Source organism: Trematomus bernacchii, unplaced genomic scaffold (assembly GCF_902827165.1).
Source record: "Trematomus bernacchii unplaced genomic scaffold, fTreBer1.1, whole genome shotgun sequence".
Taxonomy (NCBI): Eukaryota; Metazoa; Chordata; class Actinopteri; order Perciformes; family Nototheniidae; genus Trematomus; species Trematomus bernacchii.
The window spans coordinates 7,503,275-7,609,908 of record NW_022987828.1 but is presented as its reverse complement, the minus strand read 5'-3'; the positions used below and the strand labels follow the sequence as shown (position 1 = coordinate 7,609,908).

Sequence of the window (106,634 nt, the reverse complement as noted above, 5' to 3'; positions counted from 1 at the left end):
CATGCTGCGTGTCTGCTCTGAGTTCATGTGCGGTAACACGAGGTCTGTCTCTTACACGCATTTCTGTGGATGTCCACAGAAGGAAACTCTTCGATGATGCCGAGTCATGTCACCTGAGGGTGGGACCTGCAGATGGTCCGGACTGGGAGGTCAACTCTCTGGCCACGAGCCTCAGCTTCCTCACACCTTAGCTGGCGTAAAATGTAACCGAGTACATTTACTCAAGTAATGTACAGTTTGAGGTACTTTTACTTTTAATTTTCTCATACTTTATTTCTACTTTTATTTTCTATCTTTTAAACTAAATAATGTACTTTTTACTCCACTACAGTTATTTGACAACAGTACCTATTGGTTACTTGGTACATTCAGGTTAATAATACTAATATCCCAAATAAACTAATCAATTATATTGTATTGTTATCAATAAACAGCCAAGTAATGTACACATTATTGCAAAACGTAATCACTACAATACAGAGTAGGCTACATTTTTTATGTTGCTTTTCGCTGCAGGTCTTTTACTTCTTTCACATAAGTCTACGTTCTACACTGAACTGTAGTTGTTCTTAAATGTATCACTCTTGATCTCTGCTGTTTATGATTTGTAGTCGTTTAATCTAGTTTTTGGTCTAAATTTTATTGGTGTTAGGTAAGTGAAGAAAATATGCCATTGGGATTAAATCGCACCTTGATGTTTTGGCCATGTTTTGGCCACTTGGGGGCAGCGGAACAATTTGTGAAAAAACCACTCAAACTAAAACATGTTGAGTTACCGGAACACACCCAACACAGTAATACCCAAGGTAGGCAGGGTAACTAAAGCAGAACATTTACATTTAGGAGTTTAAAGGACTTGAACTGACTTTAGTTTGGGATTTCTAGAATTAAGTCTTAACGATCGCAAAAAAAGTTTACAACAATTGTTCTGTAGGTTCAAGGACGATGTGCTGTCTGCAGAACTTTTAATGAACCCAGCAGAGAATGAGCATATTGAGGGTTTTTTTAAATTCAGAACTAAAGGTCAAAATCATTGTACACCCCAAAGTGGCATAATTTAAAAACACTCTGAATTAGCATAAACAGTAGCAGATCATGTTTGTATTGGAATTATTAACACATTCAGACAGCTATAACTGAATTACTTTGATACTGAAGAAAACTTAAGATCTTGATGATTACTAGACTCAGTCTGGAGTTATTAGTGTCTTTTTTCAGTGATTTCCAAGCATAGAATGTATAAAATGTCTGTTTTCAGATTTGACTTTTTGATGCCAATTGTTGCCCATGCCTCAACATTTTCCCTCCACACTGTTAATGTTATCACTGCCTCCAAGTGGCCAACAATTATTTGAAGTACGTTTAGTTCCTACCGACTTGTTTCATTAAACATTTTTTGCAGAGATGACTGTCCAAACTGCTTTTTGTACCTGTGTGTATGTGTGAGAGAGTGTGTCTAAGAGGTGAAAGTAGATCCATCATAGCCTGCTCATAAGGCCAAAAATTTAGCGATAGCGTTCTGGCAGATATTGAGGCTTACTGTTGATCACAGGAGTCGAGACAGAAGAGTAGCGGTGAGAGTGAATTGATATTTTTTTAAAGACAGCAGAGATGTGAAGAAACCTCTCAACACCTGTGGGGAAAGGTCACTCTCACGCTAACAAGGTGCTCTCTCCGTATACACAGACCTCCTTTGTTGCTTAAAATCTCCCCCCCCCCACCTTCTACTAAAGATTGTTTTGAGTTTCCAAGTATAAAAATTCCTCGTCCTTTGGCTGCACGACACTTTCTCTGTCTACTTCCTCCACGCCCTTCCTGCCCTTTCATTCCTTGTTCTCTAAACAGGAAAAAAGCGGCCTGCTTTAACTTTTCCAAAAATGAGTCACGGATGCCCCGAAAGGGAAAAAAATCAGTTTCTGGTATTGATTGGTTAAAATGTTTATTCCTGCATATGACAGAAAATCAGTATCACACCGCTGCCTCTGTGTTCCAGGAACATTTGAATGGCAGCGGTGCTTGGCACACACAGAGGAGACATTATAGTGAAGTTCACAATTGTGTGCTGGCATGAAATGCATCAAGCATGAAGCCCATAAGGAGAAGCACTCGGCATCATAGAAAAATCCAGACTCTAGCGACATTAGAAGAGGAAGTTTACTCCTAAATTCTGCTGTTGACACTCCAAATCACACACAAATGCACAATTAGTTCAGCCCCCTCATCTAAAACTAACAAAACAGGAATTCAGTCACGTAGAATAATGTGTTAACTCTGGCTGTCTGCTGCAGAGTCTCTGGAGGCATCCAAACTCTGGCTGTGCTCACTCAGGCCCACCAAACATTTATCCACATCTGCCCAAATTCAAGATCACGATGAGTAATGATTGTGCATTAAACCACTGTTTTGAAACAGAGAGATTCACTGCTGCCGCTCCCCTCAGAACACAGACATTCTGTATGCAAAACCCAACCTATGCACAGACCATTTGAACATGTGAATGTTGCATCTAATTTTCAACATTGGTTTTGAGATTCTGCCATGAAAACCACAGTGCTGAGTCACTCTTTGAAGGGACAAAGAAGTAAAACATGTTGGAAACTGCAGGATTTTTCTCTCCCGTTTTTAGCCACACTTGATTTATTGTGCACAGCCTAGATTTTGAGACTCTCCTTTAAATCGATGTCTTTCCCACTGCTATTCCACTGCCCCGCCTGTTGGCTTTGGATTGAATATCTGCTCGGTTTGTTTAACCTCAGAGTGATTGACAGCTCTTGTGTTGGGTTTACCACAGGACCGCCCTCAAGCGCAGCCCAGAATGCTACATAGAAACACGGAAACACAATGTTAAGCATCCGAGGCTGGAATGTGTGGTTCCAGTTAAGATGTCACTTCTGATCACCTTTTTTAACTGTGACAGACAGAGGTTGTTGTGTGTCGTTATTTTTAGATCTGTTGCTATAGGCAAATGATTGATGTGTCAGTCACTGCCCTCCTAATCTCGTTAATACAGATAAGTGCAGGTAGATAGATGTCTGTGTAGGCTTACAATTAGCAGTAAAAACAATAAACCATTACCTACTTAACAACTAGCTTTTGTGTGTAATGCCGTTCATGCCCAAGTGGTTGTTAAAGAAACTCAATCTGTAATCTCATTGACTTGTTTTAGTGGTTGGCCATGGTGAAATTAATCAAATAAATTAAAATCAAATGAGATGATCTCAGGCTATTATAGGCAGGGACGATGAGGCTTTAATTTGATCACAGGCTACAACGACCCCTAAAGCATTACTAGAATTAGACTTGCAATGGCCTGGAGACAGGAGACAAGAGTTTGCACACCGCACCACTTCACTCAGCCTGCTTGGTTGATGGAGTCAGGCACAATCTTGTTTTCACAAAACCAAACCAAAAATAAACGTACATTCTCCGGCTGCAGCTAAAAATAAATGTCCACTACAGTGTATACATCCACATTTATACAGCTTTTTCTCCTCATCTCCTTCCGCTCCTTTTTTCTGGTCATTACCATACAGTACAAATATTTTCTGAACATGTATATCTGATCTTCTGTCCTTTTCTGTGAACACTTTATGGAGTGTGTACATTGCATAATTGCTGTTTGTGGGAAATGTTTTGATTAGTGGTCTGATGCATGCAATTATTTTGTATGTATTATTTTTCCACATGGATCAAAAGCCCACACAAACAAACACACACACACACACACACACACACACTGGTGCAAACTCCACTGAAACACATTGAGCATTATGTTTTATGATTCACTGGGAAATCTCCACTTGCAGTTTATTTTAGCAGAAAGTAACACAGCTGGAGCCTCTGAAATAGCAAACAATGCAGTGGCAGTGACCATGACAGACACACACACACACACACACACACACACACACACACACACACACACACACACACACACACACACACACACACACACACACACACACACACACACAGGGCATCCATCCTGCAGTTCGTCAGCGATCACTCAGTGACACTGTTAAGGTACATTACACAGTTTCAGAACAACTGGACTGCTTTAAGTGGAGTCTATTCTGTTATTGTAGTTACTGAATATCCCATCATTCTTCTACCTTTCATTAGTCATGTACTTCCACTCTAGACACACAAATATAAGTCTTGTTTCACGCATTGCTTGAGTGGTTGAGCGGAGTAATCCATCACTGTGAATATTGTGTTTTTATTTAATATCTTTAGCACAGCTTCACATTTTAAATAAACTTCAGTTTTACTGGACACAGCAAAGCTTCATATGTTGAATAGAGTCTTGTATAATGACCTGTGTATCCCCTGCATGTTTGAATGAGTAGATACAGTAAATATGGTTAACGGTTTGTTTGATTGCATGTACATAAAGTTGTACAACAATAATCTGTTTTCTGTTGACAAAAATAATTTGCTGAAATGTCACAATCCATTTCAACACATATCGGAAAATATACAAACTGGATTCACACAACCATGTCTTTGACAACAGATTACTACATTGTTACGAGTTTGTGTAGATTAAATAGGAGAATGTGCTCAATAGGGTTAAAAACACGGGTTTGTCCTTTTAAAGCGTGCAATTTTGATAAACAGATATGGATCTCATCGTTCATGCAAACTGTGAGTTTTCACATAGTCTGACCCAACAGTGTCGTTCAAGCTACAAAAGCATTTCAATTCTGTCCTCATACTAAGATCTTTATAGCAACACCGGTTCTTTGACAGATGTGTTAATTTCCATTTAGATTCAAATATTTGACTTGAGTGTGGAAATGATCCTGGTTTCTCTCTCCTCCACAGAGTTTTTGGCTTACACAGAGAGCCTGACAACATCGCCGATCCAACAGACGTCCGTGGTGAGAATTGCTTTAACACATCCATCATTGTTTGTTTATTCATTTTCATGCTCCAATGCCTCTTGGTTTTCATTAAAAATGTCTCGGAGAAAAAAAGGTACTGTCTCTAAATCTCGGGAATTACTTGATATTTACAGACGGCATCTGTGGTTTGTGTCCAGCTCATTAGCAGGTCGGGGACCAATGTCAAGAGGCCCGTTTTGGTGCTGTTTCTGAAATGGAATGTGTGAGGTTTTTTTAGCCAAATATTTCCAGAATACACAACACTTGCCTCAGCGTGTGAATAGGAAGAAATCCTGCAATACACACACACACTCAAACACACTCACACTTACTACTCTGGAGGACTGTACTTGCCAACACTTGAAGCTATCCTTTGCTATGACATTGATGGAGGTCTAACTCTGCAGAAGAGGGCTGTATTGTGCAGTTTCTGCAGTGGGAGAGACGATTCTCCCCTACGGAATAATGTGGAAGCAAAAACCTGTCAGTCAACATGCTCTCAACACCTTGTAGAGGACAAAGTGTTGACCTTTTCTGTCATGTCTTCTGCCAAAATATGTATTAATTTCATGAAAGGTTTCAAAAAATTGTGGTCATAAAACAAAAAGGCATTTGAATGTGCTAAAATGTGTCCAGGGGCCTCATTTATAAAGCCTTGCGTAGGATTCACGTGGGAAGATTGCTTACATAGGACAAAGCAAATAAATACGCAGACATTTTCATAAAACACTGCGTACCGGCGTAGGATTTGCATGCGGCACGTCCTACGCCGGTTTCCCTTTATAGAGTGCCACAGTGACGCATCCTAAAACCCGGAAGTAAACTTCTTCCGGTTCCTTCGACAAAAACCAATGCAATTTCTCCATAGGATTTTGGAAAATAGCTCGAAATAAGGTCATAAATCTATCGATCATAAATCTATCGATTAGATTTATGATTAGAAAATTATAAAAGTAGGGTAGACATGTGGATATTATCCGGCTGAACAAAACGTGATCTGTCTCTTCAATTTGATGTAACATAATCGAGGGGTGATCAATAACATTTCCGTATTTATTTATTTCTCCAAGTTATGTTTTTGTGTGCACTGAGGAGTCTCAAACAGGCGTTTGTTAAATCATTTTAAGATTGGCTTTAATCCATTTGTGAAAATGAATTCTTCATATATGATAAATGAGAGGTAACATTTTATTTATGGTATTATTTCCACATATTTCTCTCCATTCTTCCTTCTGCCAACGGTGTCGCAGTTTCTCGTCTCTCCCGTTTTTGTGCTTAGTGCGTACGCATGGGTCAGAGTTTGCGTGGAGGACCGCACATTTTCCCGTCAAGTTAGTTTTTTATAAATTGCAAACAGTGCGTAGAAACTGGCGTACGCCATCTTTTGTGCGTACGCACCATTTATAAATGAGGCCCCAGGGCTTTACCATTAACAGCAATCGCTTTACACACAGTGATGGACAAAAGGGTTTTATTTATATTTAACTACACTGCCCAGCTGTTTAAAGACATTCTGAAGACTGACTCGCGCATCATTGATTTTTGTCTATTCATTTAATTTGTTGACGATAAAAATATGAAATATCACCAGCCTCATCAGTTAAAGTACTATATTATGTTGTCGAAAATGTCTTATTTAAGAAAAAAGTAATGGTCCATGAAAATCCACACCCTCTCCCTTTTGTCTTCGCATTCTTCTAACCAGCCAATTGTTTTTTTAGATGGCAACAAATTAGGGGGATTCTTTTTTGCAATAAATATTTAAAGCTGACACTCATTTAAAATGTACAGTTCTGCAATATTTTGCAAATGCTTTAACTTTGCTTAGTAAATTGCGTTTCAAGTACACCTTACTGCTATTTACTTAAAAAGATTAAATTTGTCCCTGGCAATTCTTGTGCTCACACACACACACAAGTGTGTTTATATTATTCACTGTGCTGTGGTATTATTCATAAGCAACTAAATGTAACCTACCATCGGCGACAGATGGTCTGGCGTATGTTCTCTACCCGACTGCCTCTTTGGACGCTGTACGCTCACACACACTTACTCACACACAAACACTGAGCCTAAAAGCTTGGAGATCTGGTGTTCCTCAGCCTCCCGGTGAGCCCATAACAAGAATGAGATTGACATTGTAAAGATTAACGTGGTGGCGTTGTGCAGACACAGATGGGCTCTCAGCGGTTCTCTAATGAAGGTGGTCTGCTGTACTGTATGTGCAGGGTTTATACTGTACGCTGCTCCACTTATTGACTTGGCCTCAGTTCAGGTCCCACTAAGATAAGTGCCAGGTGATGACATGAGGGCTGTGCGGGTGTGACACAGTTAGTTCTGAACCCCGTCGCTCCCAGCGAGCATGCTCCCTGCTGTGTGTTTTTTTATAGTCCAGAGGGGGCCGGGAGCCAAGAGGTGACACATAGCGGCAGTGAGGAGGGGGCAAAGCTGTAAATAACAGATGAAAAAAGATAGCAGAGATCCACATAGGAGAAGGAGTAGATGCTCGGTGAAAGGTGTTCTCCAAAGAGTTTCTGTACTCCCCCGTTTAGCAGTGGAGAGTGTTAGGAAGGGGAGCAGCCAGTGTTGGCTACAGTAGTCCAGTCTGGAGGTGGGTGGAGACGAGTGGTAGCACGGAGATGGGGAGCATCCAGTAAGAAAGTCCTGACCGTCTGCGTTCCCCAGAAGACCGTGTTCCCCCAAAGTAAGCCACCTGGGCTGTGGGGGAAGAATCAAAGGAGATGTCAAGCAAAGTTAGCCAAGAAGAGCGCATTCACAGGTGAGGGTTAGTCATGCGGGACAACAGAGAGGGGACCAGTCAGAGGGATGTTAGCACCTCTAAGCCTTTACTCAAAACGAAAGTAATGAAAGAAGCTTAAAGCATCTCATCTACGGCAGTGCTTCCTTTGTTCTCCTGCTCTTTGTTCTCCTGCTGCCCTGCCTCACTCACCCACGCAGGCTGACCCGTCGTCGTTGGGCTCAAAGCCCTGGTTGCATCTCCTCTTGGCGCGGCACTTATAGCTGCCATAGGTGTTGGTGCAGATGGGGCGGTCAGAGGGGCACACGGTGGGAAACTGGGTACACTCATCTTTATCTGAGGGAGGGGGAGGCGAGGGAAGGAAAGACACTTTTTCTCTAGTTTCAAACAAGGAAACATATTAGAGGGGTGAACAGAGAGATATTTGCAGCTTACCTGTGCAGCGGCCATTCTCATTCAGAGCAAAGCCATGACCGCACTGTAAGACACAGACAGTCTAGTTAGAAACAAGAATGTTTCTGAATAAAAATACATTTAAGCCTGTTCGATGTAGATCAGGAGATTATATAGATGGGTGAAAAATCGAGGAAAAACCTGATAAGATTATGAACTATTGTTTGGAAGAATGCAGTTAATCCTCCATGAGACTTGGATAATCTATGCTAATGAACAAACTGTTTTTGCAAAGGCTCAACACCGTACTGAAACACTTTATGTAGGTTTTCCCTTTTAATCGTCACACAACCATTGCATCTTTAAATTATTGTATTGTATATGTTTGTTTGATTTGTAGTTAAATAAGCAAAAAAAGCCCAAAACCAAGACTTTGACTATAAGATAATTTAATGCAAGATTAGGTGATAAAGCAGATAATGCACTTATCATAATGTGCTCCATTGATGCTGCTGTTCTTTGGCACATGTTCAATTTAACTGGCACACATAAGGTAACACACAGTATGTCTGAAGTCTATGTGTTCCTTTAGGCCCTTTGGTGTCAGTGCTATTCTCAAATTACTTGTGTGACATTACCGATGGAAGGACCTAGAAGGAACTAATCCATTTTGGATAACTATGAATAACTGCTTTACCTCTATTTCCACAGCAGGAGTGATTTCCTCCTCGTCTCTCGGATAGTGGATCTCCATCACTGTGTTGATGTCTGAAGGCTCCAGGGGTCGTGCTGATGAACGACCATCTGGCCAGTACACCTCCACATTGGTGGCAACATCCTTACCTGGTCAGACACACAACACACACAGAGAGGAACATCTAACTGTAGGTGCTTTAGTGATTCTTGAGAGCTCATAAAGCGTTCTCTTTCCTCTCTTTCTCACTGAAACAAACACAGTGAGAAACAGAGTGGCACCCTCCATTTACTATTTTAATCAGGCGTAGAGAAACCCCTCTCCAGACGGTCTCTGCAGCCCTTAATGAAAGTGGCATTTATAATGTAAACAGATCTCGAGTTACCTTGCCAGACAGTGATTTACTCAGCAGGTGTGCTGCCTGAGAGCCAAAGAATATTTCCCTTGTTTTTCACCCAGCATGACACCCTCTATTCTAGTCGAGAGGAGTATATATCACATTTCTACCAGTAGTGACACTTTTTGCACGTGGTGTGGAAAGTCTTCTCTTCTGTGAGTTATTTGGCATTAAAACTGAGTGCCTCCAGAGTTCATCCATGCTTGGACAGTTCTGATAAAGAACAGGTCCAGGAAGTAGCATTGGGCGAGCTACCAGGCCTGGATGACCACCAGCTGACATTTATACAGGGGCAGAAGAAGACCGGGAGCCAGTTCCTTACAACCAGGCTCGCTTCCAGCAGCAGCACCTGCTCCCCATCCCCTCAGCTCCCACCCACAGACAACATGTTCCCCCATGGGTGTCCAATCAGGCTAGAGGTATTCAAACAATGCTTTCCACATGGAGCTTTCATTTCCCTTCTCACTGAAACTCTGTAATGCTCATTCAGTCCATTTGTCTGTCTGCCTATCCCTTACCCGGCTGTTGCAAAGAGAAGTGCTGAGGTTTAGTCAATTATTTGATCAATCTACAGAGACTTTAAATGGCGAACATTGGATGTTTCAAATAGATAATTTGCTGCTTTTTCACAGATGATTATTATTGTAAAATAAATATCACTGGGTGTAAGGCTTTGGGGTTTAACATGCAAAAACAACATGCATTTCTAAGATTTCTCTTGCACGTTTAATCCCTGCAACAGTTTTATGTCATTTTATTGTTGACAATTAACAACTCACCAAGGCCAAAGTGGGCTACCGGCTCCATCTCACACAGGTACCCTGAGCCACCGTCGATGATCCGTGTATGCGGGCCGCTCTTTTTAGTGTACAGCACCACCTTAGCTCCTCTGGCAAAAGCACCAAACTTGGTTCTGGGAATCACCCGCAGCCAGGCGTTAGTGAGCCCCTAAGGCACAGACAGAATGGGAAAAAGGGCGGGTTTGGGTTAAGATGACGTTACGAGTGTTACCTTATTTTAAAGATGTGTCAGAAACACTCACCTGGTTGACTTTGTAGACAGAGAGAGGCTGAGCTGCACTTTCACCATGAGATATCAGCAGCTCCAGACGCCCATCACCATCAAAGTCTGTGGCTACAGCTCCTGTATTAAAACACAATGTTTCAAATGTATTTATTGTTTTATTAGGCGCATGAGGAAACCCAAGTGGAGCTCTGCTGCCACCTAGTGATGAGAGGTTGGAGTAGCAGATGGGATGATGGTCTTTGATGGATGATTGACAGCTGTCTGTTCTCCTTCACTCACCGGTTCCCCGTCCTTCAGGCTCTGCTGCCTCTCCAATATTCAGCTCTTCTATCTGGGGGTCTCCATGCTCTCTCCTGCTCACCCTGTCAAACCAACAAAACATCAATTACCCATCAGAACACTGTAAAACACAAAGACCAAGGCCACTATAAATAATTAAGCAATGTTGTAAACAACCTTTGTTAGTTTTATCAATTTTATGGTATGTCTATTGGTTGCAAATGTATACTCCAACCCCACTATAGAGAAACATTGCACTTTTCACTTCATTACATTTACTTGGTAACTACTCTACAGATTAAGATTGTACAGTACATAAAATATAGTAAATTAGCCGTTCACAAGCTACAACAATAAAATGTAGCTTACATTTTGATGCATCAGTGGTAACATCTAATAATGTAACAGATAATTATCCACCACCAATGGGTCATTTACTTCGGATTCTGATATAAAGATACCCAGCATAACATCCTCCCAAAACTAAAACAAAACACTACACGCATACGCAAGGGAAAAACATTTCCTATTTACAGTTATTTTTAAGCATTATGATGGGCTTTTTTTTAATTAAATACTTGTTGATTCCTATTTACTTTCTTACTGATTGATTTATCATTGTTGTTTGTGTGGTTTAAATGAATGTAATTGTCATCTCGCCAAAGTGCTTTGGTCAAAGGTGTCTTGAAACATGAGGAGAACTACTGATGTTACTAATAACTGAATGCTAATGGGTCTGTGTTTCAATCCTATTGTGGGCAGATTAATATACTGGATGAGCTTGAGTTGAATGTCTTCAGAGAGACATTTGTTGGAAGAAAGCAGCTCTAGTGCCTCTACCTTTTGTGACAAAGCATTTCTGTATCTACGTTTCCTCAAGTTATCATTTCACTTCACTGTGCTTTAATGTGCTGATGCTGGATATTAAACCACTCAGCTCAGCTCAATATGGATTAGTTGTAACCTATTGAATAAATTAGCCTGGGCACACTAGTTTGAGCTTATTTTCAGTGCCAGAGAGTTAAATTAGCTGATTAATCTTCACACTCTGACAGTGGCAGAGATACAGGCTGTGGAGCAGTGACCTCTGTTGGACATCAGTGTGACAAATCGTCTCCAGTATCCTGGCCTGCAGGAATAATCAGGAAACCTCTGGGGCTTACACTGATTATTGATGTTCAGATGAATTGACCCACCAGCTCATGGCAAAATTCACCATGACATCTGCATCCTGTTCAGACAAACATGCCATATCAGATTTGTCTTCAGACATGGGTGTATTCTACTATTAAGTCCAAACAATTGATATGTATCATGTATTGCGTTTTGAGAGCTGAGCTCATTAATATTATCTAGAGAGGAAGCCTAACTCAAAAAGAGACCTTAAACTGTCTTAATGAAAGATTCATTCATGTGTGGAGCAGGAGGCGGGATGCCAGACTAGATAAGTATCCTTGGCTGGGAATTAAAAATTCTTCTCAGCTTCCAAGCTGGGTTTTAATATGGTGTATAAAGACACAAAAAATGGTGTGTTAACCCTTATGATCACATGATATTATTTACTATAACACATGTGTTTGTGTGCATGTGCATGTGTGTGTGAGTGTCTTGTACATTTCAGTACCTAAAGAGCCTGTTGGCGGAGGGGCCCCTGTAGGCAATGTTATTGAAGAAGACCTCCATCTCGTTGTCGTTGTCAAAGTCAGCGGCCAGGACGGTGCGAACCGGTGACGGCATAGAAAACTTCTGGGATGCTATGTCCTGAGAATCACATTGTGCACCAGTGAGACACACACACACACACACACGTACGCATTTAGACATAAAAAGATATGCAGGGATGATTTTCTACATCGGGAATGAGTGCTTGAATAGCCTTTTATAACCACATAATGATCCCAGATTTGAACTGTACTGCAGGTGTATTGATGACAAAATGTTTCTTTACCACAATGCTGATCACATATTTGTGCATAGGCAGATTTGTGTCAGAGGTCAACTGCTTGGTTTATTTTATATAATTCAGATTTTGTGTGTGTGCATATGTTAATCTGTTTGTCTGTATACAGCCAGTCTCCCTTTTTACATCAGCCTGATATTTTTCTTGCTGATTTATGACTGTCTGCTCAAGGACCTCTCATTGATGTAGTGGTTCAGATTTTTTTTTAAATCCTATTTTATTGACTGTTTTATCTTTTTTTAGTCTCGCTGACACGATAAACAACTGCTTCATCTGGAAATCATCTAGGCTAAAAGGTCTGTCATGTGTCATGTGTAATTATAGCTTGCATCCAATATATGTTCATCCCATCATGAGAAAAGGTGATGCAAGCTATATCTGTCAATAACCTGAAGGTCACATGTTCAATCTCCATAACATGTCAATCATTAATCAGAATCCAGTCCTTGATTTAGAAGCTAATCTGTCATCTGCTCACTCACTTGCTGAAAGTCACCCTGACTTAAAGTCTTATCTAATTCCTAAAGTTGAGAACAAAGGACTTTTTTTATATACTCTTGCATCAGAAAGTAAACTGCACTTCTCCTCCCCAAAAAAATGTCTCCTCAGCAGAGGAGTTTTGCACAAGAAAGTAACGGATATCTCTCCGCTTCAGTGACACGGTGATAAGTCGGGGAAGAGTTATAGAGCAGCCCTTCACTCCCTCTAGTATTTACTCCCTGTTTTAATTATAAGGCTCATAAAGTCGGAGGTGGGGAGGGCCCACAGTGACCTTCTGCTTCTCAGGTGAAGGAGAGGGGATGGCCGACTGAGGGCCACTAGGGAGGGAGGGACGGTTCTACATTTACTATATTACAATGGGGATGAATAGAGGTGCCATAAGGAACTGTAAATGTGGAGCTCAGAAACATGGGATTTATAGGATAAGAGGGGACAAAGTTTGATAAAAAAACGATATAACTGGAGATTTCTTCCAACAAGGATTTTTATAAATAAAAAGATATTGTGAATAAAATCATTATTATTATTCGTTTTAATTATCCACTTAAAATATACGTAGTTTAATACATTATTATACTGTTGAAATCGGTTAAAATGATTGTGTGTATAATTATTCCCTGCTTTTTTTATTTATTTGCACAATAAGTGAGAAATCAAACCTTTGAGAAGGGACCTTTTCCGTCTCTTTAAATACATAATATATACATGTGGGTGTATTTGCTCGCTTGTGAGTGTGTTAAACCTACTGAAAGGAAACCCTCAGCAATAGATTTTAATTAAAGCACAAACAGGCCTAATCGGCACTTTCTACGACTCAGGCAAGCTGCTGTTTCAGCCCAATTTAATTAGCGGTTTACTGGAGTGATACAACAGCTTCATTATACATGCCAAAGGTCAACACGGCTAGTAGGAGTGTCAGCTCGGGGAAAAGGGGTCTTAAATATGTTGTGGGCTTGTGATTTAACAATCTTAGTTAAGGAAAACAACAGCTAGCTAATTTAATTGGTCTTCTGTGTGTAGGTGTGTGTAAGTGTGTGTGTGCGTGTGTCACTCTGATGGAATTATCTCTGGGCTAAGCATCACACATTAACCCCTTAGTTGACCCCTATAAAGATGTCTGCTGTGACGTTTATCTCTGGTAAAAGATGCAGTCGCAGCTGCTGACAGATAGATCACCGAGCGCGAAACCTTCACAGATTCACACGCAGCAGAGCTTTTCTCTGTCTCTCATGCTATTACCATACAGGGTAACACATGCACACTGCTGTCCGTCTCACAAGAGTTGTCTATACTCATTGATTGAGTAAATCACCATCCGTCCCATTTTAAATCCCACTCGATCCCAAAGTGGGACAGCACTGACTCCTGCTAATTCACTAGCCATCCGTTGGCATTGATAATTCTCGTGATTCACAGAGTTAAGAGGTGAGACTTGCTGTCTTTGTGCAACTTGTTCATTAGACATTGATTCTGGAGGAAGAAGAAGAGAGAACTACAGCCTCACTCTGAAACTTGTCTACATCATTGACAGTGCTTGATATCCAAATGGGGGAATCACTCAACACAAAGGCTGTACATTATAAATAAGTGCTGCTGGTTACTCTGGAGTATCCACACAACTTACTGTGAGTAGTTATCATTGCAACCGATTTCTACTAAGGAAATAGTCCCAACCAAAACAAATAGTCGACCACTACCTACATGGTTAGATTTCATGGGGTTTTTCACAACATACTGTATGCATTTCTTAATTCATGTCAACTGATAATAAAGGCTTCATTATGAAATTGCTAGTGTAAGATTGTCCCTTTTAGCTTGATTAAAGCCAAAACTAAGACAATCATACCGACTCTACTTAGCAATTGGCCTGGCGTGCTGGCATGTTGAAAGTTATTAGAATTTGAAAGTTTTCTATTATTTTAACTCTTCATAAAACTACTGCGGTATCTTTTGTGTGTGTAAAATTAACTTTAAATTAGTTAATTAAATGTATTAAGTTTTGCCTCTCTCTGATTTCACATACCTTCAAGTGTGACACATCAAGCCATGTTTGCATGAAACATACTCAGGCATTGAAAGCTGTTAAATACCCAAGAAACACATTTGGTCTCACCTTGAACTTCTGTTTGCGGTTATTCAGCTGCATGTAAAGGCGATGAGGCCCGTTCCAGTTCCCGTAGACGATGTCTGTCTTGCCGTCACGGTTGAAATCTGCCAGAGCAACCCCTCTGCCATGCTGCATGGGGTCCTCCACACCTACAGGGATTTGGCAATGCATCAAACAATCAAGCCTTTCTTTTGTATTGTTTTTGCAGGATATGTCTAGAATTAAGACATCCAAGGCTATGATCTGTTTAGTGTCTGCACAAGTTTCTCTTACCAGCCTGCTGCGCCACATCAGTAAATGTCCCATCTCCATTGTTCTTGAACAGGAAGTTGGGACCGTACTCGTTGTCACAAAACACATCGGACAGGGATTGACTGACAATGGGCCCCACCACAACACCTCGCCCCCCTGCACACACAGAGACAAGGCTCAACGGTAAGAAAATGAGTTAATCAAAAAGAGTGTGAGCGGACTTCTTCTTTTTACAGAAAAAATGAAGCAGGATAGGTGAGAAAACAGAGAACAGAGGGAGAGGGATCAACGCCATAACAAAACTGAACGGCGAGAGATCATTACTGCTTTCCAGGCCATTTCCTCTAAGCAAGGCGGGTCTTTCTGCTGACACAGACACTGACTCTGATGGGCTACACACACACACACACACACACACACACACACACACACACACACACACACACACACACACACACACACACACACACACACACACAAAACCACATCTAGCTCAAACAAATATAAAGACGAAACACAAGTCGAGAATCTTTTGTGTTAACCAAAAGCTAACAGTCATTTTCTTTTCGTGACTGTTTAATACATTCTCAATATCACCCCTGTATTTTTCAATGACATTCTATAAAGTGAAGTGTCTCATCTGAAACTAGCAGAGTCTAATTACGGAGTTGAAAGGGCTTTGATTGCCCTTCCAGTATGCAGAGTCAGTGCTCTGCATCAAGACTTGCTCCTGATTTACTGGCCCGCTCCATCAGCCCAGACAAATATCACTCGCCCCCTATGGCCATAAACCACTAATGTCTCTCCAGAGATGTGTAACCATTAGATATACAACTTCACTGCCTGTCCCTCCGCTCTGATTAACGGCAGTTTGATGACAAAGCCATCCACCGTACATCATTCACAGCGATTATGGGCCGGCTCTCCCTGCCCCTCTGGTGGCTTGGATGATATCCTGCATGCTAAAAGATCCATTGAGGATGAAGATTGATTCTGTTATGCTCAAATGCAAAGTCGTGTCCCATTTCCAAAATTTACTTGGACATCAGCGTCAAGGACTTTTCAATGGTTCAAACAAAGTGTTATGGAGGCAGCACTATTATCAAAGAAACAAATCATGGTAAAATCCTTCATTTTGGCATTTATTGTTCTCCTCTTCTATATCAAAACAGGTATCCATCACAGGGTTAAGTGAAGTGTTGATCCAGCTGAGTTGAGGTGCAGTGATGAATTGTAGTCCTGCTGAATATTTCAAGGTCATCCATTCAGTTTTAAAGGCATTTGAATGGCAGTTAATGTCTTTATTTTTGCTTTTGCAGCAAGGCAGCTTAAAATAAAACAACACCAACAGATTCAATCTTTGAAACAATAGCAGACATTAAAATGGTAAATACATTGCACACAATAAAAAGACAACAAATGGCCAATGAAATAAAAATGGCAGCATATCACATACAGTGCTAGGCTTTGGTGAGGTGTGAAAGGCAGGTCATGGTATATGTATATATGGACATGGGAAAAAATGAAACATAATTATATAATAATTATTCAGAAACATCAACTTTAAAGAGACAGTGATTTAAAAGTGTCATGGTAGATCTGGCTGCTTAGGTTATCTTTCCAACAGGGAAAGCTGTTTCTCACCAGGGACTTTATTGGCCAACTAAATCACCTTATAAACCAATCAGTGGGAGGATCAGGAGTGATACTTGGCCCAAACTGTAAAAAATATCACCAGTAACTTCCTGTCAACCTCAAAAACATTTAATGCTGCAGAACATTCGGTCTCTGTTTCCCTTTATGGGATGCACAGTAAACCTTTGATCTTACTGACTGCACATAACACTCACTGTGCTGTAGTGACGTCCACATACTTTTACTCACACCTTCAAAAGTCTGGGGGAACTACGTCAGGCTGTGATAGATGCCATATCTGGGCCCTTGAGCTGTTCTGATGTATGTGCGTATCGCCCTTCGCCTTTGCTTCCCTGTGACTTTGACTGGAGTAAACAGCTGACTGGGCCAAAAGAGCCCACTAACACTCTCCTTCTTCTCTCACGCTTACACTCATCATGTTCTCTTTCATCTCTTGCTTGTTCTTTTTTTTACTCACATGGCACCTCTCCAGCTCTCGCTTACTCGACTCCTGTCCTGCACTGAAGTCCTATATTTCAGAATCCATGGCTACGACAATGCTTTCCATGATATCTGTGTAAATCAGACTGAAGGCCCAGCACTGTATGAGGGTGCACACACACACACACACACACACACACACACACACACACACACACACACACACACACACACACACACACACACACACACACACACACACACACACACACACACACACACATACACACACATATCTACCAGTGAATTTGTTGACACCGGCCTCCTCTGCCACGTTGGACAGGGCAATGACGCCCTGTGAAAGATCACTCGCTGCCTCGTCCATTTCAATGAGAGCATGAGGGCCCACGTTGCCACTGGCATAGTTGGCGATGTAGATGGCATAACGCCCTGAACCCTGGGTGGAAACAATAAATATGGTTACCATTTATTAATATACTTTACTTATTTTTTTATATATATACTATAGCATAACAATGAACCATAAATGTGTAGCTAAAGGTGAGTTGATAATCAATTTTATTGATGGCTATTTAAACAATTGAACATCACCATCTCTTTTCTGAAACTATTTATTGGTTTCTCCCGATAAATCAGATTTCAGTGTCGACAAGTTTTATGATAAATCATTTTTTCACAGTAACAAGGACACTGTTTCTTTAAATACACATTGCTGCTTGTTTTCTCATTGTCTAAAAAGACCAAACCCATAAAACCTGTTAGTCCATCTCTAAATGCTTTCCAACTTCTTAGACTTGTCTTTGGTGCTCTAGCCTGTTTGTTGAATACATTTTGACAACATGTATTTATTATTTTCCTATCTTGGTGAATAAAATGCAGTTTCACCTTTTCCAAAGGAAGCCTTTTCTTGCCTCTTTATCTTCCTTTACCCTGTTTCCTACCCTCTACACCAGGGGTCTCCAACACGTCGATCGTGAGCTACCGGTAGCTTGCAAGCCCTCAATAAGTAGCTCGCCAAGAAAATCCAAAATGTAAAAAATACACAAAAAAACAAAGGAAATGTAATTAAAAATATCTACAGTACCCTTTGCATAAACGAAACCTCAATCATAGCGAACTCTATCTACTTACTACAACTCTATATCTATCTAACACCCCTCCTCCCCCACAATGAATATCGACCAATCACGTTCTTGCTTGATTTGCAGGACCAGCGTTGCAGTCGGGAAGAAAAGCAATGTGGAGCGGCACCTCACCACTTCATAAGGAGTTTGACCGTGATTTTCCTTCTGGCAGAATCTACACAACAAATCAGCCCCATTGAACACAGCCTAGTCATGCCAGCCTATACAGCACATGAGGGGCAGAGTTGTACTGTGTGTGTGTGTTGCAACTTGACGCAAACATACGCATGGCATCATTTCCACTGGGGACAGGGGGGACATGTCCCCCCCACTCTTTGAAATCCCGTTTGTGTCCCCCCACTTTACAAATATGTTTATTATAATTTGTTAACGCAAGCCGTCATCGCCACGGAGGAGCACACAGCCTCTGTGATCGAGCGAGACAGAGAGGGAGAGAGAGAGCGAGAGAGAGAGAGCACACCTTTATCTATTTAATATAGTTGTAAAAAATAAAGTAAGAAATTATTCCAATGTGTACTATAGGACAGTAAAAAATAAAAATAAACAGTTTAAAAGGGGAGTGATTAGTAAAATATGCATAAATAAAAAGAAAGAATGCTAACTAGGTAACATAAGATAAGAATAAACAAGTTTAAATGATTTGTTATTGGTTGTGATCATATTCTAAAGATTTTGGATTATTGAAAAGTATACAGCTCCCTTTCATATGAGTGTTGAGAGCTGTATCCATCAATTCACTTTGTGCTCAAAGTGCACCAGATTGATGCATTTAACTTCAACATTTAAAAATAAATCTTCCCAGGGGTGCATGCCCCCGGACCCCCCTAGAGGAGGTGAGGTCCACCCCCAAATAAAGCAGGTTCAAATAATTAAATTGCATACATTTTCTTTTAGTAAACACTGAAAACGGGTCCCACAGACCCAAACAGCACACAAAGGTTAAAGGTCAGCATATCATAATGTTAAAATGTGCTAAATATATACACTGCAAAAAACAAAAAAAAGAGGAGTGAAAGTAGCTCTCATCCTAAAAAAGGTTGGAGACCCCTGCTCTACACCCTTCCTCTCAGCCCCTCTCCCTGCTCCCTCCTTTGGAGATTAATTTCACACTCCATTATCAGTCAGAGTCCCTGCAGACACAAACTCACAGACGGAACCACACTAATAGACTACACACTGGATTCCAATGAGCTTTCCCACCAGGCCTAACATATTTCAATCAATACAAACACATGCACATATGCATACACACACCATACACGCAATTTCACCATTTGTGTTACCACTACTATATTTTTACAAGAGAAGAAAAGTAAATGAGTCTAGTTGATGTAAATGTCATGAAGCGTTGCACATAATGGCTTGCTGAGGTGGGAGGAGGGGTTGCAGTTAGACACACACACACACACAAAATGAGAATAAACTACAATAAAAGACCTGAAGGCCACTGGCAGTTACTTAACAAACTTAAAAGTCAACGATTTTTCAATAAGTCTCTACCCAAGGCTAATTTCTGTCACTGGAATTGGCTTTGTGAATAGTGTGACATGCATGCCTGGAAAGTGCATGCTGGTGCGTGGAGGTGTAAGGGGTTTAATGCCCTTTAAATCAGTCTTTACAGCTATCACTGAAAAGCCTGAAAGATCCACCACCACTAATGTAGCATTTTATTTTTTGTGTTTTTAAGTGCTTTTTATCAATTGTGTTTGAACCACTTTGGCTTTTACAATCCACCTGTTTCTAAAAGCTCCTGTCAGTGCAAAGTGAGCCGATCCATCCGTTCAATGCGAGATACTTCAATATGTTACCTTCATCAGTTTGTATAAGACTAATGCTGGGACTTCACTTTCAAGGAGACTGGGAGGGATGAAACGGCCGGATGACTAATTATCTCTCTTTTTTTCTAAATGATAACACTTTATTCATGAGTAAACAAGAACAAACACATTAGCTACCTAGCCAACTAAACAGCATGCCTTGGTTTTGGCCTTCTGCCGTCATTCCAAATCTGGTTTTATAAAACTTGTTTAGCAATAGGAACGTGTATTCTCTCTCTCCATCTGTCTGCTGGTACTAGCATGGAAGAAAACACATCAGGGTTTTGTCTTCCTCTAAAAGCATTATGCCATTAAATGCAGATATCTTTCCAATCGGTTTGGCAGCTGCACAACCTATCAGTGTTCAGTGAGATGGGACAGTGGTTAAAAAAAATCTATTGTAATCCCTACTGTCCTCTTCCAGCTATCACTTTCTTTATCCCTTCCCCTGATTAGAAGTGAGAACTGCATGCGTGTGTGTGAGATAAGAGACAAAGAGAAAGTATAAGCGTGTCAGAAAGAGAGAAAAAAAGGGAGTAAAGGAGGTGGAAAGCGGCAAGAAAACAATGGGAAAGGGTCTGAGAGAGAGAAAATGCTACAGGCAGAAAGCAGTAGTGTGCAGTCATCACTCCTCCCCTCGTACGATGTTCTATAAAACAAACGAGCCCTGGCTTCTGTAATTACACTGGTGCGATGGACAGAAGAGAGAAAATGGCACACCATTTCCCCAAATGAACTGTCATAGCACATGCTGAGAAGGGCGGCGTAGGCAGGGCATGAGTTATCACTGGTAAACAAACAGAAGCACCCATGCATGTACACAGAAGACACTCTGGGGAGTTTGTATGTGTGTGTATCTGCATATGCTCTACTTTGTGTGTTTTTGTGTGTGTAATACCTTCCTGTCCACACAGGCCACTGAGCGCCCAGCCATACGGTTGGCCACATCTCTGTGTTCGTTGATGTCATCGTTCAGCAGATCCTCAAAGCGTCCATTGCGGAACTTAAACAGCTTGTCAGAATATGTTGCTCGACCTTGTTGCAGAAAGAAGAAGAGTTCATGAGAGTCAAAGATTGCTCAGAGAGTTAAGAGGTGTTATGAACTGAAGAACTTGTTCCATCTGAAAGTGACCTCTTCAATTTTTACAAAAATCTGAGTATAATTTTGGCAGTGTGCGCTCCGTAGCTCTCAGATTGATTAATAGCACAAAGCTTATCTGTTAACTGATGAAGACTCAGATGAGATAAGCTGCATACTGATTCTCCTGCTTTGTCTCTGTTCAGGAGAAAAGGCACACCCTTGTGAAAGTGTATCCTTGTGTATAAAAAGCATGTACTGTACCAGAGAAGGCGTTATTGGTGTTTAGCACATAAATCTCCTCCCGACCATCTCCATCGATGTCACACGCCGTCACTCCGATGGCGTTGCCTTGGCGGTCTCTCAGGGCGTAGAATGGGGAACTACGGTTGTCGACAGCGATGTTGACAAGCCTTTTCTTCTGCTTGTCGTACTTTAGCACCAGGTTCGGGCCGTTGAAGCTGTCAACGGGCACCAGAGGCATGGCTGTTACATGTCAGCAGTAATTGTCACGCCTAAATCAAGGACTACCATTTTTTTCCCTGGTATTTATTATAGTGAGTAATTGCATGTATGTTGCCTAAAATACCTAAAAACATGTTTATATTTCTTTATTTGTAAGATTTGCTTGCTCAAGAATATGCTTGTGCAGAAATGTGTTGAAAATTAGGGATTAGAAAATCCTTATACTGCATGTGGAACAATCAGTATTATTACAACTTGCAGGGCTATAACCTGAATTTGATAACTAAATAACTGAGCTTGCAGTCAACATTTGTTTTGATGTTTATGTTTAAAAAACAACCTGTACTTTCTTCGTCTATTATTGTATATACAGTATAATCCATCCATTGTGTTTGAAAAATAATAGTGTAGTATAGGGATGCATTTGTAACATTTCTTTAAGTGCTTTTAAGTGCTGAATAGCAGGGTCATATAAACTAAAACACTCTGTCCTAAAATTATTTTATTCCCCAATGAAATGACATCCTCCATGACGTTTTATGATTCTTTCCTGCCCAAAAATACCTGCTGAATAGGGTGTCTTGCATAAATGACATTTATTAAACAGGGTCAATTTAGTCCATCTATATTCTGTTAAGCATTGGGAAATTCATTGCTGCTTCACTGAATAGTGGGAGGCTTGCCAAACTGTTCCCATCAATGGCACTCTGTCCAATCACATCCATTTCTATCAGCAGAGTGAGCCTTAGGGCCTACCATCTCTCGTCTTTTATACTTTGCCTTTGTCTTCAACCTTTAACTTGAACATGACAGTGTACTTTTCTTTTAGCCTCTGATTTGGAGTAAGATAAAGCTTGAAAAAAACTAACTTTGAGTAAGAACAACCTGTATTACACAACCCGCCCCAGCCTTTCTCACCCAGCTACAAAAATCTCCAGGTCTCCGTCCCCGTCCACATCGGTGACAGCCACGCCATAGTTGAGCTGGGTGGGGTTGTTGTCATAGTCGGGAGGGAGGACGGTCTTGGTTATAGCTGAGAACATGGGCTCTGATCGCTGAGCCGAGGAGATGGAAGGCAGGAACAAAACCAGCCACAACAACATCCTCACCTGAAGGGAAAAAACAGTGTTTGCAATAGAAAGGTAGAAGGGCATCCATCAGGCTGCTTAAAAAACCTCTGCCACTTAAACTCAAATCTATACTTATTACTTAATGAGCAAAAACTGGAGAAATAATGTGTCTAAAATACAAGGTAGAACACCGCTGCTGTACACTGGAGAAAAACACACCCGCATGACCATCACAATTCCTATGCAGGAAATTCACACACAACACTTTTCTTTTGAACTACTGCACACTTTTGTCTGGGCAGATGAGGCAAATAAGAATAAAATAAAAACTGTAAGTCATACACTTGCAAACTGCAACACATGCCCTTGTTGCCTATTCTCTAGATCCATCGCGAGGCAAACATCGACGGATCATTGGCAGAGCTTGCTCCTGTACTCAGACATAAAGATGAAGATATACCACCGCAATCAGCAGTGTTCTGCAGGGTTAGATCTGAACAACCCATCACAGGCAGACGGGCTGAGGAATTACAGGACAGAAAATCCATACATGGAGCAGGGCATTAGCCAGAGGCCAAGTGAACATAGAGGAAACCAATATGACCTGATATAACAGACCTGAGGTGCTGTTTCCTCAGAGACAGTGACCAACGCTGCGTTAGAAAAGCTGTTTTGGGGATAAAAGGCTTTCTGATGTAAAGGTGTCCTTTTAGTGGTCAGAAGATAAAAGGTGAACATAGAGGAATCGATCCAATCGACCTCCGAAGTGCAGGCAGGTAGTAGTGGGCTTTCTGAAAACTGAAAAGAGAGAAGAAGAAACCGCACTGAGGGGAGAAAAGAAAGAAAAAGGTCACCTCATTAAGGCTTAAATAAAATGCTCATCATCAACAGCACTGCAAGACTAAACACACACACACACCCACCCACACACATGCACTGAATGGCGTTTACAAGCTGACAACTTGATTTGCTCTGCCTGTGGATTTATGGAGGCAGCCCTATTCATAGAGCTCATTCCATCTGTAATGTCATTGGGCCATTCCCATCTCTGCTTGCATACTGCTTCAGAGTCTCCCTTTTTTTCTCCAAGTGTCCAGGTGATGTATGGCTCTTTAACATCTCCCTCAACAATTCAATTTAAGATAAAAACCGCATTGCCGTTTGAGTTATACTCTCAAAGGCACGTCGGCAGGGAGAGGAAGCACCTTCGCTGACACCTGCAGAAATATGGCCCCGGCTAATGCTAGCTCTGTTGGCAGGCAGCACAGTGATAACGCTGGCTGGGGAGCTGGTAGCGATGTAGACTGTGGCTGTTAGCAACAAGGGTTAATTAACAACACCGGGAGCTCGAGATGAGGCAGTTTCTCCCCATTAGAGCAGGATGTAATGACAAATGGGCTAAGCCAGTCCAGACTACAGAAAGCAGCTTTAGAGACTTCCTCATATACTCCATGTTAGATAGTGTCAGCAAGCTATTAATTCAAAGGGGAGGAAAAGAACAAAAAATAAATAAAAGTGTGGGGGGAATGGGTACACTCTTTTCTTTAATGTAGAAGCACTCGGAGTCCTTTTATAATAGACATTCAGAGGACAAGACAATATTTGATGTATTAAAAGAATACACTCACAGGTGAGCAGCTGAACTTTAAACAAATATATATGTATATTAAGACGCTTTATGATGATGGTACTGCAGCATCATTTAGATCAACACATATCTGAAATTGAAAAGAAGTAAAGTATTCCAAAAAATTCAGCCAAACGAAGAAATACTTATTAGAGAGATGCAGAAAGAGCAGATTGAGACCATTGGGGACCGGCCTGATAAAATGGCAAGGCAATACATTAGCCAGTCAAGGACACACAGTCACTTTGCCCCATTCACTGCAGTAAAAACCAAGACACTCCACTTGAGTCGCCAATAAAGTTGCAATGTGACTTTTCTATGGGCGACAATTCACAAAACAATCATTGGGGTTTTATAATATCAAATATGCAGGGTCAACAACAATCTGTCCCACTATAAGAATAGGAAGCATCCCATATAGTCATTTGTAGTAAAACAGCCATGAAATAGCATTTGGGAAAAAAATGCCGTTTGATGCAGAGAAATGTTTTCGATTTAGTTATTTATGTTGGCATTAAGAGGCCATTACGCCAGCGTGCAACATCAGCATGTGCTTTCTGGAGCGTTCAAGCCCGAGCTCTGATCCTGATAACACTGCGACAAAGAGCCAGCAACATCTTCAGTTTTAAAAACACGCTTCCAGAGGCTCTTCTCTGTGAAGGACACCTTCACTGCAGAACACACACACACACACACACACACACACACACACACACACACACACACACACACACACACACACACACACACACACACACACACACACACACACACACACACACACAAACACACAAACACACAAAGTGCTGTACCAGTCCCAGTGAATTACACTTAGCAATCACTCTGAGCAATCAACAATTGCCATTAGTGTAAAGCTCCAGTTTATCTCTCATTTACCACAAAGAGCATCAGACAATAACACACCTCATTCCAGCTAATACACACTGTGCAACAACTCAATATAATGCTTCATCCGCTGCATCACAAAACCCAACTCACTTTGTTTCAAACTTTTGAAATGTCATGAAGATGATGAACAAATATTTTGTATAGTTTTGTATGTTTTTATAAAAGTCACACCATTTAATTTATCACCAATATGATGCATTGTAATTAATCACGTTTGGATGTGGTAATGCAAAATATCTATTTATACTATTTTGTAGGCTACATTTCTCCAATTGAATTAGCCTATATTAAATTCACAACTCTAAACGAAAATAGGTTCAAAATCAAATAAGCTGTGAAAATAACAAACAGGAAAAATGTGCAAACATGTGAACATTGCAGGTCTATTTACACAAAGAATAATCATCAAAACTGCGGTCTTCTTTTGTTTCACACTGCTCATCGGCAGTTTTCTTAAGTGATCCGCTCTGAGTGAAGCAGCACTACTCCGTGGTAGTTTCTGCATGTGATGATAAAACAGTATTCTATTAGGCTACCAGGTTTCTGACCAAAAACTGCTGAAAAAGCGTCCTAATCTGGAGTTATAATATTCTCAGAGCAGAAAGTCAAATCCGGACGGAGATAAACTTTCTATCGCCTCTCCCTGCAGCACATCCCAGCGGAGGCTAAGTCTGATCCCAGAGGAAGGTATCAGCCTCAGCAGCAGCAGAACTCAGGTACTCACAGATGCAGAGGCGCTCGGGAACTCCGACAAATCCTCCAGCGATTGACAGCCAGGGGAGAAGAGAGAGAGAAAAGGAGATACCGACAGCTAATTGTGCGGTTGATGCCGCAGTTATCTCAAGGGTTTTTCCCACTTATTCCCTTTACACAACTTCCAAAAGATTTGCTTTATGAAATCACTTGTGTGATATTTGAGCCAATCGCGGGACAGCCTTCGAAATATTTAAGCCCGTAGCCAATAACAGCGCTTGGAAGCAGGAGGTGGGCGTGTCCCCAGGTGCTCATTGTGGTCTGTCAGAGGGGCGCAGCTGGGATGGGGATGCGGAGCCTCCTGGTTCAGCTGGGATGCTCTGCCTCCACCCATCTAACAGAGTTCAGAAATAATTAGTTTAATTCACCATAAATCATATATACTTGAATAATTTAATATACTTTTATATATCTTTCGTTAAAAAAAATCTGGCATGAAAACGATTTGAGCAATAGATATCAGAGCAGAGGTGTAAGAAATAATGTTTTTCAATTACACCTTCAAATCTGTTTTGATTTGATTTGAATTATACCTTCGGGTCAAAGGTCATTCTGAGGGGTTTTCCGGGGTAAGATCTTGATGCATAAACAGTCATGTGATGTAAACCATGGTTTTAGTGCGTCACTGACATGAAAATGTGTTGCAACCTGGGTTATATTATCAATAATAGTCGGCTGGCCACGCCATGCTCTCTGCACTCATATGTGTTGAACTCTGGCCCCTCCCACTCTAAAATCACTGCAGCCTGTAAACAAAGCATTAGCCAGCACAATATTTTCAATATCACAAAAATAAATCTTCAATTTGAAAAATGAACATGCTTTTTTATATAGTCCAAACACAACTTGCTGACCTTTTAATCTGACCAAAGTAGTTAATGTAATTAAATGCACACTTACTAATGAAACTTTTTATCTAAAAAGAACTAGAGAGCTGTTTCAGCTCTTTTCGTGTCAAGGGAATACAACTGCATCACATTTGCATGGAGAAGAGCTACAAGCACCAATAGCAATGATGCTCAAAAATAATAAATAATTATTTGTTCTTTGTCAAAGTTGGGTGTTCTGTCTGATAGCAGTCAGTGTGTGTGTGCTCGTGGGCGTGTGTGTGTGAGAGAGAGTTTGCAGGTTTACTGCTGCCAGATGTATAATTCTTATGTCATGCTCCACTGAGTACAGCCTCCCTGAGACCCCCAATGAAATGAGTTGTGTGTGAGAGAGTGTGTGTGTGGGTGTGTGTGTGTGTGTGTGTGTGTGTGTGTGTGTGTGTGTGTGTGTGTGTGTGTGTGTGTGTGTGTGTGTGTGTGTGTGTGTGTGTGTGTGTGTGTGTGTGTGTGTGTGTGTGTGTGTGTGTGTGTGTGTGTGTGTGTGTGGTTGCGCACAGCTTGGTGAAATGAGATGTTCACATCCCAAGGACGTCTCCCACCATAATTTAAACTCACTGGTGCTGGAAGACTTCAAACTGAAAGTGCTGAAGTCATAAACCAGTGCACTTCTGTCTTTACTGTTATTGTCTGTGATCTACTGGTGTAAATCCACAGGCAGGTGGCTGTGACTCAAACAATGCAAATACTACAACAGAAATGTCTCCATGCTGTGATTACTGCATATTGGCTGCCGGCTATAAAATTATGTCAAAGACCTAAAGTCAACACCGCTTTTAGCCTTCCTACTTTGATTGCGCTTGTGTTGCAGTTTATCGCCTTGATTTACAAGTCGCAGAGTTTTCTCACACAGTCACAAAATGTAAGAGAAAGAGAAAATCCTCGGGGCTTGACGTACTGCAGCGCATACCTTTAGCTATTTACACCCTGATCTACAGTCTCCTACAGCAGAGACCCAACTGTTTTTATTTATGAGGGGACAAAGAGGCATCTATCAGCACTCAGCTGAAGCCAGTGACAGTGCATAGTGTGACTTTGAGGCGGCGAGTGTATTGTATTTGTTCCCCAGAGGCACACTGGGACAAATCCCAGACATGATATTGTGTTTTCAGACTCTCCCAGTGCTTCTCACCTCCTTATTTCACCCTCACCCATCGCCAAGGTCGCACCACGCCTCCCTCCTTAGATGCAATGATCTTAAAATAGAGCGCCTTAAAGTGATGATGAGGAATGAAGAAAGCTCAAGGGAAGAATGGCCAAGGGAGGGGGTTTTTTACTACAGCATGAAGAAATGTCCCCTTTCCTCTTAAAGGGCTGTTGAAAGATGTATAGTGCTACAGCATCATGATGAATCCCCTCTGAGGTGGATAGCAGAACACTTCTCATATCATTAAGCTTTAGTAATGGTCCCTATGCCGCGTCTCCTCTGGCAGGGTCTCCTGGTGTTCACTCCTCAGGCTCAACAGACGGCCGGCTCCACACACACACACACACACACACACACACACACACACACACACACACACACACACACACACACACACACACACACACACACACACACACACACACACACACACACCTCAGATATAGCTGAGGAAGAGTCCGTTTCCTGGAGGGGCTAGAACCAGAATTATTCCTCATCAATTCAAAAATACATGTAAAGCTCTACATATAATAAGCAGCTCTGCACAGTCATCTTTTTTTAGGCTCTTTGGCAAAATTGAGTACATTTTGGCCAAATCTCTTTCACTATAGTCCTGTATCTGTGTAAAATGTGCCCCATTAAATGTAACCAAACTCCTTGGAGTGAGCATTTATTTTAAATGGCTTGGCCTCTCGGTAGCTATTTGAGGTTGGCAGTTTGAAAAATATTGTGAGAGAAAAAGATTGTGAGAGCAATTTTCTGTGGGAGAAGTTGAAAGTGAATCTCAAGTTAAGTCTACTTTGTCTCAAAAGCAGCCAACGGGGAGCTCTTTTATGGTTACAGTTATTAGTTCTTAGTAATTTAGTTGTTTTTTTGTAGACATGAATGTCTGAAAACCCAATTTTGTTAGTTATGTTGTAGATTAGATAGAATCAATAACCCTGTATTAATGCATCCTAAAAATGGATGTGCAGCATCTGGTTTGTTATCAGGTTTAATTTTGAGCAATGCATACTTACCCAATAATAATATATATAACTTCAAATAAAACTGCATTATTTTATTACATATTCTTTTCAGCAAAACATTTTTCTTGCAGTTGAATGGTTTATCTCTTTTCCCTCTACTGCTGTTGTTTTTATATTTTCATGCTCCAATCACACATTTGGAAACATTAGATTTTCTGTGTGGATGATCTCCATCTCTGATCTTTGAACCTGTGTGCAGAGACTACTCTACTATACTCGCCCTCTGGGGTGTGAGCGCATGTGTTACAGCATGCGTTGTGACTGCACTTATTCACTTTCCATGGATATAGGTTTAGCCAACAGGGTCCTTCATAGATCAGCCTCCCCTGACAGCTCTCTTAAATGTCCTTGGCAGCCCCCCAACCCCCTCGTCTCCTCTCTGTTCCTGCACCTTTTCCTCTCTGGCCCAGCCTCTGATGGATGCTGCCATATTTCTCTGCCTCTCTCCCCTGGTATGCTCCCACAGCCACTGGGCCCTGTAATGCATGACACAATCTGTACATATCCCATTAAGTGTCACTTTGTGAATGGACCTGTTTCTCCACATGCCTTGCAGAAAGACACGCAGAAGATAGAGGTTGGGACCTGGCCAGCTCCTAAGAAGTCAAGATGTATGTCTCTTGGACCCTGAGTTAGCCTTTTAGCCATTCTTACAGTTAATGTTTCTATTGTGAACAACTGTTGGCTAACACTGAGTTGTATTTGAGTTTCAATGCTTATGATTATTTACATTATCTGCTTCTTTAGCTGCAGATTCAAGTGTCAGTTTTTCCTTTTTTCCACAACTCATGTCCTTAACTTGGATGTCCTCACAAGACTGTGAAGAATTACATTTGGAAAACAATATTTGTTTTCTCATCACCCTTCCCAGTCCACAACTAATATTAGTTTTTTTACATCATGAGGTTTTGTACACACTGCGTGGCTATCAATCTCATTTTTAATTTAATGTATGAATATATGATTTATGTTGCTCAGGCAGAAGATATAAATCTATTTTGCGGAGAGAGGGGAGGGGGGGGGAGGATAACAGCGCTGATGTTCCCTTATTGATTGGCTGGCTTAATAGTGTTTGTTCTTTATAGCTGATCTCAGGAAATAAAGCAAATAAATAGTTGAGAATGAGTTCAGTCACCGCGATGATCACAAGGATGAGAGAGACGGAGTGAGGAGGAAATAACATGAATAGGAAGCAATGGCAAAATAATCATACAGCTGTCCTCATGAAATATAAAACAATACATAAGTTTTAGTCATATGCGTGTTGTCACTTGAGATAAAACTGTCAATTTAATTAATCTACACAGAAAGTAAAATGTCCTTTGCACTTTTGTTTCCTTTCATTTGAACTTTGAGACCAAATCACAAGTCACATTGTGTTTTCATCACTTTTTGATAAAGCTGGTGCATTGAGCTATAATACACTTTGCTTCCAGGTATGGCTGTCCTATGTGATTAGAGTGCTAACCTTTATTGACATCCTACCACAAAGTCATGAGTGACAGAATATGATGTTTTCTTTGTAAACCGCCACACGAGCCACATGGCTAGATGTCAGTCCGGAGTCACATCTTTTCCGCTAATGCAGAGTGTCAGGCCACCATTTGCTCTAAGACAGTTTTACAATTCTCAGAGGATTTGTCAAATTGATTTGATAACCAAACTGTGGTTATTGCCCAGCACCAGGCTTCTTGGAGAAGTGATGAATGAAATGTGTCTCGATGTGTCAAGTTAGATAAAGGCAAAGAAATGACTTACATGTAAGGTGACTTGACCATGTTATATAAATATATTTAAGTCATAACCGTACCAGATTTAAGGTGCGATTTCACAGCTTATCATAGGAACAAACAGTATTTTTTACATTTGTCTGGAGCATCAGCTTTCTGTCTCCAAACCTTAATGATAACCTATGGAAGAAAACAATGAAAAGAGCTTAAGATCAGTGACCTAAGGTTCTTTCCACTTGGTCCACACTGAGAGGAGGAGAGGACAGCATAAATCCAGCCCATTAGCCCAGAGGACCCCTGATGACAGGTCCCGCCCCACGGCTGATGTAAACCAAACTTCCTGTTCGGAGATGAAGAAGCCTGTCAAGCAGCTGCAGCCACCTCAACCCCTGCCTCCCTCCCTCCGTGATGCTCTGGCATTAATAGCAAATCGATACTAAATGAAGGACAACGAAAACAAGTGACAAACAAAAGGATGCGTCCATCTCCGGTGGAGGGATGCAGAAGCGAAGATGCTGGAAGACAGGCGGGTTTAAGAGAACTACACAAGGTATTTTGAAAGCATGAAAACACTTCCCCTGACATCCCTGTCTTCTATAGCTCCATGTCAGTGACTAAGGATTAATAGCAAGTGCTTGGTGGACAAGACCGAGAGCAAAGTGAAAGCAGGTACAGTGACAGTACCCAAATCATAGAGCGCTGTAGGTTTTATAGTGTGCTTGTTGCCTTGCCCAAAAAAGACTGCAACTGTCAAGCAACCTGGCTTTTAACAGACCATAACATAACTTCACAGAATAGGGGTTGCACATCTTTACTGCACCTTTCGTTCTCTTTTCTGCAACACTCTTTCTCCTATAGTTCTTATAAGCATTCTCTTAAATCTCCCAGCTTTTTAAGATACTGTTGTTTTGTGTTGTTCATCGGTGAAGGTCTTGCCATTTGACCAAAGTTGCCCAGGCTTCTCTTTTGAACTCATGAGAGGAGTAATGAGCACTTTTTCATCTCATCATGCTTAATAGTGTATTGATCTCTGGCTGTAAGAAATGACTACATCCTCTACTTAGTAAGCCTGTGTCATGAAGAACGTCCCTGACCCGTTACATTACACACATTTCGTTTTAAATACAACTTTCAATGTTCCGTAATATTGGGTATTGGCTCCTTCTGTATGAGATCCATGGTCATATGAGGTCAACTTATCCCAGTATGAGAATTGTAATGTTTTGTCGAATGTAAACATGTGTTTGAGGGCTTGGTTAGACAACGTTCCAACATATATACGACCATGTTCTGTGGCCTGTAGCTTTTTTCTTAACCAGTAAAACTGTTCTCACACTGACTGCCAGTGCCGCCAGCCGCAGTCAGGCACCATCCCTCCCCCTGTGTTTCTGTAGCTGTCTCCTCAGTGGGATAATCAGCCATTCTCCTGCAAGGTAATTCCTGCTCAGGAGTGCATGGGGCCGACACTGCGGAAATTCATTTTTTGGTTTAATTTCAGGCCTATTGATCGTGGAGCGCTTTATGGCTGCATGACATCCATAATCACAACAATGGTCTGACAGCAGAGATAAATAATGTGGCAAAGGCACAGAGAGAAGGAGGGATGTAGGGATGAAAGGGACGCAAATTGAAAAAAAAAAATAGTAAGAGCCAGGTTCCATCTCTTACTGCATTCTGTATTAATTACCGAACCCCACCCTATTACACCCTCCCAACCCCAACCCCTTCACCTGATTGATCTCCCCTCAGAGGCCATAGATTAGTTTTCTTCCCAAACTTATCTGAAATCTGTTTGTTTAAGCATCCATTAAAGATAGGAGCCAGTGCTCTACAGTAATTACCAAGGATACTGTAATATCTATAATTATTATGATTAGTGGAGCAGAATTAAGTCACTGCTGTAGGAACCACAAGGGGCCAAAGCCACAGCATGATTATGAGGTTTTGCATATACTAATGCTGTATTCCAATGCAAGCCTGAGCAATGTTGCTGAAAAAAAAAAAAAAAAATGTTTCAGGCAAAAATTGATGCATACTGAAAAGCAAAAACTATCAGACCGCACATTAGAATTGCAGGAGCATAAAATGAATGTGTCCCGGTGGAGCATGTTGACCAATACAAAACATGCCGCTTGTTTTGGAATTACATTTTTTTTACTTTCACATTATTCAACACTTTTTATAAGATATTTGTAGAATATGCACGCATTCCCGGCAGTCTATTTCTCCTCAGTAAGCATAAACGCCTATTTCAGAGACAGCAAGGGCCGGTGCGGTCAGTGTTTGTGTGGCCAGAAACTTTAAGAGAGACAGAGCTGGTTTAGGCCGGCAGCACAGCCTCAGCAGGTCTTATGCTTCAACTAGGTGTGTACACATAGCTGTGTTTACGTGCAACCTCACCACATCTTTGCTGAATTGTACCTACACCCAGCTCTGGATCAGCTGTAAGGCTTTAAATACATCATATAATGAGGTGATGAATTGAAGTCCAAAATGTGACCTTTCGTAGTGTACATGCAGTTAGATGATAATGGTGTATAGTAAACAGTGGTGACGCAGCAGTGCATAAAGCATGCCTCTTCTTGTTGTTGCAGACTGAGAGGGGCTGAAGGCTCCCGCTCATAAAATGTCTCAAGTCAGAAAGGCGATAAGGATGCAGAGTTAATGCGGCTTGGCACACAGTTTTATTTGTGCAGAGGCGGAGGAGTCCCGCTTTTGGAGAGGCAAAGAGCGGAGTGGATACTGTTGCAGGTCGGGGAGCAGTGGGGAAATGGAGGATGCTTAGCTGAGAGAGAACAAGTAGGCAGGAGAAAAAATATCTGACCCTTATTATTACGGCTATATGAGAAGTACGGCAAAGTCGGTGTATGGCTTACAGCTGGTCAAATGCATTTATATCCTTTTACAAAATGTGCATTAAAGAGTAATTCAGAAAATCAGTTATTGAAAATGTTGCTCTGATACGTTTTTTCTGACATAATGCAACACAGTGGAACAAACACATTTCGAATATTGCATACGATTTTGCATACATTTGCCATAACTAAGAACATATATACTCATGGTTAGCACTACATCACGTTGTCTTTATATTCTTGTTGCTTATTGAATACTCACGTTTCCTCTGGCTGTTTTACTCAGCAAAAACGCCTTGTTGTCACGTTTAGTGCTGCAAGCCCTTTTGTAAAGTACTATTTCCCAAGCACAGACTTTTTACAATCACACAAGAAAAAGTGTAGACCCTGATAAATGCAGGTAAAGGTTATTGTTACCCTGGAAAAGACCCTGCAGTGAAAACATGCTTTTGTCCATTCTGAGAAAATAACCATGATGATGTTAATGTGCTGCCATCAGTGTTGTCTCATTTTGGTTTAAAAAAATAAATCCTGTTTTAAAAACATATAAACAGGTGACATGGAGTTTGAAAGGTCTGGGCATTTACCTGTGGGAGGGTCTAATGAAAGATGCTGTTTGCATTGTGGGGCAGTGAAGATGTCCCCAAAGAATCCAGGTGTTGCCCAACCCTGTTCAATCCGGACGTACCAATGTCCCACTGCAGGGATGGGAGAGTGCTCTCATTGGTGTAATGCAACAACAATAAGAAAACGTTTTAGATTTAACGTTCATGAGAAAATTATTTTCAGCCATGCTGAAAGAAGTCACTCTAAAAATATCATCACAGGCTTCCTCTATCCTGAGCCGCAGGATTTTGTTGCTGCTATACATGAATACATAATGAGACAAGGCTTGGTAACACAACAGTTTCTTGTTGGCGTTAGGGATGAGTGCCACTGGGAGTGAATTGTATAACAAAGCTCCACACCAGTGATCAGCTTCAGCTATTTGTATGTGAGTCAATACCCAGCCTGCTGTCTTTTTAGGGAGGGCCAGTGACCCTATCATGGACACGACCTGTTAAGAGAAGCAGCCTTTTCTTATCTGCATGCCCTTGGAGTACGCGCCCATTGATATGCCACCTTGACTCTATCTTCATGCCAAGATGCTTCCAATTATGCGAGCCGCTGGAGTGAGGCAGAGCGTGGGTTTCTCTGCGATGAAAACGGGTCCATGGGTAATGTGATCCCGCTGCTTTTTCCCCCCACAGGGATGGTTTTTGCTCATGGAGGGGGGGTTGAAAGAACTGCCAATTCTCAACTCAACACTTCCCAGTTCACAGCTTTCCTCACAGTCTCATGACCCCATTAGGTAGACTGATCTATTTAGTGAATGGCTCATCACCGGGGCCTGAGCTCGGCAGCATCCTGCATCCATTACATGTAGCCGTTCAATACATCATATGTGGGGATTTTCGCTGTGACATCAGTTCCTGTGTTATCAATCTTTCTTTGGATGCCCCTTTTAAGGCAGCCTGATGTCACAGCCGGGCGGAGGTGACCGCACAGTTAGGGCAGCCCGTGACTGACAGCAGGCTGTCACTCAGCTGAGGTGACAAGCTCAGTGAGAGACGGATGGAGAACAGATATGAAGACTGACTGTTTATAGCCCGTGGACGATTCTTCACCTCGGGATGATCGTGTCAAGCATTCTCTTCTATTATGTCAATTTTCTTGCCAGGCTTACAGAAGTATTTCTCTATTGGTTCTCTAATCTTGGTTTTCACTGAAGACCAGAAAATTATCCGGCCAGCAGGATGTTCGTATCCAGCCTGTGGTCTTTTAACATATGTTATCCCTTAAAAAAATAAAGTATCTCCACAGTTATTTAAATCAAATTGTTGAATGAGAACAAGCTATTTTGTAACTTCTTTAAAAAATGTTGAGATCTCATATAAGTTCAATTGACTTGATTCCCTCACTTCCAGAAGAGGGCAGCACTTCTTTACCATATGTAACTTCTGCCATATACAGTTGTCTGGCATTTGAGGCTCTCCTGTGTAATTTATTAAGGAGAAGTATGCAGACCGAGGCCATAATCTTCAAAGTGGAGAAGATACTGCTCATTCCCTGCATGCTTCTCATCCCTTTAATCTCACCCTCCCACTTCACCATTTAAAAAAAGGAAGCTATTCAGACTCAAACCTTCTGTTTCATAAACACTGTGATTTATGAAAAGTGAACAATGCCATTTACATCAGACTTGAGTCACTTCCACTTGTATTGCCTGTCTCCCTTCTTCTCTCAGTCTCTCTCCCCTGTTCTCTCAACTTGCCTTACTTTTTTTGTTTCCCCCCTCTCCCTCTTTGCTTGTGCTCCACCCTATAATCACGCCGGTCCATGGCTCTCATTTGGAGTGGTATATATAGCAGTAATTGTCAGGGTGCAGTACGGAGACTGGGCAGAGCATGTGTACTCTCTCACAGGGCTGTTTCGCAATAAATCTCATAGTGGAGAGGAGAGGATTGGGGTGGTGGGGGGTTGAGTACGTGCACAAGCAAAGGCACGCACACACAAGGGCTCACACACTCCTAAGAAGACACTAAGCGCATAGAGAAGTAGATAACATTTTACAATCCTATAAGAAAAAGGCATTGTACTAATTTGTTAGCGTTCTCTTTGCTTCTGTAAGTCATTATATCTCGGTGACTATTCATTCACTCTCTCAATGGGCCTGAAATGGAAATTGAATGTGTCTCATAATGTGTTTTTTCACTTAACTGGATGGGACAATTATGCAAATGTGTTCATTATTCATGAAAGCATCTCCTTATCAGTAAATATTAACAATCCCAGGTGATGAGTTAGGGCCTGTGTGTCAGGTGGTCTGCTCATGATCCATGAGCACATACTATGCACGTGCAAATCAATTTTAAGTGGAAGACAACAATAATGAACATTCTTAGCTTCTTGCATTATACAGAAGAAGCTTATCACCTCTAATGTGAAAAAAAGCATGTCATCATGGAGGCAGCACAAATCCAGACAGGTTCAACGGTTTTTATTATCGAAGCAGCCATTTGGCTTTAAGCAGACACATTCCTGCTGAATAATCTGAAGTTTGATCACAAAAATCTTGTGATCAAATCCTACGACATGTCTGTCTGCGCTATAAACCATGGAACACTGCTTTCAAGAGAGATGACGGCAAAACCTGTTATGCCCTTCAGGTGTGTGTGTGTGTGTGTGTGTGTGTGTGTGTGTGTGTGTGTGTGTGTGTGTGTGTGTGTGTGTGTGTGTGTGTGTGTGTGTGTGTGTGTGTATAAAGAGGGAGGGGGGGTGTCCTTGTAGCTTGTATGGACAGGTCTGTCATTCAGTGAGCGCACACAGTCTCCATTGTGGAGCCGCCTGTGGTCCCCATCAGGTCAGGGTGGAGTGGCAAAGGGGGCCTCCTGAATAAAAACACGTGCAGCAAACAGGAAGTGGGCCTGTAAGGATAAAATGAGAACTGCTTGGCTGAGCATTTATGAATGGAGTTCGGTCATAGGTCGACAACTTTTTTCCTTGCCTCAAATTGTTTTCTTTCTCCGGTTCTGTTTTATCTTTATTGAGAAACGGGGTGATCCACACGTATCCCCGCTGCGCTGGAAATGTAATCAAGTTCTGACTCAGAACATCCCACTCTCTTAAAGCAAGGCCCAGACCGTATCTAGTGTCTTCCACTAGGATTAGATAATCTTTGCTTTTTCCAAGTAGTGACAATATTTGAAGTCCACTATACTTGCTCACAGTATGTGTTCACGTGTGTTTATAGAAATACAGTATGCTGAAAGGGCATGAAAGGATGCTGAATGTGTGTGAGTACACTCTGTGAACCCAGGTGCTCTGCTTTCAAGTTTTCCTTTCCTGTTTGCCCAGCAGCTGTTTCATCCCAGCGAGCGACCACTTCACAGCTCCACTGTTTTCTTTCTGGGTGGACTTGTCAGCTATGATCAAATCAGACTTTTGTTAAGAGTACATTTCCTTTCCAGACATAGCTGATTACTCCACCTACTTTGATACGCTCAAATTTAGTCATTAATCCCTGGACACTTTTGTGTATTTTTCTTACTGAAATACTTAGGCGATTTCTCGGTTCCCAGGAGGGGCAGTGTTTGCAAAGGATTTAGTCACAGAAAATCTAACAGCTTTAAAGGGTTGTCTTTGGGCAGCTTAGGCATTTTAGGGGAAACCTTATAAAATAAAGTTCTAGTTTCCAACCAGCCTTTTTAAGTGTAAGTTAAGAACCCAGAGTGCTTGAGTAACCAGTATGACGGATCAGATGTTCACCCACAGAATGAATCATATGTATCGGAGCAGGTGGACTGAAAATGCTACTGGATAATATCTGTTTTCACAATTGAAGCCTCTTTTTATAAACACATATTCTGCAGAGTCATGTTTTAGCATCAAGAAGGAGGCAGGAGGTAGACGACAGCTTAGTATGTGAAGAAGTTTAATTGATTCACAGTAATGATGAATGAATAGATTGTGATTTGGTCTTTAACTGAAATTTGCTCCTGACTCAGCCAGTGTCTATCAAAACGTTATCCTCCACAAACATGCAAGCCCACATTACCTTCTGTAAGAGTCTATGCATCACAGCTAAAAGCAACCTGAATTACATCACATGACACGTTATTCTTTCTCTTAGATGAGGTTGAAGTCCCTGAGAGTACAGCTTTCTATGAATATGTTTGTAGATAAGCGTTGTATAGCTCACACTCTCAGCTTTAAAGACAAAATAAAAGCACTACTGGCCATGAAAAACAATGTCCCAGTGCTATGCATATAGCATGGGTATAATACAGTAATATGATGAGAGTGGTGAATATGAACCAACTTAAAATATGGAATGGCATATCATTTTAAATAACACATAGAACAGACCATAATATGTCAATATAAACTGTACACACGCACAACATAACAGAAAAGCACATCAGCAAACACACAGACTTTTACGTCTTCATGCTTTCTTTAGCCTCTCCAACTGTTTTTTGTTACATGGAGGACTTGTTAAAGGTTATTCTAAAAAGCCTTCTTTCTAAACCTTCCATGAAGTCAAAATAATAAAGGCCCAGTGAGGGGGAAAACAATGTGCTAAAGAAATTAATTAAGTCTGCATTTGTTTTTATGAGTGACTTGTCCTTTCCACGACGAGTCCTAGTTGCTGGCCATTAGAAAATCATCTTAACATGTTTAACCACTAAGACAATAAGGCATACACATCAAACACAGTAATGGGGTAAAACAACATGATTAACACAAGTTCCATGTTGTAAAAAAGTGGAGTTGCATCATAGTTTGCTGAGGAGCTAAACCTTTAGCAAAGAAATGTAGAATGCAGTATATTTTAGCAGGCCCAGCTTTAGTACAAAATATAGGGCCACTGTTTACTGTGTCCAACAGTTGTTTTTTCTCCCAGACAAACATGTTGTTCTCGGTGGGGAGCTGAGTATGCCAGATTGTGGTCTTTGTATGACTGCCTACAAAAAGGCAGCTCTGCTAGTAAAAAGTGTCTGTCTGCATAAGTCTTTCTCCAAACTTCATCCCTTTCTCTCTTACTTTCTCAATCTGTCTTACAATCACTGTGTCCCTCAGTAAATCTTTCAGAACTCTGAATCTTTCATGTAGTTTGTGTAAAGATTCTCGCTCTTTCTGTGATTGCATAAGAAACTATTCCACCGTGTTTCTTTATAAAGCACATGCTATATCCCTAACCTTAACCGTAACCTTATGTCAAACCTAAACAGATGTAATTAAAAGGTTTTTTATATGCTCTCAAAACCCAGCCAGCCTGCCTGCCTGCCACAATACTGTGGTTTCGTCAGGCCGGTTTCCCTCCCAGCGGTAAGGATGGGAGAGAACAAACTCTACAGTTACAGTTGTTTAACTAAAATATAACATTTGTTTAATCTGCATCATGGGACAATATAACAACATGGTGCCTATGGTTAATTAAATAAGGAAAACAAATCTGTTTTGTTAATTATGCGTAAACTAAAAATCTCTTTACTGAGCATGCTGTGTATGTGTGAAATCCGTGAATAAATAAAGTTTCGGCATAAATACATTGCATATGAAAACTAAAACAGAAACCTAATATTTCACTTTTTGAAATGTATTACACAATAAAGTAGTTTTGGTGGCAAAGCATGGGGGCAACACTAGAATACTGATGTTGAAACGATAAAGTGCTTTGTTCAATAAAAATCATTGGACAACCTCTTTGCTTCTAGATAAGAAGCAAACGTTGTAGCACTACTACAATTGTCTAAAACAATGATTTTGTTAAAGTCAAAGCAATTATAAAATACCTAATTAACTTTAAAAGAAAACTACCCAAGATGAATTTTAGGCCATTGTTGAAATGTAGTGAGGTTCTTGAAGGATATACAGTAATGTTAAGAGCACCAATATTGAAGTAATGTAAAGGCACAAGAGTTACAAAATTCAATACATTTGTTCTACATTGGATATGAGTTTTACCAACAGCACTGCCTTCCAAATTGTTTTTAAATTGTTTTAGTTATTGACACCTTGAATAACTAGCTAAAGTCATCCACATTCACACAATTCTGTATAGTTTGAATCATTATCCAGTATTTTCTTACTTAACTAGAGTAAAATACATGTCGACCTGTTTGGCACCTTTTCCACACTTGTTGACAATGGAGTCTCTGCAATGGTTGCTGCTGTGATATGATGCGCTTATGAATATTTTCTCCACATCTGCCAAGGAGGTGAACAGCCGCCATGTTGTGTGTACACTGTTATTGTGGGTCCTGAAGTCCCAAAGGCCTAGGGCCATCGACCTCTGCCCACCCTGAGTAGACTCTGGGCCCCACTGGAAGGCCTCTGCTCCGGGCCCCTGGGGCGGCTACACAAAGTTGTTGGTGATTTGCTTCTGGTGCTCAAACAGGTCCTCAATCTCTGCGCTGTATGCATCGCCTTAAAAAGGGAAAAGGATATAACTTTCAGTGACCGAGGAGGGGTGGATTCAGGATGAAAAAACAAAAGAGGAAAAGGCTTTTCTGTGCTCACCTGCATGACATCCATACATGTACACTCTCTGGCCATCGTATTTGCACCGACATCTCATGACATTGTTCATAAAGTCAGACTCAGCCATGTCCATTGCAGGGTTCACTTCCACCTGCAAAACAATACCATCATACACAACCTCTGTTAAAAACGACACAATATCACATTATTTCTGACCTTATGACTTGCAGCTGCATACTTCATCATCACCACAAACATTTATTGGCAAACAGGGAGAATTTATGACTTTGTTGTTCTCACTTTCATCTAATACTGTAACCGGGGCTGGCCAGGCACATGGTCAAACAAAAAATATGTCTCCTCTCGATACACACTGAGAAAGCCATTTGACATAAAGAGCAGTTGGATGTTAAATTGTAAGAGGGCCTGTTATTAAACAGCACTCTTGGCTGGTATTGTTTTTATAGTCAATCCCTTTTTCATCTATAAAAAGCTGGATGACTTTTCCATATAGTATTCCTATTTGGAGATATAAATACACTATGCATACACTTCTTTCTCATTGACTTAACGTTGAATGAGTGTGCTTGGTAGCCTTCAGCTAAGCATATGCACTGAATGACATCTGGCATGAAACACTTGCTTTTACCGTGCGTAATGCAAAGTACAGAATACACTGGTAGATGTTTAAGGGTAGCTCATCATAAAACACTTTATAACTTGAATGAAAACACGTAACAAAAAAACTTCTGCCCACAAAACACATACGAAGCTGCATTAGAGGTTATGCAACTTTACAGCTGAAGTTCATGGAATGCGGTTGCTACTCGCACCAACATAGGTATGCAATAATGACTGAATTTGCCTGAAATTAAAGTGTGCTGCAATAGAGTAGTTATGCACAAGCATGTGTATATGTCTGAGTGCTGGCTGTACTAACAGTGTGTCATTTGCAGAGCAGCTCCATAACTGCCGATACAACCATTCTCCTAATCTGGTCTGGTGATAATACTGTGAAGCCATTTACTCTAATAGCGGCTCTGTAAACTGCTACACCCACTTTAAGTACATGTTACAAACAGCTACAGGGAGAACCAACGCAACTAAACTAAAAAAGGCAAACAACTTTTAAAAGTAAGTGAATGCACAAAAGCTGTCTCTTAATTTTTCAGGGTAAATTACAGTGTAGGACCAGAGTGTACGAGGCTTTTGAAGAGGGCCCGTTCAGGGGCAGAATGTGTGGCTCAGTGAGAAAGTGGCAATAAAAATAAAAACAGGGCAGGAGGAATTCCTTGGTGGCAAATTAGCCGTTCCTAATGGAAGGGGGGACTAGCTGCTGTTTGACTAAAGGGAGGCAATAGTTAGTTTGGGTAATTGGTGAGTTTCATTGGCAATGGGAGGTTCAAGGTTAGGCCTGCTGTATCTTTCTGTAGAGCCCAGGTTCAGAAAAGTCAGGCATTACCTGCACTTAACTGGACACATTTAAGAAAGCAGTGAGAGAGATTGACATGCAGTCAAATATATTTTGTTTTTTCAATTCTGCAGCAATGGTGAATAACTACTATAACTCCCCGCTTGGCTTACTTTGCTCTTTTTTTCTCTCTTGTTCTTCAGTTACATTTGGTTATGTACTCTCAGTGCTTTTTCTCCTCAAATGACCTTGACCTTTTCAGTTCTTCCAATTTTGTTCTTACATTTCTCTCAATTCCATTTCTGTCCTCTATCATTCATTCCTTCTTTACGCCTCCACATTGCGCTGTAGCATGTATGACTTTATAATTATACCCTGCCCAACATGCTTAAAATACATCCAGTCAGCACATGCGTCTATACATATGCTTGTCACGTCTTTTGCGAGTACATTAAAAAATTCGGTCTTTAATAGAGAGTAGAGGAGTGTAATTACAAAGATTGAGAGTGACCTTTTAGACACACTTGGTGACAGCAGTAATTATCAGACAGTGAGTTACACGGCAACCAATCTGCCGCAGCTGGGAGGTAATTGGCAGCATGAGATCTGAGGACTGCTGCGTACATGGTGGGATCCGTAGTCTAAACTGGAAATGGAGGATAATGGTCCTTGATGTGTTTTATTTTTGTAGCCACAATGACTTGAGTGTTTAACCTGGGTCAGAATAATGAAAGACGGAGGAATGGTTGAGGGGGTGATTGTGAAGTGAGTGTTCGTTTTACTGGAATAGACAGAAACACAAACCATTAAATGAGGAAGTCCACATATGATCCTGTAATACTTTTTTTTGTATTAACAAAATTAGAAACTTTAAGGTACATTGATTACCTTAAATGTAACTTTGTCCCTTAATGACAAACGTAAGGGTAAGGTTGCCAGGTCATGGTTTTACGGGGGTTTATGTGTTGGACTATTTCTTGGCTGGGTGTAGTCGGAGTCTTACAAAGTTGCCATGTAACCAGTAGAGATTCCAGACTCGTTTCTGCACCTAAACAGCCAAGAATGTGTTGTAGCTAAGCTAAGCTAACTGGCTTCTGGCAGTAGTTTCATATTTACCATACAGACATAAGTGGCACAGATCTTCCCAGGTAACTATTGATGAGCATACTTCCAAAATGGTAGAACTATGATGGTGTTTGATGTACGTGATATGAGAAAATGTACCCAAACTGCAAAAGGGGAAGTTAAATATAAAATGACTTCTGACCTGGAAGATGTAGTCTCCTGGCCGTACATCCGTCACATCAATCCACTGACAGTCGATATCGTGGCGATATGTATCCCAACAGCCCACAGAGATACCCTGATCCCCCATGTTATAGCAGGAGAAGCGCTTCTGGACTCCTGAAACATTCACACACACACACACACCCACAACATTATCAATCACACAAAAGCTCATTTACTGCTTGGCACTCCCTGTTATTTTTAAGAGTCTTTAGCTTCTTGAGTTGCAGCAGTCTACATACAGTATGAACTCCGCTTTCTCATACGAGCTATTTCATCCATGATATAACAAGTAAATGGAGAGTGAACAAACAACAACAGCAGCGATCTAACACATTAACCACAAAGTAAAAATCTAAATAGCTGCAGCTGAAATATTGATATTAATTTCCTGTCACTAATGGGAAACAGTGTTTTAGTGGGAGTCATGAATAGTGAACATTACCCTCAGGGCAATACGTGTCCTCCAGACAGAAACTGGCCTTGTGTCCCTCTGCGATCCTCGTGCCATTCAGAGTCAGCAGGTCGTAATGCGTGAACACCTCGATACTGTGGTAGTGCCTGGGACGACAGAAGGGGAAAGTCCAGGTGAGAGTGTGTATATGTGTGTGTGTGTGTGTCTGTTAGTGTATGAGCGTGTGCATTTACGCTAAGTGAACACTGGCTCCCTTTGGCTTGTAGCCTAATGACCTCACTGCTCGAACATGAGCGTGGGTGTCACCGTAACACCTCTCACAGAAGCTTGTTTTAGCGCCGGCTTGGTTGAACTGTTTACTCGTTCTGAGTGAATGGAGGGCTTTGAAACACCCGTTCATAGCTCTGATGTGTTGTTGTTACAAACAGAAATGGACTTGACCGTGCGTGGGCTGCCCTGTCCTCTGTATTACATCCGACCTGTGTGACTGGATTGGTTCAGCAGTCATTTCCACAGACACGTGCTGCAGGGAGGCTAATCAATCCAGAGGGATGACACACTGTTTCAGGCCACCCATAACCTACTGGGACACATGTCACACAGCCAACACTGAGGGCTTCAAATGGCCCCTTCTTCTCTCATGACGACAGGCCTGAAGGTGCTCTCGTCATCTGACAAGAAACTAACTTACAGAGGTGAGCAAACTGAGAAGTAGAGTGGAATTTGTTACAAGTAGACCTGAGGACAATATTTAGTCTATGTACAGCGAATGTACAAATTGCTGCTGTGGACCGTTGACAGACAAAGGCTCTTTTGTTTTAATGCCCCGTGTTGCACGCTACCCACAGCCCCCCTGTCAAACCATACGCACACTGGCATAGACATCACACTTCAGCATGTTTTTTTTCTCGGTAGCAATTGAGTGCAATTAAATTAAATATAACCCAAATTACTCAACAAGGAGGGAGCTATTTTCATTAATGCACGTAAAAGCAATTTTCTATGAGGAACAGGTGTTTGTCCGAATATTTTTTTAAAACCTCTAAAAACCACAGCTCACCTGAATCCGAGACACTAAACCACAGTTTTCCCAAAAAAACACTTAGAATTACCACAGGGGCAACCACAACATCCCACTTATAGTAAGTATTTAAACAGTTCTTTCCATTGCAACAACCTAAGCGATGTTACTCCTCCCTAAACTCCTGAAAGATGCTATACCTGTGACACTGGTGCCATGTCCAGCTCTCTCTTGTTGCTTTGGGTCTGAAATCGGACCGACCCATGTTCATGATGCGGGAGGAGAACCGCAACAGGCGGCGGTGGCCATAAGGCCAGTTCATCCTGGCAGCGGACGAGGACAGACAGTTCTCCTCATTGGCACAGGTCAGCAGGTGGAGGGGTCGGTCTTCCAGGTAGGCTGTCTCCTGGACCAGCTGGGCATCCAGAACAAGGTCAGGCGCCGCTGAAGAAGGTCAGATGGGAGAGGTTATGTTAGGATTCAAACAGATTTAGTATAATTGGAGAAGATGTGAGCTACAAAGAAGGCTGTACTTACTGTCTGAACAGCTGACCCCAGCGGCCTTCGTCCCACCTCCTCGAGGACAGTGGAGATTGTTGTTGCGCCGGCACTGTTGAATTGAAAACTCCGTGCCCACACAGTGAGTTCCACTGAGAATCAAATCACTGGCATTCGAGTGACCGGGCCAGTACCAGGTATCCTGTCAAAGGAAGGGGGCGGGGTCAAAGGACAAAGCAAACCTGTCAGGTTTTCTATCAATAAGTAGGATCATAGCATATTGTCCATCACAGTAAATACAGGGGCTGTGACTATGGATTGGCCTCTCATCCATTTGTTGTTTTTTCATCAATAACCCAGACACCGCTGATGGGATTTTGACAAATCTTGGACGAATGATGCCTCTTAACACTAATCTGGCTTTTTTTTTTTAAACATACTAATTGGTTTAGAAGTGGGAGTGTTACATTGTTTGTTCATTCAGGACAACATGCCCATTATTTTAGAGACTTCGACAAAGGTTTTTCAATATTACGAATAAAGGGCGGCACTTCAGCCAGAGATCAAAATGACATGATTGACACCTTATGGATGTAATGTTAGTCAGGAAGGTTGTTACCTGATGAGCACTGGCAGCGAAACCCAGGCCGAGCTGTCTGCATGTCACCATGGCTTCATTGATGCCCCAGTTCTCACTACAGACAGAGCCCCAACGCTTACGACCCCCAACATCCATTAACACCTCGACGCGGCCTTCTGATGGGACTCTGCCACCAACAAGTCGCACCTGGAAATGAAAGGGATTCAGTTGTTAGTGCGCAATCAGTGAAAACTCATGCATTTTTGTCTGGTTTTAGAGTTGTTTTTATACCGTGTTCTCTATTCCGGTCTTAGGGATGTTACAGCGTACTGAGGCATCCTGGGTGTGTTTGAATGTCCACGGTTGAACTTCCTGGAAGTAGCAGTCTAGGATGGAGCGCTCACTCCCCATACACTGTACACTGTTCATATGGATAGGTCCGGTACCTGAAGAGGGAGGAGGACATAAGGTCGATTTAAAGACTATGCTGACAAAAATAAGGCAGGAATATATGGGAGCCAGAGGAGCATAGACATAACTGAAGGGCAATATTTATCGTGCACTGTTTGGGGCCACCAAACACAGACCCAGAGGCATTACCAGACTTTATCACGAAAAAGGAGCTCACACACATTCAATGCTCTTTATTCTTTTCAAGTAATTATGCTTTGCTATTTTCCAACAAAACAACAACGATAAGTTCCTATCTGTCGTGACAAAATGCTTTTCTGGCCAAGCGTTGGCAACACCACAAACATCTACTTTAGGGATCTGCCCCACCTCATTACCACTATTCTGTTGCTTTTGGCACAACAACAATAACATTGTGTGTAGTCCACCACCCTGGGTGAACAAACAAGAGCAACTCTGTGGGTACAAAATAAAAGACTGTCACAGTATCTGTTTATGGTTTTAAACCAGATGATCTCTAAATAACATAGAAGATGTTGGGAATAAATCTTAAGATAAAGATTTTGTGAAAGCAAACAGCTGCCGCCACAATGACTGCAGTGTGTGAAAACACAGAGCAAACACTGGCAACAGTGTTTTCTTAAAACAAAAGACACAAACGGCAAACTTTGAAATGAGGCAGCATTGAAATAAACACAACCAAAACCACTAAAACCGGGGGAAAAAGAGAGAAACCAAGAAAGAAGGGCGTGAAGAAAGATAACTTGAATGGTATGGAGCAGATTGCAGGCTAACCCCCCCCCCATCTGTCTCTGTGTTGGTTTTGGTAGATTGTAGGCCTGCTTCCATACTGGTCACACTGCGTGGGTTCAGACTTATGAAAGGAAGCATCAAAACCACTTCCGCCTCTATCTACAGTGTAAAGGCCACAAACTAGATCCAAACTCCCACTTTTTAAGTTATCAAGACAAACATGGGGCCCGGACGAGGGATCCTCAAAATGAACAGTGACACGCTGTATTTAAACCTTAGTTTGGGAAATCCACAAAAACCAAAAATAAATGTCAAGAAACTGGCCACACACACTTTACATGCAGAAGTATACACAGGCAGTCAGGTTGTTTTACTTCCTTTTGTAATATAGTACTCTAAATGTATATGGACTTCCCAGGCAAAATTACACTGTAACGTTACAATGTTGGTCAAGAAAGAAAATAGATTTTTTTTCCCTGTAATTTAACTTACTGATGGTGATAATAAATGTAATGATGATGGGAGTTAGATGGTTAGCAGATGGAGTTTTAACAGAGCTTAGAATATGTTCTTCACTTTCATTCTGCCGGACATCAATTTAACAAATGATCAAATCAACTTCAACATAAAACGGCAAGGATCGACAGAAGATACAGCTATGAGAGCAGAATTCAGGAATGATATAAATGTGGATGCTTAAATGTAGTATTTAAAATAAACAAGTTGATCTTGATTACCATATAATAAGAATTGGCATTGGATAGATTAGAAAACATACTTGGAAACATGGAAACACGGTCAATTTGGTCACATTCTTTTTCAGAATAGCTTAAATAGTTGGTTAGCGGTTACAAGGGAAACCCTGTTCTTCTCCTCTCTGAAATTATATTCTGTTTTAGGCACATTAATGTAGTGCGTGTAGTGTTTCTTTTCATGGAACATCTCTTTCTCTGCGTTTCTTTGCCAATTGCTAAAATCATGTTTCTAAATAGATCTGACTGACTATGCGTTTTTAGATGCTAACAGCCAAGAAACATCAAAATATGTTTAAGCTCGGTTGCAAATTATAAGGTATTATAATTATATAAATTATGCAAATTAAATTACAACTTTACTCATTTCAGAGGGGGATGCTCTGTGCGGTGTGAAATAGAAAGTGGTACAACCAGTCTGATTAGTGAGACCACATTAAAGCCAATCTCTGACTGGCCGACCTCTCTCTCAAGCCAAACAGCCAGTCGACCACAACCTTTATGATCATAATAAATGATCCAATACTCTCCTTTAGCGTCTTCGGTTTCGATTTCTCTAACGTGCTGACATAAAGCATGTTTATTTGAATGTATTCAGAGTTATGTGAAGTATAAACATTTGACACAAAATGTTTATGCTCTATCAGAAAGGATGGTTTAAAGAGAAATTAACTGTATGCAAAACTTTTACAAAACTACATTTGAAAAATGTCACTCTTTCAGAGAGTCTCTCTCAGTGAGGGTTTGTTCTATCAAAGAGTCTATATTAGGCCTCAACGACATATACCCCTGTGTTTATGTGGCCTTCAAGCACATGGAAAATTATATGTCAGTAAAATGTCTAACAGGCTGCATGTTATAGAAAGGAAGCTATGAGAGCACTTTGAAGTCCAATCGTTGTGCATGGCAGTGTATATGTAGGACAGACAGACAGATGGAAAGGGAGAGTACTTTGCTGTACGTGTGTGCATGCACGTGTGTGGGCTTCAGAGAGGAGAGTATGTACCTGAATGTATGTGAAGTGTGTTTATGGGGTCTATTTTAATTTTGCAAGCACAACAACCAATGGTTACTCTTAGTGCAAAGACTGTGTTGCCTTCTCAAAGCACTCCTTCTATTTTGGTTCATGTATGTGTAGCGGTGGAGGGCTGTGTGATGGTGAATGATCACAGGGTCCGTCATATCCCAGGTATCATCGCTCCAACAGCTGAACCTATAACAGTGTGTAGAGGTGTGTTTGGTTCTTTTGTAGAGGCCTGGTGTCATTTGAATGTAATTTAATCAAGGTAAACACAGCGCACTCTGTGTGTAATGGCACTCTGCTCTGGCACAGCACTTCTCAATTTGGACTTATTAGCATATTTGTCCTAATGCCTTCAGATAAATGCAGGAATTGTATTAAGTTTAGAAGCTTTTTCATACAGTTTAGATTAATGGGAGGGGGGGGATTTACTGGCGTTCTACCTTTTACCCACGCAAAACCTTATTTTTGACTGCAGATTTGAATGCATCTACTGGTCGGAGAGTGTTTAAAACTACTATTGTAGTATTTTTTTTGTGCATTTGCACTTAGATTTTGTTTGCTGTTGAAAAAATCTGGCAGCTGAGTGATGTTACAGTATATGTGAAAAATGTTCCAACAATGTCCCAAGAATTTCTTAGGACATGTATGAATCTAAAACTAATTTTATTAAACACAACCATGCAAAATACCCATGCTAGTACCTGCATATACACACATATAGCTAAATGGTTGGATCAGTGAACAAATGTTATACCTCTGCCTAAGATTTCTGGAACCAAGATGAACCTGAATTCTAGCCCAACAACTGAAAGTGTTGATTGTATCCAGACGACAAGGGGTGTGAAGCCTTTTAAAAGTATCTTCAAAGGAGCCAACGTAACCAGATTTAAGTTCTGTCAGGCTCATCAAAAAGAAAAGTAGTTTAAATGACATCATCTACAGAAAACCCAATTGAAGAGGTTTGAAGGTAACAGGGAGTTCTTCAAAAATACTCTACTGTATGTATGATTAACTGAACAGCTAAACCAGCAGACTGTCGTCCCACATTTCATCTTGATCAGCTTGATTAGAGACTACACCCCAGACTGAGGCATGGAGAAACCGTTCTCACATCTCGTAAGGGTGGGGACACCACTGGCGCAGCTGGATAGTGACTGAATCCGTGCATCACCAAAGCCGTAAAATTGAAAATGAAGGGAAAAGACCACAGCACCTCAGTGAGTAAATGAAAAGATTGCTTGAAGTTAGCAAGATTATGTCTGTGGCTACCGTTACCAAATGCCAACGTAAACATCCATGGCTTATAGTATTACATTTTCTGTGTGAAAGTATGTGTGTGTGAGTGGTGTTTGGGCAGCTGTTAGCCCTGGCACAGGACTTGTTTAATCACAGCTGGAGATACTGCAATCAACACGTTTGCAGCTTCAAGAGGTAACATACAGACTCAGACTTTAACTTGAGACTCAGACAGACAGGCAAACACTCATGCCCATGCATTATCTTATCAGTCAGGGCGGGTGCGGCATCTAAGATAAGCACTGGAAAAGTCTCCCTGTCTTCTCTGGAATACCATGACGCGTGATAAAACACATTCAAACATTCAAATTGCATACTCAAAACAACTAGATTAAATGTGGACTTCTCTAGATTTCCAGTCTCAGTTATGTGGAAGCCTTTTTTTCTGATCAGGAGCAGTTCTCTTGCTTACCTTGACCCATAAAAGCTCCATTCAGGGCATCCTTGGCAGTACCAAAGCCGAGTTCTCTGCATACCACACTGGCTGCAGGTCTGTCCCACATGTGGTCCACGATGGTCCCCCATTTTCCGTCTCTTAGTACCTCCACACGACCCTCACCCAGTCTGGGGCCAGCCTTCAGACGCACCGGCTGTACAGGGCAGAAAACCGAAGAGTTGTAACTCAGCTTAATGCAGTTCATTAAAACACTGTGTATTCATCCCTGTATCAATCTTACCACAACTGGATAGGGGGCCTGGGGTCTTCCAGAGGAAATGCGAGCAAACTGAGGTCCTGCCACACACTTGACAACTGCATGTCTCCCGTTCTTACAAGGAGTGGGACTCCGGGGGATTGACAGCTGAGCGAGGCACTCTGACAGGGAGTTCTCAAACCCCTGACAGTGAACTTTCTCTATCCAGAATCCCTTCTTCTTTGACATGATGCTCAATCTAGAAAGAAGAAAACAGTTCTTGTAATATATTCTTAAAGCCACTGATAACGTGGTAAACATCTTTAGTATTTCTCAAATACATTAAGTATGCATGACTAAAATAGCAATGACGAAAGTGACAGATACAAAATATTCTTAAATATTGTTTATGAAGGGTTTGACAATTAAAATATACTGAAAACTAATTTGGTTATTAGGACTGTGTGGTTTAGTTAGTCAGATTTGATTGAAACTCTTAAATAGGTTTTCAAGCCTTTTAAAGAAGTTCAACTTCTGACGTCTGCGAGTATATTTCAATGAGAGAGATCAAAGATAGCTATCAATCATGACGAATTGTTGTATTTGTATTACCTTGTAGACGGATCTGAAACCTTGGTATCCCATATTTTCCTGTAAAAGAAAACAAAGAACAATGTTAGTTTTATCAGGTCTGTATATTCCCTGAGGTTAGCAACACACACACACCACCCTGTGAGGTGACCTGGGTCACCAATTTCTCATATGGCGGGGTAGTGACTGAACAATATACTGTAGCATCTGTTGTTTGTTTTATATGTAACCTGGCCACACAGGAGGGATTTCTGCCACAGTTAGTAGCGGCACAAACACTTACCGACTTACTTATTACTAGAAAAGTAGTCTTACTGAGGTACATGGTTTTGACTAAAGTAGTTACAGCTCAAAAGTACTTGATCAAAAGATGAATCATACAGTTCTATGTGTATCTTCCATGTATAAAACCGGAATGAGCTCTGCTTGCGGCTTTGTGGTGATTGTAAAGTTATAAATACATGAATGCAGATGACTGATATAGTTTAAGGAAGAAATGCAATGTTCTTGTTCTCCTCCAGTAACTTTTATTCCTGTCTATCTTTTTTGCTTTATAGGTTTAGTAAGATATATTTCCATCTGGAATGTTGTTTACTGTTTTTATGTTTAGAGTTAGGCAACAGTCTTTTCTTGTCATCAACATACGGATAAGTCTTCAACAGGAATGTGTTGCTGGGTGCGTTTTATCTTAATTACCCACCTTTACGTTACATTAAACGTACTTTCCTTTTAAACCAACATAGACACTTTGAATACAAGTCTTTATCATTCCGTGTTGCAATAAAGCAGAGATGTGTACATAACTACAGGAGTTAGGAACTATAAAAGGATTTTTTTTTTCCAAACACAAGATATTTTTAACTTAGTTGTTAACCTCCAAAGCCACACGCAGTCCAAACAATCATGACATTGAACATCAGTGATGTACAACATTTCTGGGAAAACAGGGTTTGACCAAGCACGATATACAAACAAAAACTCTGGCAGTGTGCTGCATGTCAGAGAAATGCCAGAACCAAGTAGAGACTTATGAACCAAGTATGCTGGCTGACTCGGGAGAGCGGTGGAGAGGAAAGCCTTCTGTTCTGCTGGCAGACACGCGGAGCAGACATGCCACACAGACCATGCCAGGACATCCTCTAACCACTGCAAAGTGCATGCACCATCACATCAATTACTTGAAAACACTCATACACACGCTACAGCCTGCTGATATTAGAAAGAGCCTAGTATCGTCCATTCTGGTGGTGCGATTGGCAAAAAACGTAATGTTCATTATACATTAGGTAATTAAGAGACTAACATTGTTATATACATTGTTTATTTTATAAGATAATCTGACCATCTAAAAGATTTAGGGTCGAGTGTCTCGTTATCAGTTTACAACCCACTTTGCTAAAATGTTAACACTTACAACTACAGTAGCATTAATCAGAGTGAGCTGGTGAGGCGTAGCTTCATTAAAACACCACATATTTTTTAAGTGTAATCTCTTTAGAGCTGTATATCAGTATGGCATCACAGGTGTGGGAGGCTAAATTAGTTTCTATTTTGTGGCTACTGACACAGCACTTCATTAAAAATACTCCAATGCTGGTTTTAGTGGCATTCACTTATATAGAAACAAACATGACCAAGGATATTTGTATAAACGGACAGGTAGATAAATATTTGAATTTCTGACAAGAACTCCGGAGATTCCCAAAAATGTTAAGCAAAAAACCTCAAAAACAAACTGAGGATGCTCGAATAAAGAGAAGCATTGTCTTTGAAACGATGTTATGTTGAAGGTTGTGTGAAGTCATGGAATGCTGACTGAACTCTTTTCCAAATCACATAACAACCTGTTTCTTCATGCTGCAAGTAGTCAATGGGGCAGAAGAGACCAACAATGTTAGCATTCTAAAAATATGCAAACTTCAATTTTAGCAATCATTTATGAAAAAGAGGTGTTTTGCAAATTACAGATGCCATTTTAAAACAACACTCATTAAATGGTCGTTTCTCAGGCCCATTTAAAGCACAGAGTGCAGCTCTAAGGTAAGCTTAAATTATGAACATCTGTAAATGAAATCTCAACTGCTTGAAAAGCATTGCTACCTTTCCAATATCTATCAAACATTTGACTTGATGAGGCAGAAACTCCACTATTTGTAAAACACATTCAGTGCTCTGAATAAAGCCGCTTGTGCGTACAGGAGACCTGCTCTAATTGGTGACTGACACATTGTATAGAATTTAACACTTATTCTTTACAGTCTCTTGAATTACACTTGTAAAATATCTTAAATGTGTCTACCATGTGGCTCTGCAGTAACATCGGGTATAGAGAGTTAGGACCATGAACACACACAGACATACGCACACACACATATTTTCCCTTGAGGCAACATGTCTGTGACTTGTTTGTGACCTCACCACAGACCAATCAGCTAACCATTTTCCCTCTTAAGAAACCAACAGGACTACTGCACAGGATTTAAACGATACCTTCAGGTCTTTCATTTCACTGAATTAGGAACTGTTTGTAAATGCTGAATTTCATCCAATAAAATAAGTATGTTTAAAATGGTGTAATAATAGTTAGCATGAGCAGTATGACAGCATTTCTCTACATGCTGTGTGCTGATGAAATGAACAGGTGGACTCAGGTTTTTTCTACCTACATATAATTCATCACCTTAAAGCCACTAAGCAGTGTGAGGGTGTTAAAAACACCATTTTAATAATTTAGGGGAACTGTTGAGCTGTTCTCTATGCTGCATAAATAGTATCTCCATGCAGCATAAAAACTAGAAAAACTTTTAGGTGGTCCGGACATTTTTATCAGAGTAAAATCCTTAATTAATGTATAATCCTTTGGTTTAATATTTTCTTTATATCTTACTATTTATTGAAGTGAAATTTGAAGCGTTGACCATTTGATTCCCTATACTTTAAGTACTCAAATATATTACCATTAAACCTTGGGTTCATAATGCGTATTCAGCTCATAATAAGCATCTGACAGTGGACCTAACAATCACCACAATCTAAATGAAAAAGAAGGCCAAGATCAAACATATTGTTCAGAGATCACAGTTGTTAAAATCAAATATTAGATTTGATTATGAAATTAAGTTTGAAAAGGTTCTTGCATTTCAAATCGTAATTCCATATTTACATGCAGCCAGAAGCAGCTGTTAAAAATCACAATCCTTCAACTCAGTTTTGAAAGCCAGCTTCCAGTCTGTTCACAAAATAACAACTGGCATGCATGTAGAAATTAAAAGATGGTTAAATAAATTAGAGAGAAGGTCACTGAGGAAGATCACACAGACATCAGACAGGAAAGCCAGACTCGGTCCCTCAAAATGTCACACAAAAGCCTGAAAATGATACCCTCATCAAGAACATTTCAGCTGAAACATAATTAAAAATAAAATGCAGGTTTAGTCCCCAAATCACTATGGTGACAGAGGAAGACAGACAGCTGCTGACACAGCGGGCCGTGCTGCAAACTGCAGCTGTAATTGAACATATTTCACACGAGCAAGCGAAAATCTGGCTCGTCTGACTGCTACTTCTGTGCTTTTTCTCAATCTCCTCTTTCTCTTGTTACTCTCTTCCTCCTCAATCGCCAACTATGTCTTACTCTCTCTCACACACACAGCTATAATTGGGGGTGTTTTTTTTCACCCTCAGCAGAAACCCCGGAGAGCCTTGGTCCTGACCAACCTGTAATTACAGCATCTTCTGAGTCTCATCCAAGAGACACAGCGAGCCGAGAGACATGGCATGGCCCGGGTTTCTAAGAATGGCCTGAGAGACTTGGAGCAAGGTGGAGAAACTGGGGGGGTGTGTCACTGGCTAAATTTGGTCAAACCATGCAATACAATCCTAAACTTTCCTGCTGCTATTTAAGTCGAAGATGTTACATGAAAACTGAACATGAAATTGTCTAACACCCAATTGTTTCCCCATGACTCCTCTTACATTTTGTACAGTAATTATGGTTACAGTGGCAATTTAGTCAGAGTGCAATGCTTACAATTACCCAAAAGTAAATGCTGAGACGGCATTACCTGTATATCAACAATTTTTTTCTGGTTATAACTGTTTCTTGTATGTAAACATCCAAATACAATAACAACGATAATGTTTCACCCTGAAAACCAAATATTGCAAAAGTGTTTAACTGTTGCAGAAATAACACATTACTGGCAGCTAAGACATTGAGGCATATGTACACCTTGTGGTCAAAAACACATTTTGGGAGAGAACAAACAAAGTACAGGTACAGATTTAGAAACAAACACATCACTGAGGCTACAGAAAAACACCAGGTCATACCCAGGACAGGTCGACCAACCTGTATCAAGTCCGGACCGCTTTCATGCCAGAGCCTTAGAATGTACACGCGCAATAAAATAAATCAACATAATGGCGTCCACTCAAACCTTGTGCATTTAGAAGCAGATATGTTGGATAAGCAGTATAATCCACTTTGTTGTGGCTTAGGTCAGAGCCTTAAATAGATCATGGAGTGCTATTGTTTAAGTTTCTTTCTCTTGACCTCAGAGGGAGACTTAAAAACAACACCCTGGAACCGCCACTGAGCAGATTCCCTGCAGGCTTCAGTCCAAGCCCTTCAAGCTACAGCAGCTTCGTCCTCCTCGGTCATATCTCTTTTCTTGGTGAGCAGCCAAATCTCTTATGTGGCAGCGATACAAATATACCCATCTAATTCCTCACTCAACTCCTACTTGTTCTTCTCATCTCCCATGCTTTGCATTAAGTGGCAAATCTTTACTGCGATGGGAAATCGAACTGAGGCATAAAAAGCATCACACCTGCAATGCGGGGAAGCTCTAATAAATGATCATGTACAGAGACACGGCCAGGCTGTTTGACGACAGCTCATTCTGAGGACCTTTTATTACTGGAGATATGACGCCTGATGATGCCTTTTTCCAACAATAGAATCCAGTTAAAGCATCACTGTGTTCCCAATAACAGAGTTAGGAGGACATAGCTTAATTCAAGGGCAATGCAGAACAACTTTCAGTGAGTGTGTGTGCTCCAATAGGTATGTTGGGAAAGTCAACAAACGTTAAAATAGTCTATATAACAAATGAATTACCCCATCAACAGTTACAGCTGTAGTAGAAAGAGGAATCTTGCACATACAGTACAGAGCAGATGTTGTGGTCTGTCCAATGTTGAGTCAGAATAGGCTTGGCCAAGAGAGGAAAGGAATAGCTAAACTATGAATCACCTAGCCAGTAGCTCTCCAGGAACTATATCCAACCGGGTCCCCCTTCCACTGACAACGGCAATTAGTCCGAGACTATTTATTCTTATAAAAGTAATGTCGTAATACTCTGTGTGGTCCTCCTGTGCTTAAAGAAAACAAACTTGTAGCTGGAACCAGTAGTTGGTTATCTTAGCTTAGCATAAAGACTGCAAACAAGGAGCTAGCCTGGCTCCATCCAAAGGTTTAAAAAAGATTGGACAAAACCACCTGTAAATGTTGTGCTTTTTTAACAGTTTAAAACCCCTGCCCTAGCACACATAGATGCACACACACACTGGCATCCTGTCACACTCGCTGTTAAAGTGGGATGTAAAAGTGAAGAGATGCATGGCTGACTCAAGCCTGCAGAGGCTGCCCTGTCAATAAGACAAGTCGCCTCACAAAGACCCTCATCCTGCTCTCCAATAGCCACCTCTGTCCCACACATGGTATTGATGGAACAGTTAAAGCACAATCAGCAGTGATATTACACCTCAGCATGGGAATCTAAAAGTTAGAGTGGGGCTGTTGAGAGCAGCAAGCTGAAGATAGCATCAGAGAGAGAGTGAGAGAGGTGAGCATAGGTGCTTTGCCTAGAGAGAGGTGCAGAGAAAGGGCAGAAGAGAAGGGACAGGGATTCCTTCATCATCATCTAGGCTGAGGAAGGGAGGGGGGAGTAAAGGGGGACACACGGCAGAAGTGGCTGCGGGAGTAAGATAAGCCCAACAAAAGCCCTTTACTCAGAGTGGCTTTAAACAGGATGTCAGTGTTGCTTTTTTATTCTTCAGTATGAGTTTGTATTCACTTAACAATGAGAGGAATGACAAACCATGTTGCCCTTCTGAACATCATGTCAACAGCCCACTGTAATGTAATCTAATAACTTGAGTTCATAAATGTGAAATGTGTTGCTCTCGGTGCCGCTAGCAGGAAAGATTAACACTCACTTGTATGTTTTGACATTGTGCTGAGTAGTCTCTGGAAAGCCAAGCATCCCACACACAACTCGGCTGCTGTTGAGAGTCCAACCCAGGTCGCAAACCTGCCTCCATCTCCCAGCATGCTTCACTTCCAGCGCACCTTCTGTGATCAGGCTCTTTCTCTTTGTAGCCATGAGAATGGGACGAAGACGGACCTCCTCAATTCGCACCTTACTAGGAACCTTGGGGAAGATGAAAATGTAATGTTACATACCTTTCTAAGGTTAGCATAGAACGTTTCAGAAGTAAACTGCTTTACCGGGGGGTGTCTTTGGAACCGGGGAATCTCTTGTTGTTGATGTCCGTTTCCATAATAGCCATATCCTGGATGCCTGCGGGTGACCACATTTCCCTGCCACTGAGCTGCATGGCTGCCATTGGGCCTGCTGAAGGTGGTGTGGCCTCTACTGGCTGTCTGATCCGGCCTGCGCTCAGTGTTGCACACCACCCCCAAGTCTTCCGTGTGTTTACAGTCATTCACGCCCCAGCCGTTGTGTTTGCAGTCCTTTATGGACTTCTCTGAGCCGTCACAGCGTACATTATCCATCCATATTGGGCCTTGTGAAAAAAAAAACACTTCATTACAGTACATTCATAGTGACTTTCATTGATTGTTCAATAGACAAACTGCGCATTGCATCTAGACAAGGGACCCGAATCAGTTCCTAAACAACTAACACTTGACTTTTACTGGCGCTGTGATTTAGGGTTGCACCTTAGCGGCGTGTTTAGCGGTGGATACACAGTATTTTACAAGGCAGGTTGCTGTAGATCCTGCCCCTTGAATCTACTCAACCTTCTCTTTAATTTGGATTTAAAAGCAGCAGTAAAGAATGTCCATAAACCACAGCAAGTGTTGCACAACTCTGGCAAGTGAATGCTATTATTATTCTAAAACAAATGCCCTATCTTGGCCCATATATTTGCTCTGCCAGCCTGCCAGACGACCTTAATGAGATGTAGACTCCAATCCCACAACAAGTTATCTTTGTCACTTTATGATGTTAGTTATTTTGGATGCCTTAATTGGTGGTCCTTTCATGTAGCCATGCATTTAGAGTTGTGTGGAGGAAGCACACAAGAGACAGGTTTTCAATTAACTGTTCCAATATGGCCACCTGCTGAGTCTCAATCTAATAAATGACAATGATTATCTAATGGGCCTTTTTAAGAGCAGACATTTTGACTCATTATTGCGTGAATAGCACAGGTGTAAATAATACAACTAAGTTTAGATTTTTTCGATTCAGTCAGTGAGTTATGCAGTCCTTTTAATATAATTATTACACCTGTGTTTTCACTGCTATCATGTCAAAGGCGGCCTATCATAGTTTGTCACTCACAAGTCAAGTCTGGCCAACAACAACAAACTGACAATTTACCTTTTTTCAGGAAAATGTCTCACTTCCAAAATTGCTAAATGGTTGTAATTTGTTACAGGAAGTGCTCTCACCGGCTCCTTCTCCATACTGTGCGCTGTGTGCCCACGTCACACCGCTCTGGAAACCCAGCTCTTTGCACACCACGTTGGCCAACTTGATGTCCACTTCATCATCGCAGACAGTCCCCCAGGTGTTGTTGTGCAGCACCTCCACGCGCCCTTCGTGGGGTTCTCGCGCAAAGTTGCCTGCCAAACGCACCTTGGCGGCGGATGCGCGAGGAGCCCTGCGCTGATTGGACGAGCTCCGCCGAGGTTCAGCGCGAGCGGGAGAAGAGAGGGACAGCAGCAGGAGGAAGAAGCTCAAGCAGAGGGTGCGGGTCATCGTGACGGAGAGGAGGGGGTCTGCAGGTACAAAACGTTACACTGCATGATTCAATGTGCTCTTCTTTTTACGCTTAATCAGACGATGTTTCAGGTTATGTTATTCATTTGGCTTCTGTTAAATTTCCCAGTGGAGTAATATACCTGGCTAGTCAATTAGGCAGTCAATTTAAAGCTACAGGCTAATTTCCCCATAATGAGAAACATCTGTCATCACTTTTAGATGACATACTACATCTTGAAACGCAAACCACAGTGTATAAAGACTGAGTAATTCCCTAACACAAGTCAAACAGTCAGCCTGTAGAAACCCCTCAGAGGCCTGGTTATTAAATGGACCAACGGTGACATCCTCTGGACAAAATAATTCAGGTAAACTAGGCCTACTATAAAGTATTCTGACTCTACTCAATGGCAGAATACAGCCAATAAATAAAACGGGATCTAAGTCAAAGAGATAAAGTCCCACATTTTATTTACCTCACTGGTGCATCATCAATTTTGCCAAAACACATAAAATGACTAGGCCTACTTTTCACTCATGTCAAACATTGGCATATAATTAAAGACCAACTAACGCATTTTTGTATTGCAATTTACGTGAATAAACATCCCTGAAGGCGTACTAACCAGACTGAAAGAAACACGAGACAGGTTTTAACTGAAGGTTAACAAGTGTCACAGCCAAACAAGAACGCAGCGGTGGAGACAGACACACTGAAACATTAAATCACTGCATGCCACAGAACAACACTGAGCACGAAATACACCAAATCTGCTTGTCTACTGTGACGGTAAAATTATAAAGGAACAAACCATCAACAAACAAACAGACTTTGCAGGCATGGAAACAGTAAATCATAGGGAAAACAGCAGCTTAATCCTAACACTGCACTGTTTGTCTCTGTTTATGTTTATTTCATAGGAACCACCTAAAAACAACAAATATTTCTTCTTAATGTTTGAACATTGGCAGTTATATTTTTTATCTAACTTATTTTTTAAATAAATTAGAAAAGCTCACATTTAAGAACAGAAAAATTCATCCCAACACTGCTACACCTGTTACACTTGCACACAGATAGGCTATGAATTTAAAAAAAAACAATAAACTGATAAATCAAAGTAAAGTAAATAATATTCCATACCAAGATACAATGTAAAAAGAGAAGGTAAGGTGAAAGTTCACTCACCTGGCAGGCAGCAAATGTTTGCAGTGGTGGACGTCACTGGCTAGGGGAGAGTGTGAGTGAGTCTACTAACTGCTCTCCTTAGTCAATCCTCCCTTCTGCCCTCCTTCTCTCTATATTCCTCCCTGCCTCCCTCCCTCCCTCCCTTCTCATGCTCCTTTTTCCTTCTGGGATCTCATATAGAAGTGTTAATGTAAATGCTAAAATGTGAAGCTGGTAATTACATTGCAACCTTGACTGCATAATGGTCCAACACTTTCTAGGAAATGTAAACATATCTGAGTAGTGAATTCCCTACACCAACATTTTTAACTTATTCTGTAGTTGTTTTGCATTTGTGTAGTTGTAGGTGGAAACTTTTAAGTCTTTTGTCACATTTTAATGAATCTGGCAGGGAGTGTCTCCGAAATAATTCCAAGCCAACTCGAAAGTCATCCGTTTCTGGATAGATGTATACATTATGAAACTTATTTTCATAATCAAATCAAATGTTTTGTCTCTGATTGGGCCTCTTTACATCTCTCTTCTCTGATAGGTTGAAGGTGCTTTACACAACTGCACACGCACAGTGTTACAAAACTTTAGGGTGAACGTGTGTAAATGTAACCAACAGGAAGGACTCTGGTTCAAGAATAGTTTCAAACATCAAGCTCCAAGTGTCTTAAAGAAGCTCCCTATACCGCAGGGTAGATATTTCCTTGTTGAGAATGCCGCAAACCACCAACTCTAAAAAAGGCTCAGCCTGATCGTAGCCATGGCGCTCGTGACTGATGAGAATACGCCATTCCACCCCTGCCCAGGAGTGTGTTACTATAGTCTAACATATCATCATGGCATATAAAAGCATAAAGGTTTGAGTCATCAGGTCCGGCAAAAAAATGAGCGAAAAGTCCTTTTTATAGCTTTCTAGCCGGGTTCACTTCAGTGCTCCGTGCTGATCCGATTTAGATTTCCTGCATTTGTCTACTGAGGCCTTTCTACATGTTTGAAACTTGTTTATTTGTTTTTTGATTCATTTTTGGATGATGTTGGACACATTTAGCTCCCTGGAAATGTTTAGCTTCAGGGTGTTGTGTTGATAAACTGTTTTCCTGTTTTCAAGTAAACCTCAGTGGGCACCTTTTTAGGCAGCATGGTTTATTCTTAGGCATCAAGAATTACAATCATGACAGGGGAGGTAGGAAACGAAACTTCAACCTAACCGTGAAAAAAATGGTATGCAGAGCCCCAATGGGGTGAAAAGAAAAAAAAATCATATGTTACATATATGTGTATTTGTGTGCACACGTGTAAACTTTGAAGCTGTAATTGAGATGTTTGTGTGCAGAGTGATGGTGCGACTGGGTGGCAGGATGGTGGTCCCTCCCTGACTGGTAAACCCGAACAGGAAGAGCAGACCCCCTATTAGCGGGGCCAAATCAGAGGGACCTGCAAGGCCGACAGGGAAGTAAAGAAAGAGAAAAAAAGGAAAAGAGGGTGCTAAGGTTAAAAATATAATTATCATTGATGTGTGTGACATTTTTCAATTATAACTTGTGATGCACTGTTGTATATCAGACTAATTAAACTAGACTAGACAGGTGTCCCTACGTGTGTGCCAATACTTAACAGCTCTGTGTGTGTGTGTGTGTGTGTGTGTGTGTGTGTGTGTGTGTGTGTGTGTGTGTGTGTGTGTGTGTGTGTGTGTGTGTGTGTGTGTGTGTGTGTGTGTTAGTGAGAGTGCATTACAGGGCTCTAGGAGGGCTCACAGGGCTGAGAGCTTTCTCTTTCTTTCTCACTGCCTCTCTCTCTCGCTCTCCACCTCTCTAATTACGCCGACCAAGCAGGCTCTGCCCTTACCCACAATCTGTGGAGGCATGAAATAAATACATGCTCTCCAACAATAAACAAGTGCCTTTTCAAAGGACAGCACCTCCTCATGCTCACCCCCACCGCCGTCTCTCTGGGCTTTTATAATGCTTTTACTTAGCATGTAGGCACATAAGGTAGAGAATACGCCACTCCGGTTTAAGGGCTGAGAATGCAGCGAGCAGTACGTAGAGGGTTGATCTAATTAGCTTTAGCATCAAAGGGCATTTTGGTCTTAACCCCAAGGTGCACTTACATTTGACTATGAGGTGAAAATGTTATTGATTGGGTTCAATTATAACTTAACACACACACTTTAAACCCATATTTATTGGTTGAAAATCTTTAGCAGATAACAATTATTTCCCTTTTTTAATGCATGCAATTTTACATACACTTTTCCCTAGTCAGGGGAATTCAATAAAAAGGACACAATTAAAGCAGTAGAGGCCAAGATATCCTGATTTGAGTCCCTAGTATCAACTCATCAACTTAATTGCATTGCTCATTACACCAGCCCAGCCTCTTTTGTAACACATTCCTTTTCTTATTGGGTTATTTTAAACTTTGGAAAGCTGTATATTACAGTTTTTGAGTAAACTTGCTATAAAGAGTTGCAGAGTGCCCCTCTAATTTTGCAGCATTGTGGTGCTCTCACACTTGCATACATATTTGCAGGTGGTATAAGGCTTTAGTTACTCTCTATTCAAAATATAATCTGTGGGATAATGGTTGCTTTTCCCACACATTCTCAGTCATGTCTCCATTTCCCACTGGTTTTAGTGGTTACAGATTCTCTAATGCAACTTTCATGCTGGCCGAGTGATGACAGGGTTACCATATTCCCCCCCACACCAGCCTGGACTGCTTTGATTTACTACTGCAGGGGTTGCTGCATCAGGAATGAGTTAGAGCCACAATTTGGTTCCTAGAGATCAAAAAAGATGAATGTGTATGCATCGTATAGGCTTGTGAAGTTGGTGACATATTTCAGTTTAAACCTTTCATGTACAACACTGCCGCCTTGTGGAATGCAGGAAAACCACACACCACTGGCAGAGAGTTGTTCATGTTCCTGACATATTAGATAAACCATGCTATACCAAAGACCTTTCTCTCCCAGTTTGTGCAATAAATTAAGAGATTCAGAAAAAGGTGGTTCAAATACATTTATTAAATATAAAAGACTCTTTTTTTGCAGTGCAGTAATGATAATACAAAATATTTGGAAGATTAACAAGATTGCAGTGCTCTGGTTATTAATGTTTACATCAAATTAAAATTGCATTTTTCCTGAAATAGTTTGAAAAAAAGGTAAAAAGCCTAAAAAGAACATACCAAATAGCTAAAATAAACCCAAGGAAATCTTATCCACAAGGTTGAAATGTCCACAAGATTAAATCAAATTATGCTATGGTAACATTGAATGCATTGTGTTAGTCTGCAAAATTAAATGCAATGCACAACCAGAGTTAATAGCACCAGTCACACAAACATTAGCATGTTTGTTAAATCAACAAGTGCAGACTTAAGGTTTGGTGTCCAATTCCTTTTTCACAAGTTTTAGCAACAAGAAAAGCAGAAGTGCAGCATGTGATTGTGTGACACCAAGTGTTCCTTAACAATGCTTGCCTCTTAAAGCCATAAGGAACATGACCATTCAAAGTACTAAAAGGCCAGTAAATGAACGGGTGTATCCAACTACCAAGTTATGTTGTAAAAAAGAAAAAAAACGTCTGTATAAATAGGGAAATAAATACTCTCACTATGCTGTGCATAATTTACTTGTGAACTTAGTGTTGACTTAAACCAGGTGCTGTAGCTGTTGTTATATAGTGGATGATGCAGACACATGCTAATGGGTTTTAATGCACTGCCTAGTGTTGAAACCTATGAAAGAACAGACTGTTTTCAGTGCGTAGCCATCAGAAGAAGCATTCTTTGGTTCACTGAAATACTGAAATGGAGTCCCTAAGGTAAAAAAACACTGCTTCTCAGGATTCAGAAGTTCTGTGAATGGATCATGTTACACATGTCCAGACATTTCTTTTGTAAGGCACTGTTTTGTTGTATGAAGTTGTTTATCAATGGCATTGCCATGGTATAGACATTTAGTAAGTGTTCGTATGTCTATGGCACATCATTGACACTCAAGTTGGCACTTATGTTTGCATTAAAATACATTTTGGTTATTGTATGTCTTTTCACCCATGTATGATCCTCTTAACTAAGGCTACATAGCACATTATAAACTGTCTCTCTCTGGGTTTCTGTCGGTTTGCTTAAACAACCGCATGTGCATAGAGGAGGTACTGATATGTCTAGTACATATGTTGGTAATTCTTTGGTCTGATCGACAATGTGCTGAATTGATAGAGGAACACCAAGTGGGAAACGAAGCCCGAGACTGAACCACAGACTGATGTAAGCCGCTGTTGGCTATTGATAAACCTAAACTGATTAAACAAACTGCAAGTTAAAGTATTGTTTGAGTTACTGTACTTAAAAGGGCTGATAGGGAGGTGTGATTACAAAGAAGGAAGAATCCCAGAATCATCACTGAGGAACCAAGGCCCTTAAAATCCAAACTGAGTCCTTTCCTATCTGCTGTACATGACAGAGCCATTACTTGTTTTCCCATAGTCGACCAAGGCAGTTTCACTTCCTCCTTATGTTGTATGCCTGTGAGGTTCGGTCGTATGAAGCTGGAATAGGTCAACATGTGCTGTGAAAGGCTGCTAATACGAAGGTTTTTATTCCAAACAAAGACTACACCAGGTAAATTTGTTGCTCCCTTCTAATTTACTTTGTACTGTCGAGAAATATTGTTGAGTAAAGTCTTTCGATGAGATAAAAACCTTAATACTTGCAGTCATTTGGCACATGTGTGACTATCTCTGCCTTTGAGCCTGGGTGCTGGCTCTGATCATTTCACTATTCTGGTCCGTTCTGCTACAGTAAATATTAGAGCCCAGAGAACCTGGTCCAGTCAGTACCGGCTCAGTCTGCATCCCAGTTTCCTGCACATTACTGAGGCAGAGAGTAAACTGAGTTCAAGGCTGCCAGGGCTTCCTGTCCTTGCCTTTCTGATCAGGAATGTGTTTGTAGCGACATTTGTCCCCAAAATGGCAGCCGGTGGTTCTCCAGAAGTAACACTCGTCTCCGTTCACTGGGCCCCGTCGTCGAGGTCTGGGCCGACAGGAAGATGTCATAGAGAAAATAAACACAGAAAGCATATTAGGTATGAAATCGATTAGAACTGCAGTCCTATTTTATGGTTTCAGTGACGGAGAGTTTCTCACCCCGCCGCTGCGCCTGCCTGCTGAGTGACAGGCAGACAGGTCTTTAGTGGGATGGGAAGGACCTTCTGAGTACGCCGGTCAGGGTAGCGCACCACTAACCGTGTGTTTTCAATACAATGACCCTGTGAGGGGAAGCATACACTTTAAGTCCCCAATAATGTTCTTTAAATACAGACACAAGATTGAAAAAGTGGAGCCAAATAAATCCTTACATTTAGTTTCTCCATGGCAAGAGCTGCCATGTTTGCATTCTTGAAGTTTACAAAGGCACAGAATCTCTCATGCAGAACTCGGATACTCTCTATCTCACCAAACCTAAAATGCAAAGTAAACAAATTGTCAATAACCACATTCCATGTTTGAGACCAAAACAAGTACACACACAGGCCTGTTTAAATGTCCCAGTATTGAATTAGAAATCGATTATGCGCTCATATTAACAGATTTAAAGAGAAGAATGAGCTATTATAAAATATTTTTGGGGATTAGTGTCATACATTTTAAAAAGGTCCCAAAGGTGTTTCTCAGTTAGTTCAGTGGTCACATTTCCCACCCACAGAGACGGGCAAGGGCTTCTAAAGAAAAGACAAAGAAATAAAAGGTTACTGAAAGCAATACAATCACAATTCAGATAGAGAATGTATGATTGGACAAACAAATGGTCACCTACCCTGGTTGCACAACCTCTTGGCCACCAGCTACAGAACAAAAAGAGCTTAATCAATATCAGTAGAAAGGATGTAGGATTTAAACAAAAGCCAATTACTGTTTACAATACCGGTCTCCATTGTAACATGGAGGAAATAAAAAAGTCCAATTTACAATTCATCTTACCCCTGGCAGCGTCAGAATAAGAGGCCAGAACAGCCTGCACAGTCGAAAATCTTTCCAGCAGTAAAACACTTTGCATTTCTTCGAAACCAAGCTCCTAGAGGAGAAGAAAGAATGACCAAAAGTAACAGTTAAAAGGAACAAGACGACTAATTAAAAAAAAAGGTTTTTTCCTTAAGCTAAAAAGTTCAGATCTACAGCTACCGAGCAGGAACAGGAAACACCTTTGCCACTTTGTGTGCGGTTCATTTACCATTAACTGCAGCACTTTGCAGTTAAAGAGGTCATTGACAGCCTCCTCACAGTCTTCGTCGAGTTTCAGCACCTGCTCCATGGCCTTCTCTGCCTCACCGTACCGCTACAACACACACAAAGACCCACAAAAATGTCTAAGTAAAGGCTAATCTTGTCACACTAGAAGTGTAAAGCGATTCAGCACATATTTATTTTAATTACAAGCTTCAACCCACCTTCATGCCCATTAGAGCACTGCCCTTACGGAAGTATCCTTTGGGCCAGTCTGAGAACAGCTGAATGGAGCGTTCAGCGTCTGCCAGGGCCTGAGGGTACTGCTCCAAACAGTAATAGCAGTAGGAACGATTCCCGAAGAACCTTTAAGATAGAAGAGATATGTTACATGTGCCTAAAATGTATACTCCTTTTGTAATTAACTAGTCATGATCACAGATGATGTACCTGTAATCCTTTGGATCACATTTGATGGCTTCTGTAAACATACTGGCAGCTTGCGTGTACTGCCCCTCTTGCACCAGCTTTATGCCTTTTTCTGCAAGGAAGAAAAAATACTTGAAAATAATTCTCTGGTGAGTTGGCACCTCTTACCGCATCCTGCATGCTGACATACTTGCTAAAAAGATTTGTAATCAATAATTTTACTTTTTCCAATGAGGCATGCTGGTTCGGTAAACTGTTACTCAAAAACAATGAATTACCTGTCAGTGACGCGCTTTTCTTTGTCATGGTGTCAGTTCCATTTGTCTATAAGAAAAATATTATTGTTGCCAGTTTTATTCACAGCTGTGAAAATGTACTCACTGTAATAATCAATTTCTAAATATTTTCAACAGAGCCCTTTGATTTGATTTCCACACACACACACACAACTGTTGTAAGGCTTTTGTGTCCAAAGTACACTTTCCACCATCGGACTTTGGACCTGCTCGAGGAACATACTGCTGCCACAAGAAAAATAGTGGTCATTTATGACTGACTTCTCATCTAACATTATCTACTAGCATTTATTCACCTCTCTCCTGGCCTCGTTCTCCTTGTTTTCTTTGGACTTGCGACTTGATCCTTTGGGTTTGATATGGCTAGCAGCATTAGCAACAAAGGCACTGCTCACATCCCACTCTGGCTCCTGTGGGACACAGAAAGTCACACATTGGTGTTCAATGGGGGCGTATAAGCATGTCAACGTTCATATTTTAACTAGATGCAGGCATTATACTCAGGTATAGTTCTCCTACCTCTTCAGCAGGTCTGCCTTGGATCTTCGGTTGTTCTTTTAGTCCCGAAGGAGCCATGACAGAAATGCCGACGTTCTTGTGTGAAGCAGCTGCTTTTGCGTCGTTTTTCTCTTCCTTCTGCACTCCTTGTTTCTCCTCTTCAGCACCAACTTCTGCATCTGACTCGCTATCATCCAGTTCAGATTCTGCACCCCCATCCTCGTCTTCATCGTCCTAATGTGTAGGGTAATATAAATATCAAGTCATCCACGGTAAAGACAAACGTAGAGTGCACTCCCTCGAGGAAGAATGTGATAATTACCCGTTCAGTACTCTCATTAGGCTTCACTTGCTCCTGCTTCTTACGTTTTCGACGGCGCTGAAATAGATGCAATACTCGACACATTAGAAAATGCCCTTTACTTTATCATTCATAGCATAACATACTTATTACAAGTGCAACAATTAGCCTTAAAAGGGTTGTAATGATTTGTGGGCTAACCTTCCTCTTGGCTTTGCGTCGCTCTGCCCTTCGTCTGACCTTCTCCTCCTCGCTCAGATCCTCCTCTCCATTTAATGCATCCTATACAAACACACACACAGTTGAATATTGGGCCTTCACCCTTGCAGCACTAACAATGATGCGTCACCATTTGTTTACCTGTGACAACGAGGTATCATCACTCGGGTCAGGGGTTGTGGCACCACAGTCCATCGGCTCCTCCGGCTGCTGGACAGGGGGGCCTGTTTGAGAAAAACACAGGAAATCAACTCTTCAGAACAAAATTGAGCTGTCTTAATGTTTTGTGTCAGTTGAAAACGCCAAAATCAAGAAAATAGTTGCTATTATAAAATAAAAAACACAGTATAGTGTACAGTCCGCATAGCAATTTATTATTTATGTACATTGTGTTCTATAGTATAGTAACATGTAAGATAAGATAAGATAGTACTTTATTGATCGCAATTTGGGAATTTTTTGCATTGCAGCAGCATAAAAAAAAAAGCAGCATGGGCAAAAAGCCCATTTGTGTCCTAACCCGTCAACCAAAATAAATATTGGTGGTCTGGATAGCTTCTAACTCATTCACTTTCGAGTCTAACCACAATGACATGTGATAACAAAATGCAAAACTTGAGTGAAGAGAAGAAAGATGATGTAAGGCTGAACATGAGACAAAAACGCACACAGATTTGTTGACTGAACTGGTTTCTTTGTGGTCTTACGAGAGAGATGTTTGCTTAAACTTTAGGACAATGCTGTTTAAGAACACTGTATCTTTTCTCAGAAGCAATCATAGAAAACAACCACTGCCTCTAATGTGTGTGTTTGTGTAGGAGGGCATAGATCGGATCAAACCAGAACACTGGCGCTGATTAAGGCCCAATGAAAAGACAAAAGAAAGCAAAACACTGCACCATGCAGGATTCTGCGTGGTGTCAGGTTTCCATTTGTTCAGCAATGATTTCCAGAGTAGTGACACATTCATACTTGGTATGTGACTCATGTTGTGAATCTGGGGTATTTAGGAGAGTGATTGCAATTCTCCATATGCTCAATACAGTTTTGCTTTTCAAGCATACTACATGATACTATAATTCTAAAAAGTACGGGGGACCACATTTTAGACAAACACTGCCTAAACAATCCAACCATGTACATTACAAAAAAAATGTTGCATGTCAAACTGAGTTTCATTAGCTTTAATAAAGTCGCTCATTCCACCATCATAGTTGAGTTAGTGTCTCAAAATATACATGGAAAGTGAAAGGAATCTCAGCTGTCCGTGTCTGGCTCACTACTCAAATGACAAGACACAACCACTGATTAAGTGCAGCTCCATCCCAGTAGCTGAATCAGGCTTTTTGTTCAATCTTAGCTTTAATGGAATGTTCTCCTATCAAATAAATGATCCGAGATCAGTGGACAAAAGCAACAAAAGGGTCTCTGTTTCTCCCCTTCAAGGAGACTGCTTAAACTAGCGTTGAGTGGAAAGGTGAGCTCCTACCACAGGAATGTAAAAATAACAGTCTATCATTATAGAGTGGTACACCTTTTTTAAGAGAAAGGAAGAGAAAGAAAATACTAACCTTATCCTGAAAAAAATAACTAAATCACGTGACAGGTTAACTGACTAAACCCCTGTGTGGACACAACCTTAAAATAGTGACATGCAGTGGATCATAGGTATTTCTAAAAACTGTTGTGGATGTAGTTGCGTTTTTACAAGGTTAACATGACACTTTGACAACTTGTCTCATAACTTAAAAATAATATATGCAGTCTCCTCTGTGATAAAACTTAACTTTTTATCGTCTAATGATACTTTGAAAAAGTGACATTTGAAGACACAGATTTAAAAAAATCTAACCTGCTTTACAGCCTGCATTTCTAGGAAACTAAACACAAAGGGAAAACCCAGAAGAGGAACAAAGTGTAGGCACATGACATTTAAAGACACATCACTTTATGCCAACTTTAATCATTGCGCAAGTTCCGGGCTACAGGGCTTTGTCACCTATTTGAGGCATTGTTATCATACCAACATGCAACAGGGAATGTGCTTCTAATTTGTGTTCGTCTGTGCCTTTTACAGACATCCCCCGCTATATAAAGCATACATAGACTTACACGTTATGTTATTACTGAATACGTCAAAGTTAACGCTTGTAAAAGTGTGTTTTATATTAGAAGTGCAACAACTGTATGGCACCGACTGCCCAAACTTGGAAGTGGTGCAAGCAAGCAAGGGTGTAACTGGCAAGAGGGGGACTTTCATTGTTTGTACCAAGAACTCAGTTTGAACTTCACGACTAAGACAATAGCGAAATACTACCGCAAATATACGGTTTAATAAACCACGAGTTATATCATATCCACAGTTCCATTGTCACAGGCGCTTCACAATCGCTTACAGGGTCAGTTTAACTTGTGGTAGAGTTTAGAAAGTTTTAAAAAAAGTGGGACGTTTCTTACCGCTCCCGAGTCCCAACAGCCTGCATATATCTCTGGTGAATTTCATGAGTGCAACCATCCAGCATTATCGTCTCAAATATCCCACAAAAAGTGTTGAAACAAATGTTTAGGTCAGTGTGGACACATTTGTAACATTGGGACAATCATCGATATCGAATCTGCGGGAATCTTTGGTGGTTGAGTCCACTTCCTGAGCGTCAAAACGCCGACGCTGGGTCCACCCTGAGCGACGTCTTAAAGGCACAGAGCACCGTTATCGATTATTGAACTGTGCATATCTTATCAAAGTGAGTGAGTAACAACACTACACAATAACTTGTATCTATGCATCTTATCGTTGATTATAAATTATTATACTATTAATTAGTATTAATACAAATAATAGTTATGCAATTGTTACAAAGTTTATCGTCATAGTATGATATGAGTTATTGTTACTTTTTTTTATTAAAATCCCTTCAAAAAAAATAATGTAATTATACAAGGACATTGTTTTAATTCCTACATACCTCTCATTAGCTTCAATGTTATTGCTCTCTATTATTTGTTTTACATTAGCCTACTTTTGGATATTCTTAATTTAACTGGCATTGTTGTAATTGTTTGCTATTTTGTCATAGTTAGTTTTTTTGTTCCTGATCTTATAATTTACAGCACTTAATGACTGTATAGGGCTGTATTTTTATATTATTGTATTGTACATGTGATACTGGCTGTTTAGTACACATCGAACATATTCAAAAATATATAAATCCCACTGCTGAAAAATATACAAGTACATTTACTACACTGTGTAGAGTAGTGTATCATGAGATAATAATATTTAGTCAAACCCTGTGTAGTTAGAGTACGGAAGTATTTTTTAAAACTTGTTTTGTAAAACCACATTTATTAACTGCCAAGAAGGTTAACAAAGAAGCTTTAACATAATTGTTTTGGGGTCTTCCTGAGAGAGTCAAGAGGAAAAAGCCAGGTAGGTCACCCATGCACAATTATAGGCCCATCGATCTTTGAACTAACCCTATCAGTAAAATACCTATAAAAGGTAATGTACTAAACTTGTAGAAAACCAATTAGGCCACATTCAATTACAGTCACATTTTGACGAAAGCACAGGTGTAAACAATAAAATGAATCATGGCTGGATTACATCTGATCCTCTTTAGGGAGACTTTATAAGAACTGAGTCATCATTAATGTTATTAGTAACATCTGTGTTTTCTTTTACTAATCAAACATAACACATACCAGCAATTATTAAGGCATCATTTAACCCAGTGAAACATTTGAATTTGTTTTGAGTTATTTAAAGTTGTAAAAAGTTCCCTTCTGCTTCATTCCATCAATACATTAACATTTATTTTATTAAGACAAGTGTAAGTTATGTTCTAACATTTCACAGATTTCCTACTGACTCAGTTAGATGAATTCACAAATGTAATGCGACAGTATTGCACTAGTGTCTTCAGGAGTGATTGTCTCTTTCATCCCATGTCAGTTGTATAATAAAATCAACCATTTTGCCCCTTTTCTCTCATATTCAGATACCCTTACAAACATGATAGGATGGGGTGACAGCATATCTGTTGGAGTGAGTATTACAATTCATTTCAAATTCCTTAAAATCAGACAAAAGAGAGGTTGATAACACTGATCAGATAACCACACACTGATGCCGGTGGTGTTTTAGCGACGTTTCAGGTCAGCTATGACAGTGAGCGCTGCGTTCCATCCGGGAGAACCCATCACACCACCACCTAAAAAAAACAGATTGCAATTAAATTAGACAATAATTAGTCACTTGGTTCTGTGTTGGGAATCACAAACATTTACTAAGCGTAACATAAAGTGACTTCATTTCTTTATCATGAGCAGTAAGGATAAGATTTCATCCAAAGTTCCAAAGGTTCATAGCTGGGCTTTTCTAACACCAGAAAAAATAGCATTAACAAAATGTTGTACTTATAGTACACTATACACAAAAAATCAGCTGCATTTGCAAATTCAGTGTAAGCGTTAAAAGCAAACCTGGATGACAGCCACTGCCACACAGATACAGCCCTTTTATTGGTGAGCGGTAGTCAGAGAGACAGGGCAAAGGTCGTGCTAGGTAGAGCTGGTCCAGCGACATTGATCCATGGAAGATATTCTGTAAAGACAAAAACAAAATGTTTATTTTCATTTTTTTTGGATAAATATGTAATGTTGTTAAGGGAAAAGTTCAAAGGCATTTGTTAAAAGGCAACACAGTTGTATGCATTAATCCAAGAGTTTGTGTCGCTCCACACTACAAATGTGAACTTTGATACTGACTCCTTGGTTGTGGTAAATGTATGTAACCATTAACTGCTTATGCAACAGGTCTGTCCCTGAGCCGTTGGTGAATGAAAGAACACTGCAGAGGACGCAAATGACTTCCTCATACAGTGGACAGGTTTATCTGTCAAGCAAATCAACTGTGAATCAAAATTCAAATATGCTGCTCAGCTCTTAAATGTATGTTTTGTATGTACCCCTCCTGTGAGCCCAAAGATCCTCTCCAGGTCAGGTGGAGCCAGGATGTCCCGGCCCACCACTGAGGCTTTAAACCCTGGGGCGTATTTCTCCACCCAGTCAAATGCTGAAAAGATAGACAAACACAGGTTTGTTAATGAAACAGATGAATCATTATAGACTTCACTAGATACATGTTGTCCCCTTCGGAATATTTGAGACAGGATATGTGAATGTTGGAATAGCATTTTCTTTCTAGCTCTGCAATCATAACATTTACAAATATATATATATCAGTTTAATCACAGCATGCTAAAAAAAATGGTGTTTCGAACCAGTGTCTGCGTATTCCTCTCTGTCCTGGTCAGTCCACTCCCTGCCCTCTATGTGGTAGGGGGTGTACTGGGTGAACAGGGACACCACATGGCAGCCAGGGGGAGCCAGAGTAGGATCCAACACTGAGGGGATGGTCATCTCCAGCATGGGTCTGCAGGAGCAGAGGGGCATGATGAGGTAATACGGTTTGAGTGAAGGATGATGAAAATTCTGGATATTTTTTAATGATACATTGTTGGAGCTATACCTCATTGATTATCATTTATATAATATAACTTGAGTATGAGAAGTGTTGGTTCTAGTTTACAGCATTGCAACAATTATGCAAAATGTATGTAAGTGTTGTTTATATTTAGTGGAGTAAAGGTGCACAATTTACCTCTGAATTGTAATGTATGTGTATAACATGTAAATACTGAAGTAGAGTACATGTATCGTAAAATTGTACTTAAGGACAGTACTTAAGTAAATGTGCTCAGTTACTTCCCACCTCTGACCACAGACATTTATTGAAGGCTTAGTGTTATCTGCAAGATAAGGATATGTGAACATCTTCACCCAGTTTGTTGTTGAGTCATGCTTACATCAATATGTGTAGGAACTATCTACCTCAAGGCAAAAAATATAATAAATGCATATACATTATACAGACTTTAACTCTGAAGTATACACTTGTCCGGCAGTGGCTCAGTCAGTAGGGGCTTGGACTGTGAGCCGTAGGGTCGTCGGTTCAAGTCCCCGAACAGACCTAAATATGGAGTGTGGACTGCTACTTGGAGAGGTCCCAGTTCACCTCCTGGGCCCACCTGAGCAAGGCACCGGACAACCCCCTTCCTCCCCCCACTCCAATTGCTCCCCGGGCGCTGTACAATAGCTGCCCACTGCTCCTAGTACTAGACTCCTGGTACTAAGATGGGTTAAATGCAGAGGCCAAATTTCACTGTGTGTGCTGTGTGCTCTGCATGTGTGACCATTAAAGAGGGATTTCATCCCTCCGATTCTATCTATCTATTGTGATGTTCACTTCCAGTACTATCTCTTGCATGCATGGTCAGCTAACAAGCAGGAGGGTTTAATTGGTGATTGTTTAATCATATATAAGGATAAAATGTTATGTGTCGAAAACTTTACTTGGAGTATACCTTGTTGAGGGACGTCCATTCACGGCCTCTTTGTAAGCAATCTCCAGCAGCTCCACGCTTTCACAGTTGAGATGGATAGAGCACTGATGATGGGGTCCAGGTTTATTATCTGGAGTTGGACATGCTAGGAAGTTTGGCAGCTTGTCCACTGCCACTTTAAAACACAGGTCACAGCAGGGAAAATGACAAGGAGTGAGAGTCTGCTCAGAGATTATGTGTCATTAATGGTCAGTATTTATAAGTGTGTGCTAAGGTTTCAGTTTACAATTAGGGCAACTCAGTGCACGTAATATGTCGCACCTGTTACACTATTAAAATCTGTTACGGTAAGACTGTTAAAATAAATTCTATAAACAAAGCAGAGTATCATTAAGTCTAAGAAGTAATGCACTCTAAAGAATCATCTGGGAGTCACCACTTCCTGCGTTATAAACCCTACAGCTCTTGCTCTACTGTAATCAACAAGCAGGAGCTACAAACAGCACCGCACAGGAAGCTGGGGAGCTCTAAACATCTTAGTTATGTGTGCTGTACACTGTTTTATAATACCTCAAACTTGAAACCTGTCTTTAGAGTCCCAAGAACTTAGGCAGTGACATAATCTTACACTGTTATAATATAATAATGGATGACTTAGAGCAGATTCCTCTTAAGTCACTACATCTGTTTGACTTAGGGCCAAGTCTGCCTTACAAGTACCCATTTCTATGTGGCTTTCAAATTATGTATGTAGTGGCTAAGCACACACACACTAAACAGACCAACAGTCAGAACACAACAACTACCAGATTATTATTTTAAGCACAAGCTCACTTAGTATGTAAACTGATTTACCATTGATCTTGGTCACAGGCGAAGTGTAGTCTATCTGATCTACGGCTTTGATGAACTCTGGAGATAGAGCTTCCTATGTTGAAAACAGGAAGTCAGAATAAATCACGTCTTGTGCAGAGCTCATATGTGCTGTTTCCTCTCTGTATTACCTGTGGTGTGAGGTTCTTGAAGGTAACATATGGTGTAGCATTTGACAAAACAACTTTACTGTGGATCTCTGTGCCATCCTTCAGCACCACGCCCTTGGCAGCACCATCTGAACCCACCAGGACCTGTCCTACATCCTGCCAACGAAACACATGTTTATGCATAAAGATGGAAATACAGATGCTAGAATATAGTTTACACAAAATAAACTGCATCAAAGCCAGCATAAATAGTCAAAATCATCTTACCTTCTCAGTGAAAATGTCTACACCATAGGATCGAGCAGAATTAGCAATAGCGTTAGACACGCCTCCCATGCCTCCCTCCACATAACCCCATGCTCCCATCTCCTTCTCCAACTCTCCCATCACATGGTGCAGGAGCACATACCTTCAAGACAAGGTCAGTGTTTCATTCAATGCAGTTCAAATGTAGTTAAAAGTGTTTGTGTGCTATGGGATGTCCTAAAATGTGTCTCACCCACTACCAGGATTACTAGGACTTGTCATGGCTCCTATCACAGCATCAGTAGCCAGTGTTGCTCTCAGTGGCTCAGACTCAAACCACCGATTGAGGATCTAAGACACAAAACAAAGTTAGCCAAAATGCAGTCAACTGAAAATAGCAATAAATGCGACTTTTAGTGTAAGCCATAGCAAACCTTCATTATTGGTGCAGTTATGATCTCATACAAGTCTGGAATATTTCTGCCAAGTCTCAGGCCTTTAAATAAAATAAAAAAATTTAAAAACATGACTCATTTACTGCAAAACAAAATGAGTAGTAGCTGAATTTGAACTTGTTTTTCTGGCATTGAAAATATTTCCCAAACATGCATCCACCAACGCACCGCATTTGACAATAGGCTTAAGTGTTTTAGCTGCAGCCAGCCTCTTCCTTAGTGATCCAGTTGTAACACCTGGGATGTCTACGGGAGGAGCATCCAGGAGAGGGTGGATCGCTGATGCTAGCTTGTCAAGGTATGCAACAAATTCTGGAAAGGCCTGGGAAACATGTCAAAGAATCGGTGAAGATGAGGGTGAACACAATGTGGGCAAGTATGTGAGGACAAGGTCAATAAAGACAACTTTTTCAGTTCATACTGCTGTGACAATAGCTCAAATACATGCACGCTAAAGTGTTTAATGCAGAAAGATTCTCAATGCAAACAACAGTTTACCCTTTAATGGTTATCGTAAAAGTGAAATCACCTTAGCGTCCTTCTGTGAGAACTTGCCGATCTCCCTCAGATTCATGGCCAGATCTGCGCCCAGGGTGAGAGACCTCGGTGGGGCCCCGTTCACCCCATCCTCCAACATGGGAGTGAAAGCATGGGGGTCCCTCATATACACTTTCAGCCCATGTTTCTGAAAATATATGCAAACATGATGACTAACTCCTTTAAGCCTTGTCCAAAGTGAGCTGAATTAATGTATTTTACAACTTTGCTTTGTCTACCTTAAGCTCCAATTCTGCTGTTATGTGAGGTCTTAATAAACTGAGCAGATAGGAACACCTGGAGAAGTGGAAACCTGCACAGGAGAGTATTGATAATGTAACAAGGACAACATTCATGCTTTGAAGAATGACTTGATAGAACACACATTAACAGTGTATGAAATAATACACTTATGTGTGTATCTGGGTTTATTCAAGCCCTTTGTGTGTGTGTGTGTGTGTGTGTGTGTGTGTGTGTGTGTGTGTGTGTGTGTGTGTGTGTGTGTGTGCACATCTGTAAATCTGGATAATCCATAACACACTGTCAATAGTATCCAGATGAAGTAAAAATTGCATCTGTGCATTAGGATTTAAAAAGAAAGGCCTATGCAAGAAAAGAGGTTTTGATTGTTTTTGTATTTTAACTTCAGTGAAATGACCCGATGTGACATCGACCCTACCAGGAAAGAGTTCTTCTGAAACAGCTGCTCCTCCCAACACATGTCTGCGCTCCAGGACTGCCGTCTTCACTCCTCCCTTCTGAAGATAGGCAGCCTACAAACACAAACACACAGACCAAGCAGAAGGTAAAAGTTTGCTGTGCCATATAATGTATTACAGCATAGTGTAGGTGTTATGAAAGAAATGCAGTAACTCACTGCCACCAGTCCATTGTGTCCTGCAATGAAATATGATATTTATCAGACAGTTAACCTGGAAATGCTAATTCCTCATAGAACAACTCTAAATAAAAGCTTCATTGACAATTAAAGTCTGTCAAGTTTATAATGTAAGTATGCAAGCTGCTCTCTTTTACTTTTTACAGCCAAGCACAATGAGTCCAAAGTTGAATAGTTGAGATAAAACTTACAAAACGCAAAAAACATTGAAATAAGGAATTTTTGTCCGACAGGAATACGTTTGTACAAGCAAGAGATACATACTTAATAAAACATTTTGCAAACTCAGCTGACACGATGTATCAATGTTACAAAGAGGTCGTTGGGTTGTTCTTATTGTAGCATAAGCCCTGTGTTTTCTGCACATTCCCCCAACAGTCGAAAGATCTCACCTCCCCCAATAACCAGAGCGTCATACTGGGATTTTAAAGCGGCCTGACTTGATCTGGATCTGGTCACAGTCCCCACAACAGCCGCAGCCCTCCGTCCTCGATCAGTCCACATCACCGCTGCAGCCATAGCAAAGGTTTGAGGAAAGATCCCAAATCAATCCCTCCTATTTTCCCCTGCAGCTGGGGGAGTAGATCCGGGTTTCCAAGGCACTCGTACTGTAAACCGGTCTGGAGTAGGGGCGGGAAGTGGGAGTTATTGGCCAGGGGGTTAATGTGCAGATATGGAAGAAGTAGTCTATTCATAACTTTACTTAAGTACTTAAAAGGTTTTTCAAGAAGCCTATCTAAAAGTCATGATTAAAAAAACTCAAAAAGTACTCATTAAGCCAAATGCCCTATCAGGTTAATGTATTATCGAATTATAATTAATGATGCAGTAAAGTGTACATATTTAGATATTGGATATTGTAGGTGGAAGGTGAAGATAATTTTAAAATATAATTAATTTATACTACTAGACACTTAGCCAATAATAATATGTTGTAATTGGATTATGTTGACTGAAGCAATTAAGGCTATACACATCCATACATCCAATTTATCCATCAGCCTGTCATCATTCAGTTGTCCACTTGGTGGCATAGTTGTTTCACTTAATCCAGCTCCAAAGCCCCTTGATGTTGTTGTTGGTTTTTCCAGAAATCAGCATTACGAAACACACATTTTACTAAAAATCGATTGATTAATTTCACATATATTATATTGGTATTGTGTAGTATAAAATAAGGCTCAAGTGAGCAATCACTTTAAGAACAAAAAGCCTACCTCAATAGTACTGTATATAGTTGTCAGACTTTCTCAGTCTTTCAAGGTCTTGGGAATATACAGCTATATAAAAATCCACAGCATGTCAGAATACCACAGGACTTAAATATTTGCATGTCAAATTCCACAGAGCATTATGTACATTTGTTGTTAAAGTGTTTGTTTTTACACATAATATACACAAACATATGTGAAAGAAAATACACAACAATCAAAAAGGGCAATTAAAGCCATCCTCTTTTAGCTGGTTTGGGGTTGGGCTCCAGTCATCTCACGGTAAGGACCCACCTCAAGAGTTTTAAGAAGAGCTCTTAACAAAGAAGGGTTTCTTAGTGCTGCTGTTGAAGATGTCATATTGGCCTATTGGTTCACTTACCATGCATTAATAAGATAAGAGGCCATATATCATCTCAGGCCTGAGCAGCAGGGAATAGACAGAGCCAAAGATCTAAGGAAGGAAGTGTGTTAATTGGTAGAAAAACAACCAAACACAGCAGAACAGAATTGAGTTATCGGATCATATAATGTGGATTTTTGACTATGTTTTGCTTAGACAGTGTAAAATAATTCCTGAGGTTTATATAGACTGTGCACTCTCTTGGCATAGGGAATTAAATGAGGCGTTATGGTGATCTAGAGTTTCCCGCTAGACCTAACATGCCTCTCCCTTGGTGTATTAGAGTAGCATTAGCTTCAGGGAAGAGATTGATGCTGATATGCTCTCTGCTTGGTTTTCCTTTAAGGAACGTCTGCGGACAACAGCCAATCAACCATAACTAGATCAGGAGCAGGAGATTTTGTTCTTGTAAGCAGAAATTAACACTTCATTCCCCTTTGTCGGCAGAAATTCAACACTACAACCCTTGAAGGCTCTCCCAGGCAATAAAGGAGAAAATGTAATTATGTTATAACAGTGCCGCAAACACAATTACCAAATTTTCTGGGGGGGAAAAAATATCTCTATTTTTCTTCAGGCAGAGGGGTTCACTAGTGAGGATGAAAGACATTAAGAAGTTATCGGATAGCTTTGGGAATTCCTTATTTTAAAAATACAAGATGCGGTCTTATAAAAGATTATAAAAGGTATTTTTTTAAGATCGTACTGCACGTCCTGAAAAGAAGAAATGACAAAAAGACAAATATTTCTTAGGTGTAATGTGTGTGTCTGTATAATTTATTGTGAACACTGATGTAGAGCTGAGACGACTGTCTGTTAATCTATCACTTCTTTAACGAGAAAATAAACTATCAACAATTGTAGACATTGATACATTGTTGATGTAATTTCTTAAGCAAAAATCCTGTAAAATGTGCTGATTCATTTGTGATGGGCATTTTTTTAATTTGTTGTTGGATTTTATAGACTAAACCCTTAATCCAAAACAGAAACATCGATAATGAAAATGATTAGTATAGGTATGCAGCCCTACACTGATCAAAACCACACCAAGACACTTCACATTCTACATTGCAAACATGATGTGCTATATGTTTATTAATAAGTTAGAAAATGGTTTTACCAATTGTAGCATAAATTACTTAGGCTATACAGACAATAAAGTACTTTGTATTTGAATCTCAATAACAGAGTTGATTTTCGTATGAACACATTGATACTACATATTTGTAAAACAACAACTGTATAACAGTTCAAATAGGCCATCAGTGTTTAATTTATAGAAAGAAATGAGGGGGCTACGCAGTGTGAAAAGCAGAGGGCTGAATCACAGGTGGACCTTTACATAAGCTATCTACCAAGCCATTGGTATTCAACAGATATATCCGTTGAATAATTCTAGTTCAATAATTCCTGGATTAAACAACTGACCAAGAGGCTGTACAATTTGAAACAGTAAATAAATATCAAACCGTTTTTAGTGAGATTTAATAATACTTTCAAAATGCTGATGAAAATGCTGATTATCCTGTGGAGAGATACTGATTTTAGTTTGGTTTTCTTTGTGTAAAGACTATGCAACATGGGTCAAATCTGTAGTTCACAACACTGTTAATAAGACTATAAATGTAGCATTAAGTGACACGTCAAGTGCCAACAAATAAAACTGATTAGGTTATGTATTTAAGAAATATCGTTATGGATGACCTGCAGTGACCTATAGTTTTGATGGCTTTCACAGATGCAGCATGCAGCCATAGTTAATGTGGATAACATGGTTGACATAGTTAATGTCAACTGCCTTATGACAGGGTTTGAAGTCTTCCCTCTCATGAGTGGCAGGTCTATAACCCAATAGCGTGAGTAGGACTTGACCATCGTAACCAATCAGAGCTCATTTCCTCATCGCGGCCTGTGCTGGGGCTTGTGTATTTGTGCGCCACGGCCTCCCTTGCTTAGCCCTGGCTGGGAAGTAGCCTAATGAGGCGGGGAGGGAATGGTGTAGCAGGCAAGCAGCGTTAATACCTCCCTACGGGAATGTGAACCTTAAGGACTGATATATCACCAACAAGACGCCGTATCTGCGTGTTTTGACATTTTACCTGGTTTCTCATGGAAGCAGATGGATTTGTGAGGAGGCGACGGATGACAGCAGAGACTACAGGCAATGATCCCGGGGTTGCTGGTGCATCTGCCGGGGCAGAAGTTCGATGGCTGGGGGGCAGATTCTGGGGAGTTTCGGAAACTATCGTGGGGAGCCTGTCACCCCGGATCGGAGGGGAAACGGAGCTGCAGACTGTTGATTGTAACCGTAGTGCACAAGATGCTCAAACAGAGGACTCTGAACCAGACTATGAGGGATTGCCACAGGGAGCCTCCACTAGCACCCACATGTGGGCTGGAGCCGTGGCCGGGATCATGGAGCACTGCCTCATGTTCCCCATCGACTGTGTCAAGGTAGCTTAGCCAAGTGTGCACTGGCTGACCCACAACTTTTTATGAATGTTCAGTGTTTCCACAGACGGGTGTGTGTTAATCCTTTAGCCAACGTGTTTGTTAGCATAGCTCATTAGCTTGCTCGCTGACCTAAACACGCTGTGGTGCAGACTGATTTGAGGACAAGGTCAGTTATCGTGTCACATCCCTACTAGCTAACTCGTTAGCATGCTAATATATATGCAGCTACTGGCTAACGTCAGTAGGTATGACAACCTTTAGTAGGGTCAAACACAGGCGCCCACTTTGTTACTTTAAACTACGAACTAAAGACAGTCAAAACAATCTGATGACTCAATGGATATAATAGTACGTCAATCATTAATGTGCATGTTACGTGTAAGCAAATCGGAGTTAACTAACTTTTCGTAGCGTTGATGAGAGTTATTAATTTGGTGCAACAAGAGTTCTAGGAGACCAAAGCTTTTTGTCTACAAATAACAAAGGGATTGTTTGACTGTTGTTTTTAGTAACTTATTATGTACTAATTACATTATAGAATGCAGTTTTGAGACCATTTGACCCCTGCAGTCCACAGTTTCAGCATCTGTTGACATTTTACCCAACACACAGTTTGTTAGTTGTATGCAGTGTGGCAGCATGCCTAGTGCTTCACACACCAAAACGAATTGTTTTCCAAGCTTTTTGATCACATGCAAGTCATGCAATTTCACTAGGTCAGTCCTTATCATGTGGTCTTCTTTGTTATATATGAGTTTATTTTTGCTTTTAACTCAAACATATTGAGGCAAAACCTATTGCCCCAAAAGGTCATCTAGATGGCTCTAGACATTGTATACAAAAGCACAGGGTTGGACAAATGGGACAAGTGGCATTGAGTCAGCTGTCCTTGTCAGATTGAATAGCTTTACACATGCCCATGCTTCATCCATGTCTCTGCCACCTGTAGTCTATCTCTGTTGCAGCCTGTCCGACCTGAACCTGGGAAAAAAACAATGTTTATAGAACCTTTTCATGTACACGGCTTCTGCCACACCACTTTAAGATCTCTTTCCTTTTTTTCAAACAAGGAGAATAGGGGCATTGTGACTCAGCAAAAGAAAGCATACTGCTCATAGACAGAGGAATATTTATTTACACAATATCTGAGATGCGTCTAACATTTGCTTGCAACTTTTTTTATTCAAAGGCTTCCTAATTGGAGGTTTCCCCCTACACCAAATAAAGACTTTTCCTCCTGTGAGATAAGCCTATCACTTAAGAGATCGCAGTGTAATTATAGTTTAGAATAGGCTGTCATTCTCCCTTAATGCATCACAAATCCCAGTAATTGTTTGGGATTTTGAAACGCGTGTTGCATTTGTAGCTCTGCCAGAGTGTACACTGTACAGTCCACATGACTAGAATTGCAATTGTATTGATTCTTTCATTGAAAGAAGCCAACAAGTCTTTAGTGTGTGTGCTCCAATGTAGTGTTTGCATCGAGGACAAAGGTCAATATTTTCGTCCTGTGCAAACATAGCATAGAAAAACCCACCAAAACGAAACGCTGGACATGGAAGATGTCTATACATGTGTTTGTATAGAGCACATATGAAGTGAATGATAAATCCAGCATTCAAATTACAGTCTACTTTTACTATCCTGCAAATATTTGATTTGCAATAGTGCCATGAGTGAAGTACCGTAAATTGATGAATATACTCGAACGACTGTAAGATAGCTCGTTTTGGGCCCTGCATTCCACAGCTGTACTATGGAGTGACATGAGGCCATGTTTATGCTTCGTTAGAGCACTACACGCACATAAACAGTGGGGTGTAAGTTTGTCCATTCAGCTGGAAGTTTGGTATTCAGGGATTATGTGGCTGCTGGTTCCTTAGACACAGTGAGACCCCAGGTGACTCTCTCCAAATCTCAATTAGCTAGTGACAGAATCACAACTTAATTGCACAATCTTTCTACCTTATCAGTTATCTCAGCATGCATGTGTGTGTAAAGAGGAATAGAGAAAGGTGTGCTTCAGGGTCAGTGGGAAAAGAGGCTTACAGGAAGTCAGTTTATGTCCCCTTGTGACCTTGGAGCTTGTAACTCCATACTTCCTTCTATTCAATTATGCATGTGCACAACACACAATGCACCTCATTTCCCTTAGTTGACCCCCTATTCACACCACAGTCTATTCAGGACCCTTTTCATTGCCATGCTTCTTTTTTTGTTAGGCATATGTATAATAAGAACAAAATGACACTTTAGATTGTGTATATATATATATATATATATATATATATATCTTGAGTTCACCTCAAATGTATTTAATCTACTGCTAAACCTAATACTAAGCACTGTTGGGTTGAAAGGGAGCAGCTTGTTGACTTTGAATTTTGTTACATTTCACCTTTTTATTCTTTTCCAGACACGCATGCAGTCCCTCCAGCCCGCCCCTGCAGCCCGCTACAGGAATGTGATGGATGCTCTCCGCCGAATTATAGCCACAGAGGGGGTCTGGCGGCCAATGAGAGGGCTGAATGCAACAGCAGTTGGGGCGGGACCTGCCCATGCCCTCTATTTTGCCAGCTATGAGAAACTCAAAAAGACTCTAAGCGATGCCATTCACCCAGGGGCTAACAGTCATTTGGCTAATGGTACCATATAACATACATAAACACACTTTAACAGTGACATGTTAAAGATGTATACATCATGTTAAATTTGAGATCAATAGTATCACTAATATAGTTTGATAATTAGGTCTCTAATTCCAACCATAATGCCAAGGATCACCAGTGTAATCTTTATGAAGCTGCTGATTTAATCTCTGCAGGTGTAGCCAATTCTAAGAACCCCAAGCATGCCATCAAATTGGATAACGCCTTTTCATAGCTACAGTTGTTCACTGTAAGGAAGTATCAGGTTCAGCTTTCAATCGGTTACTGGCTTTTATGAAACTTAAACAATTTTATCCTATGTGATTCAAGTACAGAAAAGTCACATTGGCTACAAAATAGAAAGAGATTTAAAAACCTTGTCAATCATTTCCTTATTCCTTGTTCTCCCTACTGTCTCTCTCTTCCTTCTTTTCCAGTTTAGTACAAGGCTGGGTAAGTCGTCTTTCTCCCATCTCATCTGCTTCCTCCACTGTCTATCCTCTCTTTTAAAGCCTTTGGTTAAATCTTTCAAAAGAGCAGTGAACTGTCTTGTCCACAAGGTGTCTCTCTTTGCTCAGGTTTGGACACCTGAATTCAATCAGGTGTGATCTGTAGTGTTTGTACAATTTGCTAAGTTTCCTCTTATTATGCTACTATGATTTATTGTTTAGAGCATGACATCTGCTACTTTTAGGAATAAGGCATTGGATGCTGATGATCAAAAGGGTCCTTACTTTTGCAAGTGTAAACAATGTTTTATTTATGCCTATTTACTGCAGCTTCCGCTATTTTCCTTCTATATTCTTCACCATTCTCTCAATGTTTATTAACTTCTTCCGTGTATTTGTTTCAGGAACAGCTGGGTGTGTGGCAACAGTGCTTCACGATGCAATCATGAACCCGACCGAAGGTAAAGGCAACATTTTACAGTACAATCCTATAGCTTCTAACTACTGCATTAGGACAGCTTTTTTGTTATTTTCTCATGTAACAAAATCTTGCCATACAGAAGTTTCAGTAATAAAACATACAGGTGCCACGCCTTTGCCAACCATCTTCACATGTTGCCCTTAACCCTGCAGTCTCACATATTGGCTTTCACAGCTGCCTCTTGTCCACCTGCCCAAACATGTTAATAGAAGGACACTGGTCAGAGTCCTCGTGTGCAGCTGTTGGATGGGGTGCAGCTGTCTGAGCAAACGCAATTCGAGTGACACTACATCTTTCTTTGTGTTTATTCAAACTCTGTGTTTTTAAAGACAGATTCACAAAGTCAATAGCTAACTAATCTTCTTTTCTTTTTCTATCTTTGCCATCCTCGTACTGCCAACCCTGGACACATTTGGACTTCTCCTTCTTCATCTGCTGATGTGTCTCCAGTTGTGAAGCAGCGCATGCAGATGTATAACTCTCCTTACCGCGGCGTGATGGACTGTGTACGCGCCGTGTGGTATAAAGAAGGCCCTGGTGCGTTCTACCGCAGCTACACCACCCAGCTCACCATGAACGTGCCCTTCCAGGCACTCCACTTCATGACCTATGAGTACCTTCAGGAGCTGCTCAACCCCCACAGACAGTACAATCCCTCATCCCATATGATGTCCGGAGCTTTGGCTGGAGCAATTGCAGCCGCGGCTACTACGCCTCTAGACGTCTGCAAGACCCTGCTCAACACCCAGGAGTCTCTCACCCTCCACTCCCTGTCTCCCAGCCAAGGCCCCGGACAGGGCCAAGGCCAAGGAGCCCACAGACAAATCTCAGGCCTTGCCCACGCCTTCCGGACTGTTTATAGGCTGGGCGGCCTGCCGGGCTTCTTCAAGGGAGTCCAGGCGAGGATCATCTACCAGATGCCCTCCACAGCCATCAGCTGGTCGGTCTATGAGTTCTTCAAGTATGGACTCACCAAGCACCAGCACAACAAGAGGAGATCGCAGTAGAAGGAGGCTGAGATTTGAATATCTCCTTGATTTAATCTCCTATGATATTGTTACCCTCTCTCTGAGGACATTCTATGTCCATACGCACATAGAATCTGACTAAAATCCACCTCAGTTGTCCCATACTTAAACATAGCATAAGTAACATTTCTGCTACGCTTTTTCAACACCAGGTATGGTTTACGTTTTGTTTATTCTCTCCTTCAGTAGAAAACACTTTCACAATAATATAGAATTAGTTTTTTTAAGCCATTCTAAAGACCTCTTTGCTTGTCTAAGCTGAGGATTAATGTCAAGAACGCACAAGTTTTGAGTTGGAATGGTAGTCAGCAGAGGGCAGTAGTGTTAATTCTTTTAGTTTCATAAAGTTTGCTGTCCAGGAACCAGGTTTTTATTTTTGAGTAAGTCTTGAGTTGGCTAATAAAAATGATTTTTTTATTAGCCAACTAATGGCAGTAATCAAACACAGGATAAGTTAACTTTCTAGTTTGGGCAACACTCAGGCTTTCAGTCCTTTTTATCTAAGTATTTTTGATTTGATCTAATTTAAACGTTTTTCAGCCTATAAGCATACAAAACAAATTGCCCCTTGTCGACAACATGTTCTTACACACATTATTTTCCGGATCAGTACCCCAAAAATCTTTGGAGAAATGTAATGGAACCCTGCAAACTTGGCAACTCTAGGCCAAGAGCAAAATGATTTTGTATATCTTGATCAATTTAAGTAATTTATGGTTTATCATCGTAACCAAAGACCAGATTTTGGATTCCCTTTTTCGTTTTCTATTGGCAAATGAAGCAATAATGATTTTTTTCCCCTGCTTTTTCAAATTTCCAAATGTTCCCTTTGATATAATTGGACAGAATCGTATATATACACAACAAACATACCATCGTTTTGAGGTAGTTGCAGAGTGCATTTTGATTATTTTAATTTTGTTTCTTTATTTGGTATTTTATTTTCAAGCAAATATTACTTTAAACTTTCCCTTTTATTTTATTTCCACATTTAAATGTTAAATCAACCCTTGGATCACCAAAATTATCACCATTTATGCCTTGTGTACGTGTTTGGCAGACCATGGCAGCATTGAGAAGGCCAATTCTGTGCATTACCTGTAGCTATCAGCTTGTGAACTACTGAGTTTCCATGTCTGTGCTTGACAGCAAAGGTTGTGTACATTGTACTGTGCCCACAAGAAATCAGTATCCCACAAGCTATGTCTGTACCCCCCCCCCCCCTATTGAGTACACATAAATGGAAACTGTCATTCTTATTAATTGATGTCTCATTGTTACCGACACTGAATTGCACTCGTTGAATAAAGACTGAGCAGCGGGGCTCTACTCACTGCTCATAAATGATGGGAGCACTCTTCTAATTTCTTTAAACGTTTCTGAATACTTTGCTATATGTGAAGATGGAATGTTCCTACCTATTCACCAGTCATTGCAAACAGGTTCATATTGTCATTATATTCCGGGTGCGTATTAAAGATCTTAAGTCTTTGTTTTCCTAGTGAATAGCAACTGAAAGAATGGGATTGATGAAAAGAAGGCAATGCCCTAAGCCACGTATGTCCTGCACAGTGAGTTTGTCTGTGTCTTCAGCAGGTATTTATTTTTAGTTTGAGGCAGGTACAGTTGTTTAGTCTTGAACACAGGTGCAGATTTCAACTTTGACCTTCAAGACTGAAAGCAGAATTTGAACTTGTGGGCACACAGCACGGCATACAAACAGCCTGGAGAGGAATTCAGCAATTGATGCGTGATAGGGTAAACTTTGATAATATAAGACTGCCGAAATTGACTTTAAAATTGAAAATTCAAACAATTATAAAGACCTATTTCTATTCTACTAAGACACTTGCAGCTAAAGGGCTTTTGAGGACTACTAATGTGAATGGTCAAAACTGCAGAAGAACCTCATTCTCTATTGGAAAGATTAGCTTTGAGAGATTTCCTCTCAATAATTAGTTCTAACTGTTAGAATAAAGAGATTGAATCAAAAACAAAAAATCTGTCTTTCATAAATACTTCATCCATGTTCAGCGAAAGATCCATGTAGACAGAAATATGATAATTCATGCTTAGCTATGTAAAAACATGGATTTTCTGAATTTCCTTGCGTCACAAATGAATGTGTTGATTCCACAACACCATATATTATTTTAGACTGGGAGAAAAACATATGTCAGTATGTACATTAAGTTCCCTTCCAGTCACTCTAGCTAGAAGATATATGAAACACATGTACACAAAGCCCGAAATCCTTTAGTAGGAATCTTTAGACATCAGTTTTAGAGCAGCAAGTTTAATGTTTTTACAACTCGTGGTGAGAAGTGAAAGCCTCACCACGTCCGCGTCTGTATAAACTACCCCAAACACAGACACCGACACACACATTCACACCCCTGCTTGTCAGGCCGACACCTGTTCAAACAGGGAGTGTTAATGAACCATACCTGTCGCCCTCTACCCAACTATCTATGCATGTACAATATGTGTGGCCTGCCCCTTTCACACCAAGGCTTTTCCTGTTCTAGCTCCGTGCTAGAGCTTTTCTGGTTCGGAATCGGAACCGGTTCTTCGGTTCAGCTCCCGCTCTGTTCACACCGCTCAGAGCCCGAATGGTGCTGCGTCATTGCGTCATCGTATGCGTCATCGTTTGCGTCATGACGTAACCGTTTGCGTGCCTGCTTCATAAAGCCTAACAGCGCGGAAACCCCTCACATCGACAACAACAACAACAATGACCAATTGTATTGAAGCGCTACTCGTTTTGCTTTTGCTCTGTCGAAACGAAATGGAAGAAATGGGACAACTTTACTACCAACTTTACAGTCGTTACATGCTACATTCAAAAGTTCTTTACAATCATCATCGACTTAAACGACGATTCCGTAGGAGAAATAAGATAAATATACGTCCTATTCGATGGCGTTAGAGCTAGCTGTTGTTAGCCTCTGCATGCGCCAAGCTCAAAATACCCAGCTTTGCAGCATTAATTACTATGGTATAACATTTAAAACTGATGCCCCTGCCCCCGCCTCCGACGTAAGCGTGACGTATGCGGTGCTTGCTTTCTAGACCGACAACTTTTTGGTGCTTGAAACGAACCGGATTCCGGAGCTTAGAGGCGGCTCCGCTGCGGTGTGAACAGGAAAAACCGGTGCTTTTCAAGCTCCAGCTTCGAACCGGCCCTGGAACCGCGTTGGTGTGAAAGGGGCATATGCTGATAGAGTGGTGCGTGTGTCACTCTTTTTCACTTGTGATGATCAGCCAGCTAGAGCTTGTTCACTGTGTTTGCAGTAATGAATTGAACTGACTGACAAGCTTTACATGAGTAAAAACTATGAAATGGCATGAGTGTAGAAATACTGTGATGCAGTTACAGAGGGGCAACTAGTAGACATTGAATGTGACTTTTCTTTCAAAGGTGTCTTTTATCTACTCTTCTTTCATGCGTTTTATTTCTATGTGGGTCTGTGTGTATGTCTGTCTGTCTGTGTGGGAGACTAGGACTGAGCCTGTCTGCTACAATCCCAGCAGTCTGAGATGAGTAAACTATTAGTCTGGTCATTTGCCTGTGTGTGTGTGTGTGTGGTGTGTGTGTGCTGTGTGTGTGTGTGTGTGTGTGTGTGTGTGTGTGTGTGTGTTTGTGTGTGTGTGTGTGTGTGTGTGTGTGTGTGTGTGTGTGGCCCAGGGCCTGAACAGATTGACCAGTCGAATAAGATTTTTGTATTCTTAGCAGCGGTGCCGGAAGTACTCTTATCTTTCAGTTAAGTAGAAGTATGCATACTGTCACACAGTCTCTTGCAGTGAAAGTATTAGCATTAGTAGTGATTGTGCATAGTGGTCCATAACAAATATGTTATGTATCTTGATTTTAAGTATTGGTGCATTAATGTGATGCTCTATTATGTTAATGCTTTAGCTGGTAAAGGGGGAACTAGTTAGTTAGTAGTTATACACTGTGTATTATTAACCTTGGTCTGAAACTAGCTAACTCGTGTTATGAATTAAGTGTTGTTGATTAAAAGTATAAACTACCAGAAAAATGATAATGACAGTACAAGAAGTTTACATAAACACTTCACTGGCTACAGTATCTGTCGGCTACGTTATATTCATTGATTCATTTATTAATGTGACTGTGATTGGTTTCCTGAAGATGCCGACAGCCAATTAAAAGCCTGGTTTATCGGTGTGGGCGGGGTTGACCTTTGACAGGTGTGTGTAAATGTTTGTGTGAGGTGTGTGAGCTCCATGCTGGGCAAAGTTTGAAGGAGTTATGTCAAGAAATAAAGTATTCTGAGTCTTTGCAGTAAAAAAAACAAGTTGCGGCTACTGTAAATAACATGGCAAAGTACACTACAGCAAGATATTTAAGAAACCACGGTTTTATAGGAAGAAGTAGCCTATCCCTAACGAAACATGCTAGCATTAGGCTAGTATGTTTAAATTGAGCTAACCAAAATAGCAAGAAACTAGTAGTAAAATAGGGTAATAACTAGAAAATGCATTTCCTGCAGAAAATGCGTGCGAATGCTGTAAACTGTGAATGAATTTAGCTGAAAATGCAGAAAAGCTGAATATGTTATTAGCTGAATGGTAGCTGCTTTTAGCTACAAAAATGCAGAAAAAGCTTAATATTTAAAAGAAAAGGTTTAAAAAAACATGTATAGCCTTGATGTCCTGAAATAGCTGAATAATGTAATAGTTGAATGGTTTCTGCAGCTGAAAATAGGCTGAAGGAGTTAAATATCAGATGTAAGTAGTAGTGAATGAATTTGTATTAAGATGAGAAAATAAAGTAAAAAGGCTTGGGAAAGCAGCAGAATATTTGAACTGCAAACTTTTGAACTAACTTGATGGTGAATTATCTGTCGCGATGGCAACGGCATTTGATGACACCCCATAATACGCTTAGATGTGTTGATGGCTGCATCGTTACCAAACCTGTGAAGTTTTGGGCCATTTCGATCATTTTCACTGAAGTTATGAGAAAACCGTGTTTCATGGTGAGCATTGTGTTGCCATGGCAACGGCATTTGAAGAAATCTCAAAACTGTCCCGTAGATGTCTTCACGGCTGGACTGTTAGCACACATGTGAAGTTTGAGCACTTTTTGAACATTTTCATAGGAGTAATACATTACATTAGGAGGTTACATTACTCTCTCTCTTCTCTTGATCGCCCTCTCTCTTCTCTTGATCACCCTCTCAATCTTCTATCGCCCTCTCTCTCTTCTCTTGATCACCCTCTCTCTCTTCTCTCTCTCTTCTCTTGCTCGCCCTCTCTCTCTTCTCTTGATCGCCCTCTCTCTTCTCTTGATCGCCCTCTCTCTCTCCTCTTGATCGCCCTCCTCTCTCCTCTTGATCGCCCTCTCTCTCTCTCTCTTGATCGCCCTCTCTCTCTTCTCTTGATCGCCCCTCTCTCTTCTCTCTCTCTCCTCTGATCGCCCTCTCTCTCTCTCTTCTCGCCCTCTCTCTCTCTCCTCTCTCTCGATCGCCCTCTCTCTCTTCTCTTGATCGCCCTCTCTCTCTTCTCTTGATCGCCCTCTCTCTCTTCTCTCTCTCTCCTCTTGATCGCCCTCTCTCTCTCTTCTCTTGATCGCCCTCTCTCTCTCCTCTTGATCGCCCTCTCTCTCTCTCGCTTGATCGCCCTCTCTCTCTCCTCTTGATCGCCCTCTCACTCTCCTCTTGATCGCCCACCTCTCTCCCTCTTGATCCCGCCCTCTCTCTTCTCTTGATCGCCACTCTCTCTCCTCTTGATCGCCCTCTCTCTCTCCTCTTGATCGCCCTCTCTCTCTCTCTCTTGATCGCCCTCTCTCTCCTCTTGATCGCCCCTCTCTCTTCTCTTGATCACCCTCTCAATCTTCTATCGCCCTCTCTCTCTTCTCTGATCACCCTCTCTCTCTTCTCTCTCTCTTCTCTTGCTCGCCCTCTCTCTCTTCTCTTGATCGCTCCCTCTCATCTTCTCTTGATCGCCCTCTCTCTCTCCTCTTGATCGCCCTCTCTCTTCTCTTGATCGCCCACTCTCTCTCCTCTTGATCGCCCTCTCTCTCCTCTTGATCGCACTCTCTCTCTCTTCTCTTGATTGCCCTCTCTCTCCTCTTATCGCCCTCTCTCTTCTCTTGATCACCCTATCACTCTTCTATCACACCCTCTCTCACTTCTCTTGATCACCCTATCACTCTTCTATCACCCTCTCTCACTTCTCTTGAATACACACTATCACTCTTCTATCACCTCTCTCATTCTCTTGATCGCCCTCATCTTTCTCTAGAATGTGTGTCTGTGAGAGAAGGGAGAGAGTGTGTGTGTGTGTGGGAGAGAGAGAGAGAGAGGAGAGAGAGAGACGAGAGAGAGAGAGAGAGAGGAGAGAGAGAGATATGGGGGAGATGGCATGTTTGTAACCCAGAGATGAAAGGTTACCATGGTGACGACATTATGACAAATTTACCACTGCCAGCACTGAGTCCCATTAAGAAATGCATTGAGGTTTGTATCTGACAATTTGCCCCCTGTGTCAAACAACCATGGCTGTCCTATCAAAAAATTACAGACCTGTGAGCATCAGGGAACCCCAATGAAACTGATATATGTTGTTTTTTTTGGTTTTGTGTGTAAAATGTGGAGATGGGAGCAGTTTGTCTAAAGTGTACTTCTCTCTGTTCTGAAGAAAGTTCCGGAAAGATTTAACATGGGAATCAATTGGGGAGCTAGGTGGACTTTTTGTCTCTTCATGCCTCAAGAGGCATTTTGTTAATATTTCTTCTTAATTTCTTTTAATTTTCCACCTAGGAGAGGTTTTCCTACATTTTTCATGAAAAAATATGTCTGAGGAGTGTAGGGTTTGGGAATTATGGCAAGTTTAAAACATTTTTTGGGGAGCACTGCTGCACTCTGTTTTGAGATCAAAGCACTCTAGACTTAACGAGCTGCTCCATCCACACTAATGTTAAAATCTGAAGAAAAGCCTCTTTACCAAGCTCCAACAAAGTTAATTATCTCAAGAAGTGTAAAAGATATCAAAAATAAAAGTCAAGTTTGAATAGCTGAAAGGTGTTGTGATCATTGAAAGTTGGAATGAAGTGTCTAGCTGAAAGTATTGGGAAGGAGTAGCATTTGGCGCAAGGTGTAGGAAAAGAGGATTTGAAGGCATCTCCCATTGACTTCCATGTTAAAAAAAGAGTTTAAAAAGCTGAATATTTCAAAAAGTATAAATATTTTTAAAAAGTTGAAGGTTTCCCATCGATTCCTGAACAGGCTGAATAGTTTAATATTTGAATGGTTTCTGTAGCTGAAAATAAGCTGAAGTTATGGAGTGCCAAAGTATTGGCTGAAATAATAAGGGGAAGAATAAAGATTTGAAGTACTATAGTGGAATGCTGTGGCACAGCATTCGCACTAATAAAATAATCTCCCGAGTATAGGCTACTAATTCCATTCGTAAAGGGCATTGCCAACCTATTCAACAAATACCAGGATTAACACGGAAAGGACTTCACTTCATGCCATTGGAACTTGAGATGGCAGATTCATTGGATTTATTCATATCCATAATCAACCCCAAGCCACGCGACCCCCACCTTGTGATGAATGGAAGTGTCCCCCCCACGAGCCAGCCAAGGTACAAATAAAATGCTATTTATACGTCCGCTGTGGCACCAATTACAAATAAACCTGATGCGGATTATAAAGGTGCACCTGTATTGAGATTGTGGTATTGTTTGTCTCTATGTGCTGGCTTTGCATTGAGAGTATTTATATGAATCTGTTTGTGATGTGATATGAGATTGTGAACTGCTTGATGGGTTCGTTTTTAAAAAGTTTGTTTTTGTCTCGTTGGTTTCCATTTGGCTTTGTTGTGTAGTAGGCCCGAGGCCGATGCTTACAGAGCTACAGCCCGCCTAGTGCATGTAATGGCGCATTTCTACTACTCGGCCTCGCTCTGTATGGCTAGGCCTCGTTAGGACTGGCTCACTTTATTGCGCATTTCCATTACAGTTTAGGAACTGGGGTAGTATCTATAGTAACGCAGTGTAGGCGGAGCCGTGACGTCATCTTCAATGAGAACCCCAGAAAAAACAACACAGCCGTTAGCTGTTAGCCCTCAGAGCTCACAGCTCCTCATATATGTTCAGAAACTAGACAAAAGTTTAAACAAGTACAAACCACAGACTGCCTGTGTCATGGCGAATACAGTCGCTGCTTTATTTATGTCTGTATAGGCCGTTGTTGTGAGTGTGGACGGTCCGAGCATATACTGCGTTAGCTTAGCCAATCTCCATTCAGAAAACACGCATTTTAAAGGTTTTTCGCCCCTGCCGTCTGTCTGCAGACTTGTCAAAGCATTAATTCATGGTTTTTACTAACCGGTATCAGTATGTTGTTACTTTCGGCATCATTTTGAAACGTGTATTACAATTAAATCACGGTCAAATATGTCCATCTTGTTGTAGTTGTAGCCCCCTTGCCAGCGATTCTCTCTAGTTTAGCATACTCAGCCCGACTCAGCCTCGTTGTCTCTGGCCCTAGAACCACGATTTTATGAGGCCAGAAAAACTGTGAATTAGGACCCGCCGGCCGGTACTAGGCCAAATGGAAACGCAACCAAAAACGGGCCGCTGACGTCACAGCCCTCTTAAACCGTGCTCCGCGCTGTAGTGGAAACGCGCCATTAGAGACTACTGTGCCAAGTCTGTGCTCATTCATTGTCTGATATTGATGAAAAGAACACATACTTTCTTTGATTTGTTTTTTGCCACCGTATAGTTTTTCTGTGAAAGAAAGGTCCATCAATTTGTTCATAGGGCCTGCCTAAATAATTCTGCGTAAACCACTGGTGCCTGTGTGTGTCTGTGGGTGGATGTGTGTGTGTGGGCTTCATTGAAGATTGAGAGAAAAATACAGAGTAGGAGGGCATGCATGTATTATATAATATCCGTTATAAGTTAAATACAGGGGAAAGCAGTTTCAGTAGTTTGAAGGCGTAAAAAAAATATTGAAAAAGTGAAAATAATACTGGCTTCTATACATTCATAAATGTATCGCTTTCAAAGGTGTCTGGTCCAAAAGATTTTGAGGATGGAAGATGGTCTTTTTTTTTATGGTTTCAAATTAAGGGAAACTTAAGGGTTTTACTCCTTTTCTGGCTTTCTTAATCAGCAAAGAGATAGCTATTTGGCACTTCAGTCATATCATATAGGGAGATCTTAATCTCAGTGTGTTTAAACATTTTGTATTTTGAGTCAGATAGTTGCTTTGTTCTTCCTCGCTCACTAACTGCTGGTCGGTGACTTTGCCATGTTCCCAGTCGATTAATATTTTGGTCTGAATATCACACAGCTCCTGTTGTCTCCTTCAGTTGTTGCATTTGATGTTGAAAAGTCGGATAGGTTGGAGCCATTTTCAAGATGATCAGTTAAAGGAGACGTGTCATGGCCATTTCCACTGATCATAATTCCATTGTTGAGGTCTACTAGAATAGATTTATATTGTGCAATTTTCCAAACTCACATTGGTTTCTCATACAGCATCTCTGTAAACTACGTGTATTCACTGAATTTCACTCTGCCTTTAACGGCTCGTTGTAGCTCCAATAGCTCCAGCCCCCACCCTCCCTGTGAGCACAGTGTGCTCTGATTGGTCGGGACGTTGTGAATCGCGCTGAGCTCCGTGGAGGTGTTGTTTCCTGGTTTAGCGATACACAGCGAAACACAGCCAAACTCATCCTGAGCACACACAACTCACAGCCGAAGTAAAAACAATAAGTGTGGCTTGATATTGAGTAAGAAAAAGGTTGATAAACGCTGTGAGAATGGGTCTGCAGAGAGAATTTCGCCCGCAATCCCAACTGTCTGTTATCAGCCTGCAGCCAGGGAGGAGAAATCAGTGTGTGTGTGTGTGTGTGTGTGTGTGTGTGTGTGTGTGTGTGTGTGTGTGTGTGTGTGTGTGTGTGTGTGTGTTGGTCAATTTGGACCAATCAGCGGGGTCTTAAAGGACACATGTCATGCTTTTCCGGTTATTACCCATCCCCTTGTGTGTTATGAAGGTTTTTATGCATGTAAACGGTGTGCAGAGGCAAAACCCTCAAAGTACACCCTGTAGCGAGTAAAACTCTAACACAGAAAATACCTCCCCAAAACGCCTCGTTGGAGATACGTCATTGTCCATTTGATTCTTCCGGGTACGGGGTGACGTAACCCCGTACCCGGAATGAAATGGACCAATCCGTGGAGCCGTTACGTTACGTCCGCGGAGCCGTTACGTTAAGCCCCCGCTGATTGGTCCAAATTGACCAATCCACGGACTTCCTCACACACACACAGTGCAGGCCAGGCAGCTCTGCTGATTTCACCTCCCTGGCTGCAGGCTGATAACAGACAGTTGGGATTGCGGCGAAATTCTCTCTGCAGACCCATTCTCACAGCGTTTATCAACCTTTTTCTTACTCAATATCAAGCCACACTTATTGTTTTTACTTCGGCTGTGAGTTTGTGTGTGCTCAGGATGAGTTTCGCTGTGTATCCTAAACAAGGAAACAACACCTCCACGGAGCTCAGCGCGATTCACAACGTCCCGACCAATCAGAGCACACTGTGCTCACAGGGAGGGTGGGGCTGGAGCTATTGGAGCTACAACGAGCCGTTAAAGGCAGAGAGTGAAATTCAGTGAATACACGTAGTTTACAGAGATGCTGTATGAGAAACCAATGTGAGTTTGGAAAAATGCACAATATAAATCTATTCTAGTAGACCTCAACAATGGAATTATGATCAGTGGAAATGGCCATGACATGTCTCCTTTAACGTAACGGCTCCGCGGACGTAACGTAACGGCTCCACGGATTGGTCCATTTCGTTCCGGGTACGGGTTGACATCATGCCGTACCCAGAAGAATCAAATGGGCAATGACGTATCTCCAAAGAGGCGTTTTGGGGAGGTATTTTCTGTGTTAGAGTTTTACTCGCTACAGGGTGTACTTTGAGGGTTTGTGACTCTGCACACCGTTTACATGCTTAAAAACCTTCATAACACACAAGGGGACGGGTAATAACCGGAAAAGCATGACATGTCTCCTTTAAAACAATTCCTCAGTTTGCTTGTATGAGTCAATTCACAAGTTAACAGTGTGTGTTCATATTGCTGTTTCTCATTTCTGCCACTCAGACAAAAGTACTTCCACTTGGCTAATGATAACAATGTTGCCTTAGTTCAGATGCCATCACATCTATTTGTTTCTGCTGTTGTTAGTTCTCATGGATGTGTCATGTGTGATTAATGACAATTATAATGGCTGCTGTCAATTTAAGTGCTGCAGATCCAGACTCTTGACATAAATTGGCTTCATACTTTATTTGGAACCTAACCATCAGTTTATACAAAGGTGACACCGCTTCTTATTCTAATGTTTGAATTCACAAGACAGTATAGCAAACATTAAACAACATTACATTAGCATTAGATATCTTTCTCCTATTTTGCAAATAGGTTTATATAAAGTTGCCTGGCATAATTGAGACCAGGCAAGGTTGGTTGGTTGATATGTATTTTATCAACCAACTATATCTTGTTTTTTTTTTTCTCCGCTCTTCAAAGTAATTTAAGCTAGAGTGATTTGTCTATGAAGAGCTACTGTATACTGTAAGTCTTGTTGAAGATTACTTTAAACCTCTCTAACCCTAATGTCTCCTAATAGAAGTTGTGATAACATTGTTTACAATTCCAATGTTGAGTCATAATCTTGTCACATCAATTATACCCTTTAATCACTACAATAGAGCCCTTTAATTTGATACACAAGAAAAGATAGTGTAAAGTTTGCCACTCTGCAGCTATAACTCTGTCAGTTATAATTACTCTGAGTATTTACCAGCTGGGTGTGTGCGCATTATGTGTGCGTTTGTGTAAACATAGATCAGTGGCCGATGCCGTCAAAGCAAACCTTAAACTATATATCTTCTTGACCAAATATTATTGCTATTTCAAGGCCATATTGTCTGACTTAATTTGAACACACATGCAAAAACACACTCTGTATGGTGAAAAATACTTGTGGATGAAGGGCTTGCAGGAACACACGCATATATACACTCCCTTGTGTATTGGTGTAAGCCCATGTTTTGGAAACTCAAGCCTCTGGTCAAAGCCCCTTACAGCAAGCACCTGTGGAAGGGTCTATTTCACACACGGTCACAAACACACACTCCAGGGGTACTTAGGAATGTGAACGCCTGAAGGACTCTTGTCCTCTACAACAACTCTCACTCAGTCGCTCGCCTTCTCTTATACGCTCTCCTTATTTATGGCATCTTTTGTCAGATCTCTCTTCATATATTGAGCCAAATCATGACTGGACCACTCAGCATGAATTACAGAGTGATACAGGATTATGCCATAATGTCCACTTTATTCCATCCTTGGAAGCAGTTAATGGATGAGGTGTGATAACGAGCTCTTCGTCGAACTCACTGGGATACACACAGACACTTACAGGTTTGATCTCACGCTCCTTGGGTGCTGCTGGATAAAGTAGCTGTTGTTTTAATCCCTTGGCTGCTGCAGTGTCTCCCACTCTGGGAAGATAGCACGCTTGATGGGAGTAGAGGAGGGAAGCCAAGAGAAGAGGAGAGGAGACTCCAGAAAGTAGAGCAAACGAGCTGTTTGGTGCATTTGGCAAACAAAACAGCATAGTACACTTTATGCTTGGTGTCATTTGTTTAGATTTAGCTTTTACTGGCATTCTGTAAAACTTGATCCTGTACAATAATCAAGATAACCATGAGTTGAGATATTATCTATACATTTCATCATGTTTCTTTTCCCATTAATGACCACAAGCTAAGTGCTGATTGGATTCACGCGATCTGATATGAATTGTATTTCTGAGAAATCTGGGCATTCCCCCGAACTCAGGGCTGCGTAAACTTGCTAGGGGGCCTCAGGGTACAAATGAACTGCGGGCCCCTGATTAAACACAAATGTATTTATGAAAACGCACTCAGAACAAATATCAATGATGGCAGTGTGACAAAGTGGCTGTGTTAGACCCCCTGTGGATGAGAACGTGATGCATTCATTTGACTCACTGTTCATTCGTGCCCAATCTTTAGGCTTTTTCTAAAAGGTCTGGCAAATCGTAAAAAATGGTTCCTTGCTAGATCTTATGATCTCATTATCATTGTTCATGTTGACATGACTCCAAAGATCAGACTGATTTATGAAGCATAGCAACATGTAAATTCTGGATGAGTGGTAGTTTACTAAAATAACAGAAAGATTATGAATCTATCTGTGCCAGTTGTGGCTTGAATTTCTCCCATAGTGCTGTGAAAAATGAGAATGTGGGGGAGATACAGCTCCTGTCATCACTTAAGAGAACAAGTTGGGAGGAGAAATTCTTCCCATGCACCACCAAGGATACTAGATGATCACTAACACACCCACATACACACAATTAAACACACACACAGCAATTTATCTGTGGTAGAAGGCTGAAACAGAAGAGAAAACAGCTGTTTGGTATGTAATGAAGCCTGCAGAAGACGCAGGACACCATGGAGATGTTGTCTTTGACTCCGGTGTGCGTGTGAGTTTGAAACCGGATCCTGCTCACTTCTCGTGCAATAAAAGAATAACATGCACGACTTGCATTGAATAGAAAGCTCCTCGATAAATCCAAGTGTTTATAGTAAAATGCCATTGCTAATGGGCCAGATTACTGAGAAGCAGAGAGAGGGGCAAACATGCTCCTATGGTAGGGAAACTGATATTTTTATAAGAGAAGACAAAGTGTGATGATAAACAGATATAAAAGCATTGCGCAAAATGCCTAAGGAACGATCTCTAAACCTATACTATGCTACTTTTATGATCAAAGTAAAAGACACACACACGCACGCACACACACTTCTCTTCCCTTAGCCTTTGTGAGCCTTGGCAGGGTGTGATGAACTGCAGCATTGTTACGCATGCTGCAGGTGTCCAGCACTTTCTCTCCTCTGCCCGTCCCTTTGTCCTAAATGTTGTGACAATTCCTTTTTAAAAGGTAAGCGAGGTCATAAAATCTCCCTACAAACACTTCAGTAAGCTGCAACTTAAGACACATGCACGCACACCCAGCACACGTGCAATTGCAAACACACACACTGTTCACACACACAGCCCGAGAGCAAGTTGTCTGTCAGTGGTGTGGACAAGATTCCTTGTGTGTGTGCGTGTGTGTGCGTGCAAAAGCCACACAGGTGCAGTCAGGGACACCGAGGAAGAAACCGGCCTCCTGCCCTTTGAACTTGATCTTGAAAAGAAAGCTGTCTTCCCTTCCTGTCAAATAAGCTTAACTGCTATGCCTCGGAGCTCCAGTCAGCACAAACTAGTCTGGTGAAAACTGTGAGCCATTCATTTCATCACCAGAAGCATTCACACCATCAAAAGTGTTCATATACAAGTGTCTAAAACAACTTGAGTGACAGGTATTATCAGCAGCAATCTATACTAAAGCCATTTCTTTTTTTTTAGTTCACTCCATTTCATTATTACTGCAAAGTTGCTGACAGCGAAAGTGAAAAATTATACAAATGTGTTATCAACATATGTCTAAAATGTTTTTCTCTGGCAGATACATTAAGGGAGGATCTGTCCAATTTACTTTGTAACTCTCAGTGTGAATCAGGTGGACTTGAAGCTTGTGTGTGTTTCAGACTCACTGCCAGAGATAGAGCATTGGTTCAAGGTTAGGACATGTTTTATGCCTTCTTTTTCTCTGTCCTAACCCTGTAGCTTTGTGAAATATATTCTTCTTCTTGTTTGTCTAGCTAAAGAGCAAAACATGGGGCTGAAAAACCCCAAATATGGCACAGATATGCTAATGTACAGTTGCAAGAAAAAAAGAGAGACGGCAAGATTTAAAGTGCAATCAAGTGAGAGGAAGTTGGATCTAAGTTTGTGATGATAAGAAAACAAGCTGGCGATGTTGGATTCTCTGTTTAAGCAGTGATGAGAGTCCCTCTCGTTGGAGGTGAGGAGGGAGACCAGGGAGAGGGAGGAGGAGAGCATGAGAGGCCGTAAGTGGGCTTGAGTAGTTCCTTTATCAGCCCCCTGATAGGAGTCGTCTCTCTGTGTGTCGGAGCTGCTCAATGCTCTCCTTGTCTCGGCTTATCACGGCTAATTAAAACATTTGGATTCCTCCGGCCGGCTCTGGAGGAGTGTGTGTCTGTCTGAGCATGTGTGTGTGGGAGACATGAGAGCGGAGAGGAAGGACATGTGGCAACTTGGAAGACTTCCTGTCCATCTATGGACAGAGGAGCTCAACACAAACTCACCATCATCCACTGGTTGACAAGCTATTTCAAATGCCCTTTACACTTCCTTCAACACATGTTAGTCAAAGTTTGAATTCATTATTTGTCTTATTTGTTATGCAGACGTTGTCAAAATTGTGAATGAATCTGTGGCGCTTAGCTAAAAAAGAGGACATACAGATAATAAGGTGTTGGGCATGGGAACGTTTCGTGGTATCTTGTTTGTTTGTGTCTTTTTCCTGCGTGAGCCTTGTGCTGTTTCGTAATCTCCACTTAAACTCACAGCCCCTAATATCCCAAATCTGCTCCTAATGGACACACACACACACACACACACACACACACACACACACACACAACACACACACACACACACACACACAAGACAGACACGCACACAGACCTGTGTTACTTTCTTCAGATGAGCCTGTGTTCTGGGTGGGCTCATCTTTCTATCTTTTCTAATCCCCCCCCCCCCATGACCCCTGCTCTGACAGACACAGAGCTGGATCACTGCGTCTCTCTGCAGGCACAATGCTCTGACCACTGCAACAAGAACTGGGCTCTGCTCAGCCTTAAGCTTCAAAACAAGATTTGTCAAAAGATGTAAACCAAGTTTCAGGAGACTTCCAAATAGTTTGTTTCTTGGAAGCTTAATTTATCACGTTGACATTTGAATTATTTCTCAACACTTGAGTGCTGCACTTCCTTTGGAATATCCATATTATTATTTTTTCATTCTAGTATTTCCAAACAGTGGAATCATTGATGATATTGCATGGTATTTATTTGTGATGGTGTAGTGGTGGTTTGCAGGATTGCTTACGATTTGTGTTATCCAAACATTTCCAGTGTATTAAGTCTAAAATGCATACGTTAAATTAGGGCTGTGCGATTATGGCAAAAATCATAATCACGATTATTTTGGTCAATAATTGATATCACGATTATTAAAAACGATTATCCATTTACTTTGAAACATCCATATATTGAAAAAAAAATGTGAACAGTATGTTTTTAACAGTTGATTACCCTGAACTTCAAGTATAATTCAACTGAAAAAAAAAAAAAAAAAAAAAAATTGAATTTAAATTTTTTTTTTTTTAATAAAAATAATAATCGTTTTATTTCGATTACATTGTTTTCGTAATCGTTGCAAGCCAAAATCGTAATCGAGATTAAAATACGATTAATTGCACAGCCCTACGTTAAATAGATGTTTTTAACTATCAAAATATTCTTCTTGAATCTATATTATATTGCATTTGGCACAATTTCCCTTAGACGAAAAAACAGTAATAGAAAAAGTATTTTTTAATAATTAAAAAAGGATTCGCTCATTTAATCCGATGCATCACGTGATACATATAAAATGAGGATTTTGTTCAAAGATTGTATTTCTTTTAGGGGGATGATGTCATTAATTATGATGACAGGCATTTGAATCTAAAAACCTCAATTGATGCTTTTTACCAAACTGAAACAGTGATCATACAGAAAAGGTGGAAATGGTGCTGGAAGGTGTGATATCGTATTTAAACCGATAGTGCGAGTTTTGATGCGGTTGGCGTGATAGATGTCTCTTCTCCAGGGGGAGTTGATGTCTTATAGCTTTACTGTAAATGTTTACATTCCTACATGCACTGATGTTATCTGCTAATAGTTTCTGGAACAAGCCTGAAGAGTCCTCTGGGTGGGATTATTTGTGGTGTGCGTGTGTTTGTGCCTGTGTGTATGTGTGTTTCAGCACAGGTCAAAGGGAAGCAGCTCTGTCTTTAAACAGAGGTATTAACCATGACCCCTCTCCTTCCTGAGTCCTGCCCCTGTGTCTGCGAGGGCTAACGCATTAAGAGCAGCGACGCACACACACTCCTGCTCGGTCCTTTTCACAAAGCCAAATATTCAGCGGTTGTTACAATTGTGTCTGATTGAACAATCAACAACTGGCAGCCACAACTGAATAGTACCTGGGAAGCCTCTCCCTGTCTCGCTTTCGTGTGAGCTCTAAATCTCATTCATATTACCCCGTCACAGTCTCAGTGCCAAGAGCGGTTATGTTAAGATGATATTGTTTAAATCAACAAGGCCCTTGAGAAAATAATTCCTGTTTCAATAGGCACATCGGAAATGCATGTGTAATTGCTGCTCAGGAGCCCTGTGAGAATTCTCCATCAATAGATCTGGATCTTAAAAGCAAGCCAAGCATGGATTAGGTGAGGGCTGTCATTCCTGTGTTGCTCACTTTAACTCAGCCCCACCCTCAACACATTCCTCCCAGCTGAGAAATCTGCAACAAAAAGACAACAGCAAATGTACCCGTTTCCATTCACAAGTGGTATTTAAATGTCATGCTTTGTTCAGTGGACCCTGGTGCTAGTGATTGTTCAAAGAGGCAGATGGACATGTTCTCCTGCTCTGCTGTTTGGCTCCTTTTATTCCCTCTCTGCTTTATGGGCCTACTCATGTGGAGGCACACTAAATAAAGCACAGCTCAAAGTGTTTACATACCTGAGCATTACATATTTACACATGCAGTAATGCTTTTAGGCTCAGTGGACTACTGCCTGCAACAGCACACAACTGCTGAGATGAGGGAATGTAGCAAAGACGTCTGACAGGGCAAGACACTCCAGCAGGCAGACAATTAAACAGATCCTAAGGGTAATCACATGTATGAGAAGAGAAAGGGAAACGTCATAATTATTACTTTTTTTAACTTTCCTTTGTAAACTGCTCTTCCCTAGTGATTACTATACTGTACACTCAAAGGCATAAACACATGTATACATCTGTACATGCATACACTTCTGCTATGTACGCACATTTAGTTTAACCTTTAATCTAATGTAAAACAAATGGATGACATGGCTTGAGTTTTGATGTGTTATTGTCTGTTGCCATGCTCCCAGATTTAATCAATTAAATCGGGAATAATTACTGCTACAAATAAAGGCTTAAGCACATGAAAACATATACCTCAATTATCTTCAAAGTAAAGACTCAAAATGATCTCTTTGTTGTGTCACTCAGTTTTCAGTTACTTGTCTACGGAAATCTACGACATCAATGGGTGCAAGAAAAGAAAGAAAAATCGTATCTAGTCATGGAAGAACGCAGAGTGACTAGAGCAACTATTCAACAGCACAATGTGACTAATCAGAGCTCATGGAAAATCGCATACCACAATGCAACACCATGACCTTTTCCGTTGCATCTTAGTCATCTTTGTCTTGAACAGCCAATAATCCTGTGTGTGTGTGTGTGTGTGTGTGTGTGTGTGTGTGTGTGTGTGTGGTGTGTGTGTGTGTGTGTGTGTGTGTGTGTGTGTGTGTGTGTGTGTGTGTGTGTGTGTGTGTGTGTGTGGTGTGTGTGTGTGTGTGTGTGTGTGTGTGTGTGTGTGTGTGTGTGAATAATTAATTAATTAATTAGACTTAGTGATGCCCTGGTGATATCCAGTCAGACAGTCTAAAGGAGTGTTATGTGTGTGAGTCCTCCCTCTCAACAACGTGTTGTATCAACCACTTAGGAGAGTTTGAAGTGGTGTTTTGATTTAAGAGATCAATGAGGTTTGGGCTGGTGCCATCGTGTGGCAAAAGGTGACCCTCTCTGCCAAAGCAGCTGGTGGTGGGAAAAGGGAAGTTTAAGTACCTATTTGAATAATTTTGATGTCTTTTAATGTTTACGTTTCGTAATATATGCTTATTTATATAGACATAATACCACTCAATCTCTGTAGTACATCGTTCAGGTTAAGAAATTCACTTTTTATTTTCCTATCAAGTGCGGCCATTGTGTCCATGTCTTTAGGATGCGTGCAATCTTTTCGGGAAAACGTGATTAATTTGAGCCGTCTTGCGGCTGGATGGTGCAACGTCTCCACGGTCTATTGACCCTCTCTGACTCATGCAGTGTACAGTTGAGACTAGGACTCTTAACACACATACAAAAGACACCTTTCTTTAAAAAAAACAAAAAATCATCTTTGTAAGTTATTTAAATGTGGCCGTTTTGTATATTGCTAACATCTTCAAATTAAATAAGCTGTTGTCAGCATTTCTTTGCATGGAACTTTTTACGGTACATTATATTTATAATACTGACATTCTCCCAAAGGTCCATAAACCTAATGTAAAGAATGTGTTCTTGAAGGTGTGGAGTTTTATGATCAACAAAGATATCCCATAAATAAAATAGATACCTTCTTAAAGTGTCACAGTCTCTGCCATGTTTTTAAGGATACTTTCTCTTGTTTGTATAAATTCAGGATTCCTTTCTGCTCTGTCTGGTCTCTGAGACTGTAACTGGCTGTCGTTAAGGAGAGGAAGAACATCCTACATGGGCCAGGCAGGAGCCATTTCTTTGGATGAGGAGGGGCAGGCTGATTACATATATATTTACACGGATATA

The 106,634-nt window shown here is 41.0% G+C and overlaps 5 protein-coding genes across 5 annotated transcripts; 1 reads left to right on the top strand and 4 right to left on the bottom strand.

Annotated features, from left to right (window-relative positions):
• Positions 1–6,595: 6,595 nt before the first annotated feature.
• On the bottom strand, positions 6,596–22,958 carry crtac1b (cartilage acidic protein 1b). The gene is made up of 14 exons (XM_034152495.1): positions 22,774–22,958; positions 21,655–21,851; positions 21,211–21,347; positions 17,630–17,786; positions 15,275–15,409; positions 15,008–15,150; positions 12,058–12,194; positions 10,434–10,516; positions 10,171–10,271; positions 9,908–10,076; positions 8,735–8,880; positions 8,080–8,122; positions 7,837–7,980; positions 6,596–7,604 (listed from the first exon to the last, which is right to left on the bottom strand). Exons 1-14 carry the CDS (start codon positions 22,956–22,958, stop codon positions 7,477–7,479), a joined length of 1,905 nt encoding a protein of 634 aa, XP_034008386.1. The 3' UTR covers positions 6,596–7,476.
• A 15,357-nt stretch (positions 22,959–38,315) lies between these two features.
• Positions 38,316–60,847, bottom strand: loxl4 (lysyl oxidase-like 4). The gene is made up of 15 exons (XM_034152526.1): positions 60,766–60,847; positions 59,264–59,593; positions 58,070–58,368; positions 57,778–57,992; positions 51,577–51,615; positions 51,010–51,223; positions 50,745–50,922; positions 46,388–46,542; positions 46,136–46,303; positions 45,556–45,718; positions 45,219–45,462; positions 44,028–44,143; positions 43,563–43,699; positions 40,924–41,035; positions 38,316–40,830 (listed from the first exon to the last, which is right to left on the bottom strand). Exons 2-15 carry the CDS (start codon positions 59,571–59,573, stop codon positions 40,760–40,762), a joined length of 2,421 nt encoding a protein of 806 aa, XP_034008417.1. The 5' UTR covers positions 59,574–59,593; positions 60,766–60,847; the 3' UTR covers positions 38,316–40,759.
• A 2,918-nt stretch (positions 60,848–63,765) lies between these two features.
• Positions 63,766–71,396, bottom strand: zgc:123010 (uncharacterized protein LOC641500 homolog). The gene is made up of 16 exons (XM_034151948.1): positions 71,190–71,396; positions 68,874–68,956; positions 68,715–68,795; positions 68,535–68,591; positions 68,234–68,446; positions 68,011–68,124; positions 67,697–67,742; positions 67,440–67,530; positions 67,214–67,355; positions 66,997–67,101; positions 66,747–66,840; positions 66,583–66,610; positions 66,410–66,487; positions 66,125–66,227; positions 65,913–66,034; positions 63,766–65,799 (listed from the first exon to the last, which is right to left on the bottom strand). Exons 1-16 carry the CDS (start codon positions 71,245–71,247, stop codon positions 65,664–65,666), a joined length of 1,551 nt encoding a protein of 516 aa, XP_034007839.1. The 5' UTR covers positions 71,248–71,396; the 3' UTR covers positions 63,766–65,663.
• A 671-nt stretch (positions 71,397–72,067) lies between these two features.
• On the bottom strand, positions 72,068–78,871 carry pyroxd2 (pyridine nucleotide-disulphide oxidoreductase domain 2). The gene is made up of 16 exons (XM_034151947.1): positions 78,651–78,871; positions 78,238–78,257; positions 78,040–78,133; positions 77,600–77,673; positions 77,353–77,508; positions 76,992–77,145; positions 76,803–76,864; positions 76,622–76,719; positions 76,390–76,531; positions 76,144–76,278; positions 75,995–76,067; positions 75,161–75,314; positions 74,018–74,169; positions 73,703–73,809; positions 73,218–73,338; positions 72,068–72,946 (listed from the first exon to the last, which is right to left on the bottom strand). Exons 1-16 carry the CDS (start codon positions 78,775–78,777, stop codon positions 72,876–72,878), a joined length of 1,740 nt encoding a protein of 579 aa, XP_034007838.1. The 5' UTR covers positions 78,778–78,871; the 3' UTR covers positions 72,068–72,875.
• Positions 78,872–81,796: 2,925 nt separating this feature from the next.
• slc25a28 (solute carrier family 25 member 28) lies at positions 81,797–88,287 on the top strand. The gene is made up of 4 exons (XM_034151946.1): positions 81,797–82,329; positions 84,746–84,974; positions 85,831–85,887; positions 86,358–88,287. Exons 1-4 carry the CDS (start codon positions 81,985–81,987, stop codon positions 86,912–86,914), a joined length of 1,188 nt encoding a protein of 395 aa, XP_034007837.1. The 5' UTR covers positions 81,797–81,984; the 3' UTR covers positions 86,915–88,287.
• The last annotated feature ends 18,347 nt before the right edge of the window (positions 88,288–106,634 follow it).

Bases quoted from the DNA above. Each gene is read 5' to 3' on its own strand.
- crtac1b (XM_034152495.1), bottom strand. From the start codon at position 22,958: ATGTTGTTGTGGCTGGTTTTGTTCCTGCCTTCCATCTCCTCGGCTCAG. The intron at 15,151-15,274 runs GTAAGAGAAACT...AAATCCCTGTAG, and splicing joins TGATGTGGCGCAGCAGGCTG to GTGTGGAGGACCCCATGCAG. The intron at 10,272-10,433 runs GTGAGTGAAGGA...GTTTTAATACAG, and splicing joins GCCTGAAGGACGGGGAACCG to GAGCTGTAGCCACAGACTTT.
- loxl4 (XM_034152526.1), bottom strand. From the start codon at position 59,573: ATGACCCGCACCCTCTGCTTGAGCTTCTTCCTCCTGCTGCTGTCCCTC. The intron at 46,304-46,387 runs GTATAAAAACAA...TTTCATTTCCAG, and splicing joins AGACCGGAATAGAGAACACG to GTGCGACTTGTTGGTGGCAG. The intron at 45,719-46,135 runs GTAACAACCTTC...TTCCTTTGACAG, and splicing joins TCGCTGCCAGTGCTCATCAG to GATACCTGGTACTGGCCCGG.
- zgc:123010 (XM_034151948.1), bottom strand. From the start codon at position 71,247: ATGGTTGCACTCATGAAATTCACCAGAGATATATGCAGGCTGTTGGGA. The intron at 67,531-67,696 runs GTAATTCATTGT...TCTTCCTTGCAG, and splicing joins GAAAAGCGCGTCACTGACAG to AAAAAGGCATAAAGCTGGTG. The intron at 66,611-66,746 runs GTAAGATGAATT...TTTGTTCTGTAG, and splicing joins TTATTCTGACGCTGCCAGGG to CTGGTGGCCAAGAGGTTGTG.
- pyroxd2 (XM_034151947.1), bottom strand. From the start codon at position 78,777: ATGGCTGCAGCGGTGATGTGGACTGATCGAGGACGGAGGGCTGCGGCT. The intron at 76,068-76,143 runs GTAATACAGAGA...TTTTCAACATAG, and splicing joins TCAAGAACCTCACACCACAG to GAAGCTCTATCTCCAGAGTT. The intron at 74,170-75,160 runs GTATACTCCAAG...CTGCTCCTGCAG, and splicing joins AATGGACGTCCCTCAACAAG to ACCCATGCTGGAGATGACCA.
- slc25a28 (XM_034151946.1), top strand. From the start codon at position 81,985: ATGGAAGCAGATGGATTTGTGAGGAGGCGACGGATGACAGCAGAGACT. The intron at 82,330-84,745 runs GTAGCTTAGCCA...ATTCTTTTCCAG, and splicing joins TCCCCATCGACTGTGTCAAG to ACACGCATGCAGTCCCTCCA. The intron at 85,888-86,357 runs GTAAAGGCAACA...ATGTGTCTCCAG, and splicing joins AATCATGAACCCGACCGAAG to TTGTGAAGCAGCGCATGCAG.